The sequence below is a fragment of the Mobula birostris genome, chromosome 5 (genome assembly GCF_030028105.1).
Source record: "Mobula birostris isolate sMobBir1 chromosome 5, sMobBir1.hap1, whole genome shotgun sequence".
NCBI lineage: Eukaryota > Metazoa > Chordata > Chondrichthyes > Myliobatiformes > Myliobatidae > Mobula > Mobula birostris.
Genome location: NC_092374.1, coordinates 91152801 through 91267658, shown reverse-complemented (window position 1 = coordinate 91267658; position 114858 = coordinate 91152801). Strand labels below are relative to the sequence as shown.

Genomic DNA, 114858 nt, shown 5'->3' with positions numbered 1-114858 from the left:
CACTCCCCATTCTTTCTATCATCACACTCCCCCATTCACTCGCTCTATCATCACACTCCCCCATTGTCTCTGTCATCACACTCCCCCATTCTCACTCTGCCTATCATCACACTCCCGCATTCTCTCTATCAAACTCCCCCATTCTATCATCACACTCACCCATTCTCTCTCTCTCTCTGTCATCACACACACCATTCTCTTTCTCTGTCATCACACTCCCCATTCTCTCTCTGTCATCACAGTCCCCCATTCTCTCTCTCTATCATCACACTCCCCCATTCGCTCTCTCCATCATCAAACGGCCTATTCTATCATCGCACTCCCCATTATCTCTCTCTATCATCACACTCCCGCATTCTCTCTATCATCCACTCCCCCATTCTCTCTCTCTAACATCACACTACCCCATTCACTCTCTCTGTCATCACACTCCCCCATTCTTTCTATCATCACACTCCCCCATTCTCTCTCTATCATTGCACTCCCCCATTCTCTCTATCATCACACTCCCCCAGTCACTCTATAATCATACTTCCCCATTTCTGTCTCTATCATCACTCACCCATTCTCTCTATCATCATACTCCCCCATTCTGTCTCTATCATCACACTCACCCATTCTTTCTCTCTACCATCACACTCCCCCATTCTCTCTCTCTCTCTAACATCACACTCCCCATTCTCTCTATCACCACCTCCCCCATTCTCTATCATCACACTCCCCCATTCTCTCTATCATCACACTCCCTCATTCTCTCTCTCCATCATTACACTCCCCCATTCTCTCTCTCCATCACACACCCCCTTCTCTCTCTGTCATCACACTCACCCATTCCTCTCTCTATCATCACACTCCCCCATTCTCTCTATCATCACACTCCCCCATTCTCTCTCTCTATCATCACACTCCGCCATTCCCTCTATCATCACACTCCCCATTTCTCTCTCTATCATCACACTCACCCATTCTCTCTCTCTATCATCACACCTCCCCATTCTCTCTCTCTCTATCATCACTCCACATTCTCTCTATCACCTCAGTCCCTCATTCTCTCTCTATCATCACACTCACCCATTCTCTCTCTCTATCATCACTCACCCATTCTCTCTATCATCACACTTCTCCATTCTCTCGCTCTATCATCACACTCCGACATTCTCTCTCTCCATCATCACTCTCCCCATTCTCACTCTCTGTCACACTCCCCCATTCCTCTCTTTATCATCACACTCCCCCATTCTCTCTATCATCACACTCCCCCATTCACTCTCTATCATAACACTCCCCCATTCTTTCTATCATCACACTCCCCCATTCTCTCTCTCTATCATCACATTCCCCCATTCTCTCTATCATCACACTCCCCCATTCTCTCTATCATCACACTCCCCCATTCTCTCTCTCTATCATCACACTCCCCCATTCTCTCTCTCTATCATCACACTCCCCATTCCCTCTCTCTATCATCACACTCCCCATTCTCTCTATCATCACACTCCCCCATTCTCTCTCTCTATCATCACTCACCCATTCTCTCTATCACACTCCTCCATTCTCTCACTATCATCACACTCCCCCATTCTCTGTCTCTATCACACACCTCATTCTCTATATCAGCACACTCCCCCATTCTCTCTCTCTATCATCACACTCCCCATTCTATCATCACACTCCCCCATTCTCTCTCTCTGTCATGACACTCACACATTCTCTCTCTCTATCATTGCACTCCCCCATTCTCTCTATCATCACACTCCCCCAGTCTCTCTATAATCACTGTCCCCCATTCTCTCTCTGTCATCACACTCACCCATTCTCTCTCTCTATCATGACACTCCGACATTCTCTCACTCCATCATTACTCTCCCCATTCTCTCTCCTGTCACACTCCCCCATTCTCTCTCTCTATCATCACTCACCCATTCTCTCTATCATCACACTCCCCCATTCTCTGTCTCTATCACACACCTCATTCTATCATCACACTCCCCCATTCTCTCTCTCTATCATCACACTCCAGCATTCTCTATATCATCAAACTCCCCATTCTCTCTCTCTATCATCCCAGACCCCCATTATCTCTATCATCACACTCCCCCATTTCTCTCTCCATCATCACACTCCCCCATTCTCTCTCTCCATCATCACACTCCCCCATTCTCTCTCTATCATTGCACTCCCCCATTCTCTCTCTCTGTCATCACACTCCCCCATTCTCTCTATCATCACACTGCCCCAATCTCTTTCATCACACTCACCCATTCCCTCTCTCTATCATGACACTCCCACATTCTCTCTCTCCATCATCACACTCCCCATTCTCTCTCTCTGTCACACTCCCCCATTCTCTCTCTCTATCATCACACTCCCCAATTCTCTCTGTCATCACACTCCCCCATTCTCTCTCTCTCTATCATCACACTCCCCCATTCTATCTATCATCACACTCCCCCATTCTCTCTATCATCACACTGCCCCATTCTCTTTCATCACACTCACCCATTCCCTCTCTCTCTCTGTCATCACACTCCCCGATTCTCTCTATCATCACACTCCCTCATTCTCTCTCTCTATCATCGCACTACCCCATTCTCTCTCTCTCTGTCATCAATCTCACCCATTCTCTCTCTATCATGACACTCCCACATTCTCTCTCTCCATCTTCACACTCCCCATTCTCTCTCTCTGTCACACTCCCCCATTCTCTCACTCTATCACACTCACCCATTCTCTCACTCTATCATCACACTCCCCCATTCTCACTATCATCACACACCCCATTCTCTCTCTCTATCATCACACTCCCCATTCTCTCTCTCTATCATCACACTCCCCCATTCTCTCTCTCTATCATCACACTCCCCATTCTCTCTCTCTGTCATCACACTCCCCGATTCTCTCTATCATCACACTCCCCCATTCCCTCTGTCTATCATCACACTCCCCATTCTCTCTATTATCACACTCCCCCATTCTTTCTATCATCACACTCCCCCATTCTCTCTCTCTAACATTGCACTCCCCCATTCTCTCTATAATCACACTCCCCTATTCTCTCTCTCTATCATCACTCACCGATTCTCTCTATCATCACACTCCCCATTCTCTCTATCATCATACTCCTCCGTTCTTTCTCTCTGTCATCACACTCCCCAATTCTCTCTATCATCACACTCCCTCATTCTCTCTCTCTATCATCACACTACTCCATTCTCTCTCTCTGTCATCACACTCACCCATTCTCTCTCTCTATCATGAGACTCCCACATTCTTTCTCTCCACACACTCCCCATTCTCTCTCTCTGTCACACTCCACCATTCTCTCTATCATCACACTCCCCCATTCTCTCTATCATCACACTCCCCCATTCTCTCTTTCATCACACTCCCCCATTCTCTCTCTCTCTGTCATCACACGCCCCCATTCTCTCTTTCATCACACTGCCCCATTCTCTCTCTCTCTCTCTCTATCATCACACTCCCCTATTCTATCTATCATCGCACTCCCCATTCTCTCTCTCTATCATCACACTCCCCAATTCTCTCTATCATCACACTCCCCCATTCTCTCTCTCTATCATCACACTCCCCCATTCTCTCTATCATCACACTCCCCCATTCTGTCTCTCTATCACACTCCCCCATTCTCTCCATCATCACACGCCCCCATTCTCTATCATCACACTCCCCCCATTCTCTCTATCATCACACTCCCTATTCTCTCTCTCTATCATCACACTCCCCCATTCTCTCTATCATCACACTCCCCCATTCTCTCTCTCCATCATCACACTCCCCCATTCTATCATCCACTCCCTCATTCTCTCTCTCTACCATCACACTACCCCATTCTCTCTCTCTCTGTCATCACACTCCCCCATTCTCTCTTTCATCACACTCCCCCATTCTCTCTCTCTCTCTCTATCATCACACTCCCCTATTCTATCTATCATCGCACTCCCAATTCTCTTTCTCTATCATCACACTCCCCCATTCTCTCTATCATCACACTCCCCCATTCTCTCTCTATCATCACACTCCCCCGTTCTGTCTGTCATCACACTCCCCCATTCTCTCTCTCTATCATCACACTCTTCCATTCTCTCCATCATCACACTCCCCCATTCTCTCTCTATCATCACATTCCCCATTCTCTCTATCATCACACTCCCCCATTCTCTCTCTCTGTCATCACACTCCCCCATTCTCTCTATCACCACACTCCCCCATTCTCTCTCTCCATCATCACACTCCCCCATTCTCTTTGTCACACTCCCCCTTGTCACACTCCCCATTCTCTCTCTATCATCACACTCCCCCATTCTTTCTATCATGACACTCCCCCATTCTCCTCTCTATCATCACACTCCCCCATTGTGTTTCTCTACATCCTTCGCTGCACGACTGCCACACAATAACAAATTTCACTACATACAGTATTCCAGTGACTAATACTATCACTTCCCCTGGTGTCCCCTTCTCCTTCCCTGTCTCCTATTGTCCATTCTCATCTCCTATCAGATTCTCTCTTCTGCAGCCCTTGACCTTTCCCATCTACCGGGCTTCACATCCACTTCCAGCTCACCTGTTTCCCCTCCCCTCACCTTCTATCCAGACACTTTCTCCCTTCCTTCTCCGTGCTGAAGCAGTGTCTGAGCCCGAAATGCTGACTGTTCTCTCTTTTCCACTGATGCTGCCTAGCCTGCTGAGTTCCTCCACCATTCTGGGTGTGTGGATTTGGACTGCGAGCATCTGCAGACTGTCCATTGTTTGTCAGTGATAAGTTTCAGTTATCAAAGATGTGATAACAGCACATTTGGAAAGCGGTGAAGTCATTGGACAAAGTCAGCATGGATTTGTGAAGGGAAAATCATGTCTGACGAATCTCATAGAATTTTTTGAGGATGTAACTAGTAGAGTGGATAGGGGAGAACCAGTGGATGTGGTATATTTGGATTTTCAAAAGGCTTTTGACAAGGTCCCACACAGGAGATTAGTGTGCAAACTTAAAGCACACGGTATTGGGGGTAAGGTATTGATGTGGATGGAGAATTGGTTCGCAGACAGAAGCAAAGAGTGGGAATAAACGGGACCTTTTCAGAATGGCAGGCGGTGACTAGTGGGGTACCGCAAGGCTCAGTGCTGGACCCCAGTTGTTTACAATATATATTAATGACTTGGATGAGGGAATTAAATACAGCATCTCCAAGTTTGCGGATGACACGAAGCTGGGTGGCAGTGTTAGCTGTGAGAGGATGCTAAGAGGATGCAGAGTGACTTGGATAGGTTGGGTGAGTGGGCAAATTCATGGCAGATGCAATTTAATGTAGATAAATGTGAAGTTACCCACTTTGGTAGCAAAAATAGGAAAACAGATTATTATCTGAATGGTGGCCGATTAGGAAAAGGGGAGGTGCAACCGAGACCTGGGTGTCATTATACACCAGTCATTGAAAGTGGGCATGCAGGTACAGCAGGCGGTGAAAAGGCGAATGGTATGCTGCATTTATAGCGAGAGGATTCGAGTACAGGAGCAGGGAGATACTACTGCAGTTGTACAAGGCCTTGGTGAGACCACACCTGGAGTATTGTGTGCAGTTTTGGTCCCCTAATCTGAGGAAAGACATCCTTTCCATAGAGAGAGTACAAAGAAGGTTCACCAGATTGATTCCTGGGATGGCAGGACTTTCATATGAAGAAAGACTAGATGAACTGGGCTTGTACTCGTTGGAAATTAGAAGATTGAGGGGGGATCTGATTGAAATGTATAAAATCCTAAAGGGATTGGACAGGCTAGATGCAGGAAGATTGTTCCTGATGTTGGGGAAGTCCAGAACGAGGGGTCACAGTTTGAGGATAAAGGGAAGCCTTTTAGGACGAGATGAGGAAAAACTTCTTCACACAGAGAGTGGTGAATCTGTGGAATTCTCTGCACAGGAAACAGTTGAGGCCAGTTCATTGGCTATATTTAAGAGGGAGTTAGATATGGCCCTTGTGGCTACGGGGGTCAGGGGGTATGGAGGGAAGGCTGGTGCAGGGTTCTGAGTGGGATGATCAGCCATGATCATAATAAATGGCGGTGCAGGCTCGAAGGGCCGAATGGCCTACTCCTGCACCTATTTTCTATGTTTCTATAATAGACCTGATTCAGATTGCTTCCATCACTTTGTGTTTTAGTTTCTGATTTTCCCCCCTCTGCAGCTACTTTCGTAGATGTAGCACCGAAAGCATCGTATCTGGAAACTGCACTGTGCAAGTCCACAAGGAACTTCAGACCGTTGTGGACACAGCTCAGCACTTCGCAGAAACCAGCCACCCCTCCACAGACACTGTCTACACTTCTCACTGCCTCGTTAAAGCAGCCAGCTTAATTAAAGACCCCCTTCACCTCAGACATTCTCTCCTCTCCCCTCCTCTATTGGGCAGAGGTGTAAAAGCCCCAAAGCACGTACCACCAGGCTGTGACCTGGTCCAGTGATCAACCTTGTCCATGTTAACCCAAACAGGACATTCTCTCCTCACGTCCCTCCCATCGGCAGAAGATGCAAAAGCCTGACGTGATGGAACAATCCACAGGGCTGGGATGCAAAACAAAGTCTTTCACTGTCGCTCAGTACACGTGACAATAGTCAGAATCAGGTTAACATCAATGGCAGACGTCATGAAATTTGTTAACTTAGTATCACAGTACAGTGCAATACAGAAAAATAAATAAATTAATTAACCTAAGTGTATATTAAATAGTTACATAAAAATAATGCAAAAGCAGAAATAATAATAAAATATTAAGATAGTATTCATGGGCTCAATGTCCATTCAAAAATCTGATGGCAGAGGGGAAGGAGCTGTTCCTGAATCGTTAAGTGTGCGGTTTCAGGCTTTCTTACTGGTGCTCTGGTTTCCTCCGACAGTCTAAAGACATTTGTCAGCTAATGCTTCATAAAAACCACAGGTAGCTCAACATCAGATTACTAGTTTCTGCCCACATTCTCTTCCAAATATTGTGGTTACATTAATCAATGACACCTCAGACAGGAAAACACACCTGAACAAACACTCATCTAAAAGATACATAGCCAAAACTTCCACTGCTCTGTGACAAACTGGAGGACAGGACAGTGTGTCCAACACACAGTCCCAGAGGGGAGAGGACAGTGTGCTTCACACCCAGTCCCAGAGGGGAGAAGGCAGTGTGTCCAACACCCAGTCCCAGAAGGGAGAGGACAGTGTGCTTCACAGCCAGTCCCAGAGGGGAGAGGACAGTGTGTCCAACACAGAGTCCCAGAGGGGAGAGGACACTGTGTCCAACACCCAGTCCAGAGGGGAGAGGGCAGTGTGTCCAACACCCAGTCCCAGAGGGGAGAGGACAGTGTGCTTCACACCCAGTCCCAGAGGGGAGAGGACAGTGTGCTTCACAGCCAGTCCCAGAGGGGAGAGGGCAGTGTGTCCAACACCCAGTCCCAGAGGGGAGAGGACAGTGTGCTTCACAGCCAGCCCCAGAGGAGAGAGGGCAGTGTGTCCAACACCCAGTCCCAGAGGGGAGAGGACAGTGTGCTTCACACCCAGTCCCAGAGGGGAGAGGGCAGTGTGTGTCCAACACCCAGTCCCAGAGGGGAGAGGACAGTGTGCTTCACACCCAGTCCCAGAGGGGAGAGGGCAGTGTGTCCAACACCCAGTCCCAGAGGGGAGGAGGACAGTGTGCTTCACACCCAGTCCCAGAGGGGAGAGGGTAGTGTGTCCAACACCCAGTCCCAGAGGGGAGAGGACAGTGTGCTTCACACCCAGTCCCAGAGGGAGACAGGACAGTGTGCTTCACACCCAGTCCATGAGGGGAGAGGACTGTGTGCTTCACACCCAGTCCCAGAGGGGAGAGGGCAGTGTGTCCAACACCCAGTCCCAGAGGGGAGAGGACAGTGTGCTTCACACCCAGTCCCAGAGGGGAGAGGGCAGTGTGTCCAACACCCAGTCCCAGAGGGGAGAGGACAGTGTGCTTCACACCCAGTCCCAGAGGGAGACAGGACAGTGTGCTTCACACCCAGTCCCAGAGGGAGACAGGACAGTGTGCTTCACACCCAGTCCCAGAGGGGAGAGGGCAGTGTGTCCAAACCCAGTCCCAGAGGGGAGAGGACAGTGGGCTTCACAGCCAGTCCCAGAGGGGAGAGGGCAGTGTGTCCAACACCCAGTCCCAGAGGGGAGAGGACAGTGTGCTTCACACCCAGTCCCAGAAGGGAGAGGGCAGTGTGTCCAACACCCAGTCCCAGAGGGAGACAGGACAGTGTGCTTCACACCCAGTCCAGAGGGGAGAGGGCAGTGTGTCCAACACCCAGTCCCAGAGGGGAGAGGACAGTGTGCTTCACACCCAGTCCAGAGGGGAGAGGACAGTGTGTCCAACACCCAGTCCCAGAGGGGAGAGGGCAGTGTGTCCAACACCCAGTACCAGAGGGGAGAGGACAGTGTGCTTCATACCCAGTCCCAGAGGGGAGAGGACAGTGTGCTTCACACCCAGTCCCAGAGGGGAGGGGGCAGTGTGTCCAACACCCAGTCCCAGAGGGGAGAGGACAGTGTGCTTCACACCCAGTCCCAGAGGGGAGAGGGCAGTGTGTCCAACACCCAGTCCCAGAGGGAGACAGGACAGTGTGCTTCCCACCCAGTCCCAGAGGGGAGAGGACAGTGTGCTTCACACCCAGTCCCAGAGGGGAGAGGACAGTGTGTCCAACACCCAGTCCCAGAGGGGAGTGGACAGTGTGCTTCACACCCAGTCCCAGAGGGGAGAGGACAGTATGTCCAACACCCAGTCCCAGAGGGGAGAGGACAGTGTGCTTCACACCCAGTCCCAGAGGGAGACAGGACAGTGTGCTTCACACCCAGTCCCAGAGGGGAGAGGGCAGTGTGTCCAACACCCAGTCCCAGAGGGAGACAGGACAGTGTGTTTCCCACCCAGTCCCAGAGGGGAGAGGACTGTGTGCTTCACACCCAGTCCCAGAGGGGAGAGGACAGTGTGTCCAACACCCAGTCCCAGAGGGGAGAGGACAGTGTGCTTCACACCCAGTCCCAGAGGGAGACAGGACAGTGTGCTTCACACCCAGTCCCAGAGGGGAGAGGACAGTGTGCTTCACACCCAGTCCCAGAGGGAGACAGGACAGTGTGCTTCACACCCAATCCCAGAGGGGAGAGGACACTGTGTCCAACACCCAGTCCCAGAGGGGAGAGGACAGTGTGCTTCACACCCAGTCCCAGAGGGGAGAGGACAGTGTGCTTCACAGCCAGTCCCAGAGGGGAGAGGGCAGTGTGTCCAACACCCAGTCCCAGAGGGGAGAGGACAGTGTGCTTCATACCCAGTCCCAGAGGGGAGAGGGCAGTGTGTCCAACACCCAGTCCCAGAGGGAGACAGGACAGTGTGCTTCACACCCAGTCCCAGAGGGGAGAGGACAGTGTGTCCAACACCCAGTCCCAGAGGGGAGAGGACAGTGTGCTTCACACCCAGTCCCAGAGGGGAGAGGGCAGTGTGTCCAACACCCAGTCCCAGAGGGGAGAGGACAGTGTGCTTCACACCCAGTCCCAGAGGGGAGAGGGCAGTGTGTCCAACACCCAGTCCCAGAGGGGAGAGGACAGTGTGCTTCACACCCAGTCCCAGAGGGAGACAGGACAGTGTGCTTCACACCCAGTCCCAGAGGGGAGAGGGCAGTGTGTCCAACACCCAGTCCCAGAGGGAGACAGGACAGTGTGCTTCCCACCCAGTCCCAGAGGGGAGAGGGCTGTGTGTCCAACACCCAGTCCCAGAGGGGAGAGGGCAGTGTGCTTCACACCCAGTCCCAGAGGGGAGAGGGCAGTGTGTCCAACACCCAGTCCCAGAGGGGAGAGGACAGTGTGCTTCACACCCAGTCCCAGAGGGAGACAGGACAGTGTGCTTCACACCCAGTCCCAGAGGGGAGAGGACAGTGTGCTTCACACCCAGTCCCAGAGGGAGACAGGACAGTGTGCTTCACACCCAGTCCCAGAGGGGAGAGGGCAGTGTGTCCAACACCCAGTCCCAGAGGGGAGAGGACAGTGTGCTTCATACCCAGTCCCAGAGGGGAGAGGACAGTGTGCTTCACAGCCAGTCCCAGAGGGGAGAGGACAGTGTGTCCAACACCCAGTCCCAGAGGGAGACAGGACAGTGTGCTTCACACCCAGTCCCAGAGGGGAGAGGACAGTGTGCTTCACACCCAGTCCCAGAGGGGAGAGGACAGTGTGTCCAACACCCAGTCCCAGAGGGGAGAGGACAGTGTGCTTCACACCCAGTCCCAGAGGGGAGAGGGCAGTGTGTCCAACACCCAGTCCCAGAGGGGAGAGGACAGTGTGCTTCATACCCAGTCCCAGAGGGGAGAGGACAGTGTGCTTCACACCCAGTCCCAGAGGGGAGAGGGCAGTGTGTCCAACACCCAGTCCCAGAGGGAGACAGGACAGTGTGCTTCACACCCAGTCCCAGAGGGGAGAGGACAGTGTGCTTCACACCCAGTCCCAGAGGGGAGAGGACAGTGTGTCCAACACCCAGTCCCAGAGGGGAGAGGACAGTGTGCTTCACACCCAGTCCCAGAGGGGAGAGGGCAGTGTGTCCAACACCCAGTCCCAGAGGGAGACAGGACAGTGTGCTTCCCACCCAGTCCCAGAGGGGAGAGGACAGTGTGCTTCACACCCAGTCCCAGAGGGGAGAGGGACAGTGTGTCCAACACACAGTCCCATAGGGGAGAGGACAATGTGCTTCACACCCAGTCCCAGAGGGGAGAGGACAGTGTGTCCAACACCCAGTCCCAGAGGGGAGAGGGCAGTGTGTCCAACACCCAGTCCCAGAGGGGAGTGGACAGTGTGCTTCACACCCAGTCCCAGAGGGGAGAGGACAGTATGTCCAACACCCAGTCCAGAGGGGAGAGGACAGTGTGCTTCACACCCAGTCCCAGAGGGAGACAGGACAGTGTGCTTCACACCCAGTCCCAGAGGGGAGAGGGCAGTGTGTCCAACACCCAGTCCCAGAGGGAGACAGGACAGTGTGTTTCCCACCCAGTCCCAGAGGGGAGAGGACTGTGTGCTTCACACCCAGTCCCAGAGGGGAGAGGACAGTGTGTCCAACACCCAGTCCCAGAGGGGAGAGGACAGTGTGCTTCACACCCAGTCCCAGAGGGAGACAGGACAGTGTGCTTCACACCCAGTCCCAGAGGGGAGAGGACACTGTGTCCAACACCCAGTCCCAGAGGGGAGAGGACAGTGTGCTTCACACCCAGTCCCAGAGGGGAGAGGACAGTGTGCTTCACAGCCAGTCCCAGAGGGGAGAGGGCAGTGTGTCCAACACCCAGTCCCAGAGGGGAGAGGACAGTGTGCTTCATACCCAGTCCCAGAGGGGAGAGGACAGTGTGCTTCACACCCAGTCCCAGAGGGGAGAGGGCAGTGTGTCCAACACCCAGTCCCAGAGGGAGACAGGACAGTGTGCTTCGCACCCAGTCCCAGAGGGGAGAGGACAGTGTGCTTCACACCCAGTCCCAGAGGGGAGAGGACAGTGTGTCCAACACCCAGTCCCAGAGGGGGAGGACAGTGTGCTTCACACCCAGTCCCAGAGGGGAGAGGGCAGTGTGTCCAACACCCAGTCCCAGAGGGGAGAGGACAGTGTGCTTCACACCCAGTCCCAGAGGGAGACAGGACAGTGTGCTTCACACCCAGTCCCAGAGGGGAGAGGGCAGTGTGTCCAACACCCAGTCCCAGAGGGAGACAGGACAGTGTGCTTCCCACCCAGTCCCAGAGGGGAGAGGGCTGTGTGTCCAACACCCAGTCCCAGAGGGGAGAGGGCAGTGTGCTTCACACCCAGTCCCAGAGGGGAGAGGGCAGTGTGTCCAACACCCAGTCCCAGAGGGGAGAGGACAGTGTGCTTCACACCCAGTCCCAGAGGGAGACAGGACAGTGTGCTTCACACCCAGTCCCAGAGGGGAGAGGACAGTGTGCTTCACACCCAGTCCCAGAGGGAGACAGGACAGTGTGCTTCACACCCAGTCCCAGAGGGGAGAGGGCAGTGTGTCCAACACCCAGTCCCAGAGGGGAGAGGACAGTGTGCTTCATACCCAGTCCCAGAGGGGAGAGGACAGTGTGCTTCACAGCCAGTCCCAGAGGGGAGAGGACAGTGTGTCCAACACCCAGTCCCAGAGGGAGACAGGACAGTGTGCTTCACACCCAGTCCCAGAGGGGAGAGGACAGTGTGCTTCACACCCAGTCCCAGAGGGGAGAGGACAGTGTGTCCAACACCCAGTCCCAGAGGGGAGAGGACAGTGTGCTTCACACCCAGTCCCAGAGGGGAGAGGGCAGTGTGTCCAACACCCAGTCCCAGAGGGGAGAGGACAGTGTGCTTCACACCCAGTCCCAGAGGGGAGAGGGCAGTGTGTCCAACACCCAGTCCCAGAGGGGAGAGGACAGTGTGCTTCACAGCCAGTCCCAGAGGGGAGAGGGCAGTGTGTCCAACACCCAGTCCCAGAGGGGAGAGGACAGTGTGCTTCATACCCAGTCCCAGAGGGGAGAGGACAGTGTGCTTCACGCCCAGTCCCAGAGGGGAGAGGGCAGTGTGTCCAACACCCAGTCCCAGAGGGAGACAGGACAGTGTGCTTCACACCCAGTCCCAGAGGGGAGAGGACAGTGTGCTTCACACCCAGTCCCAGAGGGGAGAGGACAGTGTGTCCAACACCCAGTCCCAGAGGGGAGAGGACAGTGTGCTTCACACCCAGTCCCAGAGGGGAGAGGGCAGTGTGTCCAACACCCAGTCCCAGAGGGGAGAGGACAGTGTGCTTCACACCCAGTCCCAGAGGAGAGAGGACAGTGTGTCCAACACCCAGTCCCAGAGGGGAGAGGACAGTGTGCTTCATACCCAGTCCCAGAGGGGAGAGGACAGTGTGTCCAACACCCAGTCCCAGAGGGGAGAGGACAGTGTGCTTCACACCCAGTCCCAGAGGGGAGAGGACAGTGTGTCCAACACCCAGTCCCAGAGGGGAGAGGGCAGTGTGTCCAACACCCAGTCCCAGAGGGGAGACGACAGTGTGCTTCACACCCAGTCCCAGAGGGGAGAGGACAGTGTGCTTCACACCCAGTCCCAGAGGGGAGAGGACAGTGTGTCCAACACCCAGTCCCAGAGGGGAGAGGACAGTGTGCTTCACACCCAGTCCCAGAGGGGAGAGGGCAGTGTGTCCAACACCCAGTCCCAGAGGGGAGAGGACAGTGTGCTTCACACCCAGTCCCAGAGGGGAGAGGACAGTGTGTCCAACACCCAGTCCCAGAGGGGAGAGGACAGTGTGCTTCACACCCAGTCCCAGAGGGGAGAGGGCAGTGTGTCCAACACCCAGTCCCAGAGGGGAGAGGACAGTGTGCTTCACACCCAGTCCCAGAGGGGAGAGGGCAGTGTGTCCAACACCCAGTCCCAGAGGGGAGAGGACAGTGTGCTTCACAGCCAGTCCCAGAGGGGAGAGGGCAGTGTGTCCAACACCCAGTCCCAGAGGGGAGAGGACAGTGTGCTTCATACCCAGTCCCAGAGGGGAGAGGACAGTGTGCTTCACGCCCAGTCCCAGAGGGGAGAGGGCAGTGTGTCCAACACCCAGTCCCAGAGGGAGACAGGACAGTGTGCTTCACACCCAGTCCCAGAGGGGAGAGGACAGTGTGCTTCACACCCAGTCCCAGAGGGGAGAGGACAGTGTGTCCAACACCCAGTCCCAGAGGGGAGAGGACAGTGTGCTTCACACCCAGTCCCAGAGGGGAGAGGGCAGTGTGTCCAACACCCAGTCCCAGAGGGGAGAGGACAGTGTGCTTCACACCCAGTCCCAGAGGAGAGAGGACAGTGTGTCCAACACCCAGTCCCAGAGGGGAGAGGACAGTGTGCTTCATACCCAGTCCCAGAGGGGAGAAGACAGTGTGTCCAACACCCAGTCCCAGAGGGGAGAGGACAGTGTGCTTCACACCCAGTCCCAGAGGGGAGAGGACAGTGTGTCCAACACCCAGTCCCAGAGGGGAGAGGGCAGTTTGTCCAACACCCAGTCCCAGAGGGGAGACGACAGTGTGCTTCACACCCAGTCCCAGAGGGGAGAGGACAGTGTGCTTCACACCCAGTCCCAGAGGGGAGAGGACAGTGTGTCCAACACCCAGTCCCAGAGGGGAGAGGACAGTGTGCTTCACACCCAGTCCCAGAGGGGAGAGGGCAGTGTGTCCAACACCCAGTCCCAGAGGGGAGAGGACAGTGTGCTTCACACCCAGTCCCAGAGGAGAGAGGACAGTGTGTCCAACACCCAGTCCCAGAGGGGAGAGGACAGTGTGCTTCATACCCAGTCCCAGAGGGGAGAGGACAGTGTGTCCAACACCCAGTCCCAGAGGGGAGAGGACAGTGTGCTTCACACCCAGTCCCAGAGGGGAGAGGACAGTGTGTCCAACACCCAGTCCCAGAGGGGAGAGGGCAGTGTGTCCAACACCCAGTCCCAGAGGGGGACAGGACAGTGTGCTTCACACCCAGTCCCAGAGGGGAGAGGACAGTGTGTCCAACACCCAGTCCCAGAGGGGAGAGGACAGTGTGCTTTACACCCAGTCGAAGAGGGGAGAGGGCAGTGTGTCCAACACCCAGTCCCAGAGGGGAGAGGACAGTGTGCTTCACACCCAGTCCCAGAGGGGAGGGGACAGTGTGTCCAACACCCAGTCCCAGAGGGAGACAGGACAGTGTGCTTCACACCCAGTCCCAGAGGGGAGAGGACAGTGTGCTTCACACCCAGTCCCAGAGGGGAGAGGACAGTGTGTCCAACACCCAGTCCCAGAGGGAGCGAGGGCTATGGTTCAGAGAGGGACAGAGAGCAGCATGTCTATTGGCAACTCCCGGAAAAGGTGAAAACATCGTGAGACCTGATCCTCACGGGGAAAGCACACAGAATATGCTGTGAAATAATACTTCCTCATCAGATTACAAACTGGCAATGTAATACCGAATGAGATCTCTCGTTACCCCTTATCACAGTTGTCAATACTCCCATGTTTACATATGTTTTGATTATCGGCATGCTGCCTCCAGGCAGGTTTTAACGGTTCCGTGACTGAATGGGTCTAAGTACTCCGATCTCTCTGTGTGTTTCTGATCCTGACAGAGCCCGGTCTGAAGTCCATGAATGTATCGCCTCGTAGTTTTGAACGCAGAAAGCAGGGAGCGCTGTGCTAAGCGGGGGTGGGGGCAGTGGGAGCAACGCACTGAGGTGCGGGCGGCAAACACTGTGCTGGGAGAGGGTCGGTGAGGAGGGAACTCCCTGCACCATTGCACACTCCTCATACATTCACTCTCTCCCTCCTCACCTTCTCTCCATCCGCACCTTCACACACTCCCACCTCACCTTCACTCACTCTTACCGCACCATCACTCTCACACACAGACGTGCATGTACACACTCATAAGCAGGCACACTCTTGCACACACCACCTCAGAAACCCTTGCATACACTCACTCCGAGAGCGAACACTTTGCTCCCTGCGGACAGCAGAGCTGGACAAGAAGGGGTCAACGTTCTAGCACACCTGGGTTCACCCACACCAGCCCCGGCCTTGGGCGAGGGCTGCAAAAGCATCAGCCTTATGTCACCAGGACCGAAGGGGTTAACCCAAGACCGATGGATCCATGTCCTGGCGTTCTCCAGAATCCCAGACATTTGGAAGTCTATGGGCAGTGTCAGCATTTAGTCCACAACCCGAAGAACTGCTGGACTGTTATGGGACGGTTAAGAGACGGCTATACCCCTGGAGTAACAGTGGGTGTGGATGAAACATCTGCCCTTTCTGCTTCGATTATTTTACATAAGACACTCCCAATATCCGATCGCTACTCTCAACTCGACAAAACGTGTTCATCCATTCTCTTAGCGACTGCCCGGGCTGCAATTTGAACTCACTTCTTCAGGTCAAATGCTCAGAGTTATAGCCCGGTCAAAGGCTATTGCCCGGTTTCTTAAACCTCTGCATCGCCGTGTCCCCCACCCCGACACCAACGTGTGGGTGAGGGGGAGAGGAGGCAGGGAGGGGAAAGGGTAAACGTCAGCTAAGATTCAGTGGGGTTCACCTTCTACATTGGGTAGTTGGGTTCCCAATTAGGCCAACGGTAGGGCAAAGGGGGATAGAATGCTGAACTATCTTTCCTGGCAATATCCACACATTGCACCCTGAATAATAACAGGAGAATTTGTCAGGGTCAAGGGACACTGGCTGAGGCTGGAATTAGGAGGGTGGAGCAGGTGTTAAGACTTACTTACCTTGTACATTGGAAAGGCCAGGCTCCCCCTTTACAATCTTTTGCTGGTCCATTTCTCTTCTGACACTGCTCATCCTCTGCTCCAACTGTGTGTTCTGGCAATCAGACACATTTACATATAATGTGACCTCACTTCCTGTGTGGGCAGGTAGAGAGAGAGAGAGAGAGAGAGTGAAATGGAGAGGAAGATGTTAGGGGTGATAAGGGAAAGAGAGAACGAGAGGGAGAGAGAGGGGCACGGGCTGCTGGTGAAGGGGCATAGAGAGCGAAGGAGCAGAAAGGGAGGGAGGAAGAGATGGAGGGGCGGAGGTGTTAGCGGAGAGGGTTAAGTGTGTGTCAGTGAGCGAGTGATGTAGTGTGTAAGAGAGTGAGATGCTGAGGACGATCATATCAGTGAGGGTTGAGAGAGTGTCTGTGTGTGAGAGAGAGAGAGAGACTGTGTCAGTAAGATGGAAAGAGGGCTTCAGAGGGAGTTGGAGAGGAATGTGTGGGTGAGAGAGATGGAGGGTACCAGTGAGTGTGTGAGAGAGGGATGGAGATGGAGACAAAGAGGAACTGTGTCAGTGGGATGGAGAGGTGGAAGCATTCCAGTGAGGAAGAGAGTTTCTGTCAGTGAGAGAGGGAGTGTGTCAGTGAGAGAGAGAGAGAGAGAGAGAATCAGACAGAGATGGAGAGAGAGAAAGTGTGCCAGTAAGATGGAAAGAGAGAGCGTATCAGATGGAGATGGAGAGAGGGAGTGTGTCAGTGAGGTGGAGAGAGAGAATGTGTATCAACAAGAGAGGGAGTGCGTCAGTGAGGAACAGGGAGTATTTCAATGAGAGGGCGAGGGAAGCATCAGACAGTGCTGGAGAGGTAGAGTCATGCCAGTGAGGGAGAGAGAGAAAGATGGATAGAGGGAGTGTCAGTGAGATGGGGGGAGAGAGAGAGAGAGAGAGAGAGAGAGGGAGACCTCTTCCTCTTTCTATCTCTGCTGCTCTTTTTCTTTCTCTCCATCTCACTGACACACTCCCTCTCTCCATCTCTATCTGATGCTCTCCCTCTTTCCATCTCTGACACACTCCCTCTCTCCATCTCTATCTGATGCTCTCTCTCTCCCATCTCACTGACACACTCCCTCTCTCCATCTCTATCTGATGCTCTCCCTTTCCCCATCTCACTGACACACTCCCTCTCTCCATCTCTATCTGATGCTCTCTCTCATCTCACTGACACACTCCCTCTCTCCATCTCTATCTGATGCTCTCTCTCTCTCATCTCACTGACACATTCCCTCTCTCCATCTCTATCTGATGCTCTCTCCCTCTCCCCATCACACTCCCTCTCTCCATCTCTATCTGATGCTCTCTCTCATCTCACTGACACACTCCCTCTCTCCATCTCTATCTGATGCTCTCTCTCTCATCTCACTGACACACTCCCTCTCTCCATCTCTATCTGATGCTCTCTCTCTCTCTCTCCATCTCACTGACACATCAGATGGAGATGAAGAGAGGGAAAGTGTCAGTGAGATGGTGAGAGAGCATCGGATAGAGAATATTAGACACAGATGGAGAGAAGGAGTGTGTCTGTGAGATGGAGAGAGAAAAGAGAGCATCAGACAATGGAGAGAGGGAGTATAACAGAGAGAGAGAGGGAGTGTGTCAGTGAGAGAGAGAGAGAGAGCATCAAACAAAGGTTGAGAGAGGAATGACACACAAAAGGAACAGGTTACACCTGAACCCAAAGGGGGACTAATATCCTTGTGGGCAGGTTTGCTGGAGCTGTTAGGGATGGTGGCGAGAACCGGGGTGATAATGCTTAGGAAGAGGTAACGAGATAATCGGTTTGCGAACAGATGCAATCTGTGGTGAGACTCCGAGCAAGGAGAGGCTGAGGATAGGGCAGAATTTCAGTCAACAGGATGGTTTGCAATGTAAAAGGCAGAGAAAATCAAAAAGGGAGAGTACAGAACTGAAGGTGTTATATTCAAATGTGCACAGTATAAGGTGGGTGTGGCACAGTTATAGATTGGCAGGTATGATGTTGTAGGCATCACTGAATCATGGCTGAAAGAAGATCATAGCTGGGAGCTTAATGTTCAAGGATACATATTGTATCGAGAGGACAGGAGGCAGAGGAGGTGGCATTGCTCTGCTGGGAAAAAATGAAATCAAATCATGAGAAGGAGGTAACAAAGGGACAGAAGGTGTTGAATGACTGAGGAACTGCAAGGGTTAAAAGACCCTGGTGGGAGTTATATACAGACCCCAAAACGGTAGTAAGGATGTGGCCTACAAATTACAGAAGATAGAAAATGCATGTCAACAGGGCAATTTCAGAATCAGGTTCATTATCACCGGCACGTGTCATGAAATTTGTTAACTTAGCAGCAGCAGTTTAATGCAACAGATAATGTAGAAAAAATAAATAAATAAATGAGTAAATAATGAGTAAATCAATTACAGTAATATGAATATTGAATAGATTAAAATCGTGCAAAAAAACCAGAAATAATATAAATTTAAAAACTGAGTTAGTGTTCATGGGTTCAATGTCCACTTAGAAATCAGATGGCAGAGGGGAAGAAGCTGTTTATTTAAAATATTAGAAAAATTTAAGTTTGGGTCCAATTTTATTCGATGGATTAAATTACTTTATTCATCTCCCACTGCACAGGTTCTTACTGACTCTCAGAGTTCTAAACCATTTAATCTCCAATGTGGAACCAGACAAGGATGTCCTTTGAGTCCTTTGCTTTTTGATTTGGCTTTAGAGCCTTTAGCCATTATGTTTCGTGAATCTGTTGACATCTCGGGTACTTTAAGGAGGGGTATCGCTCATAAGGTGTCGCTTTATGCTGATGACCTTTTGCTCTACATTTCTAATGTGGAGTCCTCTTTACCCTCAATACTCTCTTTACTTTCTGAAGTTAGTCAGTTCTCAGGATATAAACTTAATCTTCATAAGAGAACTTTTTCCTTTGAATAATTTGGTATCAGTCAACTCTGACCTTCCTTTTAAAATTGTAAGAAATCAATTTACTTATTTGGGTATAACAATTACTAGGAATTAAAAATTTCTTTTTAAAGAAAACTTTATCACTCTTTTGGAATATGTTAAGAAGGTACTATCAAATTGGTCTCCCCTTTCTTTATCACTGATTGGACCTATTAATTCTATTAAAATAAATATTTTGCCTAAATTTTTATACTTATTTCAAGCCCTACCTGTCTTTATCCCTAAATCCTTTTACGACTCTTTAGATTCGATTATATCTTCTTACTTATGGAAGAATAACCCCCCCCCCCCCCCCGGCGATTAAACAAAGTTCATCTTCAGAAAGCTAAAAAAATTGGGGGACTAGCCCTACCCAATTTTAGGTTTTACATTCGCTACCTTACGTTTTGGATATACTACATTAATTGTGAAGACTGCCCGGTTTGGGTTTCTTCAGAAGTTAATTCTGTTAATAAATTTTCTATTATTTCTCTTCTTGGTTGTTCAATTCCTCTATCTTTAAGTAATTTAACTGATAATTTTGTAGTTAAACATTCTTTGAGGATTTGGTTACAATTTAGAAAATTCTTTGGATTATTTGGTTTTTCACTCTCTAGTCCCATTTTTTCTAATTTTTTTTAAACCTTCTTTGACTGATAAAGTTTTTAAAGAGTGGAATAGACTAGGTATTAAATGTTTTCAGGATCTGTTTGTTGGAGATAGTCTTTTCCCATTTGATCAACTATCTATTAAATATAATCTTCATAAAGCTCACATTTTTAGGTAGTTACAAATTAGAAACTTCTTGCATTCTCAACTTTATACATTTCCTAAATGTCCAGATAAGAATTTAATGATACAATTTTTACTTTGAAACCTTTTCATAATGGATCTATTTCTAATATTTACAGTATGTTGTTGGCATTGAGAAACATTCCGTTAGACAAAATTAAAAACCTCTGGGAAGATGACCTACGGACTTCAATTGATGAGGATACTTGGAATGAAATTTTTAAACTTGTTCACACCTCTTTGTCATGTGCACGTCACTCTCTTTTACAATTTAAAGTGGTTCATAGAGCCTACGTGACTAAAGATAAGCTCTCTTGTTTTTACTCAGATTTTTCTCCATACTGTAATAGGTGTAATGTCGAAGAGGCCTCTCTAATTCATACGTTTTGGTCCTGTCCACGGCTTGATAAATTTTGGAAAGAAGTATTTCAAACTTTCATGGAGCTTTTTAAAATAAACTTTAAACCCAACCCTCTGACTGCCTTGTTTGGCATTGCTGGAGGAAATGATTTTATTCTTAAGCGGAATGATTTGCATATTTTGGCTTTTATTTCTCTTTTAGCCAGAAGAGTTTTGTTACTTAAATGGAAAGATGCCGCTCCGCCTTCTCATGCCCATTGGTTGATTGATGTTATGTCATGTTTAAATCCGGAGAAGATTAGGTGTTCTATTTCTATACCTAGACAAGATTTTTTACATTATGGAACTACTTTCTCAATTTTCAATTTGGTCAGCAATGGTGATGGCTATTATATGTTTGAATTTACAACTATATGTCAGAGATTTTTTTTCTTTTCTTTTAACCAAACAGCTGTTTTCTTTTCTTTTTTTTCCTGTTTTGTTATGGGGTTTTGAGTTTGCTTTAGATTAGAATAAAATATACCTTTATAATAATATGGTTAATTTATGATTATGGGGCAATTCAATCTTGTTTCTGTTTCCATAATACCATAATGTATTTTGTATTCATCTATGCAAGTAATTAATAAAAATATTGAAAAATAAAAAGGAGGAGACATAGATACAGAAGGTGTTTAATCACTGAGGAACCGCAAGGGTTAAAAGACCCTGGTGGGAGTTATATACAGACCCCCAAACAGTAGTAAGGATGTGGCCTACAAAGTACAGAAGATAGAAAATGCATGTCAACAGGGCAATTTCAGAATCAGGTTCATTATCACCGGCATGTGTCATGAAATTTTTTAACTTAGCAGCAGCAGTTCAATGCAATACATAATGTAGAAGAAAAAAATAATAAATAAATGAGTAAATCAATTACAATAATATGTATATCGAATAGATTAAAATCATGCAAAAAACAGAAATAATATAAATTTAAAAACTGAGGTAGTGTTCAAGGATTCAATGTCCACTTAGGAATCGGATGGCAGAGGGGAAGAAGCTGTTCATGAATCACTGAGTGTGTACCTTCTGGCTTCTGTATCTCCTACCTGATGGTAACAGTGAGAAAAGGGCTTGCCCTGGGTGTTGGAGGTCCTTAATAATGGATGCTGCCTTTCTGAGACACCGCTCCTTGAAGATAGAACATAGAAAACCTACAGCACAATACAGGTCCTTTGGCCCACAATGCTGTGCTAAACATGTATTTACTTTAGAAATTACCTAGAGTTACCCATAACCCTCTATTTTTCTAAGCTCCATCTACCTATCCAGGAGTCTCTTAGAAGACCCTATCCTATCCGCCTCCACCACCGTCACCGGCAGCCCATTCCACTCACTCACCACTCTCTGCGTAAAAAAAACTTATCCCTGACATCTCCCCTGTACCTACTTCCAAGCATCTTAAAACTGCGCCCTCTCGTGATAGCCATTTCAGCCCTGGGGAAAAGCCTCTGACTATCCACACAAGCAATGTATCTTATGCACATCTATCAGGTCACCTCTCATCCTCTGCCGCTCCAAGGAGAAAAGGCTGAGTTCACTCAACCTATTCTCATAAGGCATGCTCCCCAATCCAGGCAACATCCTTGTAAATCTCCTCTGCACCCTTTCTATGGCTTCCACATCCTTTCTGCAGTGAGGCAACCAGAACTGAGCACAGTACTTCAAGATGTCCTGGGTACTTTGTAGGCTGGTACCCAAGATGGAGCTGACTAAACTTGCAACCACTAGAACTTCTTTTGGTCCTGTGCAATAGCAACCCCCCCCCCCACCCCACCCAAGCCAGACTGTGATGCAGCCTGTCAGAATGCCCTCCACGATACATCTATGGAAGTTTCTGAGTGTATTTGTTGACATGCCAAATCTCTTCAAACTCCTAATGAAGTATAATGTCTGTCTTGCCTTCTTTATGACTACATGGATATGTTGGGACCGGGTTAGATCCTCAGAGATCTTGACACCCAGGAATTTGAAACTGCTCACTCTCTACACTACTGATCACTCTATGAGGATTGGTATGTGTTCCTTCATCCTACCCTTCCTGAAGTCCACAAGGAATAAAATGGACGATCTTGAAATTCAGCTACAGATTGGCAAATATGGCATTGTGGCCATCTCTGAAACTTGGCTAAAGGATGGCTGCCATTGGGAGCTGAACGTCCAAGGATATACGGTGTATCAAAAAGATAGGTTAGTAGGCAGAGGGGGTGGTATGGCTCTGTGTATAAGAAATAATATTAAATCATTGGAAAGAGATGACATAGGATTGGAAGGTGTAGAGTCTCTATGGGTTGAGTTAAGAAATGGCAAGAGTAAAAGGACCCTAATAGCAGTTGTATACAGACCTCCAAACAGCAGCCGGGATGTGGAATACAAATTATAGCAGGATATAGAAAAGGCATGTCAGAAAGTCAATGGCATGATAATCGTTGGGGATTTTAACATGAAAGTGGATTGGGAAAACCAGGTCAGTACTGGACCTCAAGAGAGAGAATTTGTAGAATGTCTAAGGGATGGCTTTTTAGAACAGCTTGTCGTTGAGCCCACTAGGGGATCGGCTGTGCTGGATTGGGTATTGTGCAATGATCTGGAGGTGATGAGAGAGCTTAAGGTTAAGGAATATGATCGAGTTCACATTGAAATTTGAGAGGGAAAAATAAAATCCAATGTGTCGCTACTTCAATGGAATAAAGGAAATTACAATGGCATGAGAGGGTAACTGGCTGAAGTTGACTGGAAAGGGACATTTGCAGGAAGGACAGCAGAGCAACAATGGCTGGAGTTTCTGTGAAAAATGAGGGAAATGCAAGACAGATATATTCCAAATAAGAAATTTTCAAAGGGAAGAAGGACACTACCATGACTGACAGGTGAAGTCAGAGCCAAAGTAAAAGCAAAAGAGAGGGCATACAGGTCTATAGTTTCCTTTCTGCTGCCTCCCACCTTTAAATAGCAGAGTAATGTTTGCAATTTTCCAGTCATCCAGCACAATGCCAGAATCTAGGAAGGCAGAGCTAGTGGGAAGATAGAGGATTGGGAAGCTTTTAAAAACTTGCAGAAGGAAACTGCGAAGGTCATTGGGAAGGAAAAGATGAATTATGAAAGGAAGCTGGCAACTAATGTCAAAGAAGATAATAAAAGCCTTTTTAAGTATATAAAGGGTAAAAGAGAGTTGAGGGTAGATATAGGACCAATACAAAATGACACTGGAGATATTGTAACAAGAGACGCAGGGATGGCAGAGGAATTGAATGCGTATTTTGCATCAGTCTTCACAGTGGAAGACATCTGCACTATACCGGACATTCAAGAGTGTCAGGGAAGTGAAGTTTGTACAGTGAAAATTACGACTGAGAAGGTGCTCAGGAAGCTTAATGGTCTGAGGGTGGATGAATCTCCTGAACTTGATGGAATGCAGCCTCGTGTTCTGAAGGAAGTAGCCGGAGGGATTGCAGAGGCATTAACAATGATCTTTCAAGAATCGATAGATTCTGGCATTGTGCCAGATGACTGGAAAATTGTGAATGTTACTCTGCTATTTAAGAAGGATGGGAGGCAGCAGAAAGGAAACTATAGACCTGTTAGCCTGACATCAGTAGTTGGGAAGTTGTTGGAATCGCCTTTGAGATTACAGAGTACCTGGAGGCACATGACAAGACAGCCCAAATGCCAGCATGGTTTCCTGAAAGGAAGATCCTGCCTGACAAACCTACTGCAATTCTTTGAGATTACAAGCAGGGTAGACAAAGGAGATGCAGTAGAAATGGTGTACTTGGATTTTCAGAAGGCCTTTGACAAGGTGCCGTACATGAGGCTGCTTAGCAAGATAAGAGCCCATGGAATTACAGGGAAGTTACTAGTGTGGGTGGAGCATTGGCTGATCAGCAGAAAACAGAGAGTGGGAAGAAAGGGATCCTATTCTGGCTGGCTGCCGGTTACCAGTAGAGTTCCACAGGGGTCGGTGTTGGGACCGCTGCTTTTTATGATGTATGTCAATGATTTGGACTACGGTATTAATGGATTTGTGGCTAAATTTGCTGATGATACAAAGATAGGTAGAGGAGCAGGTAGTATTGAGGAAACAGAGAGCTTGCGCAGAGACAGGTAGATTAGGGGAATGGGCAAAGAAGTGGCAAGTGAAATACAGTGTTGGAAAGTGTATGGTCATGCATTTTAGTGGAAGAAACAAAGGGTAGACTATTATTTAGATGGGGAGAGAATTCAAAATGCAGAGATGCAAAGGGACTTGGGAGTCCTTGTGCAGAATACCCTAAAGGTTAACCTCCAGGTTGAGTCGGTTGTGAAGAAGGTGAATGCAATGTTAGCATTCATTTCTAGAGGTATAGAATATAAGAGCAGGGATGTGATGTTGAGGCTCTATAAGGCACAACACTTGGAGTATCGTGTGCAGTTTTGGGCTCCTTATTTTAGAAAGGATATACTGATGTTGGAGAGGGTTCAGAAAAGATTCACAAGAGTGATTCCAGGAATGAAAGGGTTACTGTATGAGGAACTTCTGGCAGCTCTTGGGCTGTATTCCCCGGAGTTCAGGAGAATGAGGTGGGATCTCATAGAAACATTCCGAATGTTAAGAGGTCTGAACAGATTAGATATGGCAAGGTTATTTCCCGTGGTAGGGGAATCTAGGACAAGAGGGCATGACTTCAGGATGGAAGGACATCCATTTAGAACTGAGATGTGGAGAAATTATTTTAGTCAGAGAGTGGTAAATCTGTGGAATTTGTTGCCACGAGCAGCTGTGGAGGTCAAGTCATTGGGTGTATTTAAGGCAGAGAAAGAAAAGATCTTGATTAGCCAGGGCATCAAAGGGTATGGGGTGAAGGCAGGGGAGTGGGGATGACTGGAAGAATCGAGTCAGCCCATGACTGAATGGTGGAGGAGACTCGATAGGCTGAATGGCCTACTTCTACTCCTATATCTTATTGTCTAATCAGCTGTTTTGTCTTACTAACATTGAGTGCTAGGTGACTGCGGCACCACTCAACTAGTTGGCATATCTCGCTCCTGTACGCCCTCTCGTCATCATCTGAGGTTCTACCAACAATGGTTGTATCATCAGCAAATTTATAGTTGGTATTTGAGCTATGCCTAGACACAGAGTCATGGGTATAGAGAGAGTAGAGCAGTGGGCTAAGCACATACTCCTGAGGTGCACCAGTGTTGATCGTCAGCGAGGAGGATATGTTATCACCAATCCGCACAGACTGTGGTCTTCCAGTTAGGAAGTCGAGGATCCAATTACAGAGGGAGGTACAGAGGCCCAGGTTCTGTAACTTCTCAATCAGAATTGTGGGAATGATGGTATTAAATGCTGAGCTATCGTCGATGAACAGCATCCTGACATAGGTGTTTGTGTTGTCCAGGTGGTTTAAAGGTGGTCAACGTAACAATATTTATGGGAGATTTCAATATGCAGGTACATTGGGAAAATCAGATTGGTGCTGGATCCCAAGAGCACAGATTTCTAGAATGCCTACAGGATGGCTTTTTAGAGCATCTCATGGATGAGCCCACTATTCTGCCAAAGTGTTGTGCAATTCTTTAGAGAACTTAAGGTAAAGGAACCCTTAGGGCCAGTGATCATTATATTAGAGAACTTGTCCTGCAATTTTAGAAGGAGAAGCTGAAGTCAGATGAATCAATATTACAGTGGAGTAAAGGGAATTGCAGAGGCATGATAGAGGAGCTGGCCAAAATTGATTGGTAAAGAACACTGGCAGGGATGACAGCAGAGCAGCAATGACTGAAATTTCTGGAAGCAATTCGGAAGGCACAGATTATATACATCCCAGAAAGGAAGAAGTATTCTAAAGGCAAGATGATACAACTGTGTCTAACTAGAGAAGCCAAAGCCAACACAAAAGCCAAAGAAGGGGGCATATAATAGAGCAAAGATAAATGGGAAGTTAGAGAACTTTTAAAAACCAACAGAAAGCAACAAAAAAGTCATTAAGTAGGAAAATATGAATTACGAAAACTAGCCAATAATATTAAAGAGGATACAAAATGTTTCTTCAGATAATAATAATAGTCTCCCCTCTCCACATCACCAACGTTGTCCAAGGGAAGGGCACGAGGGCCGATACAGCTTGGCACCGGTGTGTCGCAGAGCAATGTGTGGTTAAGTGCCTTGCTAAAGGAAACAACACACTGCCTCAGCTGAGGCTTGAACTAGCGACCTTCAGATCACTAGGCCGACGCCTTAACCACTTGGCCACGTGCCAACACATTTCTTCAGATACGTAAAGTGTAAATGAGGTGAGAGTGAAATTGATACTGTAGAGGTAGCAATGGGGAACCAAGAAAATGGCGGATGAACTGAATAAGTATTTTGAATGAGTCTTCACTGTGGAAGACAGTAGCAGTATACCAGAAATTCAAGAGTGTTGAGGGCAGAAGTATGTGAAGTTACCATTACTAGGGAGACATTTCTGGGGAAACTGAAAGGTCTGAAGGTAGATAAGTCTCCAGGACCAGATGGTGTATGTGCCAGGGTTCTCCACTCTTCAATCACAGCTACTTTTTTCCAACTACATTTTCCTTTCTTCCCCCTACCAGCCAAGAACCTATCAATCTCTGCCCAAAATGCACCCAATCACTTGGCCTCCACAGCCCTCTAATGTCAACAAGTTCAACCGATTCACAGCGGTAGAAGAAATTCCTCCTCATCTCAGTTCATAAGGGATGTTCCTTTATTCTGAGGCTGTGTCCCCAGATTCAAGATTCTCCCACTATTGGAAACATCCTCTCCACATAAGCATTATCTAGGCTTTTCAGTATCGGTGAGGTTTCAATGAGATCCCCTCCTCATACTTCTGAATTCCATTGGATACTGGCTCAGATACGTCAAATGTTCCTCCTAGGTTAAGCCGTTTCATCCCTGGGATCGTTTCTGTGAACGTCCTCTGGCCCTTCTCCAAGGTCAGCAGATCTTCCCTTGAGATATGAGGCACAGAATTGTCAACACAAGCTGGTGAATGGGTTGATGGTGTCCAGTCAGAGTGAAAGGAACTAAAACTCTGACAGAGAGTGAGACAAAGGAGCATGAAAGGGGACAAAATTCACAGCTGTGGAACAGGGTGGCGTAGGCTGAACAAGGAGAGAGGGGAATTGAACCTTCTCAAACTCAAGTTATCAAATGCACAGGAACAGAGGTGCACTGAGAAACTTGCTTGTGGCAGAGTGACAGACATATAGTATCATATAAGCAGCATTCACAAGAAAAATTTTAGCCAATTTTTACAAGAAAGAATGCAATTAGAATAAACATAACAGAGTCCATTTTAGTGCAAAAGTGTTGCTCTACTGAAGGGTTGTGCGAGGTTGGTTCAGAAACTGAATGGTTGAAGGGAAAGAATTGTTCCTGAACCTGACGATGTGGGACTTCAGGTTCAGTACCTCCTGCCCAATGGGAGCTGTGAGAAGATGGCGTGGCCTGGGTGATAGGGAACTTTGTTGTTGTCTTCCTGAGACAGCACCTCCTGCAGATACTACCACCACTGGGGAGGGACGTGCCGTCAGTCCACCACTCTCTGCGGCTTCCATGAGCACGACCTCACCTTTTGCTCTCTTCCTGCACAGCTTATTTTATAATAATATTATTTTATAATATCTTATTTTACAAGAAATTCTGCAGGTGCTGAAATCCTTTGAGGAACTGTCAGGCAGGATAGACAAATAAGAACTGGAGGATGGTGTGTACTTGGATTTTTAGAAGGCCTTTGACAAGGTACCACACATGAGGTTGCTGAGCCAGTTAGGAGCCCAGGGAAGATACCAGGATGGTAGAGCAAATCAAAAACAATGGAAAATCTGCTGATACTGGAAATCCAAAGCAACACACTCAAAATGCTGGGGGAATCTCAGAGGGCAGGCTGCAACTATGGAAATGAATAAACAGTCGATGTTTTGGGCTGAGACCCTTCATCAGAACTGGAGAGAAAAGATGCCAGGGTAAGAAGTTGGGGGGAGGGGAGGAAGAAGTACAAGGTGGTAGGTGACAGGTGAGACAGGGAAGGGGGAGAGGTGAAGTAAGGAGCTGGGAAGCTGATTGGTGAAAGAGATAAAGGGCTGGAGAATGGGGAATCAGATGAAGAGAAGGAGGACAGACGGCCATGGAAGAGAGGGAAGGGGGAGGAGCACCAGAGGGAGGTGATGGGCTGGTAAGTAGAAAAGATGAGAGAGGGAAATGGGAATGAGTGGTGAAGAGGGGAGGTGGGGTGCATTTACCAGAAATTCGAGAAAGGACTGGAGAGGAAAGAATCTGATAAGAGAGGAGAGTGGGGGTAAGGGGGGCAAAGTGGGGGAAAGCAGCATAGGGAAGGGGGAGGGGAGATCGATATTCATGCCGTCAGGTTGGAGGCTACCCAGACGGAATATGAGGTGTTGCCTCCACTCTGAGAGAGGCCTCATCTTGGCAAAAGACGAGATCATGGGCTGACAAATCAGAAGGGGAATGGGGATAGGTATTAAAATGGTTGGCCACGGGGAAAATCCGCTTTTGGGAGATTTCTTATCACAACATACGGCAATTTTAATGTGCTGCTGCCGAGGTAGTCGCGTTGAAAGGAATACCCCTGCTATTGCATCGACCGTCCTCCGAGCGGCAATGGTTAAGCTACTCCGCCATCTAGTGGACACACGGGAGTATGTCATCCTCGTTGACAGTGTTTTGTTTCCCACAATTTAAACAAAAACGGAGTCTGTTAAAAGGCACTCTGATCCCCGCAGCAATCCCGGTTGCCAGAAGGCACCATGAGAGCAAGTAGACCAGGAGCGCTTACGCGACCCTGTACGCGATGGAATCCAGAAGGATGGGGAGGGGTATCACTTTGAAACCTCGCTAAGTCTCGCTAGTTTGCTCTCTTTTTGCAATAATTATTTACCTTTATGCATTATTTTTCTAACTTGCAATAATGTACTGCTGCCACAAAACAACAAACTACATGTCATATGACAGTGTTTCAAGAGGACCACAACCTCGTCATTGGGTTCAGGGGCTTGTGTGCATCAGTGACCGGGAGAGCGATGTTGGCTGGAGTCAGGGCCCTCTACTTTGGCTCTTGGTCGGGTCACCTCTGCCAAACAGGTCAAAGGCTACAGGCCAGACGAAGAGTGGTCCAGCGGTCCTCCAGGTTCGGGGGCGGGGGGCTCCGTTCAGGGTTAACAACCCTGACAGGTAAAGCAAAATTGTTACGGAAACGGCAATGAAGAACCCTTCTACATCTGAGTGTGACGGTATTCCCGAGTCTCCACCCGGGACTGGCATGACTGACAGGAGTGAAAACGGAAAGGAAGCTACTGAGGTGATGAAGGAAGCCCTGAACACCGCCAGAGATGGAGGACCTTCATTGCTGCCCTAAACTCCAGCGGCGTAGCAGGCAGTGAGTATGTCAGTGACAATCCATCTGAATCTGAACCTACCGGGTTTTGAAAGGAGCACACATCAAAGTTGCTGGTGAACGCAACAGGCCAGGCAGCATCTCTAGGAAGAGGTACAGTCGACGTTTCGGGCCAAGACCCTTCGTCAGGACTAACTGAAGGAAGAGCTTACTATACCTCTATACCTTACTGTACCTCTTCCTAGAGATGCTGCCTGGCCTGCTGCGTTCACCAGCAACTTTGATGTGCGTTGCTTGAATTTCCAGCATCTGCAGAATTCCTCGTGGTTTTGAAAGGCCTGCATAGAGTGGACAGGGAGAGAATGTTTTCACCAGAATGTCCGAGGGCACATTCTCAGAATCAAGACGCAGCTTGTAGGATTGAGGTGAAGAGGGATTTCTTCAGCCAGAGGGCGGTCGATCTGTGGAATTCATTGCCCCAGGCAGCTGCGGAGGGTGTCATAGGGGTTGTTTGTTTGTTTGTTTATTTATGTATTTCTACAATAAAACTACAAAAAGCAACAACAAAATGGAGATTTATACAGTGCGAAACAAACAAATCCAATATATAATTCATAACAATAAAAAAGCACCCAAAATAGAATTATGTAAAATTAGTATTAGATACTAGGGTATATTTAAAATGGACGTTGAAAGGTTCTTTATTGGTAAGGGTTACAGAGAGAAGATGGGAGAATGGGGCTGGGAAAAAATTCAGCCATGACTTAATGGGCTGAATGGCCTAATTCTGCTTATCCATCCTATTACTGTGTGGATATCATGTGCTCCCTCCCGAAGGACCTCTGTGTTTCAAGACATCTTCGAGAAAAGGAGATGGGCATCTGGCTTGACAACCCGCTGCCCAGACCGGTGAGTGCCCATCTTGGCCAGACTCCAGAGCAGACCAACGAGGAGGTCCCACCGACTGCCTGGCCCACCCAGCACCCACAATTCATCGAGGGTAACCCTCCCCGTCTACCCCGTCTTCCAGAGACAGCAACCCCGTCCAGTGTGAACCTCTGCTTGCACAGACTGGGTGGGGAGCATTTTAAAACCGGCTGCCACCCCCAGCCCAAAATAGTCCTGTTCACCCCAGCAGTTCAATAGAAGGAGGCACCGTCCTTGCCCTTGAACCTGTTGCCAGCAAGGTTCTGGTCAATTGGTGCCAGTTCCTGCACCAGTTGTGACATAAAATCACTGAAAATTATAAAAAAGTTTTATTCTTCACATGCTTCGAAAATTGAAGCATACGTTGAAATGGGTCAACACCCAACATAATCCGAGGAAAATCCTACAAGAACATGGCCCAGTCGTTTACTATAAAGCCCTCCCCACTATAGACCAGATCAATATGAATCATGATAACAGGAAAGTAGCATCCATTATCAGGATTTATCTATTGATCTATCTATTCATTTATTGATTGACATGCAGCGTCGAATCGGCCCTTCGAGCCACGCCGCCCAGCAATCCCCTGATCTAGCCCTAGTCTAATCACAGGACCAATTACCCGACAAACCGGTACGTCTTTGGACTGTGGGAGGAAACCTGAGCACCTGGAAGAAACCCACGCGGTCACAAGCAGAACGTACAAACTCCTTACTGGCAGCGTCAGGAATTGAACCTGGGTTGCCCGTATTGTAAAGCGTTGTGCTGGCCCCTAATATCATTCTATTATGGAGTTATTGAGTCTGCCGCCAAGAAGATGAAGTTTAGTATTGTATACGGTGACATACCTGTATTTAGATAATAAATTACTTTGCACTGGGTCACTTGCCTCAACAACTAACGTAATCCAAAGATGTGCTGGGGCCATCCAGCACGTGTTGCCACATTTCTGGCACCAACATAGCGTGGCCACAGCTTACGAATTCCATCCCGTACATCTTTGGAAAGTGGGGGGAAAGCGAAGGGAGCCCACACAGTCACGAGGAGAACCTACCAACACCTTATGGCCAGTGGCAGAAACTGAACCCAGGTTTTCTGGTACTGTAAAGCATTGTGATAACCGCCACGCTCCTGGACTACCCTCCACTTAAGAGACTTCTGAATAGAGCGAAGCGTAAAACAAAAATCTCTCCTTGCGGCAAAGTACAAAAGGTGACTGCCATCTAGCTGATGTGGAGATGTGAATCTTGCCTCTGATCGGCTGTTTCTGTCCACTTTTCCCATTGGATGCAAGCCATAGACCATCCCGCTCTCCTTCAGCCAGTGGAGATGGAGATGCTCTCCAGGCTAGCTGATTGGGACCAGCGTCGGCTGGGGAGTTTGAGGAAATCATAGGCAAACCAGATGATTGGCTACCCCTCCATCTCCTCACCCCTGCCATACACTCCCTCCCTCCCTCCAGCACAACGGTCAGTGTGCACCGTCTACAAATTGCACCACGATTACTCGCCCAGGCTAACTCTGACCGGCCCTCTCGAACCCCCACCTCTCCCACCAGGAACAACAAGGGTAGTGGGTGAACATCAAGACACTCCCCATTCCTGTATGCCCTTCTCAAAGTCAAAGCATGCACGTTATGATATACAGTACTGTGCAAAACTCTCAGGCACATGCACGTATAGCGAGTGCGCCTGTAGTTGTCAATGTGGAGCAGAGGGCGAGCTTGTGGGAGCAGAGGATGTTGGGGATGGTGATGGTGGAGTGCCACTGGAGGGGCTGTGAGACAGCTGGCAGAGGAGGAGTGTCAGAGCTGGGGGGTGGGGGGGGCAGGGATGGCTTGGGTGCAGACACACCCAGCCCTGAGACACCTGGCTTTTGAATTTAAACAATTGGTTTATTGATCATTACTGAATATCTCTCTGGTGCTTCCCATTCTCTCCCCTCTCCCTTCCCCTTTTCCCAACCAGGATTTCCCTCTTCCTGCACCCTTCCCACACTCAGTCCACAATAGAAACCCGTATCAGAATCAGGTTTATCATCACTCACATATGTTACGAGATTTGTCTTTTTTTTCCCCCAGTAGAAGTACAGTGCAATATATTAAATTACTACAGTATTGTGCAAAACGCTTAGGCATCCCAGATTTATATAAATGTGTCTCAAGATTTTTGCAGAAAACTTGACTACTTTGAGATTTGTTTTTCAGCTGGCATTTACAGAAATATAGAAATACTGGACAAATTTATTAAAAATATATAAAGACTGACAACCAACAATCAATAGACAAACTGCAAATAAAAATACTGAAAACACGAGCTGTAAAGAGTCCTTGATAGCAAGTGCATCCATTGTAGAATCAGTTCAGTGTAGTGTTGAGTGAAGTTATCCACGCTGGTTCCAGGAGCCTGATGGCTGAAGGGTAATATCGCTCCCTACGTGACTCCCTTGTCCATTCATCCCCCCCATCCCTTCCCACCGATCTCCCTCCCGGCACTTATCCGTGTAAGCGGAACAAGTGCTACACATGCCCTTACACTTCCTCCCTTACCACCGTTCAGGGCCCCAGACAGTCCTTCCAGGTGAGGCGACACTTCACCTGTGAGTCGGCTGGGGTGATATACTGCGTCCGGTGCTCCCGCTGTGGCCTTCTATATATTGGTGAGACCCGACACAGACTGGGAGACCATTTCGCTGAACACCTACGCTCTGTCCGCCAGAGAAAGCAGGATCTCCCAGTGGCCACACATTTTAATTCCACATCCCATTCCCATTCTGACATGTCTATCCACGGCCTCCTCTACTGTCAAGATGAAGCCACACTCAGGTTGGAGGAACAACACCTTATATTCCGTCTGGGTAGCCTCCAACCTGATGGCATGAACATTGACTTCTCTAACTTCTGTTAATGCCCCTCCTCCCCTTCATACCCCATCCCTTATTTATTTAATATATTTCCCCCCTTTTTTTTCTTTCTCTCTCTTCTTCCTCCCTGGCCTGCTGCATTCACCAGCATTTTTTGTGTGTGTTGCTTGAATTTCCAGCGTCTGCAGATTTCCTCGTGTCTGGGTAATAACTGAGCCTGAATCTGGTTGTGTGGGGTCTGGTTGTGCCACCTTCTCTCATTGTCCCTGGGTCTAAATCCTGGAAGTTAACCCTTCTCCTCAGCAGCAACCCCACTGAAAGATCTGCAAAGGGTCAAGGAGGTGCTTCAGCCTGACCTCATCCAGGGGTGGTCAGGCATGAACAGTAAACGGGTTGTGCCTCTCCAAGGGACCTGTCCTGACACCATGAAGACCACTGATCTCTTTCCAGCTTCTGCCTCCCTCAGCCCCAGTTGATGCTGCCTGTGCTTATCCCACCACCGTCCACCCAGCCTGGAGTTAACCCCCAGCTCCACCTGGGGAGAGGCAGTAAATGCTGAGAGACGGACGAAGAACAAATCCTCCAGCCAGCAAACTTCCCAAATGAGACTGAAGCAACATTCAAGTCCACGGTTCACCCCCCCCAGGTGCTCAGGAACACCTCAGGCTTGGCACACGATGCCGATGAGGCAGGTGGCAATCTGGCACATCCTCGTGTGGCATGTTTCCGAGGGCTTCCAATACGGGCACACTGCCCTCTCAGTCGCCCACCGACCTCAGCACCGGGTCTTGAAGACAAGGGTGAAGTCAACTTCCCTCAGTTCAAACCTGAAAAAGCAGAATAATTGAATCAAAACTTCAAAGGAATTGAAATTGGTATTGGTTTATTGTGGCCACATGTACCAAGATTCAGTGAAAAGCTTGTTCCACATACTGTTCACACAGATCACAGTGCAATGAGGTAGAACAAGGTAAAACGATAACAATATGCAACTGCTACAGAGAAAGTGCAAAGCAGGTAAACAGTAAGGTGCAAAATCAGAACTTGTGTATTTAATATTTCAGTAATATTTGAGTAATCTTGTAAATATGTTGTTGATTAAGCATTCTTGTTTGTTTAAATAATTAATTACCGGGTATATGTAAAAATATATTAATTGCATACATCATCACACTACCAGGTGAAATGTGCGTGCCTGGTTTAGAGAAAACCCGTAGTTAGACTCACAGTTTGGACTCCCTTGTCTTCCTTACTCTTTATGAACCCATTAATTCTGTCTTATTTTTAAACTCAATCGTGCCTTCCCTTGCAAAGAGCACGTGCTAGGCTGCTTTATTTTTAAACTCAACCGTTCCTCACTGTGCTATTTTTTAAACTTGAAGACTTTGCTTGAACTATGATGTGTTCATTTTAAACATCCTCGTCATTAATACTATGCTTTGTAACTCCAGAGAGAGACACGGGAGCCCAAAATGTGAGCCTGACTCTGGGGGAACTTCTCACATGTCGCGTGGAGATGTCATGATGTATGCGATTGACATGCTTTTACATTTGTTGTTCCTCTCCACACCTTGTGGTGCATCGGACGGCAATCTTGCCGTTTCTTTAGCGTTTTTTGTCTGTTTTTTTGTGTGAGGCTGGGTTGCTCGCTCAACACCCAACCCAGCTGTGGTAAACCATGTATATATGTTGTAACTGGGTTACCTGTCTGGACACACCCCTCTGCTGACTGCCCCTGTGGCTCCTCCCACAGAGTCCTGTATAAAGGTGTTCGCCTTGCCCCTCCCCCTCAGTCCGGTGGCAGACACTCACTGTGGAGGTCGTATTGTACAGCGAATAAAAGCCTTTCAGTATTTTACCAAACCTCAGTCTTTTGGAGTAATTGAAGGTGCTTCACCAGCACAAAAGGAACCGGCCGGATTCGAACCCGGACCACTTGCCTCAAAGTCCCGTGCGGACGCCACACACCACCAGCCTGTGCATTTTTTATTACATGTAACCTGTAATTAATTATTTAAACGAACAAGAATGCTTCATCAACACCATATTTACAAGATTACACAAATATTTTGCAATAAGCTCATTATTGTTGCACAATGACAAGGTAGATTGTAAAGAGTCAAAGTTATGGTACTAGGGAACTATTTAACAGTTTTATAACAGTGAGATATAGACTGTCCTTGAGCCTGGTGGTAGGTGCTTTCAGGTTTTGTACCTTCTGCCTGATGGAAGAGGAGAGAAATGGGAATATCCTGGGTGGGTGGGGTCTTTGATTATGTTGGCTGCTTTACTGAGGCAGTGAGAAGTGTAGACAGAGTCCATAGAGAAGACGCTGGTTTCCGCAATGTGCTGAGCCGTGTCCACAACTCCCTGCGGTTTCTTTCGGACACGGGCACAGCAGTTACCAAGGCATGAAGCATCTGAATAAGATGCTTTCTATCAGGCATTGATAGAAATCAGTGAGGGTCTGAATTTGGAGATTTTTCAGGATATAAAATTAATTTCAGTAAAAGTGAGCTGTTTCCTTTAAGATGAATCTGTTTCTATATATGATAATACTCCTTTCAAAGTCACCGATTGTTTTAGATATTTAGGTGTTATAATCACTAACAAATATAAGGATCTTTATAAAGCTAATTTTGTTCCCTTGGTAGAGTCTATGAAGTATTTATTTAGTAGATGGAACCCACTTACATTTTCACTTGTTGGTCGTATTCATATAGTCAAAATGATGATTTTACCAAAATTTTTATATTTATTTCAGAATATCCGTTTTTTTGACTATGAAGTTTTTTGATCGGATTGATTCTATTATTTTATTTTTATTTGGAATAATGAAAGACCAAGAATTAGTAAATGTCACTTACAAAAGTTGAAAAAGGATGGAGGTCTTGCTTTGCCTAATTTAAGAATGTATTACTGGGCTGTTAATGTGCGATACATGTCCTTTTGGTTACATTGGGTTGATTAAGAACAATCGGCCAATTTGGGTAGACTTGGAATTGAAAGCTGTGAAACAGTTTTATTTAACCTCATTATTGGGAGCTGCTTTACCTATACAATTAGCTAAAGCTGCTAATTTAAATTTATACCCTGTGATTAAGCATTCTTTAGAAACTTGGCTCCAGTTCCTCAATTTTTTTAATCTTAAAAAAATTTAAACTTTGTAGTTTAATTTATCGAAATTACATTTTTAGCCTTCTTTGAGTGACCCAAGTTTTTTACTTTGGGAAAATAAAGGTATTAATTCTTTTTGGATTTATTTAAAGAAGATAGACTGATGTCTTTTGAACAATTAGTTGATTCTCTTTCTTACTCACACTTTTTACAATACCTTCAAAGTTAGACATTTCTTACAAAAATATTTAAGTAATTTTCCTTACATATTGGATGCTGACCCGTTAGATACTATTATGAGTATGAACCCTTCGATGAAAAGTTCCATTGGAAAAATTTATAATTTACTATTACAATGGAATAAGCATCATTTATTTAAGATTAAACAAGACTGGGAAAAGGAACTTAACTTGACTTTTATGATGGAAGACTGGATGCGGATTCTGAGCTGGTTAACTCTTCTTCGATCTGTGCTAGTCATTCACTGATTCAATTTAAAATTGTACATCATTACCATTTGATGAAGGAGAGATTGTCTAAGATGTTTCCTAATGTTGATAGTTATTGTGATAGATGTAAAACTGAGACAGCTACACCGACACACGTTTTGATCTTGTTCTATACTGGAACAGTTCTGGAAGTCAGTTTTTTCCACTATTTCTAAAGCACTTAAAATTAATTTACAACTTAACAAATTAACTGTGCTTTTTGGAATAATTCCTCAAAATATCCATGCTATCTCTTTGTTTGACTAACATGTTATTGCATTTGTTACATTGATAGCTAGGAGGGCCATTTTGTTGAAGTGGAAGGATACATCGACTCCCACTTTGTCACAATGGTTCTCTCAAGTGATGTTATGTCTTAGCTTGGAGAAAATTATAAGTCGAACCTTTGAACCTTTATTTGATTTTGAGAAAGGATGGGGTTTATTTGCTCGTTATTATCATTTGAGTTAATTGATAGATTTTCTCCATGATCTAATTGTAAATTTTTGGTACATTTTTTTTCTTGCTGGTGGTTTGATGTTTATCTTTAGAAGCTTTTTGTATGACGCATGGCTCCGGGCTTGCACACTGAATGGGTTCTTTTCTCACTTTTTTCTTGCTCGGTAGGGTTTTTTTTTTCTTTTTTTTTAATCACCAAAATTTTTTCAATCTTTATAATAATGTTTTTTTTCTTGCGACATTGTAAGTGTTGCCTACTTCAATGTACTCTTGTAAATTCTGGATAATAATAATAATATTTGAAAAGGAAAGAAATCAGTGAGGGTCAACAGGGACATAGCAAGCTTCTTTAGCCTGAAGAGCATACAAGGACCCGCATTGCATGGGACGTTGGCGAAGACGGTTCAGTCACTTGGCATTGAAATGCCTCAGGGCTCGGTGCTGGGTCTGTTGTTGTTTGTGATCTATAGCAATAATCTGGATGAACAGAGGGATCTGGGAATACAGGTCCATAATTCCTTGAAAGTGATGTCACAAGTAGATAGGGTCACAAAGAGAGCTTTTGGCACATTGGCCTTCATAAATCAAAGCACTGAGTACAGGAGATGGGATATAATGTTGGAATTGTACAGGATATTGGTGAGACCTAACTGGGAGCATTGTGTGTCGTTCTGGTCACCTACCTACAGGAACGATGTCAATAAGATTGAAGAGCACAGAGAAAATTTACAAGGATGTTGCCAGGACTTGAGGACCTGAGTAATAGAGAGAAGTTGAATAGGTTCGGACTTCATTCCCGAGAGCAAGAGGAGGAGGGGAGATTTGATAGATGTATACAAAATTACAAAGGGTATAGATAGGGTAAACGCAAGCAGGCTTTTTTCACTGAGGTTGAGTGAAACTAGAACTAGAGGTCGTGGGTAAAGGGTGAAAGGTGAAATGTTTAAGGGGAGTTTCTTCACTCAGGGTGGTGTGAGTGTGGAACGAGCTGCGAGCAGGAATGATGGATGCAGGCTGGATTTCAACAATTAAGAGAAATTTGGATCAGTACATGGATGGGAGAGTTATAGAGGGACATGGTCTGGGTGCAAGTCGATGGGCCAAGGCAGATTAATGGTCCGGCATGGACTAGATGGGCTGAAGGTCCTCTTTCTGTGCTGTAGCGTTGTATGACTCTATGACGTTCATTTCATGGGCGAGCCTGCCTCTCGCACTCTCCTATCCGGGGGTTGAATACACTCTCAGAGGTAGGGATATAAAAATCAGTGCGATGGGAGGGGCGGTGGGGAGGCATTGCTGCGTTGCCAAAGGGACATTGAGCAAGGAGCACCGTATTTTGAGGAGGGAATACCGTTCTGCTGGGGTGGTAGAGAGGGATTGGTATACACAGGAGGAGTAACGACCAACGGGTGCTGCACTGGGGGAGGGTCGGTGAGGGTCGGTGAGGGATTGGCGGAGTGTCAGAGAACGTAATATCATCTACTCACATGAACCATCGGAGAAGGTTCAGTAGCTGTGGAGGTATCGGAGCAGGGAGGCTGGCATGAAACCGATGAGGAGGAGGTGGGGTCCGTTCCCGGTTCCACTGCTGTGTCTGGGCTTCTCCCCCTTCTCCCCGTTTTCCGTTTGATCTGAATTCCCGGATCCCAGACAGGAGACTTCCTCATTCTCGTTATTTCTGCTGTCTGGTTCTGGTCCTGAAATAGTGAAGAATTCCCATCAACTTCATAGAAAGGCTAAGGAAGGTGTTCGCACTGCGAGGGTTGTGTCGCTCATTGGGGCAACGCAGAGATCAAATAATTACAGGATTTTAAGCTGATTGGAGGAAATTATAGAGAGGGTGTCAGAGACAGCTTTATTTTTACTCAGAGAGCGGTGGTTGGGGGGACGCACTGCAAGGGTGGTGGTAGACGGAGCTACATTAGGGACATTTAGGAGAGTCTTAGGGAGGCTCACGGATGAAAGGAGAACGGAGGGATGTATAGGAGGGAAGGTTAGATTGATCAACACACACAAAACGCTGGAGGATCTCAGCAGGTGAGGCAGCATCCATGGAAGGGATTGAACAGGTGAGGGGGAAGGGGGATGAAATGGGAAGCTGAGAGGGGATAGGTGGAAAAGGTAAAGGACTAAGAAGAACGATTCAGACAGGAGAGGAGGGTGGAGCACAGGGAAATGGGAAGAGGAAGGTGATGGGCAGGCGAGAAGACAACGGGAGCTGAAATAGGGAATGGAAAAGGAGAGAACGCAGAGGGGCAGAGAAGTTGGAGAAGTTGATGTTCGTGCCATCAGGTTGGAGGGGAAGGGGGAGAGAGAGACAGGGGCAAGAAGGTGATGTGGAGGATGGAACTAGCAGGGGCTCGAGAGACAAATGGCCATGGACTGGCCTCGAACAGGAGGGCAGAATGAGGAGAAACAGATTTGACTCCTCCTCTACCCTCATCTTCTCATTCGGCTTTCTGCTGCCCCCTTCCTTTCCGGTCCCGAAGAAGGGTCTCAGCTCAAAACGTTGACTATTGCTCCCCCCCATAAATGCCGCCTGACCTGCTGAGATTCTGCAACATTTCTGTGCGTGCGCGCACCTTATATATGTGTATACATACATGTGTGTGCATGTGCGTGCGCATGTATATGTGTATGTGTGTGTGTGTATACGTACGTGTGTGTGTGCATACGTACGTGTGTGTGTGCATGTGCGTGTGTATATGTATGTGTGTGTGTATATGTACGTGTGTGTGTGCATGTGCGTGTGTATATGTATGTGTGTGTGTATACGTACGTGTGTGTGTGCATGTGCGTGTGTATATGTATGTGTGTGTGTATGTATATGTACGTGTGTGTGTGCATGTGCGTGTGTATATGTATGTGTGTGTGTATACGTACGTGTGTGTGTGCATGAGTGTGTGCAGTGCTCTGGACTTCCAGCGTCTGCAGAATTTCCTGGATCTTCACTGGGGATCAGTCCTGCTCACCTGTCTGTACTGACAAGACCACCTCCGCGCACATCTTCCTGGTGAAAGGATTCATGGTGGTGATGTGACACGTGTATGTTCCCTCCTCCTCAGAGCTCAGTCTATGGAGTTTTAGGGTGGCGTTTCTTTTGGAGAACCAAGCTTTTTGCAGTTCAGTCCTGCCACTGAACCTGCTGTCCTGCTCCGGCATTTGCTTCTCCTGACCGTGCACCAAGATCTTCTCCCTCGTATGGTTCAGCATCACGTTCCAGACCACCATGTGCTCCAGGGGCTCGTGGCCCTTCCAGGAGAAGAGGCAAGGGAGCTCTACACTCTGGTCTGAGAAGCCCAAGAGCTTGGTTCTGTGGTGCCAGCAGCTGAGAATTTCTGCGGGAAGGAGATGGACCTGGTGTGAGATTGGGGCAGAGGATACTTTTGAGAGAAGGTACACAGAACATTACAGCACAACACAGGCTCTTTGGCTGACGACATCGTGCCGACCTTTGAACCTCCCCCAAGATCAATCTGACCCTTCCCTCCCTCCATTTTCCTTTCGTCCATGTTCGAGGCCAGACCCCGGCCCTTTGTCCTGTCAAATCCCTTTTGCTCCATCCCCCGTGTCACCTTCTTGTCTCTGTCTCTGTCTCTCCCTTGCCCTTCCCCTCCCCTCCAATCTGACGGCGTGAACATCGACTTCAATTTCTGGTAATTTCTCTACTCCTCTCCATTCTCTCCTATTAGTCATAGTCATAATTTATTGATCCTGGGGGAAATTGGTTTTCGTTACAGTTGCACCATAAATAATAAGTAGTAATAAAACCATAAATAGTTAAATAGTAATATGTAAATTATGCCAGGAAATAAGTCCAGGACCAGCCTATTGGCTCAGGGTGTCTGACCCTCCAAGGGAGGAGTTGTAAAGTTTGATGGCCACAGGCAGGAATGACTTCCTATGACGCTCTGTGTTGCGTCTCGGTGGAATGAGTCTCTGGCTGAATGTACTCCTGTGCCCAACCAGTACATTATGTAGTGGATGGGAGACATTGACCAAGATGCCATGCAACTTGGACAGCATCCTCTTTTCAGACACCACCGTGAGAGAGTCCGGTTCCATCCCCACAACATCACTTTTCCATTCCCCATTCTGCCCCCCCTCGCCTGCCTACCTCCTTCCTCTTCCCTCCCATTCCCCCATGCTCCACTCTCCCGTCCTATCAGATTTCTTCTTCTTCAGTCCTTTCCCTTTCCACCTATCACTCCCCAGCTTCTTACTTCAGCCACCCTCCCCCTCACCTGGTCTCACCTGTCACCTGCCAGTTCCTCCACCTTTTATTCTAGTTTCTGCCCTCTTCCTTTCCAGTTTTGATGAAGAGTCTCAGCCAAAATGTCGACTGTTTATTCCCCTCCATAGATGCTGCCTGACCTGCTGAGTTCCTCCAACATTTTTGTGTGTTACTCTGGATTTCCAGCCTCTGCAGACTCTCGTGTTTATCATCTCCTTCTGCCGGCCACACACACCACCCCACTGCTTCTCTGAATTTATTCCAGAACAGTGGTCTGACACAAAACATTGACCGTCCCTTCGCTTCTCCGCGGCTGGAGCTTGACACCTGACAAGCCAGCGTCCCCCTCAGTCCATGCGCGGGCCCGGTCAGCCACTGAGCCCCTGGGAAGTTGGAGAGGTTGTGGGGTGCTCCCTCAGTCATGGGGATTATTTACAGGTGCTGCTGGTGAAGCAGCTTGTGGTGTCTACTGTATGAGTGGGCTAGTACAAGGCAGAGCTGCAGAGGAGGTGCAGTAGAGTGACTGACTCATGGCTTTAGAGAGCTGAGTTCGATCCTCACCTGAGAAAGAGAGAGAGAGAGAGAGAGAGAGAGAGAGATGGATGGGAGAGGCAAAGCAGCTAGGGAGAGAGGATCGGTACAGAGGGGGTAGGGAGGGGTTAGGGAAAGGGAGGGAGAGGGAGGGGAAAGGGGAGTTAGAGGGGGTTAGAAAGGGGGGAGTGGAGAGAGAGGGAGAGGGGAGTGGAGGGGGTAGAGAGGTGGGTAGTGAGAGGGGGTAGAGAGTGTGGGTTAGAGAATGTGGGGTACAGAGAGGGGGAAGGGGGAGAGAGGAGGGAGAGAGGGGAGCAGGAGAGGGGAGTGGAGGGAGAGGGGAGTAGGAGGAGAGGGGAGCAAGAGGAGAGAGGGGAGTGGGGGGAGAGAGGGGAGGGGAGTGGGGAGAGAGGGGAAGGGGAGAGGTGGGAGAGGCAGGAGGGGGTAGAGAGGGGGTAAAGAGTGTGGGGTACAGAGAGGTGGAAGAGGAGAGGGGGCGTGGGAAGAGAGGGGGACAGGAGGAGAGAGGGAGTGGGGGGGAGATAAATAGATTGATAGATTAGCACATTTTCCCTGGTGCCCCGGTTCTCTCATCACAACTGTGTGCATGATCGGAAGGGGTTAATCAGCTGCTGCAAATCACTCTCCCCTCGTTATGGAATCTGGAGGTGGGGGGTTAATGGGGATATGGAGGAAATAACATGAGATGGGTGTTTACCACGGATTTGACGGCCGAACGGCCTGTTATCGCTCAAATACTTTTTTTTTGTTTCTCAGTAAACGTGCTTTAAACACCAAAAAAAAAGAGTCGTGATAAATCCAGGAAATAAACGTATCAGTGGTGAGAATTTCCCAAAATTGAATCACTTTTCAATGAACCACGGGAACAAAACGGGGTTTTCCATTTGGCTCAGGTGCTGTAAATTATTTTGCTGTCAGATTATTGAACCTGAGGGAGTGGGGGGGTGTTAAACATGATTTAAAATAGGAACAAAATGATTTAAAATAGGAACAAAATCTGCGAAACTTCTTTCGGAAAGCCCCGGGTGTTTGGTTTTTCCTGCAATTGAAATCTCTTTCCGTTCCCTCTGTACCTCATCCGCCAGTCATTTTGATTAAAGTCCGCCCCCGCTCCTCTCTGCCCTGCAGCCAACACCCTCAGAAAGTGAAAGATGACCTCGAATCTCAAGAATCCCCCTTCTGAGCAGGCGGACATGGGGAGGGGTGTTTTCAGAACAGAATGTGGGCAGAGAGTATGCGCATGATATCACAGTCACTTGCTTGCAATACTTGCAAGTGGGTCGCTCTGCGGCGAGGTCTAATTAACCTTGCATATCTCAGCTCCAACGTAGCAGAATTGTGTGACATGCACACAGAGCCTAGAGGGCGGTCACCTCCCGTGACAAAGTGCCCAATCGGGGTAGAAATCTACGGGGCTGGATTAGCGCTGTCTTTAAACACGTCTCATGGTGACCCCGTGAGTTTTCACCTGATTCACTAATCCCAATCCGTGAAAGAAATCTGCCGTCTTTAATCAGTTCTGCCGTGGCTTGGAGATAACTCCGCGCCTCTACTTCCTCAGGAGGCTCAAGAAATTCTCCCTCCCTTTCCAGTCCTGAAGAAGAGTCTTGGCCCGAAACTGTTTATTCATTTTTACAAATGCTGCCTGACCTGTTGAGTTGCTCCAGCATTTTGCTTTGGAATTCCAGCATCTGCAGGCTTTCTTGATGTTAAAAGAAATTCAGCAAGTCAATATTGACCTTTGCCAATTTTTAGGGATGCATCATAGGAGGCATTGTGGCATAGAAACAGGCCCATCAACCCATCTATCCCTTGCAGAACTATTAATCTGTCTCATCCCATCATCCTGCACCCATAGAGAAAAGATAGTTTTACTTGTCTCATGCACATATGTGTAGCTAGGGTGCCTAGGTCTTTTCCACAGTACTGTATTTGTCAACATGGAACGGACCCTTGATTGGACCTCTTGTAAAACATAAACCAGTATAGCACAGGAACAGGCCATTCAGCCCAAAATGTTGTGCTGAACCAGCTAAAAAGCACATCATAAACACCCAAACACTAACCCCTCCTACCTACACTATGTCCATATCCCTCCATCTTCCTCACATCCATGTGGCTTAAAAGCCTCTAATGTATTTGCCTCTACCACCACACTGGGCATTCGCCACTCTCTAAGTGAAAAAACTTGCCCCTCACATCCACCTTTGAACCTACCCCCTCTCACCTTCAATGCATGCCCACTGGTAATAGACATCTCATCCCCAGGAAACAGACATGAGAAAATCTGCAGATGCTGGAAATCCAAAGGAACACACACAAAATGCTGGAGGAACTCAGCAGGTCAGGCAGCATCTATGGAAAAGAGTGAACAGTCAACATTTCAGGCAGAGACCCTGAAAAAGGTCTTAGCCTGAATCATCGAGTGTTTACACTTTTTCCATAGATGTTGACTGACCTGAGAAACAGATACTCTCTGTCTACTCTATCTATGCCTCTCACAATCTTATAAACCTCTGTCTGATCTCCTCTCAGCCTCCACCATTCCAGAGGAAACAACCCAAGTTTATCCAGACTGTCATGATGGCACACACTCTCTAAACCAGGCAGCATCCTGGTAAGCCTCTTCTGCACCCTCTCCAAAGCCTCAACATCCTTCCTATAGTCAAAGTCCTGTCCCAAGCCTTTGGGGTGGGTGGGGGTGGGGGGGAGGCAGAACTGTATGGAGTTCTCCAGATGTGGCCTAACCAAAGTTTTATACAGTAGCACCATAACTTCCAAACTTTTGAACTCAATGTCTCGACTCGTAAAAGCAAGTATTCCATACCCCTTCTTAACCACCCTATCAAGGAGCTATGAACTTAGATTCCCAAGATCTCCCTGCTCACAAAATGGTGAAGGAACTCAGCATGTCAGGTAGAATCTATGGATACTATCATCAATCACCATTATATGCTGTGATGTGTGACGTGGGTGATCATGGTCTTTCCATGACCATGATTGTTCTTGGCAAATTGTTCTACAGAAGTGGTTTGCCTTTGCCTTCCACCATAAGGCATAGTAACAGAATTAGGCCATTCAGCCCATCAAGTCTGCTCTGCCATTCCATCATGACTGATCCTGGATCCCACTCAACTCCATGCACCTGCCTTCTCACCATATGCTTTGATGCACTGATCGATCAGGAAATGAACAACTTCCACTTTAAGTATACCCACGGACTTGGCCTCCACCACAGTCTATGGCAGAGTATCCCACACATTCACTACTCTCTGGCTAAAAAAATCCTCCTTACCTCTGTTCTAAAGGGTCACCCCTCAATTTTGAGGCTGTGCCTTCTAGTTCTTTATACCCCCCCATCCACATCCACCCTGTCTCGTCCTTTCAACATTTGGTAGGTTTCAATGAGATCCCCACACATTCTTCTAAATTCCAGTGATTACAGGCACAAAGCTGCCAAATGCTCCTCATATGTTAACCCCTTCATTCCCAGAATCATCCTTGTAAACCTCTAGACTGTTTCCAATGACAACACGTCCTTTCTGACGTAAACACAAGGATCTGTAGATGATGGAAATTCAAGCAACACACACAAAATGCTGGTGGAACGCAGCATCTACAGGAAGAAGCACTGTCGATGTTTCAGGCCGAGACTCTGCATCCTGGCAAAGGGTCACGGCCTGAAACGTCGACTGTACTTCTTCCTATAGATGCTACGTTCCACCAGCATTTTGTGTGTGTTACATCCTTTCTGAGATATGGGGCCCTAAACTGTCGAAAATACAGACTATAAAGCCTCAGCATTATCTCCTTGCTTTTATATTCTATTCCCTTGAAGTAAATGCCAACATTGCATTTCCCTTCTTTACCACAGACTCAGTCTGTAAATTAACCTTCTGGGAGTTTTGCACGAGAACTCCTAAGTCCCTCGGCACCTCTGATGTTTGAACGTTCTCCCCATTTAATAGTTCGCACTATTGTTCCTTTTACCAAAATGCATTATCATACATTTCCCCACACTATATTCACCTGCCATTTTACTGCCCATTCCTCCAATTTGTCGATGCCCTGCTGTAATCACATCGCTTCCTCAGCACAACCTACCCCTTCACCTATCTTTGTATAATCCGCAAACTTTGTCCAAAGCCATCAATTCCATTATCTAAATCAGTGACAAACAGTGTGAAAAGTAGCCGTCCCAATACTGACCCCTGAGGAACACCACTTGTCACCGGCAGCCTACTAGAAAAGGTCCCTTTATTCCCACTCGCTGCCTCCTGCCTGTCAGCCATTCTTCTATCCATGTCAGTATCTTTCCTGTAATGCTATGGGATTTTTGTCTTGTTAAACACCCTCATGTGTGGCTCCTTATCAAACGCCTTCTGAAAATCCAAGTAAATGACATCCACTACCTCTCCTTTGTCCACCCTACCTGTTACTTCCTCAAAGAACTCTAACAGATTTGTCAGGCAAGATTTCCCCTGACAGAAACCATGCTGACTTTGACTTAATTTATCATTAGTCCTCAAGTACCTCGAAACCTCGTCCTTAATAATGGACTCCAACATCTTCCCAACCACTGAGGTTAGGCTAGCTGGTCTATAATTTCCTTTCTTTTGCCTTCCTCCCTTCCTAAAGAGTGGAGTGACATTTGCAATCCCAGTCCTGTGGGACCATGCCAGAATCAAGCGATTCTCAAAAGATCAGGACCAATGCATCCACTTTCAGGACTCTGGGATGTCGTCCATCTGGCCCAGGTGACTTATCCACCTTAAGACATTTGAGTTTACAAAGCACTTTTTCCTTTGTAATAGCAATGACACTCAGTCTTGCTCCCTGATAGTCACAGACCTCTGGCACACTGATAGTGTCTTCCACAGTGAAGACTGATACAAAGTACCCATTAAGTTCATCTGCCATTTCTTTGTCCCCCGTTACTACCTCACCAGCATCATTTTCCAGTGGTCCAAAATCAACTCTCACCTCCCTTTTACACTTTATATAACTGAAAAAACTTTTAGTGTCCTGCTTTATATTATTGGCTAGTCTGTCCTCATATTTTATCTTTTCCCTTCTTATAGCTCTTTAAGTTGCCTTTTGTTGGATTTCAAAAGCTTCCTAGTCATCCAAATTCTCACTCACTTTTGCTACCTTATATGCCTTGGCATTTATGCAGTCCTTAACTTCTCTTGTCAGCCATGGTTGCCCACCCCTGGCATTTGAGAACTACTTTTTTTAACCATATAACAGTTACAGCACGGAAACAGGCCATCTCAGCCCTTCTTCTGCGAGACATATCTATACTGCACATTGTGAACCACTCCCAGAAACTTCAGCCACCTCTGTTCTGCATCACCCCCGCCAATATCCTCCCGCGGGCTAGCAGAGGGAATGAGCGCCTTACACCTCCTTTGGTAGAGTCGTATCTTCACCCTGCCACCCAATCAGATCGCTGGAGGAATTAAATAGACGCCACCTGATCTACTGACTTCCTTCACATTGTGTATGTGTCACTCTCCTTGTGACCACATGGGCTTCGTTGGGTGCTGTGGTTCACCCCACATCCCAACGATGGTTCGGTGGGTTAATTGCCTCCCCTAGTGTGTGGATGAGCGGTAAAACCTGGGGCAATGCATGGGAATAAGGGAAGAATAGAAATAAGATTATTGTTTGATGGATGGGCTGTTTCCATACCGTGGGACTTGATGACTGTTGGAATTTTGGAGGGTCACCCATGGCCAGAAGCTCAACAGAATGAGTGGGACTGCAGGTCAGGGGAGTTAGGAAAAGGTAGGGGAGGGCCATCGGCAGGTATCCCCACTAATATCCCAACCATCTCCCTCTGGGCCTTTCCACAAGGACGATTCCACAAGCCTGGATGTTGAGCTTGTTGCCACAATTTCCACACGGAAAATAAGCTTTTCTTTCACAAAAGTAAACCAATATATACTTATTTAATTCTGGGGCTACAGCGCAGAATGGGTCCTTCCGGCCATTCAAGCCGCAGCGCCCAGCAGTCCCCTGACTTAACCCCAGCTTAGTCACGGGGCAATCTACAATGACTAATTAACCTACCAACCGGTACGTCTTTGGACTGTGGGAGGAAACCAGAGCACCCGGAGGAAACCCACACAGTCAGGGGTGAATGTGAAAACTCCTTACAGACTGCAGTAGGAATTGAGCGACGTTGGGAGATACAGCAGAGTAACAGGCCATTCGTCCCATTGAATCTGTGCCTATCATCAACCAACCATTTAGACTGATCACATTTCACCTTACCTACATTCCCATTAACCATCCTAGCAGATGAATGTCCCACCGACCCCGTACCCCATACACATTGCTGGGAGCTCCTGGAGGGAACCCACATGGTCGAGGGGAGAAGGTGCAAACTACACACACACACGGATTGAACTCTGGAGCCCAGAGACAGACAGCAGCTCTACCCACTGTGCGCCCACGTGTCAACTTGGTCCCAAAGCTTTCTCATGACTTCTTTCTCATGATGCCCTCCATCCCAATAGATTGGTCAACACAATCCGCCAATCAGGCAAGAGCTTTCAGCACACAAAACTTTTAAAGAGTTCAATCCAACCTCTCCCAAAGGTTTGTTCACCTTTGGAGATGGAGGAGGGGCTAAGTGTAAGAAAATGTCAAAGCTTTGACATGCGTGGACATGCTCACTGGAGGAAACATGGCGGCCAATTTGGGCACAGCAAGATGCCACAACTGTAGCCCAGGTTTATTGCTGGTGTTACTGAGCCCTTGGATAAATACTTAAATCCAGTTTCCAGACCCTAGCCCCACCCACAAATTGCATATATTGGTTCTTGTTGGATCATTGGGAGGGAGTTGGGGGGGGGGGGTTTAGATTTGAAAGTCAGCTTCTCTGTCAGCATTGTGCCTCCGATATCAGCCACCCACATGAGATCGATGAATCAGCGCAGACTACCCAAGCGCAAGGGTCTAGCCAACTTTCCCCACCACTTCACCTCCCCCCCCGCCAATCTAATGGTACACTGACCTGAGGGGGCGGCCCCCACGACAAGCAGGAGAGCAGTCACCAACCAGAAGATCTCCATGCTGCAGCAGTACACACTGATGGTAGAGTTCTGCCTGCTCGTTTTTATATTATCACTGCATGGGAAACTTGTAGCTCCGGCAAAATCCCCTAAGATTCACAATGGTATGATAATATACTTTACTCTCCAGTATATTTATTGTCAATATCAGACCAGAGTATTTTGATTAAATTTTATTTTGATTAAAATTGGCCAGTCTTAATTAATTTATAATTAATTAACAATTTCTGTATCCATTAGGGCATGGAACCAAAGGGGATAACCACTCAGTTTCACTTGACCCATCATTGAAATGTTCCTACAACTCATTTTCAATTCATAATTCAAGCCAATTAAAAATATTCCCAACAACTTAAACTGAAAAGTTTTCTATCTTGTCCAGACATGCCTGGACAAGCTTAGGCAGAGTGGATGCTACATGGCAGGACAGGTTGTAGAGAGGCTATACATTTCTATGAAGGATTTTGATATTTGAGACAGATGTTTCCCAGAATAACTGATGCCAAGATTAAGGAAGGCATTTTTGTTGGTTCACAACTCAAACAGGTCACCACAGGCAATTCAAAGAACTTCTAGTGGGACCGGAGAAAATCGCATGGAAGGCATTCAAGGATGTTGCTGAAAATTTTCTTGGCAACTACAGAGCAACAAGTTACACGCAGCTGATTAGCAAGATGCTTCAAGCATACAAAACCACAAAGTTCAACATGTCACTAAAGATTCACTTTCTGCATTCCCATTTAGACTTCTTCCCTGCAAATCCTGGCGATATCAGTGATGAGTACGGTGAAAGGTTTCACCAGGACATTGCGGTCATGGAGAAGTGGTATCAGGGTAACTGGAATCCATCAATGCTGGCTGATTATTGTTGGACACTTAAGTGAGAAGCTTCAGTCACTGAGTACAAATGAAAATCAGCAACAAAACATCTTCAACTTAGTTGAACTCTTGCAAAGTGTCAGCACCATAATATAATTAAACAATTATATGCAATAAAAGTTCATTTCTAGTTTGTCAAAATTCCTACATGATACAAATAGTCTGAAATTATATTTGTGTTTAGCTTCAATAGTCTATCTTAAACAAAAAAAATTCCGAGGAAGCAACACTTTCAAAAATCTTTATTGTCCAGTATATTTATTGTTAATTTATTCTTTCTTTCTTTATTAATCTTTTTATTGATTTAAAAGGAACATAAATACAAATGAGGAGAATTACGTATCTCTAACATATATACCAATGACAATACAAACCGAGATTAAGATAGACATTATCTAAATCATACATATTGTTAAGCTAGTATAAAATATATAATTTAAAAAAAACAGCAATTCTCCTCTTACCAGTTCATGAACAGGAAAGAAAAAACTTTGAATTTTAAATGAAGAAAAAAAACACTACACTATATAAAAAAAGAAACAAAAAAAAGGGACTGGGCAGTCCATTTTGAGGATACGACCAAAAAAAGAAAGAAAGACTTTTTGATAAAATCTAAAACTTTGAAAAAAATTTCAAGAGTAATAAATCAAATGAAATGAAAATATTGAATAAAAGGTCGCCAGATTTGTTCAAATGTAAAGGATGTATCAAGTCGGACTTCTTATTTTCTCTAAAACTTAAACAGGACATAATGGAGGAAAGCCAATAAAAGACCATAGGTGGATTAGAATCCTTCTACTTCAATAAAATGGCTCTTAATTTATTTATTATTATTTCTTCATTTTGTATTTTCAGCTTTTTTTCTTCTACACTCTAGTTGAATGGCCAAGTTGGTGCAGTATTTTATTAATTCTGTTATGGTTATTATTCTATAGGTTTATTGAGTATGCCCACAAGAAAATGAATCTCAGGGTTGTATATAGTGACATATACTGTATGTAATTTAATAATAACTTTACTTTGAACTTTCAATTAGTACTACCAATACCTCTGCAGTACTATAAAACTGTGTACTAGTTCCTAACAGTTATTGACAGAAGAATTTGTGTTCTTTTGATTGGCTGTAAATGAACAAAATCAATGAGAGAAGGACATGCCTGTCCTAGCATGCCAAGTCAACTTCAGTGCACTGGGTGGATGAGATCTGCAGTGAGGTCCAATAGCCAGGAAGGTGGTTCTGCAACGCTCCGTGGAGAGCGAAGGGCATGACAAGGCATAGGAGACGTCATGGTCATTCCCTGCAACCAAGGAAGACCCCAGTTTGTGACACTTGTTCATACCACTGGATCCAGACTTCTGAGGTTGAGAGAATGGAACTATCCCAGTGCACCGACCTTTGTACTTTAAAAACTCCCCCACACAGATTTCCCCTCATCCTCGGACATGATGGACACCACTAATGCTGACCCTAATCGTAATCCCAACCTTAACCCTTAGTAGATCAAGCCTTAAACTTCATCCATCCTCTGAGCATTTCCAAGAAACACCTCCAACTACAGGATGAGGAAAGTGGATTGGTATTCAGAGGGGGATTTTAAATCTCCTGTGAGTCATTTTCTTTATGACATTGTTTTATAGGTAAAGCTGGCATTTATAGTCTATGTCTCGATACCACTGTACTCAGTGTTTCCCAGAACTCGGGTTTCAGCTCCCCTCTCTGGACAGCTTGCCAGTGGCATCTTAGGTGCCTACACTTGTGTGGTCTAATAACCAGCTCCTGCAGGGCACAGTCAGGCATGACACCAAAAAGAAAAGCTTCTTTCCCAAAAGGAACTAACTCATTTAGATTTGAGAAAACTACAAAAATAAAATTGTATACAGTGGGAAACTGAGGAGTGAGGCTGAGCCAATCGGTCTCTAATAACCTAACCCCAATCGGTCCCTAATAACCTAACCCCAATCGGTCCCTAATAACCTAACCCCAATCGGTCCTTAATATCCTAACCCCAATCGGTCCCTAATAACCTAACCCCAATCGATCCTTAATATCCTAACCCCAATCGGTCCTTAATATCCTAACCCCAATCGGTCCCTAATGACCTAACCCCAATCGGTCCTTAATATCTTAACCCCAATCGGTCCCTAATAACCTAACCCCAATCAGTCCCTAATATCCAAATCCCAATCAATTCCTAATAATTTAATCCCAATCAGTCCCTGGTCAGACTGCACTTGGAGTATTCTGAGCAGTGTTGGGCTCTTTATCTAAGACAGGATGTGCTGGCATTGGAGAGGGTCCAGGGGGAGTTTATGAGAATGATCCTAGGAGTGCAGGGTTAATGTACGAGGAGCATTTGGTGGCTCTGGGCCTGAACTCGCTGAGTTTAGAAGAAAGGGGGAGGGAGGGATCTCACTGAAACCTACTGAATATTGAAAGGTTAGATAGAGTGAATAGAGAAGATGTTTCCTATAGTGAGGGAGTCTAGGATCAGAGGGCACAGCCTCAGAATAGAAAGGCGTCTCTTTAGAACAGAGATGAGGAGGAATTTCTTGAACCAGAAGTTGTTGAATCTGTGGAATGCACAGAGGCCAAGTCATTGGGTGTATTTAAAGCGGAGGCTGATATGTTCTTCGTGAGTAAGGGTGTCAAAGGTTACTGGGAGAAGGCGGGAAAATGGGGTGGAGAGGGATAATAAATCAGCCATGGTGGAATGGGAGCAGACTCGATGGGCCAAATAGCCTTATTCTACCCTTATGTTTTATGGTTTGATAATCTAATCCCAGTCAACTGCTAATTACCTAAATCCTGACTTTTACCCCTATAGCCTCAACACTTGAGGCTCACACACACACACGCATGTCAAACAATTGGGACCCTCATCTGTGACCCCTCTCTCTATATATTAAAACAGGATCTAGCTTGTGTTCTGGATGAAACCGTAGTGGGATGGTGGGAAATACAAAGGGGGAATCCTGGACACCCCCCCCCCCCAGTGCAGTCTAGTGGAACCGCACAAGGGCAGTGAAGTCACAAAATCGAGAGATTCTGCAGAAGCTAGAAATCCAGAGCAACACACACAAAATGCTGGAAGAACTCAGCAGGTCAGGCAGCATCTATTGAAAAGAATAAACAGTTTACGTTTCGGGATGAGACCCTTCATCATGTCGGATAAAGTCAAGGGGCAGATCACGGTGGAGTTTCTCGGAAACTGAAACTCCAGAAGTGTAACAGAGAATGGAATCGCCATGACCTAACAAAGTACACAATGAGCTTTCCTGAATTACATGTAGAAACTGGCTGCGGGGATTTTTAAACGCGCGTGGCCACCTGCTGTTCCATTTAATTTTGAATTCAGATTCCGCAGCGGGGAACTCACCATCTCCCGAAGCGTTGAAGCGTCCACCCCAGGGTGCCCCTGCGGTAGCCCCACTCGGAAACAATGGGTGCTTACACGAAGCAGCAAGGGCGCTCGTTTTCTTGGAACGGATTCCTGTCCGTGTAGGGACATACCAAAACAAATCTCCGACTGAAGACTGAGAGAAAGGAATCGCTGACGGCGCAGTGCGACCGAACGACCCACCAGAGCCGACATCCTGTCCCTTGCCTGAGGGTGTTGTCCCTGGACAGGGAGCACGGTCGGCGGTTCACTGGCTCCCTGCAGACCCTCGGGGACTGGGATTGAGAGTGGGCGCGGTAGTTAGACCGATTCTATCCAACCTCTCGTAAACCAACCCCAGCCCACGCACACTTCCGTCGCTGATCCACCATCTGCACCAGCCCCCGTAGGATCAGAATCAGGTTTCATATCTTAATACCACTGCTTTTTATTTCTATTTTTGCACTAATTTAATTTAACTATTTAATATATATACTTCATGTAATTCACAGTTTTTTTCTCGTTCTATTATCATGTACTGCATTGTACTGTTGCCACAAACTTAGAAACATAGAAAACCTACAGCGCAATACAGGCCCTTCGGCCCACAAATCTGTGCCCAACATGTCCTTACCTTAGAAATTACCTAGGCTTTACCCATAGCCTTCTATTTTTGTAAGCTCAATGTACCTAACCAGGAGTTTCTTAAATGTCCCTATCCTATCTGCCTCCACCACCGTCGCTGGCAGCCCATTCCATGCATTCACCACTCTCTGTGTAAAAAAAAACTTACCCCTGACATCTCCTCTGTACCTACTTCCAAGCACTTTCAAACTGTGCCCTCTCATGTTAGCCATTTCAGCCCTGGGGAAAAGCCTCTGACTATACAGATGATCAATGCCTCTCATCGTCTTATACATCTCTATCAGGTCACCTCTCATCCTTCGTCGCTCCAAGGAGAAAAGGCCAAGTTCACTCAACCTGTTCTCATAAGGCATGCTCCCCAGTCCAGGCAACATCCTTGTAAATCTCCTCTGCATCCTTTCTATAGGTTCTTCATCCTTCCTGTAGTGAGGCGACCAGAACTGAGCACAGTACTCCAAGTGGGGTCTGACCAGGGTCCTATACAGCTGCAACATTACCTCTCGGCTCCTAAACTCAATCCCATGGTTGATGAAGGCCAATACACCGTATGCCTTCTTAACCACAGAGTCAAGCTGCGCCACAGCTTTGAGTGTCCTGTGGACTCGGACCCCAAAATCCCTCTGATCCTCCACACTGCCAAGAGTCTTACCATTAATATTATATTCTGCCATCATATTTGACCTACCAAAATGAACCATCTCACACTTATCTGGGTTGAACTCCATCTGCCACTTCTCAGCCCAGTTTTGAAGACTATCAATGTCCTGCTCTAACCTTTGACTGCCCTCTACACGATTCACAACACCCCCAACCTTTGTGTCATCAGCAAATTTACTAACCCATTCCTCCACTTCCTCATCCAGGTCAGTTATAAAAATCACAAAGAGTAGGGGTCCCAGAACAGATCCCTGAGGCACACCACTGGTGACTGATCTCCATGCAGAATATGACCTGTTTACAACCACTCTTTGCCTTCTGTGGACAAGCCAATTCTGGATCCACAAAGCAATGTCCCCTTGGATCCCATGCCTCCTTACTTTCTCAATAAGCCTTGTATGGGGTACCTTATCAAATGCCTTGCTGAAATCCATATACTCTACATCTACTACTTTACCTTCATCAATATGTTTAGTCACATCCTCAAAAAATTCAATCAGGCTTGTATGGCATGACCTGCCTTTGACAAAGCCATGCTGACTATTCCTAATCATATTATGACTCTCCAAATGTTCCTAAATCCTGCCTCTCAGGATCTTCTCCATCAATTTACCAACCACTGAATTGAAACTCACTGGTCTATAATTTCCTGGGCTATTCCTACTCCCTTCCTTGAATAAGGGAACAACATCCACATCCCTCCAATCCTCCGGAACCTCTCCCGTCCCCAATGATGAAGCAAAGATCATTGCTAGAGGCTCAGCAATCTCCTCCCTCACCTCCCACAGTAGCCTGGGGTACATCTCGTCTCGTCCCGGTGACTTATCCAGCTTGATGCTTTCCAAAAGCTCCAGCACATCCTCTTTCTTAATATCTATATGCTCAAGCTTTTCAGTCCACTGTAATGCATCCGAATAATCACCAAGATCCTTTTCCATAGTGAATACTGAAGCAAAGTACTCATTATGTATCTCTACTATCTCCTCTGGTTCCATACACACTTTTCCACTGTCACACCTGATTGGTCATTCTCCCACATCTTATCCTCTTGCTCTTCACATGCTCCTAGAATGCCTTGGAATTGTCCTTAATCCTGTCCAAGGCCTTTTCATGGCCCCCTCTTGCTCTCCTAATTTCATTCTTAAGTTCCTTCCTGCTAGCCTTATAATCTTCTGGATCTCTCTTAATTACCTCATTTTTTGAACCTTTCGTAAGCTATCCTTTTCTTCTTGACTTGATTTACAACAGCCTTTGTACACCACCGTTCCTGTACCCTACCATCCTTTCCCTGTCTCATTGGAACATACCTATGAAGAACTCCACGCAAATATCCCCTGAACATTTGACACATTTTCTCCATACATTTCCCTGAGAATATCTGTTCCCAGTTTATGCTTCCAAGTTCCTGCCTGATAGCCTCATATTTCCCCTTACTCCAATTAAACGCTTTCCTAACTTGTCTGTTCCTATCCCTCTCCAATGCTATGGTAAAGGAGATAGAATTTGTGATCAGTATCTCCAAAATGCTCTCCCACTGAGAGATCTGACACCTGACCAAGTTCATTTCCCAATACCAGATCAAGTACAGCCTCTCCTCTTGTAGGCTTATCTACATATTTTGTCAAGAAACCTTCCTGAACACACCTAACAAACTCCACCCCATCTAAACCCCTTGCTATAGGGAGATGCCAATCAATATTTGGGAAATTAAAATCTCCCACCATGACAATTATTACACCTTTCCAGAATCTGTCTCCCTATCTCCTCCTCGATGTCCCTGTTACTTTTGGGTGGTCTAAAAAAAACACCCAGTCGAGTTGTTGACCCCTACCTGTTCCTAACTTCCCCCTTTTCTGCAGCTGTGACACTATCCCTGATCAACAGTGCCAAGCCCCCACCTCTTTTGCCTCTCTCCCTTGTCCTTCCTGAAACATCTAAACCTGGCACTTGAAGTAACCATTCCTGCCCCTGAGCCATCCAAGTCTCTGTAATGGCCACCACATCATAGCTCCAAGTACTGATCCACGCTCTAAGCTCATCCGCTTTGTTCATAATACTCCTTGCGTTAAAATGGAGTATTATTTTTATGGAGTATTAGTTGAAGGTCAAACCATAGGTCTTAGCTCGACCCTTCTCTATCATCTATCTATCCTCCCTCTTGCACTGTCTCCAAGCTTTCTCTATTTGTGAGCCAACTGCCCCTTCCTCTGTCACTTCAGTTTGGCTCTGGTTTAAACTCTCCCCAATAGCCTTAGCAAACCTCCCTGCCAGGATATTTGTTCTCTTGGGATTCAAGTGCAACCCGTCCTTTTTGTACAGGTCACTCCTGCCCCAAAGGAGGTCCCAATGATCCAGAAATCTGAATCCCTGCCCCTGCTTCAATCCCTCAGCTACGCATTTATCCTCCACCTTATTCAAGTTAACAAATTTCACGACATATGCCGGGCCTTCACAGATTCATAGAACAAACGGCCCTCCTGGCCAGTGTCAATGTCCTGCCTTGGCCTATATTCCTCCATTCCCCACTCCTCCATGTTATTCAAGTGCCTCTTAAAAATGACACTATTTCAGAATCAGGTTTAATATCATTGGCATATGTCATGAAATTTGTTAACTTTACAGCAGCAGCACTATGAAATACATGATGAGTAAATATAGAGAAAAAAACAAAATTACAGTAAGTGTGTGTGTGTGTGTCTATTAAATAGTTAAGTAGTGCAAAAAAAAAGAAATAAAAAAGTATTGAGTTAGTGTTCATGGGTTTAATATCCATTCAGAAATCAGATAGCAGAGGGGAAGAAGCTGTTCCTGAATCACTGAGTGCGCTCCTTCAGGCCTCTGTACCTTCTTCGCAATGGCAACAATGAGAAGAGGGCATGTTCTGGGTGTTTTGTGTTTTACCTGCCTCAACCATTTCCTGATTGCCTCTCAGGTCCCTTTTAAATCTTTCCCCCTCACCTGGAACCAATGCACCCCCTCCCCCGGGAAAAAAGACTGTTATAATCAGCCTTATCTCTGTCTATAATTTAGAATATTTTTACAACATTGGCCCATTTCCTCATGTTTGAAGCAATGTTCCATGCAGCCTTTCCAATATCTCCCTATGACTCAAAATAAAGTACAAAGTAAACTTTATTATCACAGTACATGCTTTATACGTAACCACATTCAACCCGGAGATAATTTTCCTCTGGGCATACTCAGCAAATCTATAGAATAGTAACTATAACAGGATCAATGAAAGATCAACCAGAGTGCAGAAGACAACAAACTGTGCAAATGCAAATATAAATAGCAATAAATAAGTAGAACATGAAATAACAAGATAAAGAGTCCTGAAAATGAGATTATTGGTTGTGGGAACTCCTCAATAGATTGGCAAATGAGTGTAGTTAACCCCTTTGTTCAACAGCCTGATAGCTGAGGGATAGTAACTGTTCTCGAACCTGGTGGTGTGAGCCCAGAGGCTGTTGTACCTTCTACCCAATGGCAGTAAGTGAGAAGAGAGCATGGTCTGGGTGGTGAGGATCTTTGACGATGGATGCTGCTTTCCTACAACAGCGTTTTATGTAGATGTGCTCCTAGTCCACCTGCCCTAGTCCAGGCAACTTACTTGTAAGTAATCCCTGCACTCTTTCCAGTTAAATCACATCTTCTCCATAACAGGTTGACTGAAACTATAGACGCTTCTCCAAGTGTGGCCTCACTGATGGCATATAGAACTGCAAGCTAATGTCCTCCAAGTTGTTAGTAATCACATTTGATTCATATAACTCAAGGATCCACCATGCAGCTTCAAACTATGCGTGGTGAACATCAAATTTTACCTGATTCTACTCCTGACCACTTCATTAGCTACCTACTGTACCTAATAAATTGGCCAGTCGGTGCATGTTCGTGGTCCTCTGCTGCTGTTGGCCATCTGCTTCAAGGTTTGATGTGTCGTGCATTCAAAGTTGTTCTGCACACCACTGTTGTAATGTGTGGTTATTTGAGTTACTGTCACCTTCCTGTCAGCTTAAACCAGTCTGACCATTTTCCTCTGACACTTTCATTAACTAGTTAATTTCACCCACAGTACTGGTGCTCACCATATGTTTTTTTTTAACTTTTGCACCATTCTCTGTAAACTCACAGGGGTTCCCAGTCTGGGGTCCGTGGACCCTTTTCTCTATAGTATTGGTCCATGACAGAAAAAAGGTCTGGAACACCTGAGACTGTTGTGTGTGAAAATCCCAGGAGATCAGCAACTTCTGAGAGACTCAAACCACCCTGTCTGGCACCAGCACTCTAAGTCACTTACATCACATTTCTTCCCCATTCTGATATTTGTTCTGAACAACAACTGAACCTCTTGAACATGTCTGCATGCTTTTATGCATTGAGTTGCTGCCACGTGATTGGCTGATCGATGGTTAATGCAAACAAGCTGGTGTACCTAGTAAAGTGGCCACCGAGTGTATGTCTCCTTGAGATTCATTTTCTTGCAGGCATTCATAGTAGAACAAAGAAATACAATACAAACAATGAAAAAATACACACAGTGACTGACAAACAACCAATGTGCTAATGAAGAGAAAGTGTGCAAGTTATCAGTAATCACTCAGTAAATACTGATAACATGAGTTGTAGAGTCCTTGAAAGTGAGTCCATAGGTTGTAGAGTGAAGTTATCCACGCTGGTTCAGGAGCCTGATGGTTGAAGTGTAATAACTGCTGATGTTTGGTCCACAGACTTCTAAACCTCTCCTATCCTCGTACTTACCTGGATGTATTTTTAAATGTTGCTAATATGCTGACTTCAACGACTACTTCTGGCAGCTCATTGCAAATACACACCACCCTTTGAGTGGCTGGTTTCTAGGATCACAGCAACAGGTCATCTGGTCATCTCTTCCTTCAGTTAGTCCTGACGAAGGGTCTCGGCCTGAAACGTCGACTGCACCCCTTCCTAGAGATGCTGCCTGGCCTGCTGCGTTCACCAGCAACTTTGATGTGTGTTGCTTGAATTTTCAGCATCTGCAGAATTCCTGTTGTTTGTGGTCATCTGGTTTGGCAACTTTTAACACATCCCTTCAAGTAATATCTTTTCACATAACTTTCAATGCATCTTTGCATAAGATGTTGGTGAGTCTTGTGTGCAGAAACAGCGCTCCTTAGAAGTCTGCACAGATTCAGCATGTCATGAAAACTTTGGCCAACTTCTATAGATGCACAGAGGAGAGCATCACTGCCTGACATAAAAACAGGCCCAAAAAAAAGCAAAGTCGAACAAAACAGTGGACACAGTCAGGCCATCATAGGAAAAGTCCTCCCCGCCACTGAGTGTTGCCACTCGATAGCAGTGTCCAGTATCGGGGATCCCACTATCCCGGCCAGGATCTCTTCTCACTGTGGGCATCAGGAGCCTGAGATCCCATACCAACCAGGTTCAATTGCCCTTCAACCATCCAGTTCCTGAACCAGTGTGGACGATTTCACTTAACTCAACATAGAACTGATTCCACAACCAATAGACTCCATTTCAAGGACTCTTCAACTCTCAGTATTATTTATTTATTGATAGCATTTGCAGAGTTTGTCTTCTTTTGCGCAGCCATTGTTTGTCAGGCTTTATGTGTAGTTTTCCACTGGCCATTGTATTTCTATCTTCTACTGTGAATGCCTGCAGCAAAATGAATCTCAGGGCGGTGTATACATACTTCGATTACAAATTAACTTCGAACTTTAAACTTTGATTCAAGCACATCCACTTTGCTCCGTCACCAGATGTCTGAAGAGTCCATGAACTCTGCTTGGTTATTCTTTCATTTATGTTATTTTTGCAATTTATGGATTTTTGTGCCTTTGCACTGTACTGCAGCTGCAAAATAACAATTTACACATCATTTGGTTCAGCGATAATAAATCTGATGTGGATTCTGATTCAGATTCTGGTCCTTCAAAGTTCAAGGTAAATTTATTATCAAAGTACATACATAGTATGTCACCATAAAACAACCCTGATATTCATTTTCTTGTGGGCATTCATAAAAAACAAACAAAATAAAAATATTAAATAAATAAGTAATGAATATCGAGAACGTGAGATGAAGAGTCCTTGAAAGTGAGTCCATAGGTTGTGGGTCCAGTTCGGTGACGGGGGTGAGTAAAGTTTTCCCCTTTGGATCAAGAGCCTCATGGTAGAGGGGTAATAACTGTTCATGAAACTGGTGGTGTGAGCCCTGAGACTGCCATACCTTCTTCCTGATGGCAGCAGCGAGAAGAGAGCATGTCTGGGGCGGTGGGGGTCCCTGATGATGGATGCTGCTTTCCTGCCACAACTCATTATGTAGACGAGCTCAATGGTGGGGATGGCTTTACCCGTGATGGACTGAGCCATATCCATTACTTTTTGTAGGATTTTTCCATTCAAGGGCATTGGTTTTTCCATGTCAGGCCATGACGCAAATGGTCACAATACTCTCCACAGCACATCTATAAAAGTTTGCCAAACCCATCTCACATGTGAGATTCCAGTTCAAACTTGACTGACTGAAAGGTACTTGACAACTGTGGCAGGGCTTCAATACGATCACCTCCTATGAAGTGACCCAAGGTGACCCAGATGAACTCAATGCCCTTTATGCTCCTTTTGACTGTCAAAACACGGAGGCACCTTCACGAATTCCCACAGCCTCAATGACCCTGTGATTTCAGTCTCAGAGGCTGACATGAGAAGATCCTTCAGGAGGATGAGCCCACGAAAAGCATCCAGCCCAGATGGGGTACCAGGCGAGTACTAAAAACCTGTGCTGATCAACTGGCTGGAGAGTTTACTGATATCCTTGACCTCTTGCTTCAGCAGTCTGAGATACCCACCTGCTTCAAGCAGGCTTCAATCTTCTCCGTGCCTAAGAAGAATGTGGTAGCCTGCCTCAGCAACTACCCACAGTGATGAAGTGTTTTGAGAGGTTGGTGATGAAACATATCAACTACTGCCTTGGAAGCAGCTTGGATCTGCTCCAACTTGCCTACTGTCAAAAGCAGGTGCCATTTCATTGGCTCTTCACTCAACCCTGAACACCTAGACAACAAAAATGCATAGATCAGGATGCTCTTTATTGATGACAGATGGGTATTCAATACTAACATCCCCTCATAATAATCATTAAGCTCCAAGAGCTCAGCCTCAACACCTTCTTGTGCATTTGAATCCTGACGTTCTGCACTTGCAGACCCCAGTCAGTCTGAATTGGCAACAACATCTCCTCCACCATCTCCATCAGCACAGGGGCACTACAAGGCTGTGTGCTTAGCCCCCTGCTCCGGTTGCTTTACACTCATGACTGTGAGGCTAAGCACAGCTCCAATGCCATATTTAACTTTGCGGACGACACCAGCAAAGATGGTGATGAATCAGCAAATCGGAGGGAGATTGAAAATCTAGCAGAGTGGTGCCACAACAACAACCTCTCACTCAATGTCAGAAACACCAAGGAAACAATTATTCACTTCAGGAGGAGGAAACCGGAGGTCCACGAGGCAGTCCTCATTGGAGGATCAGAGGTGGAGAGGGTCAGAAACTTCAAATTGCTCAGTGTTGTCATTTCAGAGAGTCTGTCCTGGGTCCAGTACGTAAGTGCCAATACAAAGAAAGCACAACAGTACCTCTACTTTCTTTGATGGTTGCAAACATTTGGCATGTCATCTAAAACTCTGACCAGCTACTATCTTTGAGTATACTGACCGGTTGCATCATGACCTGGTATGGAAACACCAATGCCCTTGTATGAAATAGCCTACAAAAGTATTGGATACAGCCCAGTCCATCACGGGAAAGCCCTCCACACCTCTGAGTAAATCTAGATGGAGCGCTGTCACAGGAGAACAGCATCCATCATCAGCAACCCCTACCACCCAGGACATGCTCTCTTCTCACTGCTACCATCAGGAAGGAGGCACAGGACCCTCAGGACCCACACCACCAGGTTCAGGAACAGTTACTACCCCTCAACCATCAGGCTCTTGAACCAGAGGGGTTAAATTCATTTAGGTTCAGTTACCCCCTCACTGAAATGTTCCCATAACCTATGGATTCACTTTCAAGGATTCTTCATCTCATATTCTTGATATTTATAGATATATTATTATTATTTCTATTTTTTTCTCAGCTTAAGTGAGTAATGCCAGAGGTACAGGCATAGCCAAGCACACTCATTTCTCAGCTGCTAGGCACTGTGTTGCCCCCATTTTGGACTACAGTGGACTTTGTGATTCTAATTCTGATCTCTCTTGTTTAAATTGTGGTCAGTTTATTTTTAGTTTATGGTTTTCTTGTCAATATGGTGTATCTGATTTTGCTGCAGTTTAGCTTTTCATTACACCTGTGCAGATGACTGAAAACTTTACATTCACTTTCAATAGAGATTGACCAACTGTGGATTTCTTGAATTTCATGCATTCTGTCCTCTTGTTCTCTGCTTTATTCCAAAGCACCTTTGTATCCTCCCAAATCATAGTGTGATATTTGGCATCATTCTAGCTCATACACTTCCCTTAACCCAGCTCTCTACACCAACTTCTTGAACCACAAGGACCTCCTGTTCCATATAATCTAGGTGCTCACCATAATCTAACTCAGCCAACACATCAGTATTGACCTAACCTATGCTTTCCATGCCCTGGGTGTGTGTCCTGGGACAGTGCAGAGGGAGTTTCATTCTGTGCCTGACCCTGGGTGTGTGTCCTGGGACAGTGCAGAGGGAGTTTTGTTCTGTGACTGACCCTGGGAGTGTGTGATGGGACAACACAGAGGAAGCTTCACTCTGTGTCTGACCCTGGGTGTGTGTCCTGGCACAGTGCAGAAGGAGTTTCATTCTGTGTCTGAACTTGAGCATTTGTGGTGGGATGGTGCAGAGGGAGTTTCCCTTTTTATTTTACTCATTTTTAAAGAGATTTATTTATTCATTTACAATATCAATTGTAATTGATTACTTGCAAAAATAATTAAATTGAAACATCATATTGACACACTAGCATCCAGGATACACTTCATCCCGCTGATTGTGGATGTTCTTCAGAGAGCTAATGGACACTCTTCACTCCTCTGCCTGCTTCCTCTTCCAAGACACCCAGACATGTACATATCCTTGGGAGGGAGAAGCCATCTGCTTGGGAGGATCCTTCCATAGCCCACCTCCTGGACCCATAAACAAATCCTAAATCAGGGCCAGGAACAAATCCACAAGGATTTTATCCCACTCTCTCAGGTCTGGGTTTATGTGGTGGGGCACTGTCGATGGATCTTTACCCTGTGAAATGCTTATGCTGTTCCATACCTTTAACCAGGTTCCAACACCTCGTTCATTCTGTTCTGTTGTTGATCCCCATATTAAACCATAAAGAATAATATCCCACTTAATCCCTTCTCTTCTCACTGGCCCATCACCTCCCTCCGGTGCCCCTTGTCCATCTCCTTCTCCCATGGTCCACTCTCCTTTCCTATCAGATTCCTCTTTCTGCAACCCTTTATCTCTTCCACCCATCTTCTCAGCTTCTCACTTCAACACCCCTCCCTCAACCATCTTCTCCTCCCTTTCCAGTCCTGATGAAGGCTCTTGGACCGCTTACTCCTGTTCATAGATGCTGCCTGAACTGCTGAGTTCCTCCACAGTTTTGATGCCTTACATAAGAAGTGGAGCTTTTGTTATATGATGGCAGATGTTGAAGCCATATTCTTGTTGCACTTCGAAACGTTTCGTGGGATCATCATTCAGGGTCTCTGTTCTTCCATCTCTAATCAAGGGGGTGTATGTTTCCCACTGAAGTGTGCCTCAGCTGCCCCCTGATCGACGATGTGGCTGACAGTTGCACAACAAACACTGTTGGTGTTGTGTGTCCATCCCTGATCTGGTGCCCTCATCTTCGACATCTGGAGCGAGTAGTAAATTGTCTCCATGCCCTTTTCCTGGCAGGAAGAGAACATAGACTGAGCAAGAAGGGGAAAGAGCACAAGGCCAAAGAATCCATGGATGAAATGTGTCAGTCCCATGATCTGTACCTTCTCCCCAATCCTACATAATGTAAACATCTCCTCAATCCTACAAAATCTAAACATTTCTTCAATCCTATGTAATTCAAATATCTCCCCAATTCTACGTAATACAAACATCTCCTCAAACCCATAAAATCCAAACATCTCACAACCCCATATAATCCACACATCTCTTCAATTCAACATAATCCAAACATCTCCTCAATCCTACTCAAACCAAACATCTCCCAATCCTACATAATCTGAACATCTCCTCAATCATACATAATCCAAACATCTCCCCAATCCTGCATAATCCAAATATCTCTTCAATCCTACATAATCCAAACATCTCTTCAATCCTACATAATCCAAACATCTCCCCAATCCTACATAATCCAAACATCTCCTCAATCCTACATAATCCAAACACCTCCCCAATCCTACATAATCCAAACATCTTCCCAATTTTACATAATACAAACATCTCCTCAATCCTACATAATCCAAACATCTCCCCAATCCTATATAATCCAAACATCTCCCCAATCCTACATAATCCAAACATCTCCTCAATCCTACTCAAACAAAACAGCTCCCAATCCTACATAATCCGAATATCTCCTCAATCCTACATAATCCAAACATCTCTTCAATCCTACATAATCCAAACATCTCCTCAATCCTACATAACCCAAACATTTCTTCAATTCTACATAATTCAGAAATCTCCCCAATCCTACATAATCCAAACATCTCCCCAATTCTACATGATCCAGACATCTCCTTAATCCTACATAATTCAAATATTTCCCCAATCCTACTTACTGCAAACACCTCCTCAAACCCATAAAACCCAAACAACTCACAACTCCATATAATCCAATCATCTCTTCAATCCCACATAATCCAAACCTCCCCAATCCTACATAATCCAAACATCTACTCAATCCTACATAATCTTAACATCTCCTCAATCCTACATAACCCAAACATTTCTTCAATTCTACATAATTCAGAAATCTCCCCAATCCTACATAATCCAAACATCTCCCCAATTCTACATGATCCAGACATCTCCTTAATCCTACATAATTCAAATATTTCCCCAATCCTACTTACTGCAAACACCTCCTCAAACCCATAAAACCCAAACAACTCACAACTCCATATAATCCAATCATCTCTTCAATCCCACATAATCCAAACCTCCCCAATCCTACACAACTCAAACATCTCCCAATCCCACATAATCCAAATATCTCCCAATCCTACATAATCCAAACATCTCCCCAATCCTACATAATCCAAACATCTCCCCCAATTTTACAGAAGCCAAACATCTCCTCAATCCTACATAATCCAAACATCTCCTCAATCCTACATAATCCAAACATCTCTTCAATCCTACATAATCCAAACATCTCCGCCATCCTACAAAATCCAAACATCTCCTCAATCCTATATAAACCAAACATTTTCCTAATCCTACATAATACAAACATCTCCCCAATCCTACAAAATCCAGACATACCCTGAACCCACATAATCCAAATTTCTGTCAGATACTTCAAATCTAAACATCTCCATAATGCCGCATATTCCAAGTAGTTCCTAATTCCAATAATCCAAACCTTGTCCCATCCCACATAATTGACCATATCAATCTTGCTGAATATTCAAATGCCTCCCTAATTCTACTTAATACATTCATTTCCCCACTCGCTATCATTGATACACCTCCCCAGTTATACTAGCCTAAACTTGGATTATACTTAATCCTGAACCTCCCCAGCACCCTGTAGTGGGACAAGGTAGAGAGAGTTTCGCTCTCTGTCTGACCCTGGGCGTATGTGATGGGTCAGTGTAGAGGGAGCTTCACTCTGTGTCTGACCCTGGGAGTGTGTGATGGGACAGTATAGAGGGAGTTTCACTCTGTGTCTGACCCTGAGAATGTGTAAGAGGGAGCTTCATTCCATCTCAAATCCCAGTCCTTACTATAGATGTGTACTGCACCACTGTGCAACACATAGCTTATTCTGGTGATCAACCCTCCCAAATCATTTCCAATCCTGTCCACCTTGTCAAATGCTCCCAGTACTTGGATGGACACTCAGTGGCCACTTTTTAGGTACAGGAGTGAAACCTGATGTGGTCTTCTGCTGTTGTAACCCATCCACTTCAAGGTTAGACATGATGTGCATTCAGAGATTTTCTTCTTTGGAGAAAATTATAAGTCGAACCTTTGAACCTATGTTTGATTTTGAGAAAAATTGGGGTTTATTTGCTCATTTTTATCATTTGAGTTAATTGATAGAATTCCTCCATGATCTAATTGTAAATTTTTGGTATTTTTTTTCTTGCTGGCGGTTTGAAGCATTTTGTATGACGTATGGCTCCGGGGTTGAACACCTAATGGGTTTTTTTCTCACTTTTTCTTGCTTGGTAGGGTTTCTTTTCTTTTTTTAATCACCAAATTTTTTTCAATCTTTAAAATAATTTTTTTTTATTGAGACATTGTAAGTGTTGCCTACTTCAATGTACTCTTGTTAATTTTGGATAATAATAAAAAGATTTGAAAAGAAAGAGGTGCTCTTCTGCACACCACTGTTTGTAACACATGATTATTTACTGTCACCTTCCTGTCAGCTTGAACCAGTCTGGCCATTCTCCTCTGACCTCTCTCACTAACAAGGCACTTTCGCCCACAGAACTGCTGCTCACTGGATACTTCTTTTCTGTTTCCCAAACCATTCTCTGTAAACTCTATGCATGAAAATCCCAGAATATCAGCATTTTCTGAGATACTGAAACCATCCCATCTGGCACCAACAATCATTCAACAGTCAAACTCACTTGGATCACATTTCCTCCCCATTCTGATGTTTGGTCTGAATAACAACTGAACCTCTTGACCATGTCTGCATGCTTTTATACATAGAGTTGCTGCCACATGATTGGCTGATTAGATATTTGCATTAATGAACAGGTATACAGGTGTACCTAATAAAGTGGTCACTAGGTGTATATAGCAGGCAGAAATATTAATTGAAATCAAAAATAAAATGTTGAATTCACACCTTGCTTCCCTGCTTCCAACCACCACCACTTCCAAAAAAAATCACCAATTAACTGACTTCTTTCTATGAAACAGTAGCTGCCAGCTAGTATTTCCTAACATCATCTCACCTGTGTGTCTGTGTTATAGTCTTCATTTCCAGCTTCTTTTCCACCGCCTGGTGATCTACACCCTGTTTGGGTGACATTCATTTGTTAGATATCAAGTCAATGCAGTCAACTCATCTGGACAATGCATACTCCTTAAACAGGAGTTACCAGGACACCGCATTAGAAAGAGCAAATTGCTCGAGGAAAAACACAAGGAAATCTGAGCGATTAACAACTCTCAATGCAAATTTGAACAATTTTGTTTGAACAAAATTGTTAATCAACGATTAACCAATTCAGGTGCTCTAAAAACCTCAGAGCCGAAAGCTCCGTGGTGCCCTGCACAGGCCTGAAGAACTCATTACAGCTTGGCTTATTAGTTGGAGAATCTACCTAAACCAGGATCGAGGTTGGATCGGTCTAAGCACTGAGCCAATATGGAAAGGTCGAGAATGGCTTCAGGCAGGGTGTCAGGGTACAGGCACAGAGTGTATTGTTGCCGCAGGGCCCAGGTCCGAGGGCGGGGAATGATCCTGTGTTTGGACGATTTAAGCGGGGGCCCAGATAGACTGAGAAGGCGGGGTGACAGGATCGGGCCCATTCCACTCACTCTTCCGCCATGTTTACTTCTCTCTCTACGGTGCTGAGGCTGTGTGACTGCTCCAGCTGCCACGTGTTTCATGTCTGCGAGCTTCACAGCGAGTTGTCACTCTGAGTGATGAATGCAGACTCAGGCTACGGGCCTGCTCCTGTCACTCCTGGTCTATGGGCTCAGTTTGGTTCAGAATGATGTCACTTGTTTTTATTGTTTGCGTGATTTTTTTTTCTGTTTCTCTACACATTGGGAGTTGATCTTTTTTTAATTGGGTTCTTTCGAGTTTCTTGCTTTGTGGCTGCCAGTAAGCAGAAAAATCTCAGGGTTGTATTATTTGTACACTCTGATAAGAAATGTGCTTTGAATTCTTGAATCCTTTGAATCTTCCTTTGGTTTTTCTTTATTTTCTTCTCTCTCTCTCTTTCTCTCTCTCTCTCTCTCTCTCTCTCTCTCTCTCTCCCTGTCTCTCTCTCTGTCTCTGTGTCTGTCAGTCTATCTCTCTGTCTGTGTCTGTCTGCCTGTCTGTCTCTCTGTGTCTGTCTGTCTCTCTCTCTCTCTCTCTCTGTCTCTCTCTATCTCTCTCTGTCTCTGTGTCTCTGTGTCTGTCTGTCTGTTTCTCTCTCTCTCACGCTTCTGTATGTAATAAAGTGGCCACTGACTGTATCTTCATGGTCTTCTGCTGCTGTATCTCATCCACTTCAAGGTTTGACATGTTATGTGTTTAGGGATGCTGTTCTGCACACTACTGTAGTAACATGTGGTTATTTAAGTTACTGTTGCCTTCCTGTCAGCTTGAACCAGCCTGACCATTTTTCTTCCGACCTCTCTCATTAACAAGCTATTTTCGCCCACAGAACTGACTCTCACGGAATGCTTTTTGCTGTTTTTGTACCATCCTCTGTAAACTCTATAGAACGTTGTGCGTGAAAATCCCAGGACAGCAGCCATTTCTGAGATACTGAAATCACCCTATCTGGCACCAACAATCATTCCAAGGTCAAAGTCACTGAGATCACATTTCCTCCCCAATCTGATGTTTCATCTGAAAAAACAACTGAACCTCTTGACCATGTCTGCGTGCTTTTATGCACTGAGTTGCCACCACATAATTGGCTGATTAGATATTTTCATTAATGAGCTAGTGTCCAGGTGTATCTAATAAAATGGCCACTAAGTGTATGATTATGTTTAATATATAAGATGTGTGATGTCTGTATGTACGTGCCTGTGATGTAGTGACTGCCTGTTAGGGTGCTGGCATTTAGGGCCGCAATGAAAGTCCTCCATCTCTGTCTGGCCTACCCAGATATAGGATTCTTCATTGCTGTCTCCATAACAGTTTTGTTTAACCAGTCAGGGTTGTTAGCCCTGAGCTGAACCCCTGAACCCGGAGGATCGGTGGGCTAATCTTAGTCTGGCCCCTACCCTTTGACCTGTTTGGCATGAGTGACCCTACCAAGAGCCAAAGCACAAGGCCCTGAGTCCAGCCAACACAGCTGTCTGGGTCATTGAGGGAAAAGAGCCCCCAGACCTTACGACAGGGTTGTGGTGCTCTTGGAGGACACCTGTGATGTGGCTGCATGTTCTTCATTGTATCTGTGCACACGGCTATTCCTTATTCCCATCTCCCTCTGAAGACTCTGTCAAAATTCTACATATGTACAGTTGGTAATGATGCAACCATGAAGAAGGCACGTCAGCAGCTATATTTCCTTAGGAGATTGAGGAGTCTCGGTACATACCAAAGACTAGCACATTTCTACAGATGAGGAGAGCATTTTGACTAGTTGCATCACTGTCTGGTGTAGAGGGCACACCGTACAGGATCAGTGAAAGCTGCAGACGGTTGTAGACACAGCCAGCTCCATCAGGGGCACCAGTCTCCCCCACATCAAGGACATCTTCAAAATGCAATGACTCAGAAAAGCGGCATCCATCAATACGGACCCCCATCACCCAGAACATGCCCTCTTCTCATCAAGGAGGACGTACTGGAGCCTGAAGACACACACTCAATAATTCAGGAACAGCTTCTTCCCCTCTGCCATTAGGGACATCTACAAGTATGGCGACTTCCATCATCAGGCATGCTGGCCATCTGGGACACACCCTCTTCTCAATGCTGCCACCAGGCAGTAGGTACAGAGTGTGAGGACCCACATTTCAAGCTTCAACAACAGCCCAACCTCCATCAGGTTCTTGAACTCACCTGAAAGAGTTTTATTACACAATAATCACACATTCTCTTGCACAACTCTGGGTTTATCTTTGATTCTGTGCATTAAATTCTTGCTATTTCTCTCCATGCCGTCTCATCCCATCCTCCATCTCATCCACATTTATGTACAATAAATGTTCTCTGGAACGTCTCTACTGCTGATGCTGTTGCTAACATGTTTCTCCCCTGGACCTGTATCTCACCGTCATTTGTTCAGAGACAATAAACTTAACTGGCCTTGTTCCCGCATCTTATGAGTTAAGAGTTTGCTGAGTTTTGGAGACGAGTAACCTGGGTGAGGAACTGCTGTGTAGATTGAAAATTTGGAATCTCTCTATGACGGGATTCTACCTGGATTAACTCGACACTGAAAGATACTTGCCAACTAGAGGGTCCGTGGTTACCTTCCAGTGAGGGATGGTGGGAAGGTTAAGGGTGGGAGTAGGGAGGCCATCTCACCTTGGCAGTCTTTCCTCACCAACATCCAGGTAGCAAACAACAGGAGCGGCACCAGCCCAATTAGAAAGAGGTACCACGAGGAGGAAGGCAGTGCCCCTGCAGCTGAAACGAACCAAAAGACATTCAAATCACCTTAAACACAGTGAGATGTGTCAGAGTAAATCAGAGGGAATAAACTCAACAACTTGTGAGAGACAATGTGCGTGTGGGAACTATTCCCCCACTGAGGGTCTTTGTGTGTGTGTGTGTGAGGCTGTCCCCCAGTGAGGGTCAGTGTGTGTGTGTGTGTGACCAGTCCCCCTGTGAGGGTCAGTGTGTGTGTGTGTGGGACTTTCCCCAGTGAGGGTCAGTGTGTGTGTGTGTGGGACCGTCCCCCAGTGAGGGTCAGTGTGTGTGTGTGTGTGTGTGTGTGTGTGTGTGTGTGTGTGTGTGTGGGACCATCCCCCAGTGATGGTCAGTGTGTGTGTGTGTGTGTGTGTGTGTGTGTGTGTGTGTGACCATCCCCCAGTGAGGGTCAGTGTGTGTGTGTGTGGGGGGGGGGACTGTCTCCCAGTGAGGGTCAGTGTGTGCGTGTGTGTGTGTGTGTGTGTGTGTGTGTGTGTGTGTGTGTGACTGTCCCCCACTGAGGGTCAGTGTGTGTGTGTGTGTGACCAGTCCCCCTGTGAGGGTTAGTGTGTGTGGGACAGTCCCCCAGTGAGGGTCAGTGTGTGTGTGTGTATGACCCATTCCCTAGTGATGGTCAGTGTGTGTGTGGGGGGGGGGGGACCATCCCCCAGTGAGGGTCAGTGTGTGTGTGTGTGTGGGGGGGGGGGACCATCCCCCAGTGAGGATCAGTGTGTGTGTGTGTGACCCATTCCCTAGTGATGGTCACTGTGTGTGTGTGGGGGACCATCCCCCAGTGAGGGTCAGTGTGTGTGGCGGGGGGGGGGGGGACTGTCTCCCAGTGAGGGTCAGTGTGTGTGTGTGTGTGTGTGTGTGTGTGTGTGTGTGTGTGTGTGATCAGTCCCCCAGTGAGAGTGAGTGTGTGTAGGTGGGACCATCCCCCAGTGAGGGTCAGTGTGTGTGTGTGTGTATGACCCATTCCCCAGTGATCTCCTAGCTCGCTCTCATTCTCCCCTGTGCCCTGCTTGCCCCGTGGCCTGGTGACCTTACCGAGTACTTCCACCCTGGTACCATTGCCATGGTAGTCGTTCTGCATTGACAGCGGCCTGATAACAGTGATGGCACACAGGTATTCTCCACAGTCCCCTCTCCTTGCGCTCACCACCACCAGGTTGGTTGCCCAGCCCTGTTCCTCTTCCTCGATGTGCATCTCCCTGCTCTGATTTGTGCTATTGTTCCAGTATTTGATGTTCATCAGGGTCTTTGTGAATTGGAGCTGGGAATTTCCTACGGTCCATTTAAAGATCACCGTTTCCAGTGGCGTGACCTCTGTCGTATTGAGCTGGCAGCGGAGACGGAATGATTTCCCTTCCATCACAGAGAGGGTAGCTGGGGTCTGCTGGACCATGACAATCCCCATTGCACCTGTGTGTTGCAGACAAGAACAACTCAGATGGGATTATTCCGCTTGAAAGCTGAAACGTTAGCAGAAAGGTCCATGCCCCAAATTGCCGTCATGCAAATCCTTGACAAAACTCGCCAGCGTCTGTTATTTCTTACATGTTTTGTGTTTCTTACTTTTAATGCATGTACTCATTTATAGGACCGTGTTCTATCATCAGTCGTAGGTCGCACAACACCAGGATCAGAAACCGTTACTACTCTACAACCATCCGGCTCCTGAACCAGACTGGATAACTTCATTCACCTTAACTCCGAACTGATTCCACAACCTGTGCACTCACTTTCAATGACTCGACATCTCATGTATTCAATGTTATTCATTTATTTACCTACTTATCTATTTATTATTATTACTACTACTACTTGTATTTACGCAGCTTGTCTCCTTTTCCACGTTAGCTTTCGCCAGTCTTTGTTTTGTGTGCAGTTTTTCATTGAATCTATTGAATTTCTTTGTTGTATGGTGAATGCCTGCGAGAAAATGAATCACAGGGTAGTATATGGTGACACGTGCAGTGCTGTGCAAAGGACTCAGGCACATTTATGTAGCTAGGGTGCCTAAGACTTCCGCACAGTACTGTATTGGTGAATGTGCAGTAGAGAGCCAGTTTGTACATCTGGCGGAGGCAAAGGCTGTTGGGAACGGCGAGGATGGAGCGCCACGGGAGGGTTGTGGGACAGGTGGCAGAGAAGGAGTGCCAGGGTGAGGGGGTGTCACAGGTGCAGACACACCCAGCCCTGAGACACCAGGCAAGGTCATTCGATCCCAAACAATTGGTTTATTGATCATTACAGAATGTCTCTAGTGCTTCCTGCTCCCTCCCCTCTCGCTTCCCCTTTTCCCAACCATGATTCCACTCTCCCTGCCCCCATTCCACTGTCAGTCCACAATAGAGACCCAGATCAGAATTAAGTTTATCACTCACATGTATCATAGAATTTCGGTTTTTTTTTTCAGCAGCGGTACAGTGTAATACATAAAATTACCACAGTACTCTTCAACAGTCTTAGGCACCCTAGATATATATACAGTAACAAGCAAGAGAAAATCTGTAGATGCTGTATGCAGTAATCCAGGTACTCGCGTTCAATTGACTACTTCTCCCGCTGCTTCTCCCACCGCAATCTCCGCCGCCTACGGCAGAACTGTTTCTCCGCCGCCTACGGTGGAACCGTCTCTCCGCCGCCAACAGTGGACTCGTCTCTCCGCCGCCGTCGGTAGAACCGTCTCTCAGCCGCCAACAGTGGAAACATTTCTCCGCCGCCAACGGTGGACCCGTCTCTCCGCCGCCAACGGTGGACCCGTCTCTCCGCCACCTCCAGTGCTACTTTATCCTCCGCCATATCCACGCTTTCAATCACAGCTTCTTTGACTTTCTCATGTCGCGCCATGATCGGAAGAACCTGCCATCTCCAATACCGGAAGGCAGGGAAGTCTCCAGACCGTGGTCCCTGTTGCTTACCTCAACGATCCTGAGCAGATTCAAAACCCGGGCTCCACCACCATCAACGCGACTTCCAACAACCCCGGACACCCTCAAAGTGCTGATTACGTAACCTCCAACAGCACCTTCGGGTCAGGACTTTACACGCTGCCGCTGGAACCTCGGTCTCCCCTTCCCCTACCACCACTCCGCAATCCCATCTTCCTCTATCCCACACTCCCTGAACAGCCCAACCCTGCCCTCTCCTTTGACACTACCAATTCTCTTCCCCTTCTGTCCCCAGCTCTCATCTGTGCCGGGCCTCATCTTTGTCCCCCTGCGCCCACACCTCATTGAGTTCCACGCCCGCCATGGCACTGAGCTCCTGTTCTGCCGCCTTCGTCTCCGTGCCAATTTCTTTGACAAGGACTCTTCATTCACACCGATGACCGCTTCTCCGTCTTTAACCCTCCTCCGCTTCCTGGACACCCCACTCTGGTCATCTGCCTGCTCTGGACCTTTTCATTGCCGTTTCTACTTCACCACTCCTCTCTCCAATTACAACCTCGCTCCTTCCAGACGAACTGCTCTCCACTCTCTGCGCATTAACCCCTAACCTCGCCTCACTGCATATAAGGGAGGTGGGGGTACCTTGCTAAGGCCCGGCGACAATTGTCAGACACCTCCTCCTACTTACTATTCGAACAGGAGCTCACTAAGGAGCACCAGGCCATTGCCTCCCACACCATCACCAACCTTATTAGCTCTGAGGATCTCCCATCCACTGCCATCTACTTCCTACCCAAGATCCATAAGCCCGTCTGTTCAGGTAGACCCATTGTTTCTGCTTGTTCCTGCCCCTCTGAACTTACATCTGCATATCTGGACTCAGTTTTATCCCTCCTGCTTCAGACCCTCCCCACCTACATCCGTGACACTTCACATGTTCTTGATCTTTTCAAGGATTGCAAGTTCCGGGGCCCTGATCATCTTATTTTTCACTATGGATATCCAGTCCCTATACGCCTCCATCCCCCAGCAGGAAGGCCTCAAAGCTCTCTGTTTCTTTCTGCACACTAGACCCAACAACTCCCTCTCCACCACCACTCTTCTCCATCTCACAGAACTTTCCTCACTCCTAATCATTTCTCCTTCAGCCACACCCCACCCCCCCCCCCACCACTGCCTTCAAAGATGTAGCCATGGGCACTCGCATGGGTCCCAGCTGTGCCTGCCTGTTCATTGGCCATGTGGGCCAGTTCATATTCCAAGCTTACACTGGTATCACTCCCCGACATTTCCTATGCAACATCGACGACTGCATTACTGCTGCTTCCTGCACTCGTGTGGAGCTCATCGACTTCATCCACTTTGCCTCCAGTTTCCCCCTGCCTTCTAATTTACCTGGTCCATTTCTGACACCTCTCTCTCCTTTCTTGATCTCACGGTCTCTATCTCCGGAGACAGCTTATCCACCAATGTCTATAATAAACCCATGGATTCTTACTCAGCACTATACCTCTTCTCACCCTGTTATTTGTAAAAATGCCACCCCCTTCTCTCAATTCCTCCATCTCTGCTGCATCTGGGGTCAGGATGCGGCTTTTCATTCAAGAGTGAAGGAGATGTCTTCCTTCAAAGAAAGGGACTTCCCTTCCTCCACCATCAATGCTGCTCTCAACTGCTTTTCTTCCATTTCACACACATCTGCTCTTAACCTATCCTGTCACCACTCCAGCAGGGATAGGATTCCTCAACCTCACCCACCACCCCACCAGCCTCCACGTCCAGCACAGAATTCTCTATAACTTCTGGCATCTGCAGTGGGATCCCACCACCAAGTACATCTGTCCCTTCCCCTCCCCTTCACTTCCCAACTTGCTTGTCCATTCGTCCCTCCCCACTGATCTCCCTCCTGGCACTTATCCTTGCCAGCAGAACAAGTGCTACACCTGCCCCTGCACCTCCTCCCTCACAACCATTCAGGGCCCCAAACTCTCCTTCCAGGTGAGGTGACACTTCACCTGTGAATCTGTTGGGGTCATCTACTGTATCCGGTGCTCCCGATGTGGCCTCCTGTATATCGGGAGACCTGATGCAGTATGGGAGACCGTTTCACCGTGTACCTATGCTCCACCCGCCAGGAAAACCAGGATCTCCCAGTGGTCACTCATTTTAATTCCCATTCCACGATGAGGCCACACTCAGATTGGAGGAGCAACAGCTTATATTATGTCTGGGGAGCCTCCAACCTGATGGCATGAACATCAATTTCTCGAACTTCTGGTAATGTGCTTCCCCCTTCCCCCCCCCCACCCTCACCATTCCCCATTCCCATTTCCCTCTCTCACCTTATCTCCTTACCTGCCAATCACCTCCCTCTGGTGCTCCTCCCCCCCCCCTTTTTTGCTCCCATGGCCTTCTGTCCTCCCCCAACAGATTCCCCCTTCTCCAGTCCTGTATCTCTTTCACCCCTCTCCCCCTCCTGGTCTCACCTATCATCTTGTGGTTCTTCCTCTCCTCCCCCCCCCCACTTTCTTACTCTAACTCCTCATCTTCTTCTCTCCAATCTTGATGAAGGGTCTCGGCCCGAAACGTCGACTGTACTCCTTTCCGTAGGCACCGCCTGGCCTGCCGAGTTCCTCCAGAATTTTGCGTGTGTTGCCTAGATACACAGTACGTGCCTAAGACGTCTGCACAGTATGTCCTGTATGTACAGTCCTTTATCAATAAATTTGCTCTCAACTTTGAACTTCGTTATAGATCTTATAGAGGTATACAAAGAGGTTGGGTGAGACTAGAATTGGAGGTCATAGGTTTAAGGTGAAAGGTGCAATATTTAAGAGAAGCTGAGGGGGATCTTCACTCAGCGGATAGTGCAAATGCAGAATGAACTGCCAGTGGAAGTGTTCAAGGCAAAGTCAATTGGCACATTTGAGGAATTCGGATAGGTTCATGGATGAGAGGGCAGGTTAATGGAACTAGGCAGAAGATCAGGCTGGCATTGACTAGATGGACTGAATGGCCTGTTACTGTGCTGTAGTGCTCTATGACTATATAAGCTATATCAAAACGTAACTCTGTCTACACTTCTCACGACCTTGGTAAAGCAGCATGGTAGCATAGTGGTTCACACAGCGCTCTGCAGTACGGGGAACCAAGGTTCAATTCCCGCTGCTGCTTGTAAGGAGTTTGTTCGTCCTCCTCATGACAGTGTTGGTTTTCTCCGGGTGCTCCAGTTTCCTCCCACAGTCCAAAGACCTACCGGTTGGTAGATTAATGTGTCGTTGTAAATTGCCCAGTGATTAGGCTAGGATTGAATTGGTGGGTTGCAGTGCGGTGTGGCACGAAGGCCCACTGTATCTCAAAAAATAAATAAAAATAATCCAAAATCCCACCTACAGTGGACATTTTCTCTGCTCCTCTCTCCCGTTGGGTAGAATATACAAAAGCCTGAAAGCACGTACCACCAGACTCAAGGACAGCTTCTATCTCACTGTCATAGGACTATTGAAGTTCCCTGGTATCAGATGATCTCTCGACCTCAGCATCTATCTCATTCTGGCCTTGCACCTTATTGCCTGCCTGCACTGCCCTTTCCCTGTTACGACAACACTTTATTCTGCATCCTGTTATTGTTTCTCCCCAGAACTACCTCAATGTACTGATGCGATGAAATTACCTGTATGGATGACATGCAAAACAAGGTTCGTCACTGTACCTCGGTAACATGTGTCAATAAGCTAGTTTACCAAACTGAATGTCCATAAGGAGATGCAAACTGCTGTAACGTTTGGGAATGTAAGATGGAGACTGAATTGAGATTGTGGATCATTCATTATACAAGCACCTTTGCTCTGTCTGCAGCAAAGTTCAAAGTTCAAATTATGCTTATTATCTATGTATAGATTATACAATCCTTGAGATTCAGCTCCTTACAGACAGCCACCAAACAAAGAAACCCAAAAGAACCCATTAAAGAGAAAGAAGGCTGTCAAACACCCAATATGCAAAGTGAAAAAAACCCCAGTATTTCTCAGAAGCCAACCGTTTAAATCCTAATCTCCATTCTCATTCCCACATGTCAGACCACGGCCTCCTCTACTGCTATGATGAGGCCACTCTCAGCTGGAGGAGCAACACCTGATATTCTGTCTGGATAGCCTCCAACTTAATGGCAGGAAAATCAACTTCTCTGACTTCTGGTCATTTCTTCCCCAACCCCCGCTTCTCTCTTTTCCCATTCCCCATTCTGACTCCCATCTTACCCCTTCCCTTCTCCTCACCTGCCCATCACCTCCCTCTAGTTCCCCTCCTCCTTTCCTGTCTCCCATTGTCCACAGTTCTCTCCTATCAGGTTCCTCCTTGGTCAGCACTTTATCTATTCCATCGATCACCTCGAGCTTCTCACTTCTTCCCCACTCCCCGTCCACCTACCTTCCCCCTCACGTGATCTCACCCATCACCTGCCAGCTTGTACAGCTTCCCCTTCTCCTCACCTCCTTACTCTGCCTCCTTCCCTTCCTGTCCTGACGAAGGGTCTCGACCCAAAGTGTTGATTCCTTATTCCCCTCTATAGATGCTGCCTGGCCTGCTGATTTCTTCCAGTATACTGTGTGCATTACCCTTCCTTCTGGGAGTTTGGGTTCTTACATATGACTAACTCTCAACCTCTCAGTCTAAGTCATTGGTGCTGGCTACCTACTCTCCCTGTGCCTCATGTACTGTACACCCCTATCAATGTCCTCTCAACCTCCTTTGCTCCAATTTGCAACTTTGCACAGTCAGAAATAACCCAGAAGGAGGAACTGGCCAGCAGGTCAGAGGAGCCAGATTGCATTCAGAGGAGCTGACCTGGGTGCAGACCATGTTGCTGCCTGCTACTGGATTTGGCGTGCAAAGATGGCGTGCAGTGAAACCTTGGGTGATTGTCTCGGATGGTTCTCTTGCAATTGCAAGACCCTGTTGTACATTGATAATGTAAGATGCCGCAAGACTATCTCCCTTGCTTAGTGGTGAGACAGGTGACGAGGGAGCTGCGTAGTGTTGGTTGGAGCAAGGACTAGGCCTCGAGCCGCAGGCCTGCCTGCTACTGCAGTCCAGATGAGGAGATGCTGCAGGCAGTGTAGCATGGTGTCGGTGCTCAGTTGTGGGCAGGAGTCTCCCATCAGTGCTGCCCTCCAGTGTTGATGCAATGACAGGCTAGATTGCCAGGAACTGTACAATCAAATTGCGGGACATGCTGCTCAGGGTCTTGTACTATATACGTGTTTTCTTACATGTCTATGTTTTGTTTTTTTTTTAATATGCTGTGTACGTTTTACACCTTGGCTGCAGAAGAATGCTGTCTCATTTAGCTGTATCCACGTATGGCTCAATGATAGTTAAACCAGATTTGATTTGATTTGATAAAATTCTGGAAGTTTGGTGCTCTTGGGACTATGGTGCCGCAGTTTAGCGGCCCTGCGGTAATGTAGCGGGTAGAACAATCATTTTATAGAGCCATCAATTCCCAATTAGGGTTCAAAACTCACTGTTGTCTGTAAGGAGCTAATACCGTCACCCTGTGACCGTGTGGGTTTCCTCCAGGTGCTCCAGTTTCCTCCCACATTCCAAAGATGTACGGGTTAGGGTTAGTGAGTAGTGGGCAGGTTACGTTAGCACCGGATGTGCGGCAAAACTGGTGGGCTGCCCCAACCACAATCCTCAGACTGGGTTGGTCGTTGACATGAATGACGTATTGCACTCCGCTCCATCTGCCAGAAGTGGGACTGCTCGGGAGTCAAACATTTTAATTCCCATTCCCATTCCCATTCTCAGGGTGGAAGAGCAGCACCTTAAATTCCATGTGGGTAACCTCCACCCTGATGGCATGAATATCCATTTCTTCTTCCAGTAAAATAAGTTTTGCCTCCCCCTGCCCTCCTACTGTTCCCCACTCTGACCTTTAACCTCTCTTCATCTGCCTATCACTTTCTCCTGGGTCCCCTCCTCCTTCCCTTTCTCCTATGGTCCACTCTACCCTCCTGTCGGATTTCTTCTACTCCAGTCCTTGAACTTTTCAACCCATCTGGCTTCACCTATCACCTTCTACTAACCTCCATTCCCTCCCCTCACCTTTTTATCCTGGCGACTTCCCCCTTCCTTTTCAGTCCTGAAGAAGGGTCTTGGCCTGAAACGCTGACTGTTTATTCATTTCCATAGATGCTGCCTGACCTGAGTTCCCCCAGTATTTTGTGCATTGCTTTATATTGCACTGTTTGTTTCAAAACATACACAGCACATTCAAAATAGAAAGCAATTAATATATATATATTCATGCAAAAAAAAACCACATCTATAGTCCAAGAGCCTGAGTGACATGTCTTGCAAATTGATGGCACACTTCCTGGCCATCCAGCCTGTCGTTCCACCAATTGAGCACTGGAGGGCAGTACCTATAGGAGAGGCCAGCCCCCAACTGAGCACGGACACCACGCTACACCGCCTCCTGCGTGTCCACTCCTGGACTGCAGCAACAGGCAAGCCTGCAGCTTGAGGCCTAGTCCACGCTACAACTGAGGCCAATTTCAGAAAGGATTTTCAGGTTAGCCCAGGATGAGATAGTATCCCATCCCAGACAGCTATAAAAGTCAGCTTGATATTCTTTGGAATTTTGCAAAATGAGGGGTGACTTTATCGAGACATCGTGAGGGGTAGAGATATTTCCACCAGTGGAAGAAACCTGAATGAGGGAACAGAGTTACTTTTAATGAGACTTTTGAAAAGTCCCCTTGAATGATAAGACAGGTTCTTGTCCTCGTAACGTACTTCACTGCGGTCTTGTACTTTTTTTTTGTCTGCCTCTACTGCAATTTCTCTGTAGCTGTTATACTTCGTTCAATGGTTCAGTTGTTCCATTTAGTATCAAGAAATGTATACAATATCCAATGTGAAAATCTTACTCTTCACAGGCACCCACAAAACAGAAGAAATATCCCAAAGAATGGATGACAGAAAAATGTTAGAACCCCAAAGCCCCACTTCCCCCACCACCCCCCTCCCACCCATGCCTTCTTTATCACTGCATCGATATGTTAGGACCAGGTTAGGTCCTCAGAGACAGCAACACCGAGGAACTAGAAATTGCTCACTCTCTCCACTTCTGATCCCTCTATGAGGACTGGTGTGTATATCCAAACTTCTCCAGTTGTTCGAATTGGTTTGTTATTGTCACATGTATAGTGAAAAGCTTGTCTTCCATACTGAAATTGGAGTTGAACTTGGTTTCTTGTTGTCACAGTTCAACACACCACAGAAACCAGCCTTCCCTCCCTAGACTCTGGCTACACTTCTCACGTCCTCGTCTGACGGTTCTCTGTTCCCTCAGTACCACCAGCCTAGATCAAATCTCTTCTCGAACTGAAGACTGCGACTCACTGAGCAGTGAAGGAAGCAGGGAGAGACAATGAAGGTCAGTCTGCTTACCTCTGATTTGCATAAGATGTAACCAGAGAATGGATCCCAGCACCGCCTGTGACCTTCCAAGGCAGCCCATTGTCCAGTGCAGTGACGATCAGAGAGGGCACAGGTACCCTGAGGCGCTTAGTAGCATCAGGTCTTTACCATATGAGTAAAACAATCTCTACCATGGTTTCTGAAGGTCTGCAGCCTCCCACAAAGTATGATGAAAGGTTTTGCCTGTAAGCTTTTGCCTTTCATTGGCTGTGACTCATCAAAAGCCACAGAGGTCTGATCTTATCATTAGTTTAGGATTGCTTTCTGAAACAGTTCATCACTTACTGCCCATTACAACGCTGCTGTTTGGGGCGGCTATGAAGGTGTTCGATTGTGGTGTTCAGTGCTGCCTTCATTGTGTCACTCACAACACGCTGGAGGAACTCAGCAGGTCGGGCAGCATCCGTGGAAAAGATCAGTCGACGTTTCGGGCCAGAACCCTTCGTCAGGACTGTAGAGGGAAGGACTCAGGACTCAGTCCTGACGAAGGGTCTCGGCCCGAAACGTCGACTGTACCTCTTCCTAGAGATGCTGCCTGGCCTGCTGTGTTCACCAGCAACTTTGATGTGTGTTGCTTGAAATTCCAGCATTTGCAGATTTCCTCGTGTTTGCGTTTTTAAAGTAACTAAATCTCTTATGCTGCGGTTGCGTAAGTCGTCAGTGAGCAAAGAGGTGCCAGAAATAGAGGTTGCAGCGGCATATTAGCAACATTTGAAACCCGTCTAGTGGCCACTTTATTAGATGCCTCCAGGCCACTAATAGTACGTTTGAGGCTATGGGCCAAACACAGTCAGATGGGACTAGCTCACTGGGTAACACAGTCAGCATGGACTAGATGGGCTGAAGGGTTGATTCTATGACTCTTTGAGCCTGAGTCAGGGACTTGGAGAAGAATTTGGCAAAATTGAAACATGGTTTGGTTAACCAGCTATGAGTAATTTAGAAGTATATAAAGAGTTGTGAGAGTAATTAAAATGGATTTGAAACTAATCAGTTTAAGCTACATTTATTATCAAAGTATACAACCATGAGATTTGTCTTCCCCTTAGACAGCCATAAAACAAAGAAAACTATGGGAACTGTTAAAAAAGAACAACATCAATCCCCCTCCACACATGAAAAAAAAATAAAATTGCACAAACAGCAAAAGGAACATCACCCTTCTTAGGAAAGACATGGTTAAACTGGAAAGAGTGCAGAAAAGATTTACCAGGACTAGAGGGACTGAGTTATAGGGAGAGGTTGGCCGTTCTAGGTCTTCATTCCTTAAGCTGTAGGAGAATGAGGGGCGACCTTACAAAAATCTTTAAAGCTATGAGGGTGGTGGATAAAGTGGACAGTCTTTTCCCCGGGCGGGGTTGGGGGAAGTCCAAAGATAGGGACATAGGTTTAGGGTGAGAGGGGAAAGATTTAAAAGAGACCTGAAGGACAATGTTTTCCCACCTAGTGTGCTGAGTATATGGACTGAGTGGCTGATACGGACAGAATATTATCATTTAGCAATTCTCAGATGGGTACATGGGCGGGGGGGGGGGGGGGCGGTGCCAAGCACAGGAAATTGGAACGGGCTGCTGCCGGCATGGACTAGTTGGGCTGAAGGGCTTGTATTCATGCTGAATTGGTCTATGAATTTGTGTAGGGCAAACCACCAAGTTTAAAATGGAGGTTGAGAGGTTCTTGATCAGTTAGGGTCTCTCTCTTTCAATGATGCTGGAGGATGTTACTGAGGCTCTGCGTTTATGGATTTGGACTATGGACTGTGGAATTTTTCAGTCTGATGATTTTTATGTATGTTTTGGCCCATTCTTTCTCATTGTTGATTTTGTTCGGGGGAGGTGGGGGGTTTCATGGGGTCGATGTTCTTGTGTGTTTTGTTAGTTTTCTGTGCGTGGAGGGGATTTGGGGGGGTCGATGTTCTCATAGTCATAGTCATACTTCATTGATCCCAGGGGAAATTGGTTTTTGTTACAGTTGCACCATAAATAATAAATAGTAATAGAACCATAAATAATTAAATAGTAATATGTAAATTATGCCAGGAAATAAGTCCAGGACAAGCCTATTGGCTCAGGGTGTCTGACCCTCCAAGGGAGGAGTTGTGAAGTTTGATGGCCACAGGCAGGAATGACTTCCTATGACGCTCTGTGTTGCGTCTCGGTGGAATGAGTCTCTGGCTGAATGTACTCCTGTGCCCACCCAGTACATTATGTAGTGGATGGGAGACACCGACCAAGATGGCATGCAACTTAGACAGCATCCTCTTTTCAGACACCACCGTCAGAGAGTCCAGTTCCATCCCCACAACTTCTCCTTGTGCTTCATGTGTGGGGGATGCGGTTGAGGGGTTGATGATTGTGCTGCTGTTTCTCTCTGAACCGACTTCCATGCTTTACTTTGTTTTGTGGCTATCTGGGGAAGGCAAAACTCAGAGTTGAATATACCATACATACTTTGATAATAAATGAACCTTTGAACCTTTGGAATGGCTATTATTTGTCACCATGTTGACCACCTCTTGCAATATGTAGCAAGGTGTTCAAGATGTCACTGACTGTGACCTCTGTTGAGGTTGTGGCTCAGTTTTTGATGTTTTTTAGTATGGTTCTTTGAGGTCATGGGGGAGAGAGTGAGTTAGAGGTCAGGTTAGGGTTTAAGGACAGGGATTAGGGGAATTAGAGGACAGGCCGGAGCCTTGTCCGCAGGCATTCGAAGGTTAGTGATGTGGACATGGGACACCCATGGGCCAGGCTGGGATGACCAGCCAGATGTCAGACCAGCGGACCAGTGTGGATGAAGGCTGGTGTTCCCCGGCCCCCGCCCATACCGCCATGGATCAGCGAGTTATCATCGGAGTCTGGAGTCAGACTTCCAAGCAGGTGGGAGGAGTGAGATCCGATGACCCCCTGGCTCCTTGAATCAATGAGAAAGGAGTTCGAGGCCTGTCGTTCAGAGTCCTAAAATTGGTGGGTCTGGAGTTTGAGGCCTGGTGTTCAGTAATCAGTGGGGTTGATGACAAGGCTCAAGGCTCGAGGGTCAAATTGGAAGTTCCGATATTGAGGCCTGTAGGCCAGAGCCTATGGTCTGCGAACCTCTGTGAGTTCACCGGGGTGTTCGAAAGCCCATTGTCTGTGTGTTCAAGTCTAAATCTAGGTCGGCTGAAGGCCGAAGGTCAAAGAAAACTTATCTTGGACCCACCTAGTTCTGCTATATCGTTTTGTTACTTGTTGTGGTCTGGTTTGCTGAATTCTACCAAGCTTTCTGGACATGCTAAGCTGGCATCAGATTGTGTGGCGACACTTGTGGCTGCATTTCACTGTATCTTACGATACACGCGTGATGCATGTGCTTGAATCTTGTACGTCTGACTCTTGTAATCTTGTGGGCATGTATTTCTCCATTATAGAAGGATGTGGAAGCCTTAGGGAGGGTGTAGATGAGATTTCCCAGGATGCTACCAGGAATCGAGGACATGTACATCTTAAACCAAAAACTTTCCTTTCCAGTCCTGGAGAAGGGTTTTGGCCTGAAATGTCGACTGTTTACTTATTTTCATAGATGCTACCTGACCTGCTGAGTTCTCCCAGCATTTTGTGTGTCAGGCTTTATACAGCATGTCTGATGAAGAAAGGTTGAGTGTGCTTGGGCTTTCCGCTCTGAAACAAAGGAGGATGACAGACAGCCCACAGCACTGTGCAAAGTCTACGGCACACATATATAGAGCTATGGTGCCAAAGACAATTCGACAGTACTGTAGTAATTTTATGTATTACACTGTACTGCTGCCACAGGAACAAACAAAAATTCATGACAGATGTGAGTGATGATAAACCTGATTCTGATCTGGGTCTCTATTGTGGACTGAGAGTGGGAAGGGGGCAGGGAGAGGGGAATCACGGTTGGGAAAAGGGGAAGGGAGAGCAGAGGGAGAGGGAAGCACCAGAGAGACAGTCTGTAACAATCGATAAGCTAATTGTTTAAATTCAAATGTCTGGTGTCTCAGGGCTGTGTGTGTCTGCACCTGTGCCACACACCCCACCCCCTGCCAAGCCCTGGCACTCCTCCTCTGCCAGCTGTCTCACAGCCCCTCCAGTGGCACTCCACCATCACCATTCTGCAATGAGGGGGCGAGGTAATTTTATCCCAAACAACTGGTTTATTGATCATTACAGAATGTCTCTTTGGTGCTTCCCGCTCCCTTCCCCTTTTCCCAACCATGATTCCCCTCTCCCTGCCCCCTTCCCACTCTCAGACTACAATGGAGACCCGTACCAGAATCAGGTTTATCATCACTCACGTATGTTGGGAATTACCTTACTCAGCAGCAGCAGCAGTGCAGTTCTGTACACAAAATTACTACCGTTCTGTGTAAGAGTCAGGCAACTTATGATCTGTGCCTAAGATTTTTGCACAGTACTAAACCTGATCCTATGCATCTTTATAAAGCCACTCCTCAGTCTCTACACTCCAAGGAATAAAGTATTATTCTTTCTACCTTGCATATAAATCCAGGACTTTAGCTACTCAATATCAACCAGACTTAGCACTGTGGCCTTATCTAGGAAATAACGCAAAGTCTCTTTGTGCCTCGACAACTCTGAGAAGTTCCGAAGCTATAATGAACATTTCAGCTCTGGAAGAAATGTTGCCATCTGAAGGGTTAAGTTGGATATGTTTTGATCTGATGTCCCCATTTCCCACAGGTTTGAAACTGAAAGATGATAGGTGTGAAGCACTGTCTCTCCGAGGCTTTGAGTGGACGCTGAGCAGTCAGTCCTCCTGGACAGATGAAAATGGGAAAATTAGTTCATTATCGCAACGTACGAATGTACAGCAAAATCACTGCCCACATAGAACCTTCATTACAACAGTGCATCGAGGTATTACAAGGGTAAACAATAACACCATCATCATTATGTGCCATGTTATATGACATGGGCAATCGTGGTTTTTGGCCATGGTTACTCTTGGCAAATTTTTCTACTGAAGTGGTTTGCCATTGTCTTCTTCTGGGCAGTGTTTTTGCAAGACAGGCGGCCCCTACCATTATGATAAAATAGGCCATGTCAGCGTGGTTTCCTCAAGGAGAAATTTTGCCTCAGAAATCTGTTGGAATTCTTTGAAGAAATAACAAGCAGGATAGACAAAGGAGAATCGGTTGATGTGTGTACTTGGACTTTCAGAAGGCCTTTGACAAGGTGCCACACATGAGGCTGCTTAACAAGCTACAAGCCCATGATATTATAGGAAAGATTCTAACATAGATGAAGCTGGGGCTGATTGGCAAAAGGCAAAGAATGGGAATAAAGGGAACATTTTTTGCTTGGCTGCCAGTGACTAGTGGTGTTCCACAGGGGTCTGTTTTGCGACAGATTCTTTTTATGTTATATGTCAATGATTTGGATGATGGAGTTGATGGCTTTGTTGAAAGGTTTGCAGACAATAGCTGGAGGGGCAGGTAGTTTTGAAGAAGTGAAGAGGCTGCAGAAGGAATTAGACAGGTTAGGAGAATGGGCAAAGATGTGGCAGATGGAATACAGTGTCAGGAAGTCATGTAGAAGAAATGAAAGGGTTGACTATTTTCTAAATGGAATCAAAATACAAAAACTGAGGTGCAAGGTGTCCTTGTGGAGAATTCCCTAAAAGTTAATTTGCAGGTTGAGTTGTTGGTGAGGAAGACAAATGCGACATTAGCATTCCTTTCAATAGGACAGAATATAAAAGTAAGGATGTAATGTTGAAACTTTATAAAGCACTGGTGAGCCCTCACTTGGAGTATTGTGAGCAGGTTTGGGCCCTTTAGCTGGGAAAGGAAGTACTGGCATTGGAGACGATCCAGAGCAGGTTCACGCAAATAATTCTGGCAATGAAAGGGTTAACATGTGAGAAGCAATTGATGGCTTTGGGCCTATAGTCATTGGAATTCAGAAGAATGAGGGGTGACCCCATTGAAACCTATCAAATAGTGAAAGCCCTTGGAGAGGATGTTTCCTACGATGGGAGAGTCTAAGACCAGCCTCAGAACAGAGGGGCGTCCTTTTGGAATGGAGATGAGGAGGAATTTCTTTGGCCAGGGAGTGATGAATCTGTGGAATTCTTTGCCACAGCCAGCTGTGAAGGCCAAGTCTGTAAGTATATTTCAGGCAGAAGTTGATAGATTCTTGATTGGTCAGGGCATGAAGGGATACAGGGAGAAGGCAGGAGACTGGGGGACTGAGAGGAAAATTGGATCAGCCATGATGAAAGGGCGGAGCAGACCCGATGGGCCAAATGGCCTAATTCTTCTCCTAAATCTTCTGGTCTTATTATCAATAATCTTCAGAGATTGTCTGCCTGGTGTCAGTGGTCGCATAAAGAGGATGTGATGTGCTAAGCAGGTGCTACACCTTGCCCACGGGTGACCTGCTGGCCAGCAAAATCAGAATCAGGTTTAATATCACTGGCATATGTTGTGAAATTTGTTAATTTTGCAGCAGCGGTACAATACAAAACATAATAATAGAGAGAGAAATGAAAACTGAATAACAGTAAATATATATATACACATACAGTAAATACTTAGATAAAAAGAATAAAAAATAGTGAGGTGGTGTTCACGGGTTCAATGTCCATTCAGAAATCGGATTGCAGAGAGGAAGAAGCTGTTCCTGAATCACTGAGAAGAGTGAAAGAGAGCCTTGGTTTGACGTACCACCACCCAAAAACAATAACAGAATGCATATTAAAGTGTTACAGTTACAGAAAGAGTGCAGTGCAGGCAGAAAATAAGGTACAAGGGGTAGATTGTGAGGTCAAGAGTCCATCTTATCATGCTAGGTGACCAAAGGACATTCTCATAATGGTTGGGTAGAAGCCGTCCTTGGTGGTACGTGCTTTCAGGCTTTTGTACCTTCTGCCTGATGGGAAAGGGGAGAAGAGGATATCTGGGGTGGGTGGGGTCATTGATTATGCTGCCATTGAGAAATGTAGACAGAGCCAATAGAATGGAGGCTAGTTTCCACAACTATCTGCAATTTCCTAGGGCCATGGGCCCTAGATGTGACAGATTCCTCTCCTTTGAGGGAGAGCAGAGTTCCTGCCTCCGCAAAGTGGACCACAACTTTGTCGTAGGGTTTGGAGGCTTGCATGCCTCAATGACCCAGAGCGATGCTGACTGGAGTCAGGGCTTCATGCTTTGGCTCTTGGTAGGGTCATCCAAGCCAAACAGGTCAAAGGGTAGAGGCCAGACTGAGAGTGGTCCACCAGACTTCCAGTTTCAGGGGTTCAGCTCAGGGTTAACGACCTTGACCGATCAAACAAAATTGTTATGGAAACAGCAATGAAGGATCCTTCTACATCTGAGGTGACGGTATTCCCGAGTCTCCACCCGGGACTTGCATAACTGACCATAGTGAAAACTGAGAGGAAGCTGCTGACATGATGAAGGAAGCCCTGAACACCACCAGAGATGGCGGACCTTCATTGCTGCCCTGAACACCAGTGGTGTAACAGGCAGTAAGTAGAGGTCCTGCTAGTGTGGCCCAGCAATCACAGTTCTCCCTCAAGCATCAGGAGAGCTGTTGCCAACGCCTTGTGCATATGAATTGATGCCGTGCTAGCCACTTGCCAGCTAGTGAGTAACTTGGGGAAATGTAGTTTACCAGAAGCTGGCTTAAGCATAATGTATGCTCTGCATTACATGGTGTGAGCCTTGAATATTTGTACAATAACAGCTTTGCAACTCAGACTTGCATTGATCATGACCACAGGAATTGCTTGAAAATGCATTTAACACAGGAAAGAACTTGCAGCTTTGGGCTGACAGGTTTTTTTCATCCCAGCCCTATCTTTGTTTGAATCTTTCGAATGAGTTCTAGTTGAGTAGATTTCTCATGCGCACTGCTAATGTAGGTTTCAAGATAAGACGTGCTGTGCCTTGCCATTTCGTTGGGCAGCCTGAGGCTTCTCTGGTTTCCTCAACGTCAGCTCAGTAGCTACTGTCTGAACGTGCAGATGCTGGTGGGTGAAGCTCCGAAATCTCACAGCTTCAGATCTCAGTCCGGACTGAACATAGGAAACAGATCTTCACAGGCCCTTCAGCCCACAATGTCGTGCTGACTCATTAGCTGACTCCAAGATCAGTCTAATCTTTTCCTCCCGCACTGCCCTCTATTTCTCTTTCATTGATGTCCTATCTAAGTGACCCTCACTCAGAGGATGGTGCAAATTTCAGGATGTATATTGTATGCGTTTCTCTGACATTAAATGTACCTGTTGAGTGTGGAAAGAGCTGCTAGCGGAAGTGGTGGATGCAGGATCAATTGCAACATTTAAGAGAAATTTGGATATGTACGTGGATGGGAGTGGTATACAGGGCTATGGTCCACATGCAGGTCGATGGGACTGTAGTTCAGCATGGACTAGATGGGCCAAAGGGCCTATTTCTGTGCTGTAGTCCTCTATGACTCTGTGACTTCGACCTTAATGTATGTCCCTCTATCACCAACTCTGGCAGCATGTTCCACACACCCACCAATTTCTGTGTTAAAAAAAACCTACCTCTGACACCTCCCCTCCAAACAACTCAAACTTATGCCCCTTGTATCTGCCCAAGGAAATAAACTCTCTGGCTGTCCACTCAGTCTATGCCTCTTATCGTCTTGTAGAAGTCTATTAAGTCATCTCTCATCTTCCTTATCTCCAAAGAGAAAAACACTCGCTTGCTCTACCTATCCTCATAAGACATTCGCTGTAATCCAGGCAGCATCTTGGTAGACCGTCTCTAAATCTTCCACACCTTATTCCTTGAGGAACACAGTGGGTCTAAATTGAAAGTGATACTTAAGGTGGCCTGGTAGCTCAATGCTTCACAATGCCAACAACCCAGGTTCAGTTCCCGCTGCTGCCTGTAAGGAGTTTGTACGTTCTCTCTGTGACCATGTGGGTTTCCTCCAGATACTCCAGTTTCTCCCAGAGTCCAAAGACCTACTGGTAGGTAGGTTAGTTGGTCAGTGCAATTGCTTTCCTCATCACTGACTCAACTAGCAAGTGAACCTTTAGGGTATCCTGCACAAGGACTCCCCAAGTCCTTAGCATCTCAGATTTTTGGATTTTCTCCCTATTTATTTCTACTACCAAAGTGCATGACCATGCATTTTCCAACATTGTGTTTCATTTGCCACTGTCTTGCCCATTTTCCTATCTGTCTAAGTCCTTCTGCAGTTTTCCTGTTTCCTCAATACTACCTGACCACCCCCTCCCCCAAACAATCCAATCTTTGTCTCATCTGTAAACTTGGCAACAACGCTATCTATTCCATCATCTAAATCACTTATATACAGCATTAAAAGAAGCGGTCCCAACACCGACCCCTACGGTGACCGCCAGTCACTGGCAGCCAACCAGAAAAGGATCCTTTTATTCCCACTCGCTGCCTCCTACCAATCAGCCAATGTTCTAACCATGCGTAACTTTCCTGTAATATCAACTTGGTAAGCAGCCTCATGTGTGGCACCTTGTCAGCAGCCTTCTGAAAGTCCAAGTATACCACATTCACTGCATCCCCTTCATCCATCCTACTTGTAATCTCCTCAGAGAATTCCAACAGGTTCATTGGCAGGATTTTCCCTGAAGGAAACCATGCTGACGTGTATAGTATACATACTTTGATAATAAATGTACTTTGAACTTTGAAAATTGAAAGAGAAGACATAAAGTTATTATAAGCTACAATAAAAAATAAATAAAATAAAATCTGCTTAAGAGGAATAGTGAGGTCATGTTCATGGATTCAGAAATCGAATGGCTGAGGGGAAGAAGCTGTTCCTAAGATGTTGGTTGTGTATTTTTAGGTTCCTATACCTCTTCTGGATGATTGCACGGTGACGGTCCTTAACGCGACTGTGGCCATTCACCATAGCTATGCCCTCATAATTCTATAAACCTGTAAGGTGATCCCATCAGCTTCCTACACTCCAGTGAAACAAACAGCCCCAGCCTATCCTGTTTATCCCTGTAACTCGAGCCCCCAATCCTGGTAACATCCTCATGAATCTTTTCTGCTCTCTTTCCACCTTAATGATATCCTTGCTAGAGCTGGACGACCAGGACTGCACACAGCACTCTGAGCGGGGTCTCATCCATGTCTGACTGGTTGTCATGGTGATTGCTGGCATGGCTGGGCCCCAAGTGCGCAGGAACAGCAGACTCTGTCACAGTGAGCACTGGCAACAAACCGACCCAAGAGCGGAAGTACAGCAGACTCTTGTGTTCAGCTTCAAGCGGTCTATCATAAACAAAAAAAAAAATTCTGAGGAAGCAACACTTTCAAAAAATGTCCAACGTAATAATAGAATGCAGGAAACCTGTGCCAGTCACATTCAACTTGACAAGATTAAACAGAAAGCACCAGGTAGTTTAATGACTCTAGTTAGGACAACAATTAGTAAAAACAGACGCACAAGAAACCCAGGAGCCCAATGCTCTACAGTAAGTCACAGAGACCTGCAGGGCTCATAACACTGACATTCTTTTATCTCAATGAAAATGTTTCAGTTAACTTTAAAAAAATGTAGTGCTTTCCTAAGGAAGTGTCTCTTGGCATCTCAGATGAGACATTGACACCTCTTCTCCCAGCAGGCTGCAAAATAGACCAAGTAGATAGCCAGCAGTAAGATCAGTGTTCGATTCCCATCGCTGTCTTTAAGGAGATTGTACGCTCTCCCTGTGACTGCGTGGGTTTCCTCCAGGTGCTCCGGTTTCCTCCCACAGTCCAAAGGTTGGTAGGTTAATTGTTCATTGTAAATTGTCCTGTGATTAAGCTAGGATTAAATTAGTGACCGTGTGGGTAGTGCAGCTCCAGGGGCCGGAAGAGCTTAATCTGTACTGTATGTCTATAAATAAATAAAGGGTGTGTTGAGAGAGGTAAGTGGGTGGAACACCTGGTAATGGTCAGAGGCAGATACGTTATAAACATTTCAGAAACTCCTAGGTGGACACATGGGTGATATCACAATGGAGGGCTATGGGCTAGATTGATCTGAGATTAGGTTAAGAGATTGACACAACATCGTGGGTTGAAGGAATATATTCTATGTTCCATGTTCTAATGTATACTGTGGTTGCTAACCATAAAAACCTGGGGAGTTTTCTAATTTTATTTTGAAACAAACAAGCTGATTATTATCATATTGACATTTAAAACTTGAAATTCTACCAGTACACGCCTCCTCTGTTTCAAATATAGTCAATCCTACCCCATACAGCCCTTCCTCCCAATAACCTGGTGACTTCCTAGTAAACCTCCTACTCAAGTTCAGAAGGTTACCACACCCAGAGTTTGAGGCTTGGTAGGCAGTGGTTAATGAGACGCTAAAACTGTTCAGGCTTCGGAGTTGGGTGTTCAGTTCCCGTCGCTGCCTGTAAGGAGTTTGTACGCTCTCCCTGTGACCGCATGTGTTTCCTCCGGGTGCTCCAGTTTCCTCCCAGAGTCCAACGACATACCGGTTGGTAGGTTAATGGGTCATTGTAAATTGTCCCGTGATTAGGCTAGGGCTAGATCAGGGGATTGCTGGGCGGTGTGGCTCAAAGGGCCAGAAGAGACAGTTCTGTGCTGTATCTCAATAAATAAATAAATCAGGGGTTGCTGGGTGTTACTGCTCTGAGGGCCAGAAGGGCCTGTTTGACACAATATCCCTAAAATACTGACACCAGAATGAGAATCAGGCTAAATATCACAGGCATTTGTCATAACATTTGTTGTTATGCGGCAGCAGTACACTGCAGTATATAGTAATAAAAACTGTCAATTACCGTAAAAAGTGAATATATATTAAAAAATTAAACTACAGTAAATAACTAGAACAAAAGGGAAAAAAAAGCGGTGAGTTAGTGTTCATGGGTTCAATGTCCATTCAGAAATCAGATGGCAGAGGTGAAGAAACAGTTCCTGAATCGCTGAGTGTGTGCCTTCAGGCTCCTGTACCTCCTCCCTGATGGTAGCAATGAGAACAAGGCATGACCTGGGTGATGGGGGTCCTTAGTAGTGCACGCTGCCTTTTTGAGGCATCGCTTCTTGAAGAGGTCTTGAATACTGTGGAGGCTAGTTCTGATGATGGAGCAACTTTCTGCAGCTTATTTCAATCCTGTACAGTGTACCCCACCACCCCCCACCCCCTGCCACCATACCAAATGTTCTCCAAAGTACATTTGCAGAAAGGTGCGAGTGTCCTAGGTGACAACCCAAATCTCCTCAAACTTCGAATGAAGTAGAGCTGCTGTTGTGCCTGCTTTGTAACTGCATCGATATGTCGGGCCCAGGTTAGATCCTCAGAGAGGCTGACACCCAGGAACTTGCAATTGCTCACTCTTTCCACTTCTGATCTCTGAGAACTGGTGTCTTCCCTCATCTTACCCTTTCTGAAGTCCGCAATTTGTTCTTTGACATTACTGACGTTGGGTGCAAGGTTTTTGCTGTGAAACCGCTCAGCTAGCTGATTTATCTCGCTCCTGTACGCCCTCTCATCACCATCTGTAATTTTGCCAAGATAGTTGTGTTGTCAGCAAATTCATAGATGACATTTGAGCTGTGCCTAGCCACAAGATCATGAGTGAAAAATTAGCTTTTTCACAGGAGCAGCAGCAGAGAATGCAGAATAAAGTGTTACAGTTACAGAGAAAGTGCAATGCAGGCAGATAATAAAGTGCAAGGCAGGTTGTGAGGTCAAGAGAGAGTCCATCTTATCGTACTAGGACACCATTCAGTATTCCTAATACAGCAGGGTAGAAGCTTTCCTTGGACATGGAGGTACCTACTTTCAGGCTTTTGTATCTCCTCCCCAAAGAGAGAGGAGAAGAGAGAATATTCTGGGTGGGGGGTGGGGGTGCCGCTCTTTGATTATGCTGACGGCTTTACTGACCCCAGACTGGGAAACCCTGGTAGAGAGGGACGTCCATTTAGAATGGAGATGAGGAGGAATTTCTTTAGCCAGAGGGTGGTGAATCTGTGGAATTCATTGCCACGGGCAGCTGTGGAGGATCAGGTCACTAGGTGCATCTAAGGTGGAGGTTGATAGGTTCTTGATTAGTCCGGACATGAAAAGGTTACGGGGAGAAGGCAGGAGAATACAGTTGAGAGCGAAATGGATCAGCCATGATGAAATGGCCTAATTTTGCTCCGATGCCTTATGGTGTCATGGTCTTACCAAGGCAGAGAGAAGTGTAGACCGAGTCCACGGAGGGGAGGCGGGGTCCGTGACACGTCCACATCTCCCTGAAGTTTCCTGCGACCACAGACAAAGCAGTAGCCATGCCAAGGTACAACTAAGCCTTGTCCTCTGACATAGAGTGTTACAAAATGAGATTAAGACTTAACTTGAATCATCATAAATTACACACATAAGTTACCAGAGTCAGGAAGTCATTTTGCACTTGTATGAATCTTTGATTAGATCACATCTGGAGTATTTAGAGCAGTCTGGTCGTCCCATTACAGGAAGGAAGTAGAGTACAGAAGACGTTCACCAAGTCTTCCTCACATCATCTGCTCTGTAAATCAATTTCTCTGCTTTGTTTTCCTTCTTCATTTATATTTGCTTTTTCCCTCCTTCTCACATTCCTCTTTCTCTTCCTCTTTCATACTCTCCATCTCCTTCAATTATTCATGCGCTCTCTGACATTTTCCCTTCCACTAATGTCTCTTTCTCTCTCACACACACATTCTCACTATTCTCATACATGTTCTCTGTCGTTCTTTTGCTTGTTCTTTCTCTTTCTCCTGCACGTTCTCTCCACATTCTCACCGTTCTCTGAGTGAAGTTCCCCTCATGTTCCCTTAAACATTTCACCTTTCACCCTTAATCCATGACCTCTAGTTGTAGTCCCACCCAACCTCAGTGGAAAAAACCTGCTTGCCAGACTACTGTGTGAGGCAAGGGAGGAGATTGCTGAGCCTCTGGCGATGATCTTTGCATCATCAATGAGGACGGGAAAGGTTCCAGAGGACTGGAGTGTTGCAGATGTTGTTCCCTTATCCAAGAAAGGGAGTAGAGATAGCCCAGGAAATTATAGACCAGTGAGTCTTACTCCAGTGGTTGGTAAGTTGATGGAGAAGATCCTGAGAGGCAGAATTTATGAACATTTGGGGAGGCATAATATGATTAGGAGTAGTCAGCATGGCTTTATCAAAGGCAGGTCGTGCCTTATGAGCCTGATTGATTTTTTTGAGTTTGTGACTAAACACATTGATGAAGATAGAGCAGTAGATGTAGTGTATATGGATTTCAGCAAGGCAATTGATAAGGTACCCCATGCAAGGCTTATTGAGAAAGTAAGGAGGCATGGGATCCAAGGGGACATTGCTTTGTGGATCCAGAATTTGCTTGTCCACAGAAGGCAAAGAGTGGTTGTAGACGGGTCATATCCTGCATGGAGGTCGGTGACCAGTGGTGTGCCTCAGGGATCTGTTCTGGAACCCCAACTCTTTGTGATTTTTATAAGTGATCTGGATGAGGAAGTGGAGGAATGGGTTAGTAAATTTGCTGATGACACAAAGGTGGGGGGTGTTGTGGATGGTATGGAGTGCTGTCAGAGGTTACAGCAGGACATTGATAGGATGCAAAACTGGGCTGAGAAGTGGCAGATGGAGTTCAACCCAGATAAGTGTGAGGTGGTTCACTTTGGTAGGCCAAATATGATGGCAGAATATAATATTAATGGTAAGACTCTTAGCAGTGTGGAGGGACAGAGGGATCTTGGGGTCTGAGTCTATAGGACACTCAAAGCTGCTACGCAGGTTGACCCTGTGGTTAAGAAGGCATACAGTGCATTGGCCTTCATCCATCGTGGATTGAGTTTAAGAGACGAGAGGTAACGTTACAGCTTTATAGGACCCTGGCGAGACCCCACTTGGTTTACTGTGCTCAGTTCTGGTCACCTCAATACAGGAAGGATGTGGAAACTATAGAAAAGGTGCAGAGGAGATTTACAAGGATGTTGCCTGGATTGGGAAACATGCCTTATGAGAATAGGTTGAGTGAACTCGGCCTTTTCTCCTTGGAGTGATGGAGGATGAGAGGTGACCTGATAGAGGTGTATAAGATGATGAGAGGCATTGATCATGTGGATAGTCAAAGGTTTTTTCCCAGGGCTGGAATGGCTAACACGAGAGGGCACAGCTTTAAGGTGCTTGGAAATAGGTACAGAGAAGATATCAGGGGTAAATTTTTTACACAGAGAGTGGTGAGTGTGTGGAATGGGCTGCCAGCGATGGTGGTGGAGGCGGATACGATAGGATCTTTTAAGAGACTCCTGGACAGGTACATGGAGCTTAGAAAAACAGAGGGCTATTGGTAACCCTAGATAATTTCTAAGGTAAGGAGATATTCGGCACAGCTTTAGGGACTGAAGGGCCTGGGTTGTGCTGTAGGTTTTCTATGTTTCTATTTATCCGATCAATACCCCTGATAATTTTGCATATCTCTATCAAATCTCCTCTGAATTTTCAATGTTCCACAGAATAAAGCCCTAACCTATTCGATCTTTCCGGCAACTAGAGGTTATGTGTTAAGGGTGAAATGTGAAATGCTTAAGGGAAACATGAGGGAAACTTCTTCACTCAAAGGATGGTGAGAGTGTGATCTCGATTTCAATGTTTAAGAAGTTTGGATAGGTACCTGGATGGAAGGAGTACGGAGGGCTATCATCTCGGTGCAGGTCAATGGGACTAGGCAGTTTAAATGGTTTGGCATTGACTAGATGGGCTGAAGGGCCTGTTTGGTGCTGTAGATTTCTATGACTCTAAATCTGAAGTCTGAAGCATCACTCAAGACTCAGTAGGTCAGGCAGTCAATGTGGAAGGAAATGGAGAGTTGAACTTTTTGGGTGAGGGATTCTATCTAAAGTTCAAAGTAAAATTTATCATCAAAGTACACATCTGTCACCATGTGATTCCCTGAGATGAATTCTCTTGCAGGCGTTCACAGTGATTGCAAAGTGCACATGTGTCACATGTATAACCCCGAGATTCATTCTCTTGCAGGCATTCACAGTAATTACAAAGAAACACAACGGACTGAATGAAAGCCCACACATGACAAAGGTGAACAAACAACCAAGCAGCAAAAGACAACAATCAGCACAAATACAAAAACAAACACATAAAATAAACATAAGTAAATAATATTGCAAACATGAGTTGTAGAGTCCTTAAAAGTGAGTCCATAGGTTGTGGAATATGCTCAGTGTTGGGGTGAGTGAAGTTGAGTGAAGTTATTCCCTCTGGTTCAAGACCCTGATGGCTGAGGGGTAGTAATTGCTCCCGAACCCAGAAGTGTGGGACTTGAGGCTCCTGTACCTGTTTCCTAAAGGTAGCACTGAGAACTGAGGTGACTTCAAGCCCTAGTACGATAGGATGAACTCTAGACCTCACAATCTAACTCATTGTGACCTTACTACCTCCAACTGTATTGACGAAGGGTCTCGGCCCGAAACGTCGACCGTCCCTCTTCCTAGAGATGCTGCCTGGCCTGCTGCGTTCACCAGCAACTTTGATGTGTGTTGCTTGTATTTTCTCTGTAGCTGTTACACTTTATCCTGCATTCTGTTATTGTTATACCTGGTTCTGCCTCGATGCACAGTTTTAATCAATTAATCTGCATGGAAGGTGTTCTGGACAAATTTTCACCGCACCTTGGTACAATCCAATAATAAACCAATTATTGTTTCAATATATATATATATTGATATTTTTAACTAATCATCTTGAAATGACCTCACATGCAAGCCAAGGATTCATAATGATATTGAGCAGGTCAAATGAATGGTAAATTAATTCGGTAAATTAGTTTAGTGGCAATGTACTCTGAAAGCCGTGATGCATGCAACTCTTATATATCCTTTAATTACATCGTACATTGAGGCAGTGCACAGCAACAGAACACTGAATACCATATAACAGGTACAGAAAAAAGTGCGGAGCATGTAAACTATAAGGTGCAAAGCCATAACTTTCATAATCTGCACAGTCCCTCTCTCTCAGGGATATCTGTACACTGACTGGTGTCTCTCAGTCCCTCTCTCTCAGGGGATATCTGTACACTGACTGGTGTCTCTCAGTCCCTCTCTCTCAGGGGATATCTGTACACTGACTGGTGTCTCTCAGTCCCTCTCTCTCAGGGGATATCTGTACACTGACTGGTGTCTCTCAGTCCCTCTCTCTCAGGGGATATCTGTACACTGACCATGTCTCTCAGCCCCTCTCTCTCAGGGATATCTGTACACTGACTGGTGTCTATCAGTCCCTCTCTCTCAGGGATATCTGTACACTGACCGGTGTCTCTCAGTCCCTCTCTCTAAGGAGGATATCTGTACACTGACTGGTGTCTCTCAGTCCCCCTCTCTCAGGAGGATATCTGTACACTGGCTGGTGTCTCTCAGTCCTTCTCTGTCACTTCTTGAACACATCCCTTTTCATCATTTAACCCATCAGCTCCCTGCCTCATCGTGGTCGATCTTTGATTTCTGAAGAACCTGCTTGGACCATCAGCTCGGAATAAAAATCAGAATCGGTATCATGGTTTTTATCACAAATATATTCCGTGAAACGTGTTATGTTGCGGCAGCAGTGCACTGAAATGTGTGAAATATTCCATAAATTATAATGATAAATATATAATAATATAAATAATAGTGCAAAAAGTGAACAGAAGTAGTGAAGTGTTGTTGATGGGTTCAATGTTCGTTCAGAAATCTGATGGTTGAGGGGAAGAAGCTGTTGCTGAAATGTTGAGTGTGTATCTTCAGGCAGGGCCGGAACTGAACGCCGAACCTGGAACTCCCTGAGCAGTCAGAGCATTGTGCTAACCGCTACACTACCGTGATGCTCCATACAATTGTTACCTTTAGTCGGGTAGGGAATGATATCGCGAAAGAATGTGGAGTGTTTGATCTGAGGATAAGTCCTTCAGTAGTTTATCCAGTTGTAGCTCCATGGAAGCTTGTATGGCCTGACATAGACTGGCATTTGTTAGAGGTAAAAAGGAAAGAAAGATATAAAACAGATTTGGTAAATGCATTTAACTGTCATGTGATGGAAAAGTATAATGATTATACTGACATTTATACGGATGGTGCGAAGGAACCTGAAACAAGAGTGACAGGGTTTGGGGTGGTCATACCAGCAAAAGAAATTGGAATCAGCAGAAGAACATCTAATAAGTTAGGGGTGTTTACAGTGGAGATGCTGGCAGTGTTGGTTGCGTTGCAACGGGTGCAGAAAGCCAGACAAGCCAAAGCATTGATATGTTCAGATTCATCCTCAGTTCTAGCAAGTTTAAGGTCTTTTCACACAAACAGTCGGCAAGTTGTACTTTACGAAGTCCTTCAGTTAGTTACAAGAATTGCAAATCAGGGAGATCAGGTAAAATTTCTATGGGTTCCAGCACATGTAGGGGTGAAGGGGAATGAGAGGGTGGATGAGTTGGCAAAGAGGGCGTTAAAGAAAGAAAATGTGGAAATGCACATTAGTATCAGTAAAGCAGAGGTTAAGTGTGTAATCTGGGAAAAAGTCAACCGAATGTGGCAAGAAAGATGGGACAGGGAGGGGAAAGGGAGGCATTTATATCAAATACAAAAGAGTGTTGCAGTTACTAGGGTAGGTAATGGAAACAGAAGAGAGGAAATTGTGTGGACCAGGTTAAGGCTGGGGCATTGTGCATTAAACAAAACATTGAAAATGATAGGGAAACACCAGACAGGATTGTGTGAGGAATGTCAGGAAGAGGAGTCAGTAGAACATGTAGTTTTGTGTTGCAGGAAGTATGGGATACAGAGAGAGATGATGAGAAATAATTTAAGGGAGTTGGGGATGCAGGAATTCACATTAAAAGGGTTGCTGGGCATGGGTGAGAGAGCACAAGTCCGGGTATTTTTAGCGTTTTTAAGGGGTACAGGGGTTTTTTATAGAATATGACGAATAAACTGGAATAGGATACTAGGATGGTCAAAGATGGGAGGGTGAAGTGTAGGTTTGTATCTATGTGTGTGTGTGTGTGTGTGTGTGTGTGCGTGCGCGCGCGATTGAAGGGATTTAGAATGTATGTCTAGTGCACATTCTGGGGCAGAGGGTGGCGGTAATGCACCATTAAGCTGGATGCCAACCGCCGTAAAACAAGATACAGACAGACAGATACAATTGTTACTGTACGCTCTTCGTAATTGCCTCGATATGTTGGGCTCAGGATAGATCTTCAGGGATATTGGCATGCAGGAGCTTGACAGTGTTCACTGCTAACCCCTCGATGAGGACAGCTCCCAGTTCCTCTTCCTGAACTCCACAATCGGTTCCGTGGTCTGACTGGCGTTGCGTGGAAGGTTGTGGTTGCACTGACGCTCGTCGCTTGGGAAAGAGCGTTTGGAAAATGTATTGAGTTCAGAAATAGCCTAATTGAAAAGGGCTTTTTATCTGAAATATTGTTTCTGCCAAATGCTTGATCCTGGGCTGAACAAATTATTTTTGAGGCTGGCTTGGCCGGAGTTCACAGGTTCCGAATTCAATGCCGTGTGGGACAAGTTGCTCATTTGGTTCACGCTTCAGCAATACCCGCCTTGTGATGTGCAAATAAACAACTCATCAGCTCACACAGTCATAGGCAGCTGGCAGTCCTCCTGCAGGACTCCCTAAAGACTGGCCAGCAGGGTGAGTCGCTGGTAGGGAAGGCAAATCTAATGTTAGCATCCATTTCCAGAGGACTAGAATATTAAAGCAGAGGTCTAAATCCGACTCACATTTGGAGCATTGTGAGCAGTTTCAGGCCCCTTATTCAAGAAAGGGCATGCTGGCATTTCAGAGGGCACAGAGAGGGTTTACAACAATAATCTTGGGAATGAAATGCTTAACATATGAGGAGAGTTTGATGGCCCTGGGCCTGTACTTGCTAGACTTCAGCAGAATGGGATCTCATTGAAACCTATTGAATTTTGGAAGGGCTAGATAGAGTGGATGTGGAGAGGTTGTTTACTATGGTGGGGAGTCTAGATCAGAGGGCTCATCCTCAGAATATAGTTATAGATGTATACCCTCTTCTCCGTGGATTGTCACCTTGTCGTGGTGGAGAAGCTTGTGTGGTCCTGTGATCCCGAGAGCAATGCCGTCTGGAGCTATGCTCCTGGTAGGGTCACCCATGGCAGTAAGGTCGAGGTTGAGGTCTCTGACAAAGAACAATCCAGCCAAGACCTCAACGGTGGAACAGGCGGATGAAGTTACTTCGAACTCAACGGCTGTGAAGGCGGATGAAGGCTGCAACAAATCCATCAGCTCCAATCATTGTGGTTTCCATGCCATTGGAATCAGTTGGTTGATTTGTGAAGTATCGTGTGCTTCTTGGAGTGCACCATCAAGTACACGTTAAACAAATACACGCACAGGCGTCTTCACTCTGTGGGCCACTTCTCCAGAATGAAGACCATCATCCTCGACCTCGAGAGATAGCCATGACGACGAGATGTATAGAGCACTAAAACACCAAAACAGGCCATTCAGCCCATCTCATCCACGCTAATCTATCATTCTGCCTAGTCCAATTGGCCTGCACATGGACCAGAGCCCTCCATACCACACCCATCCATGTACCTACCCAAACTTCTGCTAAGGGTTGCAATCAATGCTGCATCCACTGGCAGCCTTCTCCACGCCCTCACCACCACCCTGAGTGAAAAAGATCCCCTTATATATTTCAACCTCCACTCTAAGCCTATGACCTGTACTTCAATAGAGAGGCATCCACTTAGAATGGAGATGATGAGGAATGTCTTTAGCCAGAGGGTGGTGAATCTGTGGAATTCATTGCCACAGACGGCTGCAGAGGTCAAGTCATTGCGTATATTTAAAGTGGAGGCTGATAGTTTCTTAAGTAATAAGGGGGTCAAAGGTCATGGTGAGAGGAGAATGGGTTTCAGAGGGAAAATAAATCAGCCATGATAGAATTGCGACACAGACTAGAAGGATGGAATGGCCAAATTCTGCTCTTATGCCTTACGGTTGCTTGAACTGTTCCTGGCCTGCACTTCAACATCTGGCAGAGGACATCATGTAGAAAGACTCTGCTGAATATAATCAGACAGAGAATAACAGAGCACAGAGCACAGTCAGTGTACAGATATCCCCTGAGAGAGAGGGACTGAGAGACAACAGTCAGTGTACAGATATCCCCTGAGAGAGAGGGACTGAGAGACAGCAGTCAGTGTACAGATATCCCCTGAGAGAGAGGGACTGAGAGACACCAGTCAGTGTACAGATATCCCTGAGAGAGAGGGACTGAGAGACAGCAGTCAGTGTACAGATATCCCTGAGAGAGAGGGACTGAGAGACACCGGTCAGTGTACAGATATCCCCTGAGAGAGAGGGACTGAGAGACACCAGTCAGTGTACATATATCCCTGAGAGAGAGGGACTGAGAGATACCAGTCAGTGTACAGATATCCCCCTGAGAGAGAGGGACTGAGAGACAGCAGTCAGTGTACAGATATCCCTGACAGAGAGGTACTGAGAGACACTGGTCAGTGTACAGATATCCCTGAGAGAGAGGGACTGAGAGACACCGGTCAGTGTACAGATCTTATAGCCTTGTGATTAGTTAACTCCTGTTTGGGTAATTAAATTGCCCTTAAGATGAACTGGGATTCTGGTGCAAGTATCTATGATATACTCTGCACACTCCTGTAGCAAGCCCCTCGTTATTCCCAGCATACACACCATTGCCCAACCCTTCCCCCCTGCGTGAATCGATCATGGTTTACTAACTCTACCGTTGCTGACACTTATGCTCTGCTGATCTGGAATACCTGATTATCAAGTGCAGACCTTTTTATCAGCCCCGAGAGTTTACATGCATCATTGCTGTCACAGTTTATGCACCACCAGATGCTAATGTTAAAGTAGCCATGAGAGGCCTCAGTGCCGCTATTAGCAAGCTGCAGACATTGCATCCAGACCGAGCCTTTATTGTCGCTGGGGACTTTAATCATTGTAACCTACGTACCGTGCTTCCAAGATTTTACCAAAATGTATCACGCACCACAAGGGAAAATAAAACGTTAGATCATGTCTACAGAAGTGTGGCTGACGCTTACAAAGCCACTACCCTCCCCCACCTGGGACAGTCCGACCATCTTTCATTGTTTCAGCTTCCCAAGTACAGCCTGGTCATTAAATGTGTGAAAGCCCCAATGAAGACTATTATGATCTGGCTGGAGGGTGCTGACTTTGCTCTTCAGCACCAGTTCCAGCACACAGACTAGAGCGCGTTTGCTGCCCATGTCACCACAGACTCTCAGATTAACATTGATTTATATACCAACTCTGTCCTTGAGCACATCAGCAAGTGTGTAGATAGAGTGTCATCACAAAAACAAATAAAAGTTTTCCCCAATCAGGAACCATGGATGAACAGAGAAGTTCACCTCCTGCTCAAAGCCAGAGATTCAGCCTTCAGGTCTGGAGACCTGGAGGCTTACAGCTCAGCCAGGGCCAACCTGAGGAGGGGAATCTCTCAGGCTAAACACACACAAACAGAGAATCAAGGAGCATTTCAACTCCTCGGACCCCCAGAGCATGTGGCATGGCATACAGGTCATTACAGACTTCAAACCTCCTAGTACTGTGCCCCCTTCCAGCTCTGCTTCCCTCCCTGATGAGCTCAATTACTTCTTCACTCGCTTTGACCGAGAGAACAAGGAGGTCACCCTCAAAGCGGATCTCCCACCTGGTGAACTGCCTCTCTCACTTTCCACCTCCGATGTTTATGCCACCCTGAGCAGGGTGAATGTACGGAAGGCAGCTGGTCCGGATGGAATAACTGGCCATGTGCTCAGAGTCTGTGCAGGGCAGTTGGCCAGGGTCTTTACGAACAATTTTAATCTGTCCCTGGCCCAGGCAGTTGTCCCCACAAGCTTCAAGATTGCCACCATCGTGCCAGTGCCAAAGCATTCCACTGCCACGGGCCTGAATGAATTCTGTCCAGTTGCACTCACCCTCATCATTGCAAAGTGCTTTGAGAGACTGGTTCTATCATTTCTGAAATCTTGTCTGCCCACTACCCTGGACCCCCATCAATTTGCCTATCGCACCAACAGGTCAACAGAGGATGCCATCTCCACGGCACTTCACTCTGCCCTGACCCACCTGGACAGCCCCAACTCTTACGTCAGAATGCTGTTCATTGACTTTAGTTCAGCATTCAATACCGTGATCCCCTCCAAGTTGATCACCAAACTTCGCCAGCTTGGTATCAGCATATCCCTCTGCAATTGGACTTTGAACTTTCTGACTAACAGACCCCAATCAGTTAAGTTAGACAATCTCTCCTCTCCACTCTCACCCTGAACACCGGCGTGCCTCAAGGCTGTGTGCTGAGCCCTCTTCTGTACTCCCTTTTCACCTATGACTGAGTTCCTGTACGTGGTTCTAACTCCATAATCAAGTTTGCAGATGACACCACAGTGGTTGGCCTGATCAGAGGGGATGACGAGACGGCCTACAGGGATGAGGTCCAGCACCTGGCTGCGTGGTGTGCCAACAACAACCTGGCCCTTAACACCCAGAAGACCAAGGAGATCATTGTGGACTTCAGGCATGCTAGGAGCCACACTCACATCCCCATCTACATCAATGGAACTGTAGTGGAGCGTGTATCAAGCTTCAAATTCCTTGGCGTCCACATTTCTGAGGATCTCACCTGGTCCCTGAACTCCTCCATCCTGATCAAAAAGGTGCAACAGCGCCTTTATTTCCTGTGGAGCATGAAGAAAGCTCACCTCTGTCCCAGGATACTGACGAACTTTTACCGCTGTACCATTGAGAGCATACTCACCAACTACATCTCAGTGCGGTATGGCAATTGTCCCGTATCGGACCGCAAAGCACTCCGGCAAGTGGTGAAAACTGCCCAGTGGATTATCAGCACCCAATTGCCCACCATTGAGAACATCTACCATAAATGCTGCCTGGGCAGGGCGAAAAGCATTATCTCACCCTAACCATGGACTTTTTACTCTCCTCCCATCCGGTAGGCGCTACAGGAGCCTCCGCTCCCACACCAGCAGGCACAGGAAGAGCTTCTTCCCTGAGGCTATGACACTGCTGAACCTCTCATCACAGCGCTAAGCAGTATTGCACCCATATTGTACTGTCTCAGTACTTTTATATTTGTGTGTTGTAGCACTTTTTTTATTCACAGTTATTTTGTAAATAACACTATTCTTTGCATTTCTGGTCAGATGCTAAATGCATTTCATTGGCTTTGTATCTGTCCTCGGCACAATGACAATAAAGTTGAATCTAATCATGCTCGCAGATATTGGGGATTAGGTTTAGGCAACGTCCTGTGACTTTTTAAGGTCCATTTATTATTCACACCGAGACCTTATCTGGTTGGCTTCCATTCCATCTGCTGCTCACTGAAGCCTAGCCGTCACCTCTGGCTTGATATAAGCCTGTAGGGAAGGAGACGTGGAGGGAGCCAATGACGGGCGTGCGGTGTTTGGGGGTTGGCCACCAGAGGGATATAAGCAGAGTGCGGAGGGCTAAACGCTGCTCAGAACCTGACAGAGAACGGCGGAGCCATGAAGGCACAAAGGTTTTCTGTTGTCCTGCTGACGATTTGTGTCCTGTTCATCGCAGGTGGGTAACTGTCTGCCCCTCCACGCACGGGGTGTCAGAGAGGTCTCTGATGCAGGGTGACCCTGCTGGTGTGGACAAGGGTGGCGCTCTCCTTGGGTGGGAGGGTTTAGTGTCTGCTTTAAAATCTTCCCTTCGAACTCCTATATTGGGCGAGGTTAGGGCGTTCCCCTGGAGGAGAGTACAGATTGAGGGGTAGATGAGGGAAATTATATTTTTACTCAGGACTGAGGTTGTCTGGGAGATAGGCGATAGCACTTGTCTCCTGACTTGACTTTTAGCACAGTGTGGCAAGGGGTGGATGAAGGATCGGTGTTTATACAGTTCATCAGACCATAAGACATGGGAACAGAATTAGCCCATTCAGCCCATTGGTTCTGCTCCACTTTTCCATTATGGCTGATTTATTTTCCCTCTCAACCCCATTCTCCTGCCTTCTTCCCATAACCTTTGAATATCCTTACTAATCAAGAACCCATTAACCTCTGCTTTAAATGTACCCAATGACTTGGCCTCCACAGCCACCTGTGACAATGAATTCTGCAGAATCATCAACCTCTGGCTAAAGAAATTCCTCCTCATCTCTGCTCTAAAGGGCTGTTCTATCCTGAGGCTGTTCCTGTGGTCCTAGACTCTCCCACTATAAGAAACATCCTCTTCACATCCACTCTATCTTGGCTCTTCAACATTCAATAAATTTCCACTTTCTGCCTCCTACTAGTCAGTCAATCTTCTATCCATCCTAGTATCTTTCCTGTAATACTATGGGCCTCACGTGCAGCGCCTTCTGAAAATCCAAGTAATCAACATCCACTGAATCTCCTTTATCTAACCTGCTTGTTATTTCCTCAGAGAATTCCAATAGATTTGTCAGGCAGGATTTTCCCTTAAGAAAACCATACTAACTTTGACCAATTTTATCAAATGCTTCCGAATTCACCAAACCTCATTCTTAATGATGGACTTCAACATCTTTCCAACTACAAGCACTAAAGTCAGACTAATTGGCCTTAATTTCCTGCCTTTTGCCTCTATCCCTTCTTTAAAAGTGGAATGACATTTGTAATTTTCCCCACTTATGCCCCCCCGATATTTGTGAATTTCTGGCATTCTGCTAGGGTCTTCCACAATGAAGACTAATACAAAATACTTATTAAATTTGCCAGCACTTCTTTCTCCAGCATCATTTTCCAGTGGTCCATTCATGCCTCTCTTTTACTCCTCCTCCGTTTATATCTCCGAAAAATCTTTTGGTATCCTAATGTTCAGTGACTTAACTTCTTCCTGCATTGGACTCCCAGTTCTTGCTGTGAACCAGAGACACCATTTTCCTCTCTGCTACCTGACTTGAACTACCACCAAACCCTTGAGACCTGAACCAGCCTCCAAATCTTGAATCCCGAACCAATCCCGGAACCCTAATCCCAAACAACAATCCCTGACTCTAATCCCTGAATGATGACTCCATCCCTGGATCCTCTGAGCCAATGCAAAACCTCCATCTCCATCACAGAACCCTGACCCAACCTGCAAATTCTTACCAGATACTTGAACCTTGACCCCACCCCTGAATCCTGACCTAGGACCCGAACCCTCACTATACCACCAAACTCTCACCCATCCCTTTACCCTGAGCAGCCTGCTGAACCTTGAACCCAGCCCTAAACTCTGACCCAAACCTCTGAACTGTGGCCCTAACTGAACCCAGAGACCACAGCTAAACTCTGACCCAACCACTGAAGTATGACATCACTTCTGAGCCCTGACCTCACCCCTGAATTCTGAGTCAACTCCTGAAATCGGACACCGCCTCTAGACCCTGAACCAACCCTTGAATACTGATGTCACTTCTGAATTCTAATCCCACCCCAGAACCCTGCCACAGCCACTGAACCCTGACACAGCCCTTGAACCCTGTCCCATCTCCTGAACCTTGACCCATCTCCTGAACCCTTACACCAGGCCTGAAGCTGACCAAGCTCCTGGGCCCTCACATTATCCCTGAACCTAGCAATTTCAGGATGGATTCTCTATCTCTGCAAGCAGGGACACCCTGCAGGACAAAACTGCCTGCTTGATTGGCTCCCCAGTGCTTACTCCCACCACAAACACTCCATTCCTCCACCACAGAGGCTGCAGTGTGCACCAACTACAAAACGTCCCTAGTTCCTCACCCTGGCTACTCCAACTGCCCCTCCCAATCTCCCCACTCTCCAAGCCATTGGAGTACATCTGTATTGGCCAGGGCAGTGAGGTTAGACAAAGAGTGAGCTGATTCGATTCAATGAACTGTTCTGGTCACCTAACTATCAGGTGCCTGGGGTTTTCCCATCATTAATTATCCCCAAAAATCGCAGTTCATCATGCCAGCGCTTATTGGGGAGTGAGCCGCCTCCTCAACCCATTGCTGTTCGTCTGGTGAAGGTCCTGTCATGGCACAGCCCTGTTCAACTATTTCACATTAGCACTGCAACTGAACATTTTGTTGCCCATGTGTGGCAGGACATCCCAGTGGAGAAAGGTCTCCCTGCAGACAGATCAAACACGGATGAAACCTCCTCTAACTTTCTGGTAAATTCACCCACAAGATCATCTTCAGATGCAGTTCCTCAGGGTCAAGCCTGTTGTTTCCCGTCCAGTTCAGAGTCCTGACTGGGGGGGGTGGGGACGTCCCGACCTGAGAGTTTACTGGGAATTGGGACTCTTTATTGTTTACTGGGAACCACAATCCAACCTGGGAATGTTCTGGGAGCCAGGATCTGACCTGCAAGCGTTCTGGGAACTGGGATCTGACCTGAGGATGTACCAGGAATAGGGATCTACTTGGAAATTTCTTGGGAAAAGAGAATCCTTCCTGGAAAATGTACTGGGAATCAGCATCCTACTGGGAAATGTTCTGGGAATTAGGATTTGAGCTGAGAAGGCTTTGGGAATGAGGATTCTACCTAGTAATATATCGGGGGAAAAGAATCCTACCTGGGAATGCAGTGGAATTGGGATCTACCTGGGAATGTACTGGGAATTGGATCTACCTGGGAACATTTTGGGAATGAGATCCTACCTGGGAGTGCACTGAGAAACAGAATCTTAGCTAGGAATGTATTGGAACCTAGAGGGGATATTGGAAACTGGGATATAATCTGGGAATATTCTGGAAACTTGAGTTGGATCTGGGAATGTCTGGGATCAGAATCAGAATTAGGTTTAATATCACTGGCATATCTCGTGACATTTGTTGTTATGTGCCAGCAAGACATTGCAATACATAATCATAAAAACTGGGTTCTGGCTCGGAATCCTGTAGGAAACATGGACCCAGATCATGTTCCTGACACTGCCACCCTATTCTTGTTCCCAGTCCATGGACAGAGCTAGAGCAGGAGCTTCGAGCCCACCCCAGGATCCGTGTATTCCAAACTGGAATGGTTGAGGGAGTTTGAACAGCTTACAAAATTCCCTGCTTTAATGAGGCTGTTTAACAAGATAAGAGCCCATGGTATTAGAGGAAAGATACCAGCTTGGATTGAAGATTGGCTGACTGGCAGGAGGCAAAGCATGGGAATAAAGAGGGACTATTCTGGTTGTCTGCCGTTGACTAGTAGTGTTCAGTGCTGGGACTGTTTCTTTTCACAGTATACAAATGTCAACAATTTGGATGACAGAATTGACGGTTTTGTGGCCAAGTTTGCAGACGATACAAAGATATTTTGAGGGGCAGTTAGAGCTGAAGGAGCAGGGGATCTTCAGAAGGATTTGGACAGATTGGGAGAATGGGCAAGAAACAGCAGATGAACAGTGTAGAGAAGTATATGGTCATCTACATTGGTAGAAGGAATAAAGATGCAGACTATTTTCTAAATGGGGAGAAAATTCAAAAAACGGAGGTGCAAAAGGATTTGTGAGTCCTTGTTAAGGATTCCCTAAAGGTTAACTTTCAGGTTGAGTCAGTGATAAGGAAGGCAAAGGCAATGTTAACATTCATTTCAAGAGGACTAGAATGTAAGAGCAAGGTTGTGATGCTGATGCTTTATAAGGCTTTGGTCAGACCGCACTTGGTGTATTGTGAGCAGTTTTGCGCCCCTTATCTGAGAAAAGATGTGCTGGCATTGGAGAAGGTCCAGAGGAAGTTCATGAGAATAATTCTGAGAAGGAAAGGGTTAATGTATGAGGAGCATTTGATGGCTCTGGGCCTGTACACACTGGAGTTTAGAAGAATGGGGTGGCGGGGATCTCATTCAAAAACCTATTGAATATTGAAAGGCCTAGATAGAGTGGACATGGAGAGGATGTTTTCTATAGTGAGGGAGCCTAGGACCAGAAGGCACAGCCTCAGAATAGAAGGACGTCTCTTTAGAACAGAGATGAAAAAAAAATCCTTTAGCCAGGGGGCATTGAACCTGTATAATTCATAGCCATGGAAGGTTCTGGAGGCCAATCATTGCATGTATTGAGTATAGGAGGTTGATAGATTCCTTTGGGCAACAAAATTTTTCAAAAGTGTGGCTTCCTCAGAATATTTTTTGTTTATGATAGACCGCTTGAAGCTGAACTTAATTCAGACTACTTGTGTCATGTAGGAATTTGGAGAAACAAAAAATTAACTTTTATTGAATATAATACAATTAATTGTATAACAATGCTGATGCTTTACAATACTTCAACTAAGGTAAATATGTTGTGTTGATGATTTTCGTCTGTACTCAGTGTCTGAGGCTTCTCGCTTAAGTGTCCAACAATAATCATCAGTATTGATGGCTTCCAGTTGCCCTGATACCATTTCTCCATGACCTCAAAATCCGGAGAAACCTTTCACCATACTCATCACTGACAGCGCCAAGATCTGCAGGGAAGAAGTCTAAATGGGAATGCAGAAAATGAATCTTTATTGACATGTTGCACTTCATGGTTTTGTATGCTTGAAGCATGTTGTCAACCAGCTGCACATAGTTTGGTGCTCTGTTGTTGCCAAGAAAATTTTCAACAACATCCTTGAATGCCTTCCATATGATTATTAACATAAACAATTATGTTATTCTGACTTGAATTATGAATTGAAATAACAAATATAGGCAATTTTTAAAAAATAGTGCATGATAGGGAAATTTCATGGTGATTTCAGCAGCCCAACACCCAAAAGTATTCAAGCAGCAAGCTCTTTGTTGTCCCGTGTTCTTGGTTAGTCAGAGCATCAAAGTTTATGGGAGAATGGGGTTGAGAGGGATAATATTGGAATGGCGAAGCATACCCCAGGGGTCAAGTGGCCTAATTCTGCTCTTATGTCTTATGGTTTTATGTTCTTAATCTTACTGGCATTTGGTAAACCCTCTCCATTGTTAACATTGTTTCCTTTGGTTCACAGAGGCTCTACCTTATAAACCTGTATACCCAAGTAAGTATTTTACTTCCAGTGATTTACTGCCTTTCATGTTTAGCAGATATTAATTTGAAATGGCATTCCAGAGAAAACTTGCCCATTAGTTTCATGCATAACAGTATTGGAAAATGCTGGTAAGACTCTGCCAGTCAGGCAGCATCTGCGGAGAGAGAACATGCTCTATTAACATTTACAGTTCTGGGTGTGCCTCAACAGAGTTGGCTTCCATTCCTAAAGCTTCACTTTTCCTTCTCTGCCTTCCTCCCATCAATGTAATCGAGATCCTTCATGACTGGCCTGGAAGATAGGGGTCTTTGTTGATGGATGCTGCCTTCTTGTGGCAGTGCTCCGTGTAAATGTGTTCAACAGTGGGGAGGGCTGTGTATGTGGTAGACATAAGAAATAGGAGCGAGGGCCAGCCACCTACCTCAACCCCCCCAGCCCGCGTCGAGTCTGCCCCACCATTCAATAAGATCATGGTTGATCTGGCCATGGACTCAGCTCCAGCTACTTGTCTTGACAGCCCATGGTCTCCGCTTATGCCAAGATGTGGCGGAGGAATGACATCTTATATTCCATCTGGGTGGCCTCCAAGCTGATGGTACGAATATTAATTTCTCCTTCCAGTTCAAAAATTCCCTGCCCCTCGCCCCACATCTTTTATTCTGGCATCTTCCCCCTTCCTTTCCAGACCTGAAAAAAGGTCTCTGCCCAAAATGTCAACTGTTTATTCATGTCCATAGATGCTATCTGACATGTTGAGTTTCTCCAACATTTTGCGTGTGTGCGTTGCCTTTTCCCCATAATCATTAATTCCCCTGCTATGCAAAAATCTAGTTATCTGTGTCTGAAAGATAATTAACGAGGTAGCCTCTACTGCTTCTGGATTCACTAGGAGTGCAGTGGATCAAGAAGGCAGCTCGATGCCACCTTTTCAAGCAGCATTTATGGATAGGAAGTCAATGCTGTTCTTGCCACAATGCCCAGATCGGGATAAATCAATAGGCCAAAAGAAGTCAGATCTCTACGTTCCATGTAATATTCCACAAAGCTCAGCAGAACTTATGTTTCTGTTGGACTAGCTCAGATACCACTTTAACCCACTCTGTTGGGTCCATCCCACCACAAAGACCCACAGTAGACCGCTCAGCTTCCTGGATGCCCTGTGTGCTTTGATGAGTCAGCACTACTCCAGAGAAACAGGAATACTTAAGAAAGAACCATAGAAAAACTACAGCACAGAAACAGGCCTTTTGGTCCTTCTTGGCTGTGCCGAACCATTTTCTGCCTAGTCCCACTGACCTGCACACGGACCATATCCCTCCATACACCTCCCATCCATGTATCTGTCCCATTTATTCTTAAATGTTAAAAAAGAACCCACATTTACCACCTCATCTGGCAGCTCATTCCATACTCCCACCACTCTCTGTGTGAAGAAGTCCCCCCTAATGTTCCCTTTAAACTTTTCCCCCTTCACCCTTAACCCATGTCCTCTGGTTTTTTTCTCCCCTTGCCTCAGTGGAAAAAGCCTGCTTGCATTCACCCTATCTATACCCATCATAATTTTATATACCTCTATCAAATCTCCCCTCATTCTTCTACGCTCCAGGGAATAAAGTCCTAACCTATTCAACCTTTCTCTGTAACTGAGTTTCTCAAGTCCCAGCAACATCCTTGTAAACCTTCTCTGCACTCTTTCAACCTTATTTATATCCTTCCTGTAATTTGGTGACCAAAACTGAACACAATACTCCAGATTCGGCTTCACCAGTGCCTTATACAACCTCATCATAACATTCCAGCTCTTATACTCAATACTTTGATTAATAAAGGCCAATGTACCAAAAGCTCTCTTTATGACCCTATCTACCTGTGACGCCACTTTTAGGGAATATTGTATCTATATTCCCAGATCCCTCTGTTCCACTGCACTCCTCAGTGCCTTACCACTAACCCTGTATGTTCTACCTTGGTTTGTCCTTCCAACGTGCAATACCTCACACTTGTCTGTATTAAACTCCATCTGCCATTTTTCAGCCCATTTTTCCAGCTGGTCCAAGTCCCTCTGCAGGCTCTGAAAACCTTCCTCACTGTCTACTACACCTCCAATCTTTGTATCATCAGCAAATTTCCAATTTACCACATTATCATCCAGATCATTGATATAGATGACAAATAACAATGGAACCAGCACTGATCCCTGTGGCACACCACTAGTCACAGGCCTCCACTTGGAGAAGCAATTCTCTACTACCACTCTTTGGCTTCTACCATTGAGCCAATGTCTAATCCAATTTACCACCTCTCCATTTATACCTAGTGACTGAATTTTCCTAACTAACCTCCCATGTAGGACCTTGTCAAAGGCCTTACTGAAGTCCATGTAGTCAATATCCACTGCCTTCCCTTCATCCACTTTCCTGGTAACCTCCTCGAAAAACTCCAATAGATTGGTCAAACATGACCTACCATGCACAAAGCCATGTTGACCCTCCCTAATAAGTCCCTGTCTATCCAAATGCTTGTAGATTTAATAACTTACCTACTACCGACGTTAAACTACCGGCCTATAATTTCCCGGATTACTTTTCGATCCTTTTTTAAACAACGGAACATGAGCCACTCTCCAATCCTCTGGCACCTCACCTGTAGATAGCGACATTTTAAATATTTCTGACAGGGCCCCTGCAATTTCAACACTAGTCTCCCTCAAGGTCCAAGGGAACACCCTGTTAGGTCCCGGGGATTTATCCACTTTAATTTTCCTCAAGACAGCAAGCACCTCCTCCTTTTCGATCTGTACAGTTTCC

At 46.3% G+C, this 114858-nt stretch overlaps 1 protein-coding gene across 1 annotated transcript; it reads right to left on the bottom strand.

Moving 5' to 3' along the window:
* Positions 1 to 32944: 32944 nt before the first annotated feature.
* Positions 32945 to 82065, bottom strand: LOC140198377 (uncharacterized). The gene is made up of 7 exons (XM_072259472.1): positions 81996 to 82065; positions 72691 to 73065; positions 71539 to 71640; positions 49469 to 49615; positions 40631 to 40996; positions 39146 to 39355; positions 32945 to 34421 (listed from the first exon to the last, which is right to left on the bottom strand). The coding sequence occupies exons 1-6, from the start codon at positions 82063 to 82065 to the stop codon at positions 39165 to 39167; spliced, it is 1251 nt and encodes a 416-aa protein (XP_072115573.1). The 3' UTR covers positions 32945 to 34421; positions 39146 to 39164.
* Between the last annotated feature and the right edge of the window lie 32793 nt (positions 82066 to 114858).

Excerpts from the sequence above, each read along its gene's own strand:
- LOC140198377 (XM_072259472.1), bottom strand. The coding sequence starts at position 82,065 with ATGGGCTGCCTTGGAAGGTCACAGGCGGTGCTGGGATCCATTCTCTGG. Across the intron at positions 73,066-81,995 it reads ACATCTTATGCAAATCAGAG|GTGCAATGGGGATTGTCATG; the intron begins GTAAGCAGACTG and ends TGCAACACACAG. Across the intron at positions 49,616-71,538 it reads GGTGAGGAAAGACTGCCAAG|GGGATTTTGCCGGAGCTACA; the intron begins GTGAGATGGCCT and ends TGTGAATCTTAG.